This window comes from Haemaphysalis longicornis, unplaced genomic scaffold (genome assembly GCF_048455015.1).
Source record: "Haemaphysalis longicornis isolate Haplotype H1 unplaced genomic scaffold, Haemaphysalis longicornis Haplotype H1 scaffold_4, whole genome shotgun sequence".
Taxonomy (NCBI): Eukaryota; Metazoa; Arthropoda; class Arachnida; order Ixodida; family Ixodidae; genus Haemaphysalis; species Haemaphysalis longicornis.
Genome location: NW_027526361.1, coordinates 21,027,633 through 21,170,571, shown reverse-complemented (window position 1 = coordinate 21,170,571; position 142,939 = coordinate 21,027,633). Strand labels below are relative to the sequence as shown.

Below are 142,939 nucleotides of genomic sequence, written 5' to 3'. Positions count from 1 at the left end.
TCTGGAAGCTTGAGAGTCCCTGCGGCACTCCAGTACATCTGCGACGTCTGGCCTGCTCTCGCCTGGTGAAGGGCAAGACGAGTCCTTAAAGTTGGCGTGCAACGGAGCATTAGTCACGGACGTCCACTCGGGGACAACGAGAGCAAGCCATGCGTCCTGATAAAATTACATTCCGCCTTTAGAAAAAAAAAAAAAAAAAAAAAACAGGTAAAACGCCATTGCTACGACAGCAATATTTATCATGCGTATGTCTCCTGAGATGGGACAATTGAACAGAAGTTTGGGAAGGGGGTTTAACGCACCGAAACTGCATCTGAGCAACACAGTGCGCCGTAGTGCAGGGCTTCAGGTTAATTTCTTCAACCTGGGTATATTTAACGCGCTCCCAAATCTCGCCACAGTGGAGTTTTTGTTTTTCGCCTTCAATCCGTCGAGGCTGGTGTGGCTGGGACTGGATCCATATCCGTGGGCTCACCAACACAATGTCGTAGCCATTGGCCACTGCAGCGAGTCATAAAACATCAGTCTTTTCGACACTAAGGTTAAACTATAACTTCGTGCTAACCATGGGCTTCAGCTGCTTCTAAATTTGCCCGGGGGAGCAAAGATACGCTCTCTGTTTAGTAATTAAGAAAAATAGGGTTTTCTCTCTCTCTTTTCTTCGGATTTACATACCTGTGGTCTACGGTTTTGACACACGTTTGAAAACACACAGCCTAATTTTCTTCACCATAGGCTCCAAGAAAGAAAGAAAGAAAGAAGAGATCTCTGTGATGTTTGCCCAGCGGATGCTAAGATTACAATCAGTTAAAAAAATTCGCCGTGAGGAATCGTTGGTCACGTTTGATAAAACGATCTGTGAGGTATGACTAGTGTGAATTTACTTTCACGAGCTTCAACCCCCGTCGAGGCTTCCTTGGTCCAAGGGAATGAAAACCCACGGGAGATAAGGTCGAACAGCCTCTCAAACTGCCGAACTCTGAAGCAGCAACGGCGTGGGCTGCGTTGCTGGGCCATGTTTGGCGCAGCTCGAGCTGGAATCTTCTTTATGATATTCTTGCTTTTATCTCACCTCGTTTCTACACCGTTTCAGATCAGTTATCTTCCTTTGTTTTCTTGGAAACGAGTCCAGAGTGTATTTTTACTTAGAAAAACACTGATACTCCTGGTTCCCTGCTTATGTTTTACCACAATGGTTTAACTTCGCGCTGAACATTTTTAGCACGCACAAGCAGTGCCACACGTTTTTGTAAATTCGAAAGGTTTTGTCAGTATGTACTTCGTGTTCAACCTTTGTTATGGCAGAAATTTGTTTGGCAACGGGCACTCAAAAAATTTGGCTATCCCTCCATAAAGAAAGTTGAGAAAAACACTGAAGTTTTTTTCCAATCAAAAATGTGTCAAATGTGCCTCAAAACCTTCGCTAAAAGTGCGTCCAGCCTGTGCTGAAAGTGGCTCCAATCGATGGTCAAACCTTAAAAGACCCAAATCACCAAGGAAGGACGAACCCGGTGGCGATTTTTCGCGCACTAAGTAAACGAATGATAAATGAATGAAATCTTTATTGTAAACAACAGGTGCAGTTGTTAGGGCGCCCGCCCGGTGGAGGGGATCCCTAGTCCGGGATCCCCTGGCTGCGGCTGGCTGCTCGGGCCTTTTGCAAGAGGTCAAGCTGGAACGTAGGGTCCTTGCTGGTCAACCGCGCCGTCCACTGTTGTATGTAGGGGTTGGGGATTGGTTGTAGGTCCGGTGTTTGTTGACACTCGCACACCTGATGGTATAGGGTACCGGGCGCTGGGCAGTAGTTGCAGGCGGCTTGATAATCTGTTGGATAAATGGCATGAAGAAGGGTACGGCGGGGATGCGTGTTAGTTTGAAATCGCCTGAACGTTGTTGCTTCATCCCTTGTGAGTTAGTGGTGTGGAATGGGAAAATTTGTCGTTTGTGTCGGTAGTCCACTACAAAGTCCGCCTCTTGCGCCACATCTGTGTAGCGCAAGAGAGGTTGCGGGTTAGGTGGAAGAGGTGGTGACTGCCCCGTGAGAGAAACGGCCCGGTGTATGTAAGCGCGGGCAGCGGCGTGAGCCGCCTCATTCCTCTCAAGGGATTCATGTCCTGGCGCCCAAACTATACAAACTTCGGGAATGCTCGGTCTTGTTAAAAGAAAACTAAGCGCCGTTTTCGAAATTCGACCTTGTAAGTAATTTCCGCAAGCTGCCTGAGAGTCGGTGGGTATGGTGATTGGGTATTGGGCAGTGATGATGGCATGGGCTATCGTGGCTTATTCGGCCGTATCAATCGCCGTGGCATTGACTGCGCAGGATGTGATTTCTTGTCCCCGTCAATTAACTACACAAAATGCGTGGGCGGGATGGTGCGGATAAGGGGATGCGTCCACATAACAGGTATTAATTCGTTTGCATATCTGGTGGACATGGCTCGTGCTCGGGCAATTCATCTGGTCTTGTTGTACTCCGGATGCATATTTATTGGTATTGGGGCCACTCGTATCTGCTCTAGAATCTCCTAGGGTATTCTGGTTTTCTGATTTTTAACCGGTGGAGTCGTATAACCTAATCGGTGAAGAGTTGCACGCCCCGTCGTTGTTTTCTTTAGGCGCTCTGTCTGAGAAGTGTGGTGAGCTTCTAGTAATTCCTCTTAACGGTTATGTACGCCTAATTGTAATAATCTGCGGACGTTCTAAATGTATACCAATACGTGATTTATGAGATAAAGGTACACTGTTCTACTCCTTCTTCAAGACAGACGCGTCTACTGTCCAGTCTAGGAACGTTCCTTTTTCGCGTTTTTCAAGTAGCCGTTTTGACGCAATAGAACCCCGGTTTCACGCGTCGTGTGTTCAGAGATCTTATCAGAGACTTTCGGTTGACCAACCGGTCTATGGGGAAATCCATTAGTTTTTTTACAAGACGCCATCGGTCCGACTTGAAAAACTTTCGCTCTAAAAAAAAGGATGAAAAGTTTAGGGTCGTGGACAGCGCCAAAAAATTCTCGCAAGAGACCTGCTGCATGGATTCACCAAGCCATGCTTTGCCTATGATGATGTCTCCAGCATGTGTAAGTGGCGCACATCCCCGAGTTGATCGGGACAAGCAAGGATTACGTTGTGATCCAATACAAGAGGAGCAGCCTTAAAACCGCTTTCTTGGGAAAGTTGTTAGCGATCATGCAAACGCCGAGAAGGGCAGCAGGCGTAGCATTAGCATATTCTTGGAGAGTATTCGCCAAGTACTCTCAAATAATAAACAGTACGCTACCTCTGTCACTAAAAATGAAGGCGCATGTGGCGTTACGACTTATGTGACGGAAACTCGGAGACTTACGAAACACCGCGAAAGAAACCTTACGTCAGCCTACGCAGCGATGGAATGAATAATGAAGGGAGTAAGGTTTAAAATAGAAGGAAGAGTCTTGGCTTAGGGAGCACACTCTGGTGGAAGCCATCCTAGCTTTTATTAAGAATGAATGGACGGTGACCGGGCATGTAATGCGAAGCATATTTGGTGAAATAGCGTGAAAGCTTGGATGACTGCAATCGTTAAAAGTGGAATTGTCCGTAACCACTATTTCAACGAACCCAATCGCGTATATAAGTCGAAAGGACCACCCAAACTCAACAAATAGCGAGCGAAACCAAAACGTTGAATACAATTGCTTCTTTGTGGTGGCTACTAGAGATTAAAACCACCTGCCAGAAACACAAGTGTGCTATGTGAATAAACACGCGTTTTATTTTAGACTTTAACCCCCCCTGTAGTCACACCCTTGGCAAAGCAGAGTAGCAGCAAATCCGGCAAATCCGGGTAACAGAATGATCACCCAGGTAAGACTAAGTGGGGGGACGAGATAGGAAAATTCGGGGCCAATTATGGGTTCGAACCGCGCAGGGAAGGGCAGTCCGCGGGAGCAGCATTCGTTCCGCAGTGGACTATGCAACACACGCTTTAAAACGCATGCGCAGCACTGTCGTAAAGGAAGTGGAATGTCCTTCGCTAGGAAAAGTAGGTCTTCTCTGTGTTTCCGTCTTGACTTGCACGTGTCTCAGTGCGATAGCGAATGCTTTCAGCGGAACAAGAGCAGGCAGACGGACGTCCGGAGGATGCCCTCCGATCAACCAGAGCTTTATTTTTCAGTTTTTTTCTCCTAATGGCGGCGACTCCTCGAGTTTTTACACTGGAACTTACACTGCAACTCCTGCACACTGCAACTCCTGTAGGTTCAACAGTATCGCTTAGGGTCCACGTTGTTACGGTTTTATATAGCACGTTTTCGCGGTCTAGCTATTACAGGAACGCGCCGTGCTTAGAAGGGTTTTCCGTTTGGGAAAAATATTGAAGTCATTCCACCGAGGAAAATGTTAGTCATAGTGTTCTAGCGGGGGTAACGCCACATAATTATTCTTGAGAACTTTTTTCTTTGAGCTTGTCATTTCTTATTTTCTTTGACATTTTTCTTTTACTTATTTTGTACTTTGGTGTTCATTTTGGTTTTATTTGTATTTCATTTTGTTTCATTCCCACGCTTAGGTCATGAACTCTATCTCCACCCAAGCTCACTAAGATATCTCTCTCTCTCTCTCTCTCTCTCTCTCTCTCTCTCTCTACTGAAATATATTATCTGGCTGTTAAATTTACTCCCTGCTTTCGGGTTATTAGAGTACCAGACAACCAGGCAGACCTAAACCGAACTTTCAGCGTTTACCTAGTTCAAGCACGAGTAGCATCCTTAATATCGCCTCGAAATGAAATAACAGAGCATGAGTTACAAAGTGAAATCAGGCGGAGGGAGCCGCGCAAGCGCCGTATACGTGCGGCGTTATAGAAAAACCAAGTCTAGCCAACCAAGCCCCGTTTGCTGAAGGCCAGCCGGTAAAGGTCCTTCCTCAGTTCGTAACTGCGTGTAACGGAGAGCAAACCTCCTCGTTCAAGTTTCAACAGAGCCCACGTTTCCTGAGCGCGCCCAAACATCGCGTGCCGAAGGTCACGACGACGTCTGGGGCGGTGTCACGCCGCCCGACAAGGAAGCCGGAATCGCGCTCTCACCTCGGCGGCAGGATGGCGTTGCGTATATATTTCGCCGGCGCCACAGCCCGTGTTTAGCGCTGATTTTCAGAAACGCCCTCCTCGATCCATCATGTCGGCGATGCTGCGAAGAACTGCGCTGCTAGCGCTACTGGTGACCATCGGGCTGAGCGGTAAGTCGCGTCCTGCGCTACGGCTCCATGCTTTGTGAGGAGAAAGTGCAGTAGCTGTTTAATCGTGAAAGTTTTAAAACGAAAAAAAGTGCTGTCTTATTTGCCTAAATTTGTTTTCCACTAGCGTTTTCCTGATAACGAGTGATAAAGTCAGAATGACCGAGGCTACAAAGCCACGAAATTCCTAAAAAATCCGAAATTGAGACCGAAATTGAGACCGTTGAGGCAGTAGTTAATTGAAGTGCGCTAGAAAAGTACATATAAAAGCACTACACACAAGGGTCCCAAAGTCAGTGACTGTTCAGATACCCCGCACAGGGCAGAGAGAGAAAACAAACGTTTATCAGAGAAAACGGTGGTGGCTGAGCCGTGACTGCACTCTTAGGCAAAAGGGAGCAAAATAGGGACCGAATACGGTCGTTAGCCTTCGGGGGTAACCAACCATTCATCTTCAAGTGGAATAACTGTGGCAGAGTGCGTGCCATGTGCACAAATGCAGACTAAATGTTTGTCCCCGCCGATCTGTAAAGGGTAACAAGAAGCCGAAATGCAACATTTGGTCTCACTGCTGCATCGTTAATTCCCTGTAATGGCGCCGTCGTTGCCTTTTCGCGAATATGCCTGAGGACAGTTTTAGATTTCCAAAACACAAGTCATTGCAGTCCGTGAATGTTTTACATATTGCCAAGGGAGAAAACATGGATGTTAATTATAAGAAAAGCGGTTAATCGAGCGGCGGGTAATGTCAAGGAGCGGTGAAGCGCGATGGACAAACGCTTCTCGGTGGGTTATGCTAATACCCTGCGTTGCATAGGATTCGCGAAGTAACAACGGCCAATGAAAGATTTCAAGCTCGTCGCCAATAAGACAAATATTATTTAAAATAACAAACGTTGATCTCTAAGCGTAATGAATATGTTTAACAGACAAGGAAACACATTAGTTGCTGATGGCAACAACTACAAATTAAAAATGCTCGCAACAGCTAAGCGCCTTGAATTAGCTTTTACACTCGGTACATAATTGCATTGTGCACCAAAGCTATGGCAATGCTGCAACTGCTGCAAAACCTGGCTGCATTTCCCAGTCCCGACCGTCTAGCAGAGCTAACTTGGAAGAATTCAGGCTGAGCAACACCGAATTTGGTTTCGTCTGTGCAGGGTGGTCTGTTTCCCTATTCTGACACTCACGCAGATGACCGCTTTCACATACGATACCTAGAGCACTTAACATTTGTAGCGAACACTAAGAATATACTTAGTTTGCACTCATTTGTGCGAAAACAAATGAGTGTTCTGATCACTCAGCCACCCTTCTCAACTATGCGACAAGTTGATTGTTATTTAAGAGAAAAAAACTATAGTTATGAGGCTCTACTAAGAATCGAACTGAGCAATACCCCTAGCGTAATCAAATCGCCAAGCGCTAATCGCGGTCACGATCGCTTGCACGGATAGAAATTCGGACACCAGTTGCAATGAATCGTCGAGTTGTGCACAATAGTGCATGCTTTACACTTCAATACACATTTTCTACCAAAACTCGTGTCTGACCGCGTGGTTTAGTGAAACAAAGAAAAAAAAGGTCGCGTGGCTTAGTGGGGACGTATCGGATTCCTTGGGTACTGTGCGAAAGTCGGTTCAATCCCTGCTATTGCCTTTTTTTTTTTTTTTTACTTTCTGCGACTCCCTTCCAGCAGTTCGCCCTTGGGGAGTATCGGAACGGACCAACCGGGTGGCGGACTAACCGTTCACCCGCTCACAAATATTTAGTCCCCAAAGGGTGTAATGATTGTGGCAAAGTCCCTTAGTCCCCCAGAAGACGAACTTTTAGTCCTTTATGCCTAAGAGTGTGGGCGGGGTTGGTCGGCATCAGTCCAGCTTCCCTTCGGATTTGGCTGCAACCCTGGAACGTGTGAGCAGAAAGATCTGGTCAGCATGATGGGAGCTGGTCAGCAGGCCCTCACACTGCTCGAGGGAAGGGAGTGAGCGATGGGGTTTGTTGACATGCCCACGCACGCCAGGTAGTATTACGAGGGGGGCAAAAATTACGGGGTTATTGGGTAGGATAGATGGAGTGGAGGATGGGTGTGTTGCAATATGTGTTTGTTTGTAAACGAGGCCAGATAAATGCTTCGTCCTTGGTTTGTCGAGGGTGAGGTTGAGGCAGGGTAAGGCGAAGGATGCGGTAGTGGTGTAGGGTGTAGCGGTAGCGTGGTGGAATAGCGGGGCGTGGATGAGGCTGGGCCGTGAGTTCTGACATTGAGAGAAACGTCCGCCTCATTTCCCTCGACGGACGAGTGTGCAGAGGTCCAAATGATGTAGAGGGCGGGAGGTGGTTGATTAGGACGGCGGGAACGATTTCTCGCATTATGTAAAACTGAAGCGTCCATGCGGGGACCGCTTCTTTACCTAGTACAAAACTGACATATAAAACATTAACGAAAACGTTATCAAGCTCTGCCTGGGAATCCTCCCAGGCCTGGATATAGCGACTAGCGCGAACAGAGCAACTTATCTCGTTACTATTATCAGCGCTTGCTACCGCTAAGGGGATGCGTTCATTCAGCGGCAATCCTGCGAGGCAATCTCCAACTTCTTGATGTAAAGGTAGGCGAAAAGAAAAATCAGTGTATTAATTTCCCTAGTTTCTTCAGCCGACGTGCACCCCCAGCTCTAAGCATCACCGCAACGGATTTCGTCATCATCATCACAGACTGTCAGCAATCACGTTGTCATTATCAAAAAGACTGCATATTGCCTGAAGCTGTCAACCTATATATTTCGACGCATACAAAAGCTGATTGGTTGATTGTGGGGTATAACATGCCTAAGGTACACGGGGCTATGGAGGGCGATGTAGTGGAGAGTTCCGGATTGATTGTGACAGCCTGAGGATCTCTAACCTGCACAGAAATCTCGACACACGGGCGTTTCCGCTTTTGCCCTTCATAAAAAATTAAAGCAGTTTCAGTCAATGTGAAAGCTGTAGGAAGTGCAGAGCAGTGATTCGCCATAATGGGTGGGGGCGCCGTTATCCGCTCATGCTACCACCCATCACGCTCTTCGCCGCCCTGTCTCAATCCTGTCTTGATGAATAAGCAATTCAAATTTCCCGCCTTCGCAGTGCTCGCGCGCCCCCTGCCTGAAACTGCGCCAACGGGAGTTCTGTTCTTTTTGTGCTTGCCTTAATTTCGTGTGCTGTAGCAGTTATGCGTCATTTGGAATGCGTATTTTTTTTCCTTGCGCGGCTGGAGCCCTTCTGCGCCATTTCGTACGCGCCATTTTTTTCTTGCGCTGCCGCTTTTTTCGCTTGCTATCGTAAAAACCAACCCAACAAGCGTTCCTAACTAAATGAACGCGGGGGCTGCTGGTTATATACACAAATTTTGCCTGAAATGTGCCTGCAGTTTTCTTTGCGCTAAATAACGGGGAGATGTATGACAAGCGCCAGCGGTTCACGAGGTTTGAACCGTTATGACTATTTAAACCGCGTGGTTTTCCAAGCCTCAGCGTGACTCCCTGACGCCGGTACAGAAGGCTTTACTTGGGTCCGTTATCTCGCTGCGCCGCCTGATTCCGGCAGTCGCTTGACATCGACCGTTAGCGAGCTACGACGAAAAGGCGAGCCCATAAGTGCTCATGCACTTAAAAGAGGCATACACAAGCTACCCACCATATGCATCGTACGGACACCAGGTCATCCTAATCTACTCGGGAATAAGGTGGCATACGCCGAACTAAATATCCGGAAATTCCCATAAAGCAGAGAAAAAAAACCGCTGGAATCCCTCACCGACCTTCTAGACCCAAGTCGTTACGCAGATATCCTCAACCACTAGCAACAATATCGCCTCAACTAGTCCGCCCTTGTCGCTTTCTCAACGCCAGCGACGCACGTCAATGGGGACACCTACCAGCCCAGAAGCCTTACGACAAAATTCCACACCAAATATCTCCGCCCCACAACCTCCAAATGTACTTTTACGAATGGTCATCCTGTAAAACCCCCAACACACATATTACCTAATATGGGCTTGCCCCGATCCATCCACCCTAATGAAATCCCTGCCCTTTACCTGGAGCAGTGGGAGTGCTAGCTTACCAGCTGCCTGCCAGATAGGCATGTAAACCTCGTGTCTCGCGGGGGAGAAGCTGCCAAGGCTCGGCTTTGCGGATTAGAAAGCCACCGACGGCACCATCTTTCACTTCAATAAACCTTTATCAACAACAAACACAACAATTCATATAGCGAGAAAATATGAGAGGACATCAAATGCCATGACAGAATGATGTTTTCGCAGACAAGCCAACGAGTATCCATACCCGCCAATTATACCCATAGCATCCACGTATTTGCGTATGCGCACATAAATCAGCAGCAGCAGCAGAATGCTGCGGCCAACTGCATGAAGAAGGTATCTCCCATTGACCTGCAACCGTCCCTGTTCTGCACTGCTCGAGTTCATTCTTTGAACCCGAACTTGCTTATTTCATCCCCCATCGACTTACTGGCCTCCCTTGTCTATTCCTATAACACCTTACCAAAACCCACTAGCAGGTGCTTTCGCTATAACCAGGCATCCTAGTGGGCGTGGCCGCTCTTTTCTGCGCTCGTCATGACCGTGATTGATTGATTGATTGTAGGGTTTAACGCGCCGACGCAACGCAGGCGATGAGGCGCGCCGTAGTGGAGGGCTCCGGATTAATTTTGACCACCTGGGGATCTTTAACGTGCGCCGAAATCTCGAACACACGGGCGTTTTTGCTTTTCGCCTCCATCAGAAAAGCGGCCGCCGCGGCCGGGAATCGAACCCGCGACCTCGTGCTCAGCAGCGCAACGCCTTAGCCACTGAGCCACCGCGGCGGGTATGACCGTGATGGCAAAGACGATAGCGAGTGACGATGTACACACACAATGCCCAACACTAATCGTCCCGTTCCACGACACACCGCTGTGTCCTTCACGAGAGCCGGAGTCATGATCCCTGTCTCCCCCCCTTCTCTCTCTCTCTCTCTCTCTCTCTCTCTCTCTCTCTCTCTCTCTCTCTCTCTCTCTCTCTCTCTCTCTCTCTCTCTCTCTCTCTCTCTCTCTCTCTCTCTCTCCAAGAGGGACAGAAACGCAGCATTTACTTGCACGTAGACCGGGATAAGTAGAATGATGACCAGGGAGACCGACGAGGGGATTAAGTGTTTCGCTTTTCACTAGCGCCAGGAACAATAAATATTACCTGTTTTAAAAGGGCCACTTTTTAGCCTACACTACGTACTTTGAGTGTAAGCTCGGGATGGCGTGTTCTATGCACATGGCACTAGACTGGCTACGCTACTATAGCCAGCGTAGGTGTAACAAGGGTATTGTATTTTATGAGGAGGAGCATCAGGAACAGGTCTCAATGACAGTGGTGATAACGACGAAACGCCTAGACACAGCTAGTATGCACGGGAAAATTTTTCTTCGAGCAAGGAGTGCACCATATTGTGCGATAAAACCTGCAGAAATTCAGATAACTGTCTACTCGTAGCATTCTTATGACGCTTGTTGGGATATGAGTTCTTTACAGCCAACTACGGTTAGAGTAGCGAAAGACGTTGGATTATTTTAATCTTTGTTTCTTCTCGCCAATGATGTAAATATACATCATTATGGCCACGAAGTGTCTATGCTCCGCTAATTATTCATTTTTTCCGGAGAAAGGGGTACTGCAGAGCTGTCCCATTTACGCTATTTATACATATTTCAAACTTTCTTTGGGGGTCTTTTTGCTTATTCTTGGGTTTTTTGGCAGGTGCATATCCTTGGTTTTGTCAGATCCTTTGTGCTAAAGTTTATTTTTTTGTTTTTCGTAATTTCTGTCTTTTTTTTTTCAGAGTTATATTAAACAAATTAGTTCCGTTAACGCTATTATAACGAGTTACTTCCACCAAATCTGTATTTTCTGTGGAACTGCAGGGCGTTACAAGGTCCTAGCTGTGCGAGTACTCCGGAAAGAATGCTACGCATTAAAGGGGCACTGACACAAAAATTTTGCATCTTGTTTTATTTTGTTGCGATAAGTAGCTAGTGACCTACTTATAACCTGTAGAAACCTCATTTTCTTCAGCGTGCGACGGTTGTTTAATTAGAGGCATTTTCAATGCGGCCAGTCGCAGTTTCGGTTTCAGCGAGTGCCGCGAAACGATGGATTTTGTGGATTTTGTGTGAACAAAGCTGACCACGTGACCGTCGGAGGAATATCACAGTTACAGAGCAGAGCCGCCGTAGCACTGTCGAATCCGCATCGACGGCAGTTTCTGCGAATGCCCCCCCGTACTGATCTCGTGAGGCGCCTAATTAAAAAGCGACCATGGATGTGACGCAGGCGCTGCGAGTGCAAATGCTACCGCGACTAACGAACGACGCGCGACGCTCGAGACGGTGGGTGGCAAGACGCGCGCTGGGAGCAGCCGGCCGGTCTGCCTACAGGTCCGCCTACAGATGTGTTCGGCTTAGCACTGCGGCGGATATTCGAGTGCCGCTCTCGTAAGCGGTGCAGATGACAATTTTTAATGCAACCCGCCATGGCATCATTAACTCCTTTCTCATGTAAGCCACCATGGTCGGGACTTGGGGACAATTTCGTGCAGCGGTAACAAGCTATCACTGCTATCACTCGAGCTACCTGTGCCGGCGTGGGCCACTTCGCGGCCGTGGCCGCCGCCTGCACAGCGACCGTGCGGCTTGCTCAGTGGGCTTTTCGTGCCTCCGGCGCGTTTCCGCATCCAATGGTAATAAACAGTAATAGAAACAGAGTGCCTGGAATCGCTGTAGAACTATGGTCGCGGCCAGCTGCCCGATGAGCTGACGAAATCACGGCGCCTCCGCCGCCAACGATCGGGTCGTTCGTTCTCGAGAGCAGAAGCTCCGCCCTCCGGCCCTCCGATTGGAGCGGCGAGCCGGCAGTGCGGAAGCGGCAAACACAAACTCGTGACGTGTTTGGATGTTGTTTATTTACACTTGCGCGTGGTCCTCTGCTGGCCGCTCGGTTGCGTTTCGCACACTTCAAAATTGATTTTAAATATGTTCTAGGCTGTATTCACCGCTGATATTTTGCAGATGATGTATATGTGTTCCCACCAATCTATCTCCGAAGTTATCTCGCCTTCAAAAATTTGTGTCAGTGCCCCTTTAATAAAATCTGTGCTGGGAAAACAGCGTTAGGCATGCGTACGTACTATTAGGCTAACGGCGAGCGAAAGAGTGACATGAAGGAGCAGAAACAAGATACACTAATACCTCTTTAACGCGAACTCGGATATCCCAAAATATTGGTAAAGTCGAAACTTTTTTTCGCCCGTGCCTCCCGTAGGCACCATGTTTTTGCCCGCTGTTGGCGGTAAATTACAAATCCGGTTTCACCGTTACCGAGTGACGGAGTCAGCAATATTTCTAAAACGCTTTAGAAACTTGGAAACTCAGCGAAGGGCACTCAGGAAAAGATGGTCACGTTAGAGCCTGCAAACTTCAGTTATCAGGTGGTCGAGCAGTGACTAGACCTGTGCAACTATTGTGCCCTTTGGAACTGTACGAATGATTATTTGGTGGGCGCGGAGGATGCTGCGGATTTGTAATTTACCGCCAACATGGTGATGATGATAGAGGCGCCGAGAAAGAAGTGCCACGTTTGCACGAACAAGTACGGCGAGGGGCACGCGCATGAGTACGGAAACACTAAGCTTGGACCACCGTGCACGGCTTAGCGTCGCTCTGGAACGGCGCCAATAAACCCTGAAGAAAGTCTTTTCTTGTCGTATCACCCCCCTTTAACTCGAAACTCCGCTTATCTCGAAGTTCTCGGCGGGTTTTAGGACTTTGAGTTAACGAGAGATTACTGTACACCTCACATAAAAGATGGATACAACGAAGGGGCACCCAAACCTAAAGGGCATTCCAAAGGGCCTCGTGCTTCTCGGCTGGGACCCGGGAAAGAAACAAACGGGAAGGCAGTGAGGGCAAAGAACGTTTAGGAAAGAATGCTTGGAAGACAAGCTAACTGCCCTCAGGCTGTCGATAGCAGGGACGGAGTGACAAACAAGACGTAATGTATTTCCTGACGCTTGGGTACACGCGATGGCGGTCACCCGAACCAGCTGCTATTTCTTCTTCCCCTTTTGCAGGCACCAGTGCCCAGAGGAAACCATCGCTCTGCTACCTGCCTAAAGATTCTGGCGTATGCTACGCGTTCTTTCCCTCCTTCTACTACGACAGTGCGACCAGGACCTGTCGGCGGTTCATCTACGGAGGATGCATGGGCAACGAGAACCGCTTCACATCTTTCGAGGAATGCACCAGTGTTTGTGGCTGAAGTAATCAGAGGAGCCTGCCAGTTACTCCGGATGCCGAACGTTTCCGAAAGCCCTGGACCGTCCCTTGAAAGCTGCAAAGTGAACTAACAGTACCCTTCTTCGCGATTATGGCCAAATAAAGTTGTCATTTGTTCTCTACACAGTGGGTGGTGTTGTAAAGGAGGGTGACTACATAGTTCTGACTGGTGCGTCGGATCATTTCAAGCTTTCCCAAGATAGTAAGTGACACAAAACCTTTGAATAAACAATAAGGGGGAGAGGAGAAGGAGTGGGAGGAGATGGAGACCGTTGGATCATTCCAGAGCTAATGGAATATTTCCAACTTAACGAAAGGCTGCGCAAATGGTTTGTGGCCAAAATATACAGCGCCCACAATATGGGGGCAGACATTTTATTTCGGGCTGGGAAAATTCTGACGGATTTCCAGGAAATGCCACGAATTGTTCATTGCCTTGTTGCATCGGGCTATGATTTAGATCGACATAAACAACAAACCAAAGCTCAAAGCAAAAGTTTACTTCCGGTGTACAGTCACGGCCGCTCGATGAAAAGGAGGTATTTTCCATCGAGCGGCCGTGGTACAGTCCAGGGTACCATAGCCAAGTATGTCATATCGCAAAAGAATTTCGTGAGATTTGGATTCAGAGATTTACATTGGATGAGATTTAGCGTGCGTATGTATGTATGTATGTATGTATGTATGTATGTATGTATGTATGTATGTATGTATGTATGTATGTATGTATGTATGTATGTATGTATGTATGTATGTATGTATGTATGTATGTATGTATGTATGTATGTATGTATGTAGACAGAAATAAGGGTTGGCAGTCAAGAAAACCTCGGAAAGCAAGGGTAAGAATGTGGTAGGTCATAGAAACAGATAAAGAATTTGGAAAGACAGAAAGAAAGTGGAGAAAACATGCCAGCCGGGTGGGATCCGAACCCACGACCTCCAGAATACGCATCTGGTGCTATGACCACTACGCTACCGGCGGGGCTTTTTTCCCCTCCACTCATAGAGTTTTTGAAGAAACTTTATGCCTCCACTTTCTTGGGTATTTATGTTAAGGTATTTTTGTTTCCTGCGCTTGGGGGTGGTAGCCAGCGCCACTCGGACTACTCGGGGAGGAGGGGACCCTTTTTTAACCCCCGGTCCGTGACTCGAGTGTCTACGACATGTCGAGAGTGGTCGATCAGCGTTCAACCCTGAATCCAGCGTTGAGTGGCACTGGCTACCCGCCCACCCCCCAAGAGCAGGAAACTAAAATACCTTATTAACATAAATACCCAAGAAAGTGGAGGGGAAAATAGCCCCGCGGGTAGCGTAGTGGTCATCGCACCAGACGCGTATTCTGGAGGTCGTGGGTTCAGATCCTACCCGGCGGGCATTTTTTCTCCACTTTCTTTCTGTCTTTCCAAATTATTTATCTGTTTCTATGACCTACCACATTCTCATCTTTGCTTTCTGAGGTTTTCTTGACTGCCAACCCTTATTTCTGTCTTAATTCAACGCGCCCCTCATTTCCTATTCTGATTGGGTAGATGCATAGCGATGGCCTCTGTTCTGGCAGTCTTGGTGCCATAGGGAGCTTAAGAGGGCTCAACGCTGGTCGACCACTCTCGACATGTCGTAGACACTCGAGTCACGGCCCGGGGGTTAAAAAGAAGGCCCCCTTCACCATAGAGTTTAGTGAGAAACTCTATGCCCTTCACCCAGAGTAGTCCGAGTGGCCCTGGCTACCACTCCCAAGCGCAGGAAACAAAAATACCTTATTAACATAAATACCCCAGAAAGTGGAGGGGAAAATAGCCCGCCGGTAGCGTAGTGGTCATCCCACCAGACCCGTATTCTGGAGGTCGTGGGTTCAGATTCCACCCGGCGGGCATTTTTTCTCCACTTTCTTTCTGTCTTTCCGAATTCTTTATCTGTTTTTATGACCTACCACATTCTCACCTTTGCTTTCCGCGGTTTTCTTGACTGCCAACCCTTATTTCTGTCTTAATTCAACAAGCCCCTCCTTTCCTATTCTTATTCGCTACATGTATGTATGTATGTATGTATGTATGTATGTATGTATGTATGTATGTATGTATGTATGTATGTATGTATGTATGTATGTATGTATGTATGTATGTATGTATGTATGTATGTATGTACGTACGTATGTATGTATGTATGTGTGTGTATGTATGTACGTGTGTATGTATGTATGTATGTATATATGTATGTATGTATTGATTGATTGTAGGGTTTAACGCGCCAACGCAACGCAGGCGATCAAGCGCTCCGTATCTTTAACGTGCGCCGAAATCTCGTACACACGGGCGTTTTTGCTTTTCGCCTCCATCAGAAAAGCGGCCGGGGCGGCCGGGAATCGAACCCGCGTCCTCGTTCTCAGCAGCGCAACGCCTTACCCACTGAACCCCCGCTGCGTGTATGTATGTATGTATGTATGTATGTATGTATGTATGTATGTATGTATGTATGTATGTATGTGTATGCGTGTATGTGTGTATGTATGTATGTATGTATGTATGTATGTATGTAAGTATGTATGTATGTATGTATGTATGTATTTATGTATGTATGTATGTATGTATGTATGTATGTATGTATGTCCATGCGTCCGCGCATGTGTGCTTGTGTGTTTTACGACTGTCCTGATCTTTTCGCCTTAAGGGAGACCTCCGGTTTGCGGGTTTAAAAGGGCAATTAATTCTGGCTCAACATTGTCAAAGTTTAAGCGAAACCCCGCACTTCCCCGGGGGCTGCCCCGTGGTGCGTACCTTAAAGCATTGTTATTTCAAAATTAGTTAGTGCACCAGCACATACACTGACACGCACACCCACGCGTGCATTGACGCACACATACACGAGCACCGGCACGTGCAGAAGAACGTTTCTGACGCTTTCGGACCACGTTGTAGCGTGCCCATGCCTTATGAGATCATGCCGGGAAAATAGCTTCTAGCTTACTCTCTGACCTCGATACGTGGGAGTCACTGGCGCCTTCAGACAACCGTGCGCGTCGTGCACGTGTCCAGACGCCACTGGACGTAGCTTGCGGCAGCGTATACACGGCGCATGCCAAGCCGCGCTCAAGGGAAAACGGAAGCTAAATTGGCATTCGCTCGCTGACTGGATGGCCTGGCGTATATATTCGACGGGCGCAGGTTGTCATTAGGGCTGACGTCTAGGTACGCTCACGGCCACCCCTCGTACCGACGATGCTGCGACGCACAGTGATGACGGCGCTGCTTGTGGTCATCGCTTTAAGCGGTAAGTCCGGGCAATTCACTTGCAACGCTAGGATAAGCTATTGTACGCTAAAACATTATTTAACTCTGTGGTCGTTTTAGGCGTTACATTTAGGCTTTATATCTATGCTTTTAGAAAAAGTAACTTAAAGTTTTCTGTCAGGAACTTTCTCATTCTTTTGGTGCCCTGTAGCAAAACAACGCAATAAAAAAATCGTGTGTGTGAAAGTTGAGGGCAAGCAGCGAAGCTTTTTAGCACACAACATAGAGGTGGCGCAAAATTTAGGCGAAAGGCTTGAGCGAATTCTTGGTCGTGAGCGTTGATGACTGACAAGCATAAGGAAGACGCATACAGTTGCAGTCGTTTTCTGCTGAACATTTCTGATTAAGTTGTATTTGTTTCAAGTCGTCTTCACGCACGCAAAGCAAAAATGCACCGATAGTCTATGTCCGTGTCGCGTACGGACCATTTCTGCGCAGAGATAATGCAGCATCATTGAAAGAAACGCTTTCTCAGCGCTTTCGGGGCGTGTGCTGCGCTAGAGAGCAATTCTCGAGTTCCTTTCTTGAGAAAGACAAACCAACCGGTGCGTTCTATAACTGTGAGGTTCCCACTGAAATCAAAGGCTGTTTTAAACATGACGGGACACTCTTCGGGTCGTTCGTTTCCCAACGCCTCACTCTATGGAACACCTCGCATTTCAAAGGCACGTTGAGCCTCAGGAGTTTTCTTTGATGGACAACAAAAATACATGAAGCGCTATATAGACATGCCAGCTAAGCTGTCAAACATTAAGTCGGCCAGCTTGTGCTGAGTAAGACGAAGCGTTTCCGAGTGAATAAGTGCGGATTGTGCTTTTGAAATGGTAAGCTTTCTGTTCCTAATAAAAAACACCCACGTCCACCAGGCATTTCTGCTTGTTGAAAGGAGATGGCCATAAATTCGAGTTCGCTAACAAAAAATCCCTGACAGACAGGTGACAGGTACACAGACGCCTATTGAACGGTTGAGCAGGGCAAGAAAAAAAGCTACGAACTATTTATGCCCGCAAGATAAAGAGTGCAGCTGTCCGGGGCAATGGGGGAAAGGCCAAATGTTCTCAGGGAAGAACACCCTGGCGTTGCTGGTGTTCGCAACACGTAGCTAAATATGTCTGTGTCAAAGTCGTTGTTTTTCAGCTCTTCGAGATTCATGCATGACTGACCGAATGTAGCGCGTAAAAATTACCTTCAATCTTTGGCAGGTGGCGAAGCCGAGGACAGACCAGCCGTCTGCTATCTGCCGCCCCATTCGGGCCTGTGCATTGCCCGCTACCCTTCTTTCTTCTTCGACAATTCTACCGGAACGTGCCGGGAGTTCACCTACGGAGGATGCCGGGGCAACGAAAACCGCTTCAGCACTCTTGAAGAGTGCGTCAGGGTCTGTGGCTGAGATGAACCAACGCGTCCAGCCATTTGTTCCTGACCTATAAAATGCGTAAGGTCAGAAATAGTTGTTGAGCAATTATGGCAGTCAGTAAAGTCTTGTTTTGCGTGCCAAGAAGGTCTGGTTGGTGCTTTGAAGGAGACTTCGCTCCAATTTCCCTTACCTTCTCTCCACGAGTGGCTCCCTGAACAAACGACACGGGAAATTTGAAAGCAAGAAAAAGAAAGGTGGGTTTTATTGATATTTTGTTTTATTCCCTCGCTACCAAACTCACAAACCCGAAAAGCGACGTTTCATAACAATTACGAAAAAACAAAAAAGCGTCGCTCCTACGATGCGCGATAAACACAGAAGAGGACCAACAACACTGCGGTTCAACAGATTTAGACTTCTACAGGGTAGTAAATATAAAAATAATAAAAATATAAAAATCTATCTCTATCACTATATCCTGGTTATTAAACTTACAGTTTAACCCCGTCGTAACGAACACTGATGTAGCGAATTATCGGCTATAGCGAACTAAATACAGACTTTGGTTGGTCATGCTTTATTTCAATGACAATTATTCTTTTATGACGAAACTGAAACCATGAGAACCGTGCGATATCGGATATAACGAAGAAATATTTGACCAGGAGGCTTAGAAGCTATGATTGAAAAAAAACCCCGTAGTCCTAAATTGCAGAAGTGTTAAGGCCCTTTTGTTCGTGGACACTGTGGAAAACTTCATCCTGCTCAGTGCTGTGAGTATCCACAGGCGAAGATCACATGCTTCCTCAAATAAATAAGGACGCAATCCTGTTTGGTCAAGTGAGCTCTGTTCTGTTGTAATTTCACGTACTCATGTTCCGGTTATTTTGGCTCGAAATGCAGCAAGGAGAAACGTAAGGGTTACCTTGTGTATAGTGGGCTCGAAGACTAAAAAAAATGCATTTTTGTATCAAGTATTTTTGCGGGAGTCAGATGGTCGATTTGTTATAGCAGATTTTTACCTCTACTCTTATAACGAATATCGGTTGTAACGAACTAATTTGCTGTCCCGATACTATTTCAGTATAACGAGGTTCTACTGTACTATGATGCACAATCATCTGCCCTCTCATTTACACAACAAGTTTGATCATCATCATCATCATCACCGACAGCCTTTCGGGTGTACTGCAGGACGAAGGCCTCTCCCATCGACCTTCATCCACTCCTGTTCGGCGTACTCGAGTTCGTTCGTGTCATTATTTACGACTCGGCTAGCTGGTTTATTTCTCAGACCATTTCGTTGTTTTGAATAGGTTGCTGGATGTGAACGGAAGTTTGTACTCGTTTAGACGGCAGCACGCGAATATTTTATGAATTTTTACAAAACCGTTTTTTTTAGTTTCCGCATGTGTTTGCTGCATCGGTGTAATCGTCCCTCTGCACTTCTTTTGTCTCTTTGCGAGCCAAAACAATCGCCTAATTGGGCGTGTGAAACACAGGGAGTTGGCTGCTAATTTGGCATTGCACGACCGAGCAGTCGGTGCGGGTTTGCGTAATTAACCCGTTTTTGATCTAATGGTGATAATTCTTCTCCTGGCATTGCAGACTCAGTTTAGTTTAGGTTAACAAAGGAAATAACTAAATCAAAACAAAAAGCGTCAACCGTTGCATTGCCTGATCCTTTACGAAAAATCTACAAAAATTGGAAGGGTCGCAAAGCTTAGCGCTAATGGGATGTCCAAATCTGAGTGGATGGGGCTGGTGTTGCATAGACTCTGCTAAGCAGTAAGTGGAAGGGTGCATACACTGTGTAGTCATAGTCTATTATTATTCCGTTATTCTGCACTTGTGTGCGTGGCTTGAAGTAGAGTGAAAACGAATCAATTTTCGCGTTCTACAGAAATTGTGGCCTAATTCTGCTATCCACAGTTTGCGCGCACCGTATCTTGCTATGAGTGCACACAACTGATGCTACAGCAATAAAAGAACTCCGAGTCGAAGCAAGAAGCCAACGCCAACGCTATTTTTTTAAAAGGCTATTCGTAATTATTTTTCTCTCATTTACTTGTGCTCCGTCTTTTGAAACGTTCACCCATGTTGTTTTGTTGCTTTTGTTTTTTGTTTTTTTTTTTGGGGGGGGGGGGTGAATATTTCTTTTTAGCATTGACAAACGAAAGGAACTCAAGGCCATACAGGAGGGTTACCGATTGTTAAAAAAGCTGTTAAGCAAAACAAAGACTAGCACATTGAAGGGCCAGCTCAACCTACCAGAAAAGGCCAACCACCAAAACAGTTTCCCACTCCCCTTCCCAACTTTTGAGCAGTGGATGGCTCGTCTGGTCGATCCGGACCTTGGACACCAGCAAGAACTGGTCAAGAGGGCCTGGACGGCAAGTCACAGCCTGGGTATCCCGGAATAAGGATGCCCTCCACCGGGCGAGTGCCCTGCCATCAGCACTTATGCTCAATAAATGTTTATTCTCCTCCTCCTCACAGCGTTTCTTTCAGCTAAATGCTGGCTGGGAGGACCGCGATTGAGAACGAACATATGGGACGTAAGATGATATCCCAGTTATCTCGGCACTAATAAATGGTACATTCATTCATTCATTCATTCATTCATTCATTCATTCATTCATTCATTCATTCATTCATTCATTCATTCAGCCGCCTCGGCAACACAACCACTACTCACCCGGTTTTCTAGGCATATTTCATGTCTTGGTGTGTTCCCAATCACTGGACGACATCATCATTATCAGGCAACCACAATTAGCATCATCGTTTAATAAAAAGAAGACGCTGCCCATGAGCGCGCTGGTTTTGTTGGCGTGGTCGAACGTTCACAGTACCAAGAGAAAAGCAGAAGAAACGCGTCGTTCATTTGAAGGAATTCACCTACGAGGCCTGCGGGAGTACATTCCAAGGCGAGTCTGTACTGGCGTTAACAGGTACGTCCGCAAAATGGGCCGGCCGCGTCGGCCTCTCCCCTCCCCCGCCCCCTCGTTTTTTTTTTTTTTTTTTGTGCACTCCGTGGCATCTCTAACATCTATTCCGCCAGATGCGTACGAAGACTGTGTGCCCTCTTGTGAGGAGTGGCGTCAACAAGAAAACCTTTATTCATGAGGTATTCTTTCAGGCACTTTCAGGCCATTCCAGTAACAGAAGCAAGCACCGCTACAGTGAAGCTTACCCTAGATACTTATGGACAGGTCCTCGCTTGGGGCTCCCTTGGTTTTGACTTATGAACTCCGAGAAGATTCTGAGATTCGGTTTTTTTATCTCAGTCCTCAGACCATTAAAATCCATCTTTGTTGGAGTGGTTAGCCAAGTCCCCGCTGCCGTTTTCTTTGGCAGATTCCAAGGTGGTAACGAGTTATTGTCCTGCGTTTTCTGTTGAACGCTCCTTCATGGCTCTATTTCACGGCTATATTTCCCCACACGCCTAACGCGTAATGCGCAATGCCGGCCAATGTACCATCAGGAAAATTCTGCTGGTACGTGATGTTTTGCTGCCAGTGCAGCTTATCCATTCGACACTTACTGTCGGTCGTCACTGGATGGTCTGGGCCAGCCATGCCGACCTCCGGCTGAGGGCGGGGCTGATCAGCGGAAGCAGCAGTCAACGGAACGGGGTTTGCAGGCTGGTATATATGGTTGGTAATGTGAGGGCTGAAACAGCCTGCCATAAAGCCTCCGCCATAACATTTCAACGCCACTCGTATTCATGATCATGACAAAATCCCTCTTCTTTCTCCTCACTCGTATTTCTTATCCCAAGGTCGCATAGCTTGAAGCAGGATTAAGGCGCATGAGGTGTACTGTGGGAGAGTGGAAGGGAGGCGGTACTCCTTAGGCCGGCGAAGTGGGTTTCATTCAATCCAAGTGCATAGGGGCGGGTTCAGAATAAGTGAAACCGCATCTTCATGCGGCATACGCCATTGCGAGCATCCGGGTACTTGCGAGCCTCCGGGTACTCAATTAAAATAGAGGGCACTTGCTTCCCGCTTCAGTAGTGGAAAAGCATGCGCTTATGAATCCGTTATTTCGCGCTTTGTCATAGGTACGAGGAGGTCAGTTTTTATTCTGTCTTCGTAGGTGACTTTGGCATGGAACGAGGTTCGAACCGACGAGGAGGACACGTCGTAGCCAAGAGGGCACAGACGCCTCCTCCACAAAACGATTTGGCGGTGCTTCGCTCCGGAAATGCAAAAAAACTGCAGGCCTCCTCTCAGAAGGCTCGGTCCCCCACCTCAGCCCGAGGCCCAAGTCAGGCTCAGTCCGTCGCGCCTCTGATTGAAGCTCAAGCGTCGTCGTCGGAGCTGGTGGTGGCGAGGCAGCCATTGCGGGGGATCGCGGCCCCGCGCGCGGATCGTCGCCTGCTGCCCAGGCAGGAGGAGGCCTACCTGGTGCGGTCAGCGCGAGTGGCCCCCCGCCGAGATCTGCGCGCAGAGGTCGCGGAGAGCAGCGCCTCGACCTCCGGTGACGCCGAGGCCGCCCTTGCTCCACCAAACTCGGTAAGCCAGCCTACGATTGTAGAGGCACACCAAACTGACGCGGTTAGACGAGTGAAAGAGAATTCGAGGTGAACGCCTGCTTCTAGAACTTTGTAAGACACATTATCATAACAACCGATGGACGTATTCGTAGGCACGGAAAGTTTCATCTACCTTTTATTAATCCGCGCTTGACTGACGTGAGGATGACACCTCCGTCTTGAGAAGCCTCCTTCCGTTCCGTGATGCATCACTTACGAGGGGGAGAGCTATCGTGACGCAGCTTGTTGAGGGCCGCGTCATTACTGAATGCTCGAGGCGAGGGGTGGCACACGAAACTGGCCCTCATCCCGGGCTGGTGGCGATCAGGTCAGGATGACAATGCCGCTGGCGATGCGTCTGCAGTGCGCAGCACACTTGTCCATAACAGCTAGTGATACTTCAACCGGGTATGTGTGAAAAGCGCCGGAGCAAACTCTTCTTCGGGATAATATTCGGGACCGAAGAAGACGGCTCAAAGATCAGAGTGAGGAAGCGGTTCTAAGGTAGTTGAGACCGAGTCAGCAAAATGCCGGAAGGACGAAAAGCGGTGTTCTACACGAGGGTGCTGCGCAACGTAAGTATATACGTACTATCGGGATAAATTGAAATACGAACAACGGAGCGCGTGGCTTTCAGTACATGCCGCGCATCCGGGCGACGGGCCGCGTATGCGCAGTGCGAACTTGTTACGAAAGTTCGTGACCAACTTTGACATAAAAAGACCATCGTATTTCGATCGTCCATTGGGCGCTCAGCACGAAATAAAAAATGAAGCAAAAATTGCCGCGTGCACCGTTTTCACTCACCGAAGCAACAAAGTTAAAACGCTTGCGTGAACCGGCGCCGAACTCGGTGGAAGACAAACCAAGAGTCACACACGCCGAACCACGGTGTTTCCATATCAACGTTGGACACAAACTCTCGTAACGTGTTCGCACTGCGCATACGCGGCCCGTCGCCCGGATGCGCGGCATGTACTGAAAGCCGCGCGCTCCGTTGTTCGTATTTCAATTTATCGCGATAGTGCTTACGTACGTCCATACAGATGGGTGGACATAATTCTGCTTAAAGTATGACATTGATCATTAATATATGGTAAAAAAAGGAAAGAGTTGAACTTGTGGGCAAGTCCCAAAGCTGCATGACTGCACACGCAGGCATGTCGCGAAGCAGATGTGGTGCTAACATGTTTCATAGTGTTTGACGTTACGTCACAGTAGCATCACAGTACTCGCACACAGTCAGTGTGACGTCACTCAAACAGTATATCAACCTCCCCACCCTCGCTACACGCCGCATTATTGCTTGTTTGTGCCTTGCACACACCTTTTACTACCCGTCACAATCACGACATGCTTTATTAACGCCGCCTCCATGACCTTCTGCCCGTCTTAACCACAGTCACCCAATCTCAAGAATCAATGAATAGTTTTTTCTTTCCTCACGCAATAGCAATTTGTAATTCACCACCCAATGACGTAGCTTCGTGCCGTTACCGGAAAATATTTCGCAAAAAACGTGAAACAACGAACCTTTCAGCCTTCACGTGATACTCCTGCCGAATCGATTGTGCAAATTCCGTTGTTACGTTTTTTTTTCTTTTTTTCTGCCCAGTTCATCATGTTTGCAATAGTTTCGCAATTCCTAACTGGTGTAGATTTCTATTGTGTTCTTGTTGTTGTTGTTTTCAGTGTGTAAACTCTTATACCTTGGCGCAAGCCCCCCTCCCCCTTATGTAATGCCTTCGGGCCTTTAAGGGCAATTAAATGAAAGGGAAAAATGTAACCTGAAGTATGTAACCCCACACGGCTTTCCCGTTCCCGTCTCCCAAATGGCGCGGGCCAAACGGAAAGCGCGGCTTACCGCGAGTTGTCTTCCGCCTTCGTTCCGCCCTGGTGACACAGCGTTCGCCACCTGTGCGCAGAAAGCTGACGACGGCCCTCCCGTTGCTTGGGCTGCGCCCATCGGCTTGCGGAAACCGACTTTGCACCCCGACGCTCCCGCGACCACCACGAGTGACAGCTCCGAGGAAACGAGCGAGCCCCGTGGCCCCGCCACCCCGAGGCCGGACGCCCACAGCATCAGTCCGCGTACGAACTGCTCTTTCATGCGCTCTATAGTGCGCAGTGAAGCCGCAACGTTTACTGCACGACTGTATACACTAGGCCTTCTTTTCTTTTTAAGTGCAGAGCACTTTAGGGGCTCGCCTTGTCGTCGTAGCTCGCTGTAACGCTCGATGTCAAGCGACTGTCGGTATCAGGCGGCGCAGCGAGGTAACGGACCCAAGTACAGCCCGGCGTACCGTCGTAGGGCGTCCCGCAGAGGCTTCGAAAACCAAGCGGCTTAAATAGTCATAACCGTTCGAAAATCGTGAACCGCTTGCGCTTCTCATACATCTCCCCGTTGTTTAGCGCAAAGAAAACAACAGGTACAGTCGTGAGCTGAAGTAAACGGACCACGGGAGCGGTGGCCAAAACTAATCGCTGCGCCGTCTGGTTGCGCGGCGCCTGCTGTCGAGACCGCGCACAGCGCAAGCGCGGCCTATCAGTACAGCACGCATGCCACTATCCCCGGCTCCTTCGAGACTGCTTGTCGCTTCGATAAATCAGCGCCAGGGGAATCACGCCGCGTAGTTAGGCGAACGCTGCCCAGCACCGCCCTATCTATGGTAATCATCTGATATGCCGCAACGGTTCTACGCTGTCACTTTCAGCGTGCTGTGGCTGCGTCGGGCTCATAGGCTGTTTATCTTTCTTTTTTCTTACTTGTTGCATCCCGGATAAAATATACGGGCTTAGGAAGTTCGAACAGAGTGTTTTCTTCTTATGTATACCAGCGGGAAAAGCATTGCAGTAAATACATCCGAACAAAGCGGCCAACCAGAGTGGGGCCTTTCTTGTAACTCACGGTGGTGTGCGGCATATTTTGCTTGTTTTGCTATATTTGCCCCGGCTGCATTGAAAACTTGTCTCCTAATGAAAGAGGCTTCCCATTACATTACAATGAATTCCAAGCAATTCAGCTTCCACACCTAATCACACCCGTCACCAAACCCCGCAATCGTGCACATCACACCTTGCTATAACGCTGCGATTTTCGCGAAAGATACCCACCGGGACACGCATAGCAGCTTATTCGTGACCAAATTGTCGGTGTATGTGCGTGCGCCCATGCTTGGGAGAGTTCGTATATTTCCCACAAATTTAACACAAGAGTGTTAACACGAATTTAACACGAATGATTGGTCAGATAAAACGCAGCCTATGTTGTTTTTGAAGGGCTCAAATACTACTTCAAAATTCTAAAACCACATGAAATAAATGCCGCCTTAGTAATTCTTCAATAACACGAACGCTTCAAACGAAGATGACGTCCCACGTTGATTTTTTTTTAATTTTAGTAAACATGTTGGACTAAGACGTAGGATATACAATAACGACTTCATATTTTTTCTATTTGTTATGAAGGTAATAAGCAAATCACCTCGAAAAACTAAACGCGAACAGTTGTAGTTGGCGTAGGGTAAACATACTTTAGTGTGAATTAGATTGATGAAATTTGGAATTAATACATTATTATCTTAGCAGACAGAAATGAGGAGTCTCTAAGCCAATTTTCGCGGTTGTTTTGCTGAACCTGCTGAGGCTGTTCGAACTGATTTGGAAGTTGTATCTTCCCGTTATCGTATTAAAACTGCGACTACTAATTATCTACGAGGCCGACTAAGATCTCGGTGATTGAGGAGTCCTGGAAGCAGACAACTTTCGTATAACTTGACGTGGAATGGTTTTTTTAAGTATGCCATTTATGACCTAGAACTGTTCACTGGAATGATGTATTGACAGCTGCCGATATTTCTGAACGTTTATAAGTCCAGTGTGAACTGACTGCGTGGAACTCCGCACAGTGGTCTTTAAGTTCAAATAAAGTGCATTTGTTTCTTAGATATATTCGCCCGCATAGGCAGGTCATGGGGCCCCTTTAAAGTTGACTTGGTAGCAATGCGTGTTTTGGGTGACAGACGACGGCGACACGCGATATTCCAGGTGAGGTACCACTAACAGATTTTGTTTTCTTAAAGCTAGACGTCAATTATTTTGCTTTAAAGAGGTGCTTTAGAGATTGTCTGTCCTGCCTTTGTGATCAATGTTTCGCAGACATGCATCTTATGCAAAGGAAGTATTTGGGCCTGTTGGTTCATACTTCAAACAAAAAACAGCGCTCAAGACGGGACAGAAAGAAGGAGGCTACACACACAGCGCTGTGTGTGTAGCCTCCTTCTTTCTGTCCCGTCTTGAGCGCTGTTTTTTGTTTGAAGTATGATGCATCTTATCATGCCCCAGCACAATGCCGATAGTCAAGCGCATGCAGGGTGCGAATTCGTCTGCCTTTTTGGGCATTATCGCACGACAAGTGACGCAATAGGTAATAGGTAATTTGTTTTTTTAATTTTCATGGCTGGGATTTCTCAAGTGACATAACGTTCGCTGCAACCCAGTGATATGGTTTCTGTCGTGTGATTGGACAGAAACATGCATTTAAGGGGACTGCTTTGCTCTTGCTGCGTCTTCTGCGAAGATGCCACCACGAGTGCCGCACGAAGACAGGCTTCACATTATAAAGCTTGCTACAGAAGGTGTTCCGCAACGGGAAATCTGCCGACGCACCAGGAGGTCGAGAACTTCAGTGAGCCGGATTATCCAGGCTTTCCGTGATGAAGACGGACGAGTGGAGGATGCGCATCGTAGTGGACGGCCAAGGGCTACGGGAGAAGAGGAAGATATGTTAATTGTTGCTTCTTCCGTTGAAGAGCCATTTATGAGTGCGCCGGAACTGAGGGCTGAACTAGACCTTAACGTTTCGTGCACCACAGTTAGAAGGAGACTCCGGGAGGCTGGCCTAAAAAGCTGTGTGGCAGCACAAAAGCCGTTCCTCACGGAGTCTCAGCGGCAGCAGAGACTGGAGTTCGCCAGAAGCGTGGAAAATTGGACAGTCGAAGAATGGAAAGAAGTTATTTTCACCGACGAATCCACATTTTCTACGCGAACGGAGCAGAAGCGGCCCGTCTGGCGCCCTCCTAAGTCGAGGTAAGAACACAGCTGCAATTCACTCCAATATTAATCGTTTATAAAATATCATGCTGGGTTAAAAACTGTTACAACTCGCCAGATAAAGCTACAATTGTCCTTGTTAACTGCCCATCGTATTGAGTGACTTATCTTTACTATAGCCGTTTCTTTCAATAATTAGCAGCAGTTCTTTATGGGGACTTCTTGTGAGCAGCACTATGATTGGTTGTTTGGGTTGGAACATATTGTTGTAAGTCACACAATTGCACGCTTTTTGTTGCTCTAGAAGTCGCATTTAAAGGGTAATGACTCTGGTGCTATAATTAACTGGCACCACCGAATTAGTATTTTTTGCACCTATTGACGCATTGCGTTTATTTCTATGCAGATACAAGCCGGGATACACCCAAAAGGTGCTCTCCAGTGGTCGCTGTGCAGTGAGCGTCTGGGGAGCCATCAGCAAAGACGGACTTGGTCCCCTGGTCCGCATTAGCGGGCGTTTCAATGCGTCCTACTACTGCGGCATCGTCGACGACGTGCTTCTGCCGTACGTATACGACGGACCATTCAAGGACGGGTGCTTCCTGCTGCAGCACGACCGCAGCCCCATCCACAAGGCGCGCTGTGTCATCCAGCTTTTGGATGACAGACAAGTGCCCCAGCTGGAGTGGCCGCCCAACGCCGCTGACTTGAACCCCATAGAAAATGTTTGGGGTGTGATGAAATCCCAACTAGCCCGTGCAAACGTTGTCCACACTACGGCGGACGCTTTGTGGGATGCCGTAAAGGAGGAGTGGGAGCGCCTTCGAAGACGCGCAGATGTGGTGGCCCCCCTTTACGGATCAATGCCAGATCGTATTCGCGAAGTAATTGCCATTGACGGCAACCACTCCGGCCACTAGTGTTGTGTCAACCTATTGATGAACATTTAATTAAAATGCAAGCTACGCCTATTACTTTTTGTTTTCATGCGGAAGTTATCTGCAGTGCTTTTATTTTTTTATACTGTAAGGAAATCATTACCTTTACATTTTTCATTTTTGCATAGACAAATGCAATGTTGCACGAACCTGCTGTTATGTTCGAGTGCTTCACTTAAATCCTGAAAACCGCCAGAATCTCATTTATTAGTGCCGTTTACCTTGTTTGGTCTTTTTTATTTCCTCGATTCAATGCCGGCTGGGCTGATGGGCGGTGCGGAGCGGTGCGCAGCGCGCGTATGGGGAAGCGTTTCGCTTTTCATCGTGTGTAGGAAAGTTGGGATGTCCCACTCTGGCATGCACGCTACATGAAAGAAACAGGCGGAGGGGTGCTGGCCGATAGGTAAAATTGTTTCCACTGTCTTTGAGGGTGTTATATGGGTCATGTTTGATAGAAGCCCCCAGAAGAGAGACGAGAACTGTGAGGTCAGTCGAGAGGTCAGGATGTTTGAATGGGGAGACCGTGAGGGTGGGTCTTTGGGGCTGATGTTAAAACTACGCAGCCGTGTTTCGGTTTCTCGGGGGTGTAAGGCTGTCGCCACGACGGCAGATATATGTTGACGAGTGAGTACGTGATGGATCGTTTATAATTCGTGCACGACGCGACTTCTTGGAATACCGGAATGGGCTATCAAAAAAGGAAATCGGCGCTAAACATCATTTTCGGCGTGCATTGCTTCGCTCTGCTTTACACTGAGAACACGAGGTTTGATATTTCAACGCTGCGAGTTTCTGAGTGGAGTTCTGTTGTTTTGCTGTTTGTTCGTTAGCTTGTTTTCTATAAACACCTTGGGGTTTCCGCATGAGAGTGAGAGAGTTGCGTCACGTGGCTATTCGTGTGCACAGCAAAGATTGATTGTCGTGGCCGATCAGCGGTGTGGTATGGTTTAATCGATAGGTCCTCCTCCCTCTCTGTTTTGACGTGCCTTTGGGAGGCGGGACTTTTGTAATGAAGCTAAAGTGTTCAGTGTTTTGAAGAAGATAGTGGAGCCCACAGGACGGGATATTTGTACTATCTCTGATTTTTTTATGCCAGTAGTACTAGGCCGTTAGCGTGCCAAGACCCCTTTTGGACTTGAAACAGTGATGCGGTACACCACGACGGAACATTTTGATGCGTGTCGTGTTGTCCGACAATGAACCCTTGCAACCAAAGTCGTTCATTACATATTTCTATGCCAGCCTTTTGTGTGTGTTTTTTCTCGCATAAATAAAACGTTGTGTAAAAAAGCCAGCTTTGACTTTTTTTTGTTCGAACATGCCATGCGGCAAATACACTTTTCGAGTTGGCGACAAGGTTAGAAAAAACAAAGTTTGACAGTGCCGCGGGGGCATCCATGGACCCTCCGAGGTGCCCTCACGCATCTCTTTTTTTCTGCGAACCCTCATCTGAGTACGGCTGTTCTGTGCTCTGTTTTGCAAATAAATGTGTAAATAAATTGGGCTTTTTTGAATTATAACGTCGTCTGTTTACCGCATGTCACCGACCATGAGGTAGTCATCTCCATTTGTATCACATGCATCGATTTCAAATCCTGTTACTAAAAGTGCGTACGAACATATTGTTTTCATGTGAAAATAAATCGAAATCAAGAATGTGGTTTGGCTGCGTTTCGGTAGTCACTGTGTATCCAAAACCCCGTTCAATGGTATCGCATATCGCAATAGAGTTTTCGAACACTAAATGTATGGATGGGTGCCTTAAAATTAAAATTACGATACTTGATTTTCCCGAGCGATTGTGAAATGGCACATATGCTGCGTAAGGCAACGAAGTTTCATAAATGAATGCAGCACATACGTAAACACTACAGTATTTGTTGAAACCTTAGTGTGTAAAGATTGGCAGGAATAACTTTTCAAGTTCGCTTATATTCTCAGAGCGCTAAAATCTCGCAACTATGCTGAAAGACGGGAAAAGATGGTGTTTTGTCTTCCTTTCTTCAAATACACTGTGATTTTTTTTACTTCATTTGTTGATGGGGATGAGTCGGTGAAAGAATCTACTAGCACGAGATAATCAGTGGTGCGCCAACTTTATCAGCGGAGCAGCGTTGTCCGAACTGCTGCCGCCGATTGCGAGAGCATGCCGTTTCCAGAGAAGGCGGGTTGATCTGCAGACAGCAAAAAATCGGCGATGTTCCCCTGGCGCCAATTTATCGGAGCGCGATGCCATCGCGAAAAAGCGACCGATGCCGGCATGCGTGCTGTACTGAGAGGCCGCGCTTGCGCTGTGCGCGGTCTCGACAGCAGGCGCCGCGCAACCAGACGGCGCAGCGATTAGTTTTGGCCACCGCTCCCGTGGTCCGTTTACTTCAGCTCACGACTGTACATTTGAGGCAAAATATATTTAATTAACCAGCAGCACCCGCGTTCTTTGGTTCCAAACGCTCGTTCGGTTGGTTTTTACGATAGTAAGTAAAAAAGTGGCAGTGCAACGCCGACACGTGTGAGAGGATAAGCTGTCACAAAAAGAACAGAACCCCCGCACGGGGCACCTTGAGTAATCTTGGTGACGGTACTGGCGATACCGCGGACCCCGAGCCCCCCAACATAAGCTGTAACCTACCGTGGTGATGTGTTTTTAAGGTGAAGGGTAGAAACCTCTAACGGTGGCCGTCGGAGCCTTGGTCAAGCTCCGGCCGATGGGCTCCCTGCCTGTCTACCAGGCAGGGAGCTCCGGGTCCTCTTTGACTACCAGGGTAACGTCAAAGGAGAAAGTACCCCCGTCTCCCTGCTTTTATACATGCTGTATAGTATTTTCTCAACCCCCCCCCCCCCTCCCCCAAATGATCGGCCTCCAAAAAGAGGCCGCACCGAAGTACTTGCTAAAGAGAAGGCAGAACATTTCTATAAACATCTTGTAGTTCATTCCACAGGGGACACCCCTGTTGGCAAGAAGTCAGTCATAATGACTGACAGCTTTCACGTTGACTGGAACGGCTTTAATTTGTTTTCTTTTTTTATTTAAAATATGGGCTGTATTAGCTCGATTGTTTCCGGGGTATACTTGTACATTTCTTTTATTTCAGGTAAATCGCAATATTTTAATCTAGCCTAACTTAATTCGATGTGATGTAATATATGTTTTAGATAACCTAAAACTGCTTATTTATTGCATTTCTTTTTCAGGATTCTTGTAAGTAAACTAAAATCAAATTATTTTCGTTTTCAAACAACTTGTGTACAATGAGAAACGCCACAGAGAGATTTCGAACCACTTGAACTACCAAAAGTGCGAGTTTTGGCGTAATTAATCATCGTAAAGAGGGATGCAGCTTCAGACCTCTTGGTCACAATATTAACATATCTTAGCAGGAGCTTCATCCGATAGTTGCTCAAAATATGCGAGCCATGTACGCACGTAAAGACGCCCGCAATCAGTGATGTTTGGGCTAGTCTGGTAGGAAAAGCATGAATGGCACAACTAGAAAGGGTTCACTTCCACGAGGTCCAACTTACTTCGAAGCATCACTTGGACAAGCGAATGACGAGTAGAAGAGGGTACACTCGAGAGAAGGACCGAAGCGAAGGACGTCGCACCCCTCTTTATTTTGCTGCTTTCAGCAGTCGAACGAGAGTTGGACGAATTTGAACTTATCTATGCGGACAGAAACGCTCCTAATGGAACCGTTCATGCAGGCAATGCGTGACACAGACTTTTTTGGTCTACCTGAGCTCGCAAAATTTCGATGCGTCTGTCTGTCTGTTCTCCATTCCTATCTGCGCGTCATTCGACTTAGCCGCCCGGCCAAAAGTTGATAGAACGCTTGAACAGGAAAGATATGTAGGCATAACTTTCCCAAACTACTACAACTGGTGGAATGCTTCTCGCATGTCAACATTGTTCAGCAAAAAGAAAGCATTAGTCATACCAGGCTCCTTCAATGCCTTTCTGGTCATGAAACTTCGCCATCACGCGATGGGAGAGCTTCGTACGCCGCCGCGCCGCGGCGCTGGTGTTGATCGGAGGGCAGCCGGGGGCGTGGTCAGAGCGCGTTTGGCAGGGAACGGACCACGGAGTAAGATAAAACAGACGCTCGCCGCCTTATCAGCACTGCGCCTCCGCTTTGCGTGTCGTGGGCCGCTCAAATGGACTTATCATTTTGTGAGTGGCGAAAAAGTTTGGCGCCAACGGGCATGCTGCTACTGCTTTCCTGCCTGCCGGTCTGGCTACAGAGCAGCGGCGGCCGCCCGATGCCCTCCGATCTGCGGTGGCGCCCCTCGCGGTATAGCCTTTGTCCCCGTACGAAGCTTGGCCGGGAGTTTCATGACCAGAGAAGCATTGAAGAACTCTGGTCATACATAAGACAAACTGGAAGTACATGACTGACACTAGTAGCAAGTCAAGGGGGGAGGCCTTCGCCCTGCAGTGTGTCTGAGTAGGATGATGATGATGGTGGTGGTGATGATGATTTCCAACGTTCTTTTGCGGACTTTTTGTGTAGGTTTCAGTTTTGGGGAGATATGTAAGATGTATGTTTTTGATTTTGGCAGATCATATTTGTGAAAATTCTCATTTTTTTATTTTTCTTATTTTTTGGTTTATCCGAATTCTGTCTTGCCAATAATCTCCATTTACACTATTAGAACGAATAAAGGTGTTACTTACGCCAAATCTGCGTTTTTGTGAAAATGCAAGTCGTTATACGGTCCTAGCTGTGGGGGTACTCCGCAAAGAATGCTACGCATTAATAGAAACTGCGCTGGTACACAGCGTAAGGCGCGTATGTACGATATTGTCCCAGCGCAGATATTTGTTTACTCTAATCGCAAGTTGTGCTTCTTCATTCGCCAAATTCGTACGTTTGGTCGCGATGATTTGTCGTTGTGGGGTGTTGCGGTGAAGCCCACCTGCGGCATTTTCTTGGGGTGCGGGAGAACGAGAAAATAGAATGTTACGTGGCAAGGCAAGCATAGGACCATTGTATTTTGAGGACATCTGCAGCAAAGCAAGCCGACACGTAGCCATTTTTTGTACAACTGACTCGTCTCTTTTCGCTGTTTTTATAACCAATGTGCAAACGTCTGGATTTGTTTTCGTAAAAACAAATCTATCGGGCACATTTGGCTAAAAGTACACAGCCTTATATTCTCGAATGGGCTGAATGTTTCCTTTGCGCTAATTTCGTGACATGCATTAACCATGTCACCAGTAACTACTACGGCGCCTTGCCTGTGTATGTCTTGTGTTCGTGCATACTGTTTTGACAAGAGTGTTTTTTTTGGAACTAAAGGGTCCCCGCGAGGTGAAATAAGCTAAGTTTTGAAAAAAAAAACGACGTAAGGAGAACGACACATACATAAAAAACAAACTCCGGAAATCTGCGTCAAGAAAACTCGGGGATTCGCCGAATTATGCTTCATACATTAAAAAGAATAGGTGAATCAAACAGTGAAACATGAATTTTTTAACAACAGCGGCTGAAATTATTGATCGGCTGTTAGTGCGCTACTAATGACCCGTCAGTTCGTACCCGAGTTTGTAAAGCCGATTATTAAAGCGAAGCTTTCTTTGCCTCCCTGATGGCGTTCTATGTCGCGCCAAAACTGACTGCACGAAAGCCAACTTTACGCAGTGGGTGTCTCAAAACGGTGATGATGATAAGCGAAGGCACATCAAGCGCCTCAAAAAAATACAAAAATTTACACCATCTTCCCGTAGAGGAACCCTCAGTAGTATGCGAAGCAGCCATGGGGTCGAGTGAGGTTCCCATTAGTTTTCAGTTCGTCGTTTCGGTTGACGTTCAGCTTCGCGTGCCTTCGTTGTATCAGTAGCTTCTTGGCGTAGTTTGAATTAGTGAAGGACATAAGGCGCGTTCGTCGCACGTGCTCCCGTCTCGGTTTGTAGCGCAGTGGGAAGAGCGCCACGTACCTCCCGTTGCGGCCAGGGAGTCGTGGGATCGAAAGCGGGCGCCGCCTAACTATTTCTTTTTATAGTGGACTGCGCTGACGTCAGGCCAAACGCTGACGGGGCTGAAGAGACGCGCATGCGCAGTAGAGTGCGGACGGCGGACAACGACAATGAGAGAGGGAGGGACACAGCCCCGAGCATGAGATGCTTCGCATCTAAAACGCTTCCAGAGCTCGGAACAAAGCCTGGGTCCCTCGCGTTATGAAGGCAACGTCTATCCGATTGCGCCATGCCGACAGGGTCGAAGCAGTTCGGATTTTGGTCTTTGACTCAGGTTGCACGGGGGAAAGTTTTGCGTTTTTATCATCTCTCTCTTAGGAAAGGGGCTTTGACTTTTGTATAAAAAAAGTGGACGTTCAGGGGGAGGTAGCGTGGACCACCGGCAATGTCCTTGTTGATGTCTGCCTTCCCCTTTGACGGCCTCGTTTTCTTCACAGGTTGTGCAGGGACAGTGCCATCATCACGATGACCACAGTGGTCGTAGTTCTCTTGGTTATGAACGGTGGCATCCTGGCCACGCTTTTCCTCCCACGTGGTAAGCACCCTCGTGGTCACCGTTCCTTTTACTCCAGCGATCAGGCGTCGCTGTTTTTTTTTTTTTTCGTTTTTTCCCTGGCTGTTTTCACGAGCGTGTACGCAAACCACTGTTCGTTCAAACGCGTGGCATTACTTTACGTTCTTGGGTTTCTGGGGTAACGTCCACAAATAAAAATTTCTTTCTAAAGAATTCTACGTGTTTATTTTCTACTTTAACAAAGGTTTTAATCACTATACTTTTTTTAAAGTCCTACGTAGGGCAGCCCTGGACAGCATTATATTGAGAGCTTATTCGACTGGGCTTCGATATGTTCAGGCAGTGCGAATATGCCATCCATGCGTGCTTATCAAATCAATTATCATCACATGCAAATATTTTATAGATTCTCTAGCAGACAATTTTTATGACTTCCACCTAAGCACGGCTTTAGAAGCGAGGCAAAGCGTAGCGAGAAATTCCTTACTAGTTTTGCGCAGTTAATTCTGAATGTACCTGTATACAACACTCGACATACTGAACATTGGACAGTTCGATGTTGCAGAACCAATTAGGGTAATCAAATGCTGTCCCATACTGTCCCTAAACTTCTAAATCAATTTATTGAACGTCGCGTTGACTTTCATTCTTTAAGGATTCCTGGGCTTTTAAGTATGCACCTGTAATAATTTTGGCTCTTTTCTCTTTTTCTTTCTTCTTTTTTTTCTCCCGAAGAGTACCAGTTCTGGCTATGTTTGCAAGCAATGTTCCGCTAGAAATTGTGTAAACTTGTTCCTTTTCTCATTTCTGTTCATTTAATGACATTTGTTGTAACTATTTTTCTATGAATATTTTGCTGCATTTTACAGGAAAACACTGTCTTTTCGAAAATGCGCTGTATTAATTACACGCAAGCCCTCTAGGATGTATACCGTCAGCCGCCATCTACTGCCCATACACACGTACGGGGCGAGAGCTCGTCAAGCTGTCCACAGCAGCTTTTTCTCTCGCCTCGTCAAGTCTTATAACGAACATTAAATAAAATGGTATTCTATTCTATTCTATTCTATTCTATTCTATTCTATTCTATTCTATTCTATATTTACTGACAGAATAACAAACTGCCTTGCACGTAAAACGATAGCGGAGTTGTTTACAACCTATTACTGCGGTTAATGGGTCGCATACGTTAACGATGACACAACCTCCTGATCGGACCTCCTTTTTCTTGTTCTCTCCCTTTCGTTCCGTAGCAGATAAAGGGTTATCCAACAACGGAGCTTGGAATCCCACCGGTAAGCAAAAAAATGTTTTCACCTCGTAGATTTTTATTGTTCTCGCTCTGTTTTCAGGCTTACGCAGCAGTAGTAAAAATCTTCCCACGTATGCAGCAGAACTGTCTACCCGTTCCGCTCGCTCAGTGGCTTAGCCGCTGTGCTGCTGTGAACGAGGTCGTGAGAACAGCTGATGGTTGCGAAGGTATTATTTCTGAACAAGAACCGCCGGTGTACACGGCATGATCGCTCCCGTTAAATATCCCCGAGTAGTAAACATAACTCTGTAGCCCTGTCATGGTCCCGGCATAGTCTGGCGGTGTAAATCCTAAGTTGAACATTAAGGTGCTGCGTATACCTCGCTGCGGCAGAATTGGACGGGAATGTTCTAGATGTGTCCAGTTGAAGGATTGGGTGGGGGTGGGGGTGGGGATGCTAAAGTATAAATATAGGTGAAAAAGCAAAAATCTACAAAGTAAGATACAAAGCAGCTATAACTGAAATATCAGATGAATAACAGTTACAAAGAAACAGAAAGAAATAGTAAATGAAGAACTGTAAGACCAGACAGACTCTAGTAAACTGACCGCGTTCCTTCGTGCTTTTTGCTACCTACCCGTTTGTCTGGTCGAGGTAGACCGTCGCTACAGAGAACCTGGCCTAATTAAAGTGGCATTTTATTTGTTCAGGGTTACTGCGCTTGTAAGTACAAGGCGTTTACCACCGGAGTATAGCCACCCAGAAATCCAACAAAACGGGCGTTTATAGCCGCAACTGAGGGACATGTTGGATGGGGCTCTGCACTGACGCTAAGTCGTCCACCCCTGAAGCGACATTCTTCTGCACTCAACTGTTTTTACTCAGTGGTGGCATCGATGGGTGCCGAAGGGGGCCATGCAGACAAAATGCAGCTTTGGTTAACGCAAACGCAAACTTCACGCAAACTTTTAACGCAAACTTCACTCAAATAAGCTCTATAATTAGAAAAAAAAAGAGAATGGCCATGCGACCCCCTAGCTCATTTCCCGCACTAGAATCTACGACGTGAGGAGCTCTGTTATTGGCTGCGGCCGCCAAAATCCAAAGCGAATTAAGCAGGGGTTATTTGCTTTGGATTCTGCCGGTCGCAGCCAATACCATAGCTCCTCATAACACGTCGTATACGTTCTAATGCGGGAAATGAGCTAGTTGGTCGCATGGCCATTCTCTTTTTTTCTAATTATATAGCTTATTAGTGATATTTGCGTTAAAAGTGGTATCAGAGTAATTCTACCGAGCTTGCAGAATAAGCTTGCAGAACGAGCTATTTGCACATGAGTTTAATGCATATTCTTTTTATAGCAGTAAGAAGGGTGGGCCAAACAATGGAAGTTACGAGCGCACACATAAGCATAGAAGCACCAGTACGTGCTCTACGCACTGCGCCGGTTATAGCTGCACAGCCGTCCGGCGCGTTGAGTTTCTTACACTGGCCAACTGGCATAAGTGACTCCTGGGATTCTGTTTGTCGAGCATATGCAATGTTTTACGGAAGCGTTGAGCTTCTTGCACTGGCCAACTGGCATAAGCAACATTGTCCTCTGTGATTCTGTTTGTCGAGCATACCCAATGTTTTACGGAACGAGTACTATCAACCATAACAAACATCGTCAAGGCACAAATACAGTCAAAAACAAAGCGAGGGTGAACAGTGGTCTCGAGCGGTGTGGTGGCACCATCTAGGAGGACTGAGAGCAAACAAGGCGTTCCGCGATTCTCTGCAGGTCTAGTTCGCTTTCTTACGTTCGCATCGGGGCTTGCTCTGAATACGTCATCGCAGACGTCGAGAAACACACGATTCAGCGGGGAGCATCAAAATTATTGCTTAAATTGCTTAATTTTTAAGTGAATAAAGCATCGTTGGGTGCCAGAAAAGCGCTGGGGGCACTATAAAACACCAAATCTTTCGCAAACCTGAACTTGTATTTTATCTGCATGGCCCCTTGAAGCCGAAAATAAATGCACTCGCGACATCGCAATGTTTTTAACTATAAGCATACATTAGCATTACCACTACCAACCAGAAGATCCAATTTGTGGTTATACGCACACGAAACTCTTCTCAGTTTCTAAACTCCAAAAAACAGCCACCGATACCGGTAATTGAATCCGTGACATCGTGCGCAACGGTAGCACGCCGGAGCAAGAGCAATGCCGTGGCGCGTGTGACTATAATCCTAGTCGCATCGGCCTAACTGTCCGTGCAGAGTGCTTGATTGCCCAAAATGACTGCGCATCACCCACGGTCACGGAACTCGGCACGACCACGTCAAACATGAAGGCACATTAGGGGTTCGTGTATGAGCCATCAGTTGCTACGTACAAGACGCACCTCCAGTTTAGTATCGATGTCGAAGGCATATCTTATTGCATCTTGCCTAATGATAACAAACAGCTTACGCAAAACTACTGAAATGTGTCGGTAGGTTGACGGATCTTCCCTGTAGGTTTTTCTTAGCAATAGACGCTCAAACAGCAGAAGTAGTGATTTTTTTGTATCTGCGTTTTTTAAGTCTTCGTGTTTTATTGTCTAGACTCGGGAATGACATCTGTTGCAAAGTCGCTTTATTGCGCGTTGACATGAAGAACGCCCATATAACTGAGCCATATATGTTGGTCCCTTACGAATAGCTATTCGTCACTACAGTGAAAGCTACATTAAATGTTCTCATTTACCAAAAAAGTTCACTCGGCCAAATGTTGTGAGAGTCCTGCGTCTCCACCGCACAATCTGCGGATACTGCCTCCATCTAAACACGCGTTCATTTATGTAGGATGACATACAAACCATGTGGACAATCTCTTTGTAAAGGCGGAAAGGTGACGAATGCTTTTTGCCGTACCTTGAAGTCTGATTGGTGTCTGCATGCAGCCCAATTTGAAAATAAAAAAAAACAGGAAAAGAAACCGAAAATTTGCGCAGCTTGCCGTATAGTGGTGCAAGGCTGGAGAAACAACGGAGCTGGGGGTTGACCTAGCTTCTTCCGGTTTTGCCAAGTTTCGCTAGGTTTCGCTAGGCTCGGCTAAGTTTTGTCAGGTTTTGCCATGTTCTTGCTAGGCTAGGCTAAGTACTAAGGGTTGAGGCCCCATTTGTTAGACAAGGCCGTTCCTGTCGGTCCCCCACATTGACGGCGGATTACCGAGGGGAAGAAGCTATGTCGACCACCAGCTCCGCTGTTTCTCCATTCCTGCACCACCAGTGCAAGCTGCGCCATTTTTGTGTGTGTTTTAGTAGCCCCCGAAAGACTATCACCTTTAAAATGGCATAGGAAGGGCATATGCCCCTTGTGCTCACACTCGAGCAGGCGCGAAAGCCCGCTTCACTGCTGGCTTTTCCCTATCTTGTACCCTTCACAGGCGGCGCAGTTTTTTTCGTTCTTTTGTTGTTGGTGGTGTTGGTGTTGGTGTTGGTGCTGGTGCTGGTGTTGGTGTTGGTGTTGATGTTGGTGTTGGTGTTGGTGTTGGTGTTGTTAACGCCACTGGACAAAGTTCAAGCTTAAAAATCTCCGCTGTTAAAAAAAGGATTCTAACAGGTCGTTTGAACATTAAACAAGAGTGGGGTGTGCGCTGCACACGTCTGCACATCGCCCACATTTGCTTAAAACAGTTGCCGAAATTCCAAGTGTCTAGTGATACGTAGCATTCTTTTGCCGCCGGTCTATAGTATGAGTTCTTTGCAGCCAAATAGGGTTATTAATAGCAAAAGACATTGGGTTATTTTATTGTTTTCAAGTTTTCTTTCTTTCTTTCCGTCAATCACGCGTGTATATACCGTTATAGCGATTAAGTACATTTACTTCGCCAATTATGTATTTGTCCGCAGATGGAAACCGTAGGGCAGGATTGGTCCGTTTTCGCTATTTTTCTATTCGTATTTCGAACATTCTTTTGCGCGCTTGTTTTTGTTTAAACTTCCGTTTTTTTAAAGGAGGTGTATAAATGCATATTTTTTATTTCGTCAGATAATTTTTGTAAAATTATTTTTTCGATGTTTTTAATTTGTTGGTTTTTGAAAATTCTGTTTCACCAGTTATCTTCATTTACGCTATTATAACGATTAAATGTGTTACTTTCACCAGTCATGCATTTTTGTAGAAATGCCGTGTGTTACACGGTTTGCTCATTTCGGCTATTTTTATTCTTATATTGAACGTCCCTTTGCAGGTTTTTTTTTTCTTTTAGTCTTCGGATTTTGGAGCTGTATAAGTTTTTTGTATTTCGTCAGATCTTTTTTGTAAAGGAAAAGGAGGAGTAAGCATTTAATCGAGCGGTCAATATTGTTGGGTTGACCGCCAGGTGGGGGACCCGACCCTCCCACTGCTCAAATGAGGTACAGTAGACTCTCGATAAACGTAAATCGCTGAAAACGGAATTGCCGCTTAAACGCAACAGTGGCCTTGGCTGGTTTTGTATTCAGATGGTTGGTTGGTTTTGTATTCAGATAACGTAAAAAAAACTCTCGGTAATCATAACTAAAATTTCGCCGTCACCGTGTAAACTGAACCAGAAAGGGAACTTCTCGTGAAAACCATTGGCATGAGAATAAGCTTTTTTACGCTTCCGGCTGTTTCGTTGTTTTTTTTTTTCCTCCATGTTTTATTTTGTTTTTGTTTTTTGCCTCGTTGACCTCGTATGCCTCGTCTCGTTAGTGGTCAGCCCTGTTAGCGCAACGAATGCAACATCGCAGTTCTTGTTCCAGTCGTTCGGTCTCGATTCAAGACGCCGAGATTACAGGGCTCAGCTCCTGCCGCCTCGTTTGCGCCATCGTGTTGCTATTCGCGCTTCACTAACGCATTGCCGTCTTGTAAATTCTGTGGCTCGTAAGCACTCGCGAAGCTGAGGCCTTTAGCTTCCATGAAGATGCAGTTGCGAAAACTCAAACAAAAATGATTGATGCATTTTGTAGTGCACAGCAGCTCATTGTTGTCAAATCAACTTTGTGAATGCTGTGCCTAAACCTCTTGTGGTTTTATTGCATTCTGAAAAACTATCAGCTAGATTCACCTTCTCTTGCTTAGAGTTCCATGAAGTGGTATCAAGGGTGTGCACGCACATAAATTTGCACTTCCACACATCTATCTCAGTAAACGGAACTCCTGTTAAACGGAACTAACTTTTTCGGTCCCTTGAAGTTCCGTTTTTCTAGAGTCTACTGCATTTGAATTTGGTGCAAGGGATGGTGTGTGGCGGCACTCTCACGCCATGTGGTAGAGAGTCCGTGGCTTTATGCAGAATTTACAAGCGTATGTGTGTAATGTGGGATGTATTGAGTGTAGTAATGTACCATGTGGAAATGTGTTAATCTGGAGCTACCTGTAGATGACCGTGTCTTCAATCAATCAATCAATCAATCAATCAATCAATCAATCAATCAATCAATCAATCAATCAATCAATCAATCAATCAATCAATCAATCAATCAATCAATCAATCAATCAGTCAGTCAGTTTATTGTTGAGATGTGGAGGCGGAAAGGTTCCTCGTCCCAAACGGTAGTGGGCCAGGATGTCAGTGCACCTTCTGGGTATTATTTCTAGCGTTGGGCTCATCGAAGGACTGGCTGATATGCCAGAAGGAGGCGCCCGGTGTGTGTGAGCTCGGGCTGCATTCCCTTCCAAAGACGAATGAGCCGATGAAATGCGTGCAATCTGGAAGTTTCGACATGCAGTCTGGGAATCTGTTATGACGGTGACATGTTCTTTGCCAGTGGCAGATAAGGGCAATGGCTGCTCCTTCGGCGGTGTCGATGTCCTTGGTAGTTATAGAAGCAGAAGCTAGCTCCAGTCCCTGGTTATTGACTATGCTGACGGCGTTGGTTGATCGACTGGTGTATAGTGATGCGTCGGCATACCTAACGTCAGGCCATTTTCCGTATGCAGTTCGAATAGCTCTAACTCTTGCCTCGCGTCGTGCTTTGTTGTGAATCGGATACATGTTTCTTGGAATTGGGGCGACAGGGATGTTGTGTCTAACATGTAGAGGAATACGTTTTTTAGCGTTATTGTCTGTTGGGACTTCGTAACTCAGTTTTCGTCGGGTGTGTCTCCCCGCCTTAGTGAGTTTTAGGCGTTCCAATTGGTAGTCTTGTGGGTTTCAGCCAATTCCTCTCAAGTGTTGTGCAGGCGTAATTGCAGTAATCTGTCTCTACAAGCAGTGAGGGGTAAGCGGAGAGAAAACTTGTAGGCTTTTTTTTTAAGTGCGAATGCACTTCTTAAGCGAGCCTGAAGCGTCCGCCGCCGTCCGCATAGCAACAGCTGCGGGTGCGCGCGCTCCTCGTCTTCCTTGGCAACGGGGGGAGATGGGCGCGCGCTGCCTGGCCGCTGACATGGCACATACCCACGTGGGGGATTGGCCAGGAATCGGGCGTGAGAAGGGCTAATGCACCCGCTTAAAGGAGTACTGACACGAAATTTCAAAGCTGAGATCCGCTCTAGCAATCAAGTACAACGACAACACAAATAGGTGTCTGTGAATAAATGCATCTTTCTTTCTTTGTAGTTGTGTGTGTGTGTGTGTGTGATCTCTCTTTCGCGAACATTACCGAACCGCGCAAATTCAACTCGTGCATTCGCACTTTCACATTCTTCCCCTCGGGGAAATGCGGGGAATTTTTTCTTTTCTTTCTCTTCATTTCTTTTTTCTCTTTTTTTTATTGTGCCCCATGTGTTCATATAACTTGCCTACGCATGATATCAGCGAAATGGGACGTACGTTTGGAATTTTATGCGTTTTCCAGGATTGGGAATTTGTAGGCATGTTTCCAGAAAGCGGGTACTTGACCCTTTTCCCATTGCTTGTTGATGTTTTGGAGTAGCCATTCTATGGCTTCAGAGTCCAGGTCCCGAGTGTCTTGTTGATTTTGTCGTGGCCTGGCGTTGTGTTTCTTGTCAGGTTGCGGAGAGTCGCTGTTATGTCCGCCTCCGCAAAGGGGCCGTCAAGGTCTGGTTTGGCCGGGTACCGGCATAGGCAGGGAGCCGACGAGGGGTGGTGGGGATGGGATCTATGTAACGGTCGGCCAGACCGCTGAGGAGTTGTAGGCCGTCCCCTTGGTATTGGTAAATAAGACGGTGTAAATGATACGTGGCGGCTGCCTTCGTTTCTGTATTGCCGATTAGTTTTTTTTTAGAACGTGCCAAGTTCGGAGATAGCTCAGCGTGCCTTGTAGTTGGTCGCAAAACTGATTCCAATTCTGTCTACTGAGATTATGTGCATATTCTGTGGCCTCGGCAGTAATTTGGGCTATGCTGAGATTGAGGGCATGGTCGCTTTTTCTTTTTTTCATCGCTTGCCCATGCTTCTTCCAGCTTCCCATAGGTGCAGGAGGTGCGGATCAGTGGCAGAGTTATCGGTGGTAAGCTGAATTTGTTTTGGTGAGTTCGGAAACAGATTGGATAATTTCTGCTGATTATTGCTCGATGAAATCGAAGTTGCTCGGTTGGGCGTCCTCATGGAATGCTTTCCAGTCGCCGATCTTCGCTTTTCCGAGGCGTTGCGCGGTTCTTTAATGGGCAACAACCGGCTGTGTTATCTAGTATTTTTTTTCTATTTTTTCTTATTTTTTGGAGTTTCAAAATTCTTTAAAACCAGTTATCTCCATTTAGGCTATTATCACGCTTAAATATGTTACTTCTGCCAGTTCTGCATTCTTGTGCGAATGCAGGGTGTTACGCGGTCCTGGCTGCGGGGCACTTGGTAAAGAATGCTACGCATTACACAGGGTTATTAGTGCACGTAAACAGAACACAAGAAAGTGAACAAGGACGGGAGCTTTTCACAGGTAAAGCACAGGCAAAACAAGAACATTAGGCTGCTATTCGGTTTTGAAAGACAAAGCAAGCCGTGTCGAGTCACCATCTGAGCCTTCCAGGTTTGTGTTGGCGCGGCGATGATTGCGGCGCGATGGTTTGTGCTTTGCCAGCTGTGAGGGCGGGGTTCACAGGCTCGTGTTCTGCACGGCTTTCAGCTCTTCTAACCACAGCGCCAACAGGTGGCGGTACAGGAGTCGCTATCATCAATCCGTGTACCCTGCACACTGCTCTGTGAATAGTGATGCGTGTACATTTACCTTATAAGGTGACCCACTCATTTAGGCTGGACGCGGTATTAGGCTGCGTTTTACTAATATAACCCTTTTGTGCACGGTCTACTATTTGGTCCGGCATAGAGGCATCATGCACGGATGGAGGTGGAGGTGGCAATCCATACATGTGTTAGACCGTACGGAAAAAAAAGCATTGTACAATGAACAACGTAACTACGCCGGGATTTACAACGATGCATCAGAACGTACTGGCTATCGTATCAAGAAGGTGGGATCACAAGATTCATGCCTCGCTCACGTCTCTACGCAGATTTCGGCGGAGTGGTCGTCAGCTCTGAGCCCATCGTCTGCATGTATCAATGCATGGAAAACATGCCGGATGACATTCCGCGGTCTCCAGACGATTTCTGCGATCTTATCTACTACCAGCTGGAAGAAAAGCACACGTTTCTGGATTGGCCCAATTCCTCCTGCATCAGACACCTGACGCGGATTTCTTCGGACTCGTCGAGGCCAAAATATGGAATGTCGATATTCAACTCGTAAGCTGAGAATCTTTTCTTGCGTCTCATTTCAAACTGCCCGTGTAGCGCGCACGGGGCTCGAATGCTCTAGGGACGGCGCCTTAGGGCATGGAGAAACTAACTGCTTTGTGAATCGTATGCACACTGATTTTACTCGCAGAACGAACGATATGAACTGTACGGTGGCCACCATTTAGTATCATGGCTGCGGGTTTTTTAACTTCCGGCTGTGGTCCCTATGTACGAACGACACCGAGTCAATAGCTTCGCCTGTTCCTTAATCCGCCATGCCCTGCCTAGACATAGCTCGGTTCCAGATGCCGTTTTCGCCGTGTATTTCACAGGCACGATTTTGTTGATCAGGCGCCCAAAGCCCTGTAAGCAGCTTCTTAGTTTTTCAGTCCGCCCACAAACTACCTTATTTTAAATGCGAAATACCTCATTACGCTAAAAACCGGATTCCGGCGTCATTGTCACCTAAAAGTGACCCTAATAATGGCCGACAGCGCAAGAGTAATAGAATTTAAGAAAATAGGGCTAGGTGGTCTTGGAATCGAACCCCGGGCCTCCGGAGTGCGTGTGTAACATGCATACGGAGCACCACAGCCAATCCATGGTCGTAGCTCGCAAGAGGTGGACCTAAAGTTATTGCGTCTTGGCCTTAGATTTTGAAACCTCTGTGCACGTTTACCCTAATAGTGTATATATATATATATATATATATATATATATATATATATATATATATATATATATATATATATATATATATATATATATATATATATATACAGAAAGATAGGTCAGCAGTCTACAACGCCAAAGGAGGCATAGGGGTGTGGTTAGGCTCTTTTCTTTTTTCAATACGGTTAATGAAGTAAACATTTTTTTTAAATATACAGAAGAAAGAAAGAAAGAAAAACACGCGCCCAGAGTGGGGACCGAACCCACGCCTTTCGATTACATGTCGAATGCCTTACCAATTCGGCTATCTGGGCGACTGTGTTCTCCTTCGCTTTCTGGGCTATTTATATTTACTAGAAGTGTATCTGACGCTTGAGGGTGTTAGCCAGCACCACTCTGACTACACGGGGAGAAGGGGTCCTTCTTTTAAACCCCCGGGGCGTGACTCGAAGTTCTGGCAGCCTTGAAGTTCTGGCAGCATAAGATGGCTTCCCGCCAGTTACCCGCTCATGACAGGCTGTAGACGTTCGAGTCACGCCCCGGGGGTTGAAAAGAAGGACCCCTTCTCCCCGTGTAGTCAGAGTGGCGCTGGCTAACACCCTCAAGCGTCAGATACACTTCTAGTAAATATAAATAGCCCAGAAATCGAAGGAGAACACAGTCGCCCAGATAGCCGAATTGGTAAGGCATTCGACATGTAATCGAAAGGCGTGGGTTCGGTCCCCACTCTGGGCGCCTGTTTTTCTTTCTTTCTTTCTTCTGTATATTTAAAAAAAATGTTTACTTCATTAACCGTATTGAAAAAAGAAAAGAGCCTAACCACACCCCTATGCCTCCTTTGGCGTTGTAGACTGCTGACCTATCTTTCTGTATTTCCTCAACGAGCCCCTCATTGCCTTACTATATATATATATATATATATATATATATATATATATATATATATATATATATATATATATATATATATATATATGTATATATATATATATATAGCTAACTATGGTGATCGGTTACGCCTTTGAAATATGTACCAGAAAGAAGAAACAAAAAACGGCGCAATGCAGAAAAGATCATCACGATGCTAATCGCAGAACGCAAAACTTTCATCTGTTGTCTACACCGTAGTGTGCACAAGACGCCACTTCATATATGTACAAAGTGACAATACTTTCATCGATGCTACGTCTACTGAGATGTACTCTCAACGACACCCCAGGATTGTATAAAGTGACAATACTTTTTTATCGCATTGCTTACCATTCACCGTCCCTTCCCAAAGAAAGCTGAGAGAAGCGTGAAAGCTAAAAGTGCATCCGATCGATCGCCAAACCTTCAAAGGCTCAAATCGCAAACGAAGAATGCACCCATGCGATGGCTTTTCGCGCAACAAGTAAACGCATTTGCGAACGATTTAAATGTATATATGTATACGTGGTTTGTGAGATAAAGGAATACGATTGTACTCCTGATTCATGATCGATGTGTGTATTGTCCTATCTAGAACAGTTCCTTCTTCCTGATTTTCAAGCAAACGTCCTGACGCAATGGAAGCCCACTTTTACGCATGCGTCGTGTGTCCAGAGATCTTATCAGAGCTCTTCGATCGACCAACCGTTCTATGAAGAAATTCGTTAGATTTTTGGCAAGACGCCCTCGGGCTCTCTAAGAAAGCTTTCACTTTAAAGTAAAATTTAATGGTTGGTTCGAACGCTGTAGCTTTGAAGGAGCGGTCGTCGAGTTCCAACAGACGTTGACCTTGGGGTCTGAGTAGGCGCCTGTCGTGATCCGTTTGTGTCCGGTGAGTTACAATTTTATGAAACGGAGGAAGGTGGCTGTACCGGTATAGCTCTTCCATTTTACCGTAAAAACCCGCGTATAATACGGACCCGCGTATAATACGAGGTGTAATTCTGGGACAGCAAATTCAGAAAAAAAAGTTTTCATCCGCATATAGTGCGAGGTAAAGAGCACAGAAAACATTTATTTGCACTGCAGTTACTGTTCAGTCATTGTCAGTTTTCGGTGGCACTGTCTCCGGACGTCCGTTCAGTCATCGTCAGGTTCGCTGCCGCTGTCTCCTGAAGTCGCCTTGTCGGAAATGTCTTCCCACAGAAAGTGGTCCTTAGTGCCATCAAGGGCATTAGAAATGCCACATTTCTTAAAAGAGCGACTGACGAGCTCCTCTTGGATGCTGGCCCACGCATACGCGATCCAGCCAAAAAGCACCGCTGGAGAAGCCCGCGTCAGCCATCCGGTAGCTGTCACGTACGGGTCTCCTGATCTCATCCACTCTTGGTAGCAGGACCTGATGCAGTCTTTGAAAGGCTTGTTGATGCAAACGTCTAGCGGTTGCAGCTGGGATGTCATTCCTCCTGGAATGACAATGAGTTCGGTGCGGGGTTCGCGCAACAACTTCTTCATGGAATCGGCTAGGTGGCAGCGAAAGGCGTCCAACACGAGCACTGTGCTCCAGGCCGCCGACAACACACAGACTTTATCCAGTCAAGCCCCAGTTGCTTTCTCCACCCACGAATGCTGCTTTCGGTAACGCCGAACTGCCGTCCTGAGGCGCAATTCCAGATGGTCTCGGCACATAAAATAACTTTTCTTTTAATTGCAGCCGAATACTGTTTTGGTGCACCCGACATCGTGATAGACTTGCGGTGAACGTGCCGAGATCCTTCGCGTGGTCAAAACAATCAAAATGGCGCCGGCTGAGAGAAGCAGCAGCCAGCGAACGTCACCGCAAGATGGCGCACCCTCCACTGAAACCATTAGGGCAAATTTTCGGCTGAAAACTTTGGGATCCACATGTAATACGAGGCACAAATTTTACATAGTAAAATTTGGAAAAAAAACCTCGTATTATACGCGGGTTTTTACGGTAGTATGGTGGGGTAGCCCAGTGATTACCCTCAGCGCCTGCAGGTACAGACTTTCCAGTTTGCTCATCTGCACTTGAGTAAGGCGGTAGTGAATGAGCCCAAACGCTGTCGCGGCTGGTTGATTCTGCGCCGTTGGCGACATAGATACAAAAACACTATATGCTAGGCTTTGAACACACTATAAACGAGGTAATAGTTCCCTGTTTTCTTGTGGCCTTTTAAACCAAATGAAATTGAGCACGAGAAAGTGAAATTACAACACAACAAAGTGTATTCGACAAAATAGGCCTGTGTTCTTATTTATTTGTAGTAGGATGGGATCTTCGTCAGGTGTCTTTTCACAGCACTGAGAAAGATGACGTTTCCCACACTGTACACGCACGAAAGGACCTTCTCTACTTCTGCAATTTTGGTCACCGGGATTTTTTCCAAGAAGCCTATCAGCCTTTCTCGCATATTTCTTCGTTATAGCCTATATTGGCCGCTGCTCTAGCGGTTTCGCTTGCTTCATAAAGAGAATAAGTGTCACTGAAATAAAGCGTGGCCAACCAAAGTTCGTATTTAGTTCGCTATAGGTGATTATTCGCTATATCAGTGTTCGTTATGACGAGGTTCAACTGTATAGAAATTTAGGTAAACTACACGGGGAACACACATAACTGATTGGGTGAAGTCTCTGTCGGGAAAAGATGCTTAGGGAGATGCCGTGCATTGAAGTGCCTTGATTGCGTATTTACACTTCCGTTCGGTGTTTTCAAGCGGGGAGTCACTGGAGCAAATCACGTCCTCCAAAGGCGTGGACTCGTTCAATAGGCTCTGGAAGCTCAACGTACAGAACCATGGCGTCACATTTGTGAGCGGCACCTACGGCGTGTTGCTGTCGACTTCACACTACCACCTCAGGATTCTCGATGTAAGTGTTTCTTTTTTTCTCCCCGTCCCGTTACCGTATACCCAACGCTGCAGCCGTGGGATTCGTTTAACGCAGCGGCTGAAGGCGCTTCAACAGTCTTCAAACAAAGTGAAGCCCAAGGAGGACCATCGCAGATATCTGCTTCTCGGAATTCAAGGCTGGGTTTCGAATTTCACGGCGGAAAGAGATCCACTGGTGGCTGTGTTTAAGAAGATTGGGTCGTGAGTACACGTTACTGGTCAATTACAGGCTGGTTTTGTATTTCGGACGTAGTGCGCGTTGTGCTTCTCAGCACACGCTCTCGGGTTCGATTTCCATGCGGAGAAGCAGTTTTAATGCGTGGCATTCTTTGCCGAGTACCCCCACAGCCGGGACCGTGTAACGCCCTGCATTTCCACAAAATGTAGATTTCGCGGAATTTCCCCCTGTAGTCGTTATAACAGCGTAAATGAAGATGGTTGGTAGGACAGAATATTTGAAAACCAAAAAATGAGAAAAATAGAAAAAAAAATATTTCACGAAAATTATCTAAAAAAATCGAAAGTATGCTCCTTATAAATCTCCTCCCAAAACCGAAGAATAAAAAAGTCCGCGAAAGAACATTGGAAATATGTATATAAAAAGCGTAAATGGACCAACTCTGCAGTACTTTTTGCTTCTTCGGAAAAAATACATAATCAGCGAAGTAAAGGCACTTCGTCGCTATAATAATGATATATATTTACATCATTGGCTAAAAGAAAGAAAAGGAAACTTAAAAAGAACAAAATAATTCAAGGTCTCTTGCTAGTTGTAGCCATATTTGGCTCTAAAAAACTCGCACTCTAGACATGCGGCATATGGATGCTACGCATTAGTAGACAATTCTCTGAATTTCTGCAGATTTTTTTTTTTTTTTCAGATAAAAGTGCCCGTGGGTACCGTGGATACGGTGGGTACCGACCCCACTGATATTAAAAAGAAGACGCTATAGTGTTACGCATCGGTGTGGCCCGATGACACTGCTTTGAAAATCGATTGAGTAATGGCTGCCACATCCCCATATGCTCGCTTTAAATGGTCGTGTACACCTGTGCTAAAAAATACATGCATTGTTAGGCTGCGGAAAGCTCCTGTGTGCGTGAGTGCGTGCGTGTGTGCTGCGCACGCGTGTGGTTCGTTAGTCTCCGCATGGGCGCGTTGAGCGAAGAGACATATGCAATTATAACGAATCTGCGACCGGTCGTCGTCCTTCGATATTTCCACGAACCCTAAGCGTAAAGTGCACTTAAATTTCCATAAGTGCGCAAGAAAGAGGAGAATACGGCCCCGCCGAAAGCTTCATTGGCAACACATCGGACCAATAACCCACGGGTTGTGGGTACAGACACCACCGAGCGACCATGCTTTCCTTACTTTGCTTCTTTCTTTACACCCGAAAATTTCTATTGTTATTAAAAAAAGTCTTACTACTTCACCTGTGCTCACTTTGGCGTTCAAAGCTGCTAGCTTTGCCTTGTAGCTGCACGTGCTTATATTCGCAATACACACACACACACATACGCACCCTGACTTCGCTGCTATAACTCCGCGTTTCGCAGGTCGCACCCGATTGATCTGCTAATAGTATACACCCATCTTTGGGGGAATCCCACATCACAGTGCGTTGTGTCCGGCCCGACAGTTCAGCGTAACACCTTGCCGATAGCGCTACCAGCTATGGTGAGTAACGCGGCGTGGGGCAGAAATATGGGCACTAATAATGTTGTGTGTGTGGGTGTAGGTGACAAGAATGTAGGAAAAGTACGCCCAAAACATTGCTACGATGCCTAGGCGACTGTCGCAGAGTTGAATGTCACTAGACCCACTCGGGAGGAAAAAAATAACAGAAGGCCATGATACGCACCGGGCTGTTCGGTAGGCCGTGGCGCAATACCTTTCTAGAAACGCTGGGGGCGTAAGCAGTTGCGTTTCAGTGGTCCAAGGGGTGACAGAGAGAGAGATGAAACATTTATTATTAGGAAAAAAGGAGGTGGCGCGATTGTCTTAGGGGTGGCGCCCTCCTTCCAGGGCCCCAGACTCTTCTGCTCCTCTCCGGGCTCGAAGAATTAAGTCCTTCTGAATCCCGAAGTCGGAGCTGGCCAGAGCTGCCTCCCATAGCGCGACCGTATTTGTGGGTTTGTTTCCTGAGGGCCAGATGATAGGGCAGGCAGTTGGTCAGCCCTCGCTGTGTAGCTGTCTCCATGGTGACTGAAATAGTTGCGCCACACTGGCCAAACAGCATTTTGGGCCATCTACCGGGGCCGCTTTCTTTGGCGTGCATTTCAGTGTAGAGAGCGGGGCTCTTTAGATGTCACGTGCTTCGTGCATCGACAGTAAGCACCTTGTAGCCCGTCCCTGAGAACCTTGAAAACTCGGCAGAGCTCTCACCCACTGGTATGGTCCCAGGCCTAGAGTACTGCCTGGTCCCATAAAAACCCCATCATCCAATTCCAAGTGCACTAGGTGGGTTAGAAAGGTTGCCCGAGACGCAATCAGTACTCTCCTACCAGAAAAAAAATCTGGCCACCCTGGTGTATCATTCGGCCGACATCGCCTAATATTTAATAGAAACCTTTGTTCAGCACAGGGATATGATAGACTGATGATGACGATGATGACGACCTACTCGACTACTTGTGAAGCCTAATTACACGGCTGACGCGGCTACGCACTGACAGAGCTTTGTTGTACTGCGTGCAGCCCCATTAGAGAGCGAGAAGTCATTCCTGGCATGTATACTCGTTTTCTGGTTGAGCGAAAAGCGCCAAGGCAAGACACAGGACTGCGGTCATGGCGAACGCTCTTAAACAAAATTATCGGTCAAGTTGAACAAGCATGGATGTGTTTGTTCTGTTTAAACCATAGCCAAACTCGAAAGCCGAAGCGTGCAGACTGATTGATACTCTGTGGCGTCTCGGCAAATCCGTACAAAGCTAGTTAACAGCTGCAGGCCAAGAAACGGCGCATTGCTAGGGCAGCGACAGACAAGACAATGGTGTTATACTGATCGAGTTGCTGAACTGTCCCTTCTCTGCGTGCCAACATTGTCACAACCTTTTTTAAGGACGGGGCACTGCTCTCGCTCTCAAGGAAGGTCATACACCGTTATAGTGGTAAAGCAAAAGAAGTGTTTTGTTTCGTATGATGCAAACCTTACAGAGGACTCACAAATTACCGTGTATTTTAAAAGTCGGAGAAATTTTCATTGCAATATTTCAATGCGTGAATAGTGGGGGATCCCACCAGGGGGAATGAATGTTGTTTCCCTCTCCGAAGCCCCACAGGAAATTGCGCGATCAGGGACACAGTGCTTACTCCCTCTTCCATTCCCCATTCCTTACCACGCTGGGAAGTGTCCACCTCTCTCCCAAAAGGCCACTCCGTATCTACCCCTGTGCATAAGAAACTTTGAAACAATATAATAACAGATAAAAACGGTTCAGCGTAAACCGCGCGGGCGTGTTTATCTAAGCTCGGGCAACTTTTTGCTGCGTTAAAGGAAGCAATTCAGGTACTAGCCAGAAATGTATTTATCCTGAGATTTGCATGCTAAAGTGTGATCATGCGATGATAAACTTGATTGCTATTTTTCTCGCGGAATATCTTTTCCTCGCTAAACTATTTCCTATTCTTCTCTCGGCATATTTTTTCTCACTGTAACCAAGCTGTTTAAAGGGACCTTGCAACACCTTTTATACTTTTTTTTTTAATATTAAATGCTTCCAGAACTTAGTCACCCAGCACACCCAGTAGTTAGACTAGAGGGTCGCAAAGTACCTCAGCCAAAAATCACTGCTCTATGCCCATCAGAAAACGTGAAAACTCGCTCACAAGATCTTTCTCTCTTTTCCGGTCTTGACGTTTTTCGACGGCCCGAATTACGTCACTGAGGCCATGTAGCGGCTTTTGCCCGGTTTTCCTTCAGTTGCAGCAATGAACGCTTTTCGATAGAAACTTTAAAAATAAAGCCACAAAATCAAAGCAGAAATGGAAGCCGTATCTGGTGCGACGAGCAAATCGCGCAGTGCCGCCCCGTGCTGGCGATAACTGTAGCTTTCGCAGTGGTTCCAGATGCGAAGGAAAAAGTGAAAGCGTTTATCGAAATTGTTGCAGGGTCCCTTTAAGCAATAAAACCCGGTGAGAATTACTCACACCATTTCCTTTTTTGACCAGTGATTAAAATTCAGCTGCAATGGTTGTTTTAAAACTAGCAATCAATTTTGCGTCACTCTTTTTAGCCACTTGATTAAAGCCATTCTCGTATCCAATCCAATCCGCACTCTAAGGCCGTCCCGTAGTTCAGCTTCACCATAATGCACTAGAGTGAGCAATCCGTGCCGCCAACAAAGCGAATCCGGCGAATGACAGCTGCGAGCTTACAATTTGACCCAAAAACAACATAATCGCTGTGAAAGATGGTTACTTAACGAGGTAAAGACGGGACAATAAGGAAAGACCACACAGGACTAGCGCTGCACATCAACTGAAATTTTTACTACCCACATAGGAAGATATGCAGGAACGGTGCATGCGTGAACATGGCCAGAGCCTTTCTCCGTGGCCAAAGCAACAAGAAAAATTCGCGACAAAGTCAGGTGGTGCATTTTGTTATGCCCGTGGCAAGAGCGCATTCAGATAATCTATTTCTTTTTTTAACAAACTAATAGATGCCGTGCTTACACTTATCGCCGGCTCTCGTGATGCACCACGCTTCAAACAATTCACGGCCAGCTTGGTCCTTAAGACAGCGCAATATCAATGTGTTCTCGAAACGTGGAACACAGTGTGGAACGTAGTATGGAAAAAAAGTAATAGATTATCTGAATGCGCACTTGCCACATGCGCAACAAAATGCACCCCTTGACTTTGTCGCGAATTTTTCTTGTTGCTTTGGCCATTTTCACGCATGCGCCATTCCGGTATATCTTCCTATGTGTGTACATAGTAAATATTTCAATAAATGTCCAGCGTTGGTCCTGTGTGGCTTTTCCTCATCGACCCGTCTTCACCGCGCAAACCAACCGTGTTTCACAGTTCGAACCAACTAGCCCACATTTATGCGTTGACATAATCGCTGTGGCATTGCGCAACACAGAACGTCACGCTTACATTGCGTGAACGCCACGCTTACATGGCGCAGGTCAAATCGTACGACCGAAGTCGTCATTCGCTGATATTTCGTTGCTTACGGCATAGACTGGCCAATCTAGGGTATTGCGGGGAAGCTGAACCACCGGCATGTGTTAGAGTGCTGGTACGTATACCTGTTTAAATTTCCTAAATTTCCGTAATGGTTTATATGTTCCAGGGTTTTACAAGCAACTTCTCAAGCATTCTACGCTCGATGCATATCAAGAAAAAATGCGTGTAAAAGGATGCATACGAAGCGGAAACGGTGTTTATTTGTAACGCGACTTAGTTGCTAGGTTTCAAGCATGGGCGTGCTTCGATGGGCGACACTTTTTAATGCAGGACACGACCGTGGACTTACTTAATGGCGTCGAGATTCCCAGATACGTCACAGTGCTGCTTTCGCTGAGCGCCATCGTGTCACAGTTCAAAATGGCAAGCGGCTGGGACACCAAGACCATGCCTTACGGCGGCCACTGCACCGGTCGCGAGTACTTGCCATACGCACATGTGAGTATGAAGCTCTGCAATGGAAGTTCCACCTGCAGCGGCCGCTTTTCTGATGGAGGCGAAAAGCGAAAATTGGCCGCGGATCTGCTTCTCTCGTTGCGAATGTCGTCAAAAGACGATAGTCTTTATCGACTTTTGCCAAGTAAATGCCTCCCTTCGGTTTCCCGCTCACCTCTCATGTTGTTCCTCTTGCGTCGCGCTCCCCCCTAGGTAAAGACGCCAAAGGTTTGTTTAAAGGGAAGGTGAAGCGGTTTTAGAATTAAAAGAAAAGTTGACCAGCAGCAAGTACACATTGAATAGTTCCCGTGTACTAAATATTTTCGCAATACATCCAATAGAAGCGGCGCAATGCGCACACAAAAGTGGCCCGATGCCCCGCCCCCCACTCGCCGTGCGATGCCGGAAGACCAAAGAGCGCGGGCGAAAGCCGGCTGAAAAACGTCATACCTGAACTTCTGGCCGGATCAGCCGCCTCTGCCATGCTCTTTTCGCCGTGTTTCCTTGTGAATGATACTAGTCGTGGTTGGGGTTGATAGCACTTATATGCACAATTTACGTGTTCAAAAAGTATGCACGGACGCCAAACGAGGCATACGTTACCATGCCGTATTCCTAAGCAGGATAATGCACGCCGGGATGTTTGATAACATACGGAAGCGACAACCGAGATGGCTGTGCTTGATGACAGAGAATATACTACACTACGTTAGATACTTTGTAAAACGCTCCAATGCGTTTTTCCTTTTTTTTTTTTCTTCTTTTTTTTTTTTTTTTTGATGCGACGGACGTGAATGTTCACATTAGATTCTAGATTTAGGAAGGATGGGGAATACTGCTGCACTTTGACCGGGGGTGTTTCGTTCCGTTCCAGAAACAAAGTCACATTTGTTCAGGAAATACTTGTTTCGTTAAACGCGTCGATTTTCTTTCCCTATGGGCTTACAAGTGTTCAAAAACCTAATTTCTGGCGAAACTAAAACAAGGGGCCAATCCTGATAAAAGTTCTCTCCAGGTTAAGAAGTAAAACGTATTCCTACAAAGTAACAGAACCAAGGCCACCACATTACTTACTTTGCTAGTATACATGCCACGATAAGGTAATATTTGTCTGGAGTGAAAAAACACCGCTCGGAACCACCACCGTGCCATAATTGGTGTTGACTGCGGGGGCCTAATTCTTTGCCCAAGATTCCGTGTGCCTGCATACTGTAACCTGGCAAGCACTTGTTGCCGCTGAACCTCAAATGTGCGCCAATAATAGTCGTTGATATATATTACGACGAGACTAAAAAAATTAGGAGCGAAGAGTAAATATATACGGCCTTTGTCCGACTAGCGCGGTAAATGCTTAAATCTAGAATTGCTGAAGCAGGCCAACGATTCGTTATCACAAACGTTTGGTGATTGTTACCTAAAGTAACGTAACTACAACGTAACTGCCTTGTCCGACTGGTCTGTTAATTATAACGAGGGGGCCGTAATATTGTAGCAGAATGCGCAATGCACACGCAAAAATCAAGCCCTACTAGAGCTGATAATGCTGCGGAGGCACCAGTATGCTACAGTGTTTTCAGAATAAATGCATGTCAAGCAGTAAGACGCCACTCATCGAAGTGCAGCTAGCGATTGCGGAGGCGCCTTAGCGCCGCTGCCCAAATGACGCGCGCGTGTGGGTTTCTGTATGGGGATGAGTAACGGGGCTGCAGGGTGGGCGACAACGAACAAAGGAAATGCGGAAGCAGAGTCCGCTTGTTGGTTTATGCGTGTACCGGCAACATATGTCTCGCATATACGTTTACAGCGCATGAACGCTATTTTTTCGCGCAGTGCACACGTACGTGCTTTCCGCGGGTAGATTGCATATAAAACGCCGCTTAATCTTCGGCATAAATGGCTTCGTATATAGGAGCAAACAGTTCAGGCAGTACCTAATATCAACATAAGAAATAGAAACCCCTTATGCTGGTTGCCTAATTCATAAATATTTTTACGGAACCCTCTAGCCGACGCCACAGTCACTGCTTTGGGATTCTCAATCGTGTAAAGCAAATTTAAGCTCCAAGATAATTGAACCAACAGCACGGGAAGTTATAAAATAAACTTGCAGTCATGTGCGAACATTAAACTGCAAGCTGAATTTCCGAAAAGGCAAGCGCCGCTGCCGTGCGACCGTTCCCAATGCTTCCGACAAGCCGCGCGGCCGAAGGGTGTTCTCCTTTGACGTCTGACGGGCGCAACCAATCAGGGGGCGTCAAAAGACGAAAAGCGCGCGTCTTTCAAACGGGACCGCGCGTTTTGCAAGATAAATGCCGGTTGGACTCATGCAAGCTAAAATTCAATGTGATATTCGGAGTCAGCGCGCAAGAAACTATATAAACGTACCTCTAACTCAGTTTTTTTGGAAAGCACTTCAGCTTTTCTTTAAATCATTTTAAATTTCCCGCGTTCCACTGCTCCAAACCAGGTGTCTCGATGCCAACGCTGCCGTACGGCGAAGACGCGGGTGAATCGAGGCGCCCTACTTCAACGTTTATAGAACCGCGTTTCCCTACTCCACGTGCGTTGCAAGCAGAACGTGGAACCTATCTAGTGGAACCGTTCGTAACTGTTGCCGGTTGATTCCTTAAAATGCCACAAGAAGCTATAGTAGCGCGGGCGACAGCAGGCGACGGCGAAGTGAATTTTTTTCTGGAGTTGATGAAGTATTTAATTTCGCCAAAGTCAAGCATGTATGATTTTTTATAAAGGAACACTGCAAACATCACTTCTGTGTTAATTTGTTGTCTTATATTTGCGTAATGTCTTGTTCTTCTTCAACAATATTGACAGGTATGAACATTACGCCGGACTTAGACGGGTAGATTTAGCTGTGACTATATAACACTATTGCGCAGGCATTGTTTTACTTTGGCCGGGTGGCTGAATCGAGTCACAGACAGACACACAGACAGACAGACAGACATACAGACAGACCAAAATTTCTGAGTTTAAGTAGCCCAAGAAAGACTATCGTCTTTAAAACGCCCGTGTGTACGAGATTTCGGCGCACGATAAAGATACCCAGGTGGTCAAAATTAATCCGGAGCCCTCCACCACGGCGCGCCTCATCGCCTGCGTTGCGTCGGCGCATTAAACCCTGCAATCAATCAATGGAAGTTCCACCGCTGTTTTCAACTTCCCCATCTTTCTTCCGCTACCCAATAATATGACAGCTCAACGTCCTACACACCCTAGATTGTACGACTGAAACAGCGAACGCCGCTGCGAAGGTCAGATATACTTAATATCCGGCAATAGCCATCAACTTCCTGACCACAGGTACCGGATTGCTCCGGATACTGCGGATTTATTCGCCGTTATTTAGAAAAATGAGTAAGAGATCGGCGCCAGAAATATTTTCGCGTTTTACTGGAGCAAACTCATTAGAGAGAAAAATTGGCGGATCCTAAGCACATGTGGGAATGAACGAAAAGCGAAACTTTCAGTGACGTTTACATTGTCATCAATTTCAGAATTTCAGAATTCGGAACTGTCCAGTGGAGTTCAAGTAGCACCGTTTGACGCACGGGTGTCATGGCAAAACTGGGTTGAGACGAAAGTGCGGGTGACATTTTTGTTCGCTCGTCTCTTCTAGGTAGTATAGTTCTCACGGCACTCGCAGTCTTTCATTGCCTCCCCACGTTGTGGTTTGGTTCGCGTATCCTAACCTTCATATCAGCATGCACTCGCAGTCTGAGCCACGTTTCGCTGTTAGATGAACGTTCCTGTTCGGCCTGACACTTCTTACGTTGATCAGTTTTAGTGGCTCATGTTCACGTGCTCTTCGGGCGCATCGGTGACGGAGGCGTGAAGAAATGGAGGAGTGCGCCTTAGGAGTGCAGAGACCAGCGCTCCATCTGGTGTTTTGCGAGGAACCTAGGATGCTCGTTCTCGCCACTGGGGAAGTCACCGGCGCCAACATTTGCCGGCGCGCACTCGGCCAGGGGAACAGCAGTCAGGAGCCCTCCGAAAAGTGTTGCAGGCCAGGAACCCTAGGCCTGCAACACTTTTCTCAATTTTTTTTTCTAAATATTAAATTCTTAAATTCTTAAATTCTTAAATTCTTAAATTCTTAAATTCTTAAATTCTTAAATTCTTAAATTCTCAAATTCTTAAATACTTAAATTCTTAAATTCTTAAATTCTTAAATTTTGAAATTCTTGATCATAAACTCGTCTTAGACATCTTTTCGGTTCGCTTAATCACTAATACGAATAACACGCGTTTTCCGAGCCAAAACAATCTTTTGATGCCTAACGTTCGAACCAATTATGGCAAACACACAATACAATTTTCTGCTATATCATTGTGGAATTCCTTGCCTGCCAATATAAAAACAAAATCATTCTACAAGTTTAAAGGGAAGGTGAAGCGGTTTTAGAATTAAAAGAAAAGTTGACTAGCAGCAAGTACACATTGAATAGTTCCCGTGTACGAAATATTTTCGCAATACATGCAATAGAAGCGGCACAATGAGTAAACAAAAATGGCCCGATGCCCCGCCCCCATCTCGCCGCGCGATGCCGGAAGACCGAAGAGCGCGGGCGAAAACCGGCTGAAAAACGTCATACCTGGACTTCCGGCCGTATCGGCCGCCTCGGCCATGCTCTTTTCGCCGTGTTTCCTTGTGAATGATACTTGTCGTTGTTGGGGTTGATAGCACTCATTTGTACAATTTTCGTGATCAAAAAGTATGCACGAACGCCAAACGAGGCATACGTTTATCATGCCGTATTCCTAAGCAGAATAACGCCACGCCGGGATGCTTGATAACATACGGAAGCGACAGCCGAGGTGGCTGTGCTTGATGACAGAGAATATACTACACTACGTTAAATACTTTGTAAACCGCTCTAATGCGGGTTTTTTTTTTTTTTTTGTGATGCGACGGACGTGAATGTTCACATTAGATTCTAGATTTAGGAAGGATGGGGAATACTGCTGTACTTTGGCCGGGGTTGTTTCGTTCCATTCCAGAAACCAAGTCACATTTGTTCAGGAAATACTTGTTTCGTTAAATGCGTCGGTTTTCTTTCCCTATGGGCTCAGGACAGTGTTCAAAAAAACAATTTTTTGGCGAAACTAAAACAAGGGGTCAATCCTGATAGAAGTTCTCTCCCGGCTAAGAGGTAAACAGTATTCCTACAAAGTAAAAGAACCAAGACAACCAGATTACTTATTTTGCAAGTATACATGTCACGATAAGGTGATGTTTGTCTGGAATTAAAAAAAACACCACTCCGAACCACCACCGTGCCATGATTTGTGTTGACTGGGGGGGGGGGGGGGGGGCTAATTTTTTGCCCAAGATTCTGTGTGGCTGCATATTATAACCTGGCAAGCACTTGTTGTCACTGAACCTCAAGTGTACTCCAGTCATAGTCGGTGATATATATAATGATGATACTAAAAAAATTAGGAGCGAAGAGTAAATATACGGCCTCTGTCCGACTAGCGCGGTAAATGCTTAAATCTAGAAATGCTGAAACCAGCCAACGATTCATTATCACAAACGTTTGGTGATTGTTACCTAAAGTAACGTAACTACAACGTAACTGCCTTGTCCGATTGGTCTGTTAATTATAACGAGGTGGCCGTAATATTGTAGCAGAATGCGCAACGCACAAGCGAAAATCAAGCCCTACTACAGTCAATAATGCTGAGCAGGCACTAGTATGCTGCAGTGTTTTCAGAATAAATGCATGTGAAGCAGTAAGACGCCACTCATCGAAGTGCAGCTAGCAATCGCGGAGGCGCCGTAGCGCCGCTGCTGAAATGGCGCGCGCGTGTGAGTCTGTGTACGGGGATGAGTAACGGGGCTGGGGTGGGCGACAACAAACAAAGGAAATGCGGAAGCAGAGTATGCTTGTTGGTTTATGCGTGTACCGGCAAGATGTGTCTCGCATATACGTTTACAGCGCATGAACGCTATTTTTTCGCGCAGTGCACGTACGTGCTTTTCGCTGGTAGATTGTTTATAAAACGCCCATTAATCTTCGGCATAAATGGTTTTGTGTATAATAAGAAACAGTTAAGGCAGTACCTAATATTAACATAAGGTATAAAATCCCCATATGCTGGTTGCCTAATTCAAAAATATTTTGATGGAACCCACTAGCCGACGTCACCGTCACTGCTTTGGGGTTCTCTGTCGTGTAAAGCAAATTTAAGCTCCAAGATAATTGAACCAACAGCACGGGAAATATATAAAACAAACTTCCAGTCATGTGCGAAAATTAAACTGCAAGCTAAATTGCCGCAAAGGCAACCATGCGATCGTTCGCAATGCTTCCGACAACCCGCGCGGCCGAAGGGTGTCCTCCTTTGACGTCATGACGGGCGCAACCAATCAGGGGTGTCAAAAGACGAAAAGCGCGCGTCTTTCAAACGGGGCCGCGCTTTTGGCAAGATAAATGCCACTTGGACTCATGTACGATAAATTTCAATGTGATATTCGGAATCAGCGTGCAAGAAACTATATAACTGTTAATCTAACTCAAATTTTTTGGAAAGCGCTTCAGCTTCCCTTTAAAGTTTATTTCGAAACTACCTGCTTGAAGTCTAATCTTTCCTTTCAGTGTAATATGGTTGCTTAGTTTTTTTGTGCTGCTATCTTGTTTACATTTCTGCTGTCTTTAATCTGTCGTATATTATTACGGTTGAATCTATGTTTTTGTGTAGTTTGTGATTATATATATAGTTATGTTTAGTGCTATAGTTACGTACATGTTTTTGTTTTGCTATGCCGCTCGTATTCTCTATTAATAAGTGTATTTCAATGGAGGTCCCGCGTACGGCTTCGGCCTTGGGACCTTCCTAACGGTAAACATGTGTAAATTGCTGCAATAAATTTGAAATTGAACTTGAACTTGAACAAACACATTCAGTACATATAATAGGGGATCATAAAATACGTCAGCCCAAATTACTGCTCTATGTCCATCAGATAACTTCGAAACTGGCTCAAGACATTTTTTCTCTCTTTCCCAATCTTGGCGTTCTCCGAGCGCTAGAATTACGTCATTAGAGTGATGTAGCGGCCATTGGTCGGCGTTATTTCAGTTGCAGCAATGAACGCACTCGACGGCCGCTTTTTAAAAAATCGCCCCAAAAGCAAAGCAGAAACGGAAGGCGCATCTCCTGCGACGAGCAAATCACGCAGTGTCGCTCCGTGCTGGTGATAACTACTGCTTCCACAATGCTTCCAGGCACGAAGGAGAGAGCGAAAGCGTTTATTGGAAGTGTTGCAGACTCCCTCTAAAAGTCTCCCACAGCTGCGCTTCACACCCCTCGTATGCTATGACCGCTTGACCGATATTAAAACTAAACGCAACAGATGTAAGCAAGACAAAGAACAACAATAACCGAGCTGCCAGCGGTTTTCGGTTGTTAAGTGAGGTTGATAAATGACATTCAAAGACTTTTCTGACGCAGGTCTTCATGCTTTTATAATAATTCCGAAGTGCGGTATTAGGCGACGCTTTATGCGACCAGCATAATGAAGCTAATCAACGCTTCGTGAACTCACAAAAGCATTGTCAGCAGAGGCTCCTAGCGGCATAATTATTTTCATGCCGGTGTGCCATAAAGTTACAATTTTCCTATGCGATTACGAACAAAAGAGTGCACCAGAACACCCACGATTTGCAGAAAACCATTGTTAAAGAAAATACCCCCCCCCCTTTTTTTTTTCTTCAAGCCACACAGAAATAACGTACACGAATCTTACACGAAGGCGAAGTGGTGCAAATTGCAAGTCGTTTTTATAACATTTTCGTAGTTAGTCTCAAATATGTGAGAAGTGGTGTACAATGCTAATTGACTTCCGTCACCAGGTCTGCCGGATGAGGGGTCTCGTTCAGCCCATTATTGTGCCGGACGCCCGGGTCGCCGTATGCAACATCGACAAGCACAACGCCAGGACCCAGGCCACCTTTGAAACTGGAAATACCATTCATTTCAAGGTGAGCACAGATTTTTTAAATTTTTTTTCCTGGCTGTCCCTGCTCCTTTACGCTGGAGGAGCTATACGTATTATAAAGCCGGCCGTGTTCGGTTACGGTTGAGTTGGCCCTCTTCCTCTGTTTCAATCCTTCCATGGTTCTGACGGTCGTAACTAAGACCACGCTGAATAGGGGAGCTCGCGGAGTGTGTCGACAGCGGCACAGGGTCAGCGATGGGACGAGTGAAAAAGCAGTGGCGCTGCTAAAGCTTTGGCCCGAGGGAAGAGAAGGCACCGCACAGATCACGGTGGGGCCTTTTGTCGTGATTGTTTTCAGTGTTTCTTGCGCTGTAAAAAGGCGGATTGTTTTTGTACGTAGACGACATGCCTCCGGTTCTGCAGCTCCCCACCCCAGACCTCGCAATACTTTTCAATACCGCCTCGCTATTTGCCGCAAGCACAAAAAATTGTCTGGATCTTCATCAATCCTACTGGTAGAGGTCATGAATCTGAAATTCCAGAGAAATACCAGACCCTTACCCATGGGATTAATCAAGATTCGAGTGACTTCCATCAAGAAGGCTGCAGAGGAGGATGTTTAGGTGTCGACGGCTTCGCAACATCAGCCTGAAATAGAATTCATTTGTGTGTTTAGAGTTGACTGCTTCTTTAAGCATAAGAGCAGTCAGTGTGCTTGGCTTGTAGCAGCGCTGCAGTACTTTTTCTTACCTGTAATCGTAGATTCCGCCAACCTGGCGGGCGATCGAAAAGGTTCTACGAACGTCTGATTGAATCACTGCCTGTGCAGGTGAGCTATGCGTATCGGTTTCTGCGGAGGAGACACTTCGGTTGGGCCATTCACTACCTCCTGGGTGACACCTCGAATGGCTCCTGCCCCCATTACGGCGTCGACGGAGAGGACATTGTCGCCTCTACCGTCTTAGCGGATAAGAAGTCCTGGAAGAAATGGCGCTGGCTTTTCCCGATGAGCTTGCGCGAGGTCTTCCGCTGGGACTAGGCGGCTGTCATGCCGTTAATTATTTCATGACCGCGTATTCGCAAATGCGGTCGAAAATGTTCGCAGTTATTCTGGTTTCTAATATATACTTATGCGATTTAAAGGCGCATTGCCGCTGAAGCTCGAACTGCCTTTTTGATGCCATGCTAGACCTGAAATACAAATCATTAATCGGAAGATGATTATTTGTAAAGCAATAGATATCGCTAGCTAATTCGCATTGCATGGCTTATAATGCTGATTTTATTGCTACTGCCAACTTATTGTTGCGTGCGTGTTGTGCTGCTGAGCCCAAGGACGTGGGTTCGATTCCCGGTGCCGCGGCCGCTTTTCTGATGAAGGCGAAAAGCGAAAGCGCCCGTGAGTCAAGATTTCGGCACACGTTAAAGATCCCCAGGTGGTCAAAATTAATCCGGAGCGGTCCACTACGGCGCGCCTCATCGCCTGTGTTAAATCAATCAATCAATCAATCAATCAATCAATCAATCAATCAATCAATCAATCAATCAATCAATCAATCAATCAATCGATCGATCAATCAATCTTTCATGTGCGCGTGCGTGTGTGTGTGTGAAGAGGCACAAGGGAGGACTGGCGGTGGAATAGGCGTAACTTTTTCCTGATTGTGAGGGCACCAAGAAGAAAATTTTACACAATTCTTATATCGCTGGTGGCGGGCGTTTTATTGCATACTTCAGTTTGTAAACAAAACAAAAACCCGTCATTCGCTTGTACGCGTGTGGGTCCAGCAGTGAGTTCCGCTGCCGGTGTCTTTCATTCCAGACTTGTTGTCTCGGATTCTGTGTCCCTCCGAACTCCGTTTCTTCCGTGCCCTGCTTCTTGAGGGACCTACGTGCAGGAGAACGTAAACGTCATATTTTATGCTTTCAGGCGCCGTTTATTTCGTTGTAGTCGTGCCTGCAGTAGGCAATTCTTGAATATGCCACAAATGTTGTTAAAAATTCAGGTTGCAAAAATTCGTAAATTTGTAAAACGTTTGTAAAAATTATTTCCTTACTGAACTACCAGCATTGGTTTTGTGACATTCGTGCTTTCGTGTATTTAGACATTAAAGGGACACTGAAGGCAACCAGGAAGTTGGTTTCAAGAGAAAGCCTAACCTACATGTAGCCATTTTAGCGCTGGTTCGGTGCCGAAATATGCCTTAATTGCTGAGAAATCGCTAATCAAACGCTGATAAAACGTGACGCAACCAACGACTGCAGTCGCGATTTGTGTCACGATTAACCGGAAGCATATAGCGGTATAGGAGCAACCGAATACAACGCTACCACAAACCGAGCGGCTCGGTCAGTTTCGGTCAAATCAGTCGTGCTTTCCCAAACTCCCTCGTCCTTTGCAGCTCCGGACCACTCAGCTAAACGTTCCTTCATGGGACCTGGGATCAGTAGGGACGCTTTATTAGAGGAAAACACATTGTCCTTTACAGGCCCAGCGAATGTTGACGTCGAACAAACCACTCGTGCGTAGCTCGCACGCTACCTAAAAAAGCGGTACCGCCGCCCCAAGATAGACGAGTAGCGCCGCGGCAGCCAGGAAAGACATTGCGCACGCCAGATGATTTAAGCACTTCCGCTGCAAGTTACGCAGTATAGCCAGTGGCGGCGGCGGCACCTGTCTTCCCGTTTTTCCTATTCTCTACTTAAAAGAAGCTACGCGTAAGAGGTATATGTGTGTTCTCGGTGAACTGATCGATCTAGAGCAACTTGTCTTTTGTCTTCAGTGTTCCGCTAAGGGAGGGCAGAGCGAGGGAGCCCACTTGTGGTTGCCCACCTTTTTTAACACGAAAGTGTTTTATGCCGGGGAACACAAAGCTCACCGAGGTCATATCCGTCACGGAAACGACGTCCCATTGGCGCGGCGGCGCTAGGATTCGAGCCCACGATCAGTCTGGCCGCAACGGGAGATGTGCAACGCTCTGCCGACTGAGCCATGAGGTCATGCCGGGATAGCTGTAGAAACGCGCCTTATGTCCTTCCCTTTAATTTCTCCATTCAGATGATGCTGCCATCTAGGAGAGGTGAAGCGAAATAGCACTTTATGACGCTAATGAGCGCCGATAGTTGGCGCCTCCATAGGGAAGCGTATAGCAGCGGAAGCTTCTGTGTTTATCCACCCGCCGCCTCCGTGGAACGCCGCTCAGCTTGTGGAATGCCGCTGCGTTGTTTCACAAGCTGAGCTCGTCGCAACGCAAGCGTCTGGCGTACACGCCACGGAGCAGGACCAATGTAGTCCCAGCTTTTCCTAAGCGGCCCGCCAGTAGGACGTCGCTCGCCAGCAGGACGTCGATCACCAAGCACACCCACAAAAGTGCTGCCGACCTGCAAATCATGCTTCTTTCGCTGTAGCGGACCGTTACTTCACCAGGCGATTCGCTGACAATCCGTTCGGTTTCGTTCGCACGGTTTGCGAGCGCTTGGGGTTTCAGTCTGATTTACGCAATGCTCCGGCGCGTGTAACCCAGTGTCCAATGTTAATGCGTCTAACGGTGCCATACCGACGAAATATAAATAGCGATGTGCAAGTTCATGTCGATGCACAATAAACATTCAAATGAACATTCCTGTGAAGGCACATTTCACTTTCGTGTTTTACCAATTCTTATGAAAGAAGGATCAGCCACATTTTTTATGTGTTGGATGGAGTATAAAAGTATTTTCGAATAAAAAGGGTTTGTGAAATATTTTTTTCGCACCAAGGTTCTTTTTGTCACGTCGACACCACTTTAGTTTCTTCATTAGGATAAATCCGGCGAAATTTTGTTAATTACTGCCTCTGGGATTACGCCACACTATCACATCCTTAAGAATAGTGAAAACCATGGTTTCCTCAATCGCGGAAATTAAGCTGATGGCCCCGCAAAGCAACATCGGTACGGTGCCCAGTAGCTCACCACCTTTTCTTCTTTTCTTTAACAGCAACCTTGAGGGAAGTTTTCAATGGAGCGGGACTGAATGCTGTCTGTATGGTGGCCCTAATTCTGTTTTAGTGAAGAGATCCACACCCACACACGCCCACACGCGCGCACACAGACAGACAGACAGACAGACAGACAGACAGACAGACAGACAGACAGACAGACAGACAGACAGACAGACAGACAGAGAGAGAGAGAGAGAGAGAGAGAGAGAGAGAGAGAGAGAGAGAGAGAGAGAGAGAGAGAGAGAGAGAGACGCAGACTTACTTCGAAGACGCAGAATCGCATGCACGCGTCGTGGGTCTTGAACACGTTGCCGTTATCACCGCAGCCTCCGTAGAGGAACTGTTTGCAGAGCAAGAACTCCGTGTCGTAGAACCACCTCGGCTTGTAGTCTCTGCAGCGGCCGTGCTGAGGCTTCAGAAAGCACTTGTTCTTCACTCGCTGGTCGGTCGGGTAAGGCCGGTCCTGCTCATCGTCCGACATCCGCCTCGCCTCGAGCTTTCCTGGGAGGCGGCGCAGAATCTCGTTTTCACGCATGCGCGCGGGTAGGAAAATGCACGTGCGTTAAGCGAGTTAAACGTACACATCCTCTGACTGATCGGTTAATTCGTTGACTGGCTTCTTAATAAATTACTTCACAACGCGTTGTATATCCACTTCAGGGGTTTGTCAGAGTAGCAAAGCTGGTTCAAAGCAGCGAATGTTCATTTGAGAAGGAGGGCAGCGACCAAGTAATGAAAATAAAGAAAAACTTAAAAGACGTTTCGGCTCCCGCACGAGAGCCTTGTTCATAATTCAGAGGGTAGGTCATTGTGAACAAGGCTCTCGGGCGGGAGCCGAAACGTCTTTTAAGCTTTTTTTTTTTCATTACTTGGTCCGTGCCCTCTTTCTCTCTCGAATGTACCCTCCCGACCAGACGGGCATCCGTCAAACCATTGACTTCAGCGAACGTTCACGAAACGAATCACATTCCGATATTTAAACTCCCCATGCTAACTCCCAAGCTCGCGCGCTCATATAGTAAAAAATAGTGCGTAATAAAAAACTTGATAAGTTCAGGAACCAATGTAAATATAATTTGTAAATGCCCAAAAAGAACACAGAAAAAACTGGCGAGGCTTGCACAGTCGCGAAAGGTTTAAACTATAGCGAAGCTGCAGGATTTCTTTATACGTGAGCACTTAAGGACACATCACCACGCATTTGTACAAGTTTAAAATTGTTTAATTACATGTTCCGTCGTTGCTATGCACTGTGCTTTGTCGTCGTTTTGCACTGTGCATATTCATCGTAATGTGCATCTATATTACGTGTGCAGTAGCCAAGTATTGCGTGTGCAGTAGCGCTTGACGACAGCTGGGGCGCAGCGGCGGCACGTACGTACACGGCGCATGCGCGGCGTTCCTAGAGTTGCATGGAGGTTCCTTGGAGCAGGTGTTGCACCAGCTGTGGCGTTGTTGGTTGCTAGGGAACGCGAGACGCTCCTCGAGGTTTTCGAGTTTTTTTTTTTTTTAAACCCCTGCGCGCACCGGGGACGCTCGGAGGCCGCCGCGAGGCACACGCGTTCACGAGCGCTAACATTTTCTTTGTATTTTTAACGCGTTGCATGCCACACATTACGGTCAGCTACAACAGCTCCACTGTTAAAAGTTTAGTGTCATAATGTTCGAGTCTTCAGCCCCCCTCTCCCCCCCCCCCCCCCCCCGATTTTCCTGTGACAAAATACGAACACTGTGGTACCGGACGAACGATCCGAAAGGCTGGTGTGGACAACTTCCGAGTAGTGCGTGCACACCGCAAGAGGGGTCATGTAACAGAGGAATGAAGGCAAACCTATTCGCAGGCAAACATTTAGCACTTAAGCGTGACACTGAGGTCTGACGGGAACCGTGGTAACAAGAACCACAGTTTCGCGCATCGTATTTTTATCTAATTTGTGTACTAATGCGGCAGCATATAACCTTACGGCGCGTCTCCGTGTCACCAACCTTACGTCTCATGGATTGCATTGAAGTATCCCACTTTTAGTTTTCTATTTTGGCGTTAATCGCGCAGGGGGACCTGAATTAGGTAGGCTTTTATTATTTCTTAGTCCATTTTTTCAAGGGAGCTTCGCTGTCATACACGGATGCATTAGTTGGAAGACATTTCTCTAAGGGCATTACGAGCAGATTTATACCAAAATATAAAGGGTCATGGGCCTTTTATTAAACAGTTTCAAAAGACCTCCTGCACTCCTGCGTAGTGCTATACAACAGGAATTGCATGTATTAACTTGACCAATCATGCAACTGAAAAAAAGTTAGATCAGTTTCACACAACGTGATTCGCTGAAAAGTGATTCGCCAAAGGGGCCGTGGTGGCCTCTCTTGACTAGGTGGTGGTGGTAACACGCATTTATCTTATGTACAAGGGATACGAAGACGCCATGTTACGCTTTAGAGAATTTTGGTGTCTAGGGGAGAGGGATTAGGTAATGGGAGTTGGGGAAAAAGTATGATACATCAAGTGGTATATCTAATTGAGTATGGAATTAAAGGAAATGGTGAAGGCCAGAGTTCTCGACGAAGTTTCGTAGAGCGGCGATCAGGCGCCGTTCTTCGCTCTGATTGGAACGGCTTGGATAAAGTCAATCATTAAGGCTCGGTGGGATTGCCAATCCTACAGTTTTGAAGGCTTGTCGACAGTCGGCAAAGCGAGGACAGTCCCAGAGGATGCGTGCAATGTCATTATTGGCTGAGCACCGCGAACACTCGGGGTCATCTAGGCTGCCGCATCCTGTGACGGGAAAGTGTGGGGTTCTTGCCGATCCAGTTCTAATCCTGTGAACGATCGTGTGCCATTTCCGGGGCCAATGCTAAGGTATGACTGGACGCTTCACTCCTAGAGCCGCTCGTATTTGCAACTTCCTATCCATCTTGCGGCGGATGTAGAATTCCGAGCTCGAAGTAGGTGAAGGTTCCTCCGCTGTGTTTTCACAGTTCTCATCCGTCTGCTCATCCTGAGACTTGACAAGTTTCAGTACCAGCCTGGCCTTGATACCGAAAGTAGTCAAGAGGGGGCGCCGCAGACTCTGAAATAGCCTATAGATGGTATTCATTGAAAAGTTTAGCTGTCAATTTCTTCGCTTGGCAACGCTGGAAACGGCCAGGGACATGGCCGAAGCGCCACGAACATGACGCGGCTTGTGCCACTGCGGTCGCACGTCGAAGAAAAAAATAACACCGGCGTGCGTCGTCTGCTCCGTTTCAACCCGATTCTCAATTTTGGTGTCAACAGATATGTTATTAATCGCACTCACATTGCAGCCGAGACGTTACTTTGCGTTCGGCGGGCTAGAGCTTGGAATATCCAACCCATATCATGCGCTTAGCACCGACAAGTACCGCCTGTATCGTCGCCATCCCGCGGAGCTCGACGTAACCAGTAACGGCGCACTCACATGGTTGCGTGCATGCGTACCTCGCTATTGAATACAGGCTATGAAGAGACACTGGAAGTTTTTCTTAATTTCCGGTAATTAATGCGTTAATTCGAGTTTTCTTTTTTCCTTATTTTATATTGTGTGCTTATTTGCGGTGTAGCAACGGCCGCCTCCGTGGCAACGGCGCAGCGAAAAGATCACCCCCTACACTTTGAATGTGAGTAACATGTGCCTGCGTAGCGCAGTGGGATTGAAATCGGCTTCGTAGCGCGAGAGACCCTGTTCCTATCCCGACCAGATGATGCGGTGATCTTTTCGAAGCCTCTGTTTGGGAGCGTGACGCCGCGTTACTGTGTCGGTGGCTAGATACCGTGACACTGGACGAGCTGCGACGACAAGCCGGGGCCCGAAAGTGCTGCACACTTAATATTTGCTGCACTGACTGTCGCAATGTACGCCGTTCAACAAGCTGACGCAGCTAGAATTTCACACATCCCGAAAAAGCTCGAGCTCACGACTCCGCCAAGCCTGCAGTTGATGTGCAAGTGCACAAATAAGGGCAGACATTCGGTTTAACTTTAGCTACCTTAGGCTTAACATTGAGACACCAACCAGGACGATGTACACGCTCCTAAACACTTCGAGGCCATTCGGTCGGTCCGTATGAGCAAGATCGGGACCATAACTCCCGATTTAGTAGGCGTACGCCTTCGCTCTTGGGAAAGTTCAAATGTAATGACGGCCGATTACACTGCTGCTATCGCAGATGACGATGAACGTCGTTTACCGGCAACTGCTAGCCTTAGTTTTTTGCTGAAATGCTTTATACTCGTCACATCGGACAACCGAGTCTCCTGGACAGTATGTGCCGTTGGAATTTTCTGGTTGTAAACAACCCCACAATCCTAGTTTTCGCTGGAAATCTCGCTCCCAGTGCTCATATTTAAGCGGGAACGAGATTCCGTACAATCCCGCCACTTCATGTGCGCACCCAGCACCACCTACTAGTCCCGTTTTCGAACATTCCTTCTATGGTTTTGACCAACTGCTAAAAGAACCCCGTTGTTCGGTGTGAGTATACACCCTGCGGGTAGAATCGAGGGTTTTGGCGCGAGTGACATGGGTTCAAGTCCCAGGAGTGCCAAGGTTTTTGCAAGACCCGTGATTATTTATTTCTGCAAGTTGTCCTCTTGCCTCCATTCTACTTATTCTTTTCATATGTAAGAGTGGTTTGGCATCATTTAGGTCGGTTTAGAGGCGGGGTGCGGCATATCAACACGTTCATTAAACGCTCTGCATCGCGCGTGCCTGGCTTGTACCGTACCTTTTTTCGGAGCGGAATATCGCGGCTTGGGAACGTTCTGTCTACGAGTGTCTGATCTCCTAACCGGACGTGGGCCAACGACCTCGCAAGTGGTTTTTCGCTTGAAGTCTCACGTAAACCTGACTTTTTTTTTACGATTTTCACTTTCGCTTCTCTGATCATCATATAATGCTGCTTGATTTTATTACATCGGCGAAGACGGCGTCCCCAATTATGGTGGTCGACGGCAACGACAGAGCAGTGGCGCTAGAGCTCCTTCATAACGCCAACGACGTGCACAGAGGATTTTCAGCGAGGGTGCTGCTTCGCAGTGAAGCGCCCCCATAAGTGCCGGTCTATTCTCCGAAGGCATCAGATCAGTAAGCTGGAGATTGATTCGTTCAACGACTGTGCGTCAAGAAATGCACCAAAAACAACCGCTTTGAGTGGTCTGGTGAGCAATATTAGTGTGCTAGAGGAAGTTGTACCATAAACCGCTTTTCCCGCGCTCCCACTTCCTACAACGCCCATGTCCGTTCCTCTTCCGCCCTTTCTTTATTCTCGCGTTTCCCTACAGCGCAATGTCGCCAACTTCGCTACGTGTCCGAGCGCGTATCAGTCCGAGCCTATACGTGGGCGGACACCGGACGGATACTGCGGAGAACTACAGCCATTTGCCCTCCTCCTCTTCTCCCTAGCTTCTTCGCACTGCCCGGTATCAGGAAGGACAACACAGTCAGCCTAATGTTATCACCATCGACAGCACTGCGTTCTCCAATCCGCTATAGGTTGCGCCCTTAGCACTGCTTCGTACAAACTGCCCCAAAAACTATCTGCTTATTGTCGTTAAAACTAACCCCCCGACCCTCCCCATCGGCGCTTTTAGCATGCGGTTCATTGACAAGGACACTCACCTGAGAGTGCTACGCACATTACTAAGACGTACATGAATGGGCGCTTCACGCCGTCCATCTGGAAAAACTTGTAAGCCGTATAGCCGCCTCACGCGGTTGGCTCGTTCAAGCAGCGAGTCACACCACGACCCTCAACGTCTACACGCTCTAGCTGCCGTTTCCTTGAATGAAACCGAGCAACAGAATTTCTAACTCGTCGCATGCGAGCTGGGACTTGTGCGAGGAAAAAGGCAGTTCGAGAGAAAAGTAAATGCGAAGCGAGGGGAGTCGACGAAATAAAATCAAAATAATGTCGCCCCGCTAACAAGCCTTCCGGGAAGACGTGCGAATAGCGCCAGATTTTTTAGTAAACCTGTAGGCGCAGCTCTATACTGCGTGCACAACAGAATGAAAGGCTTACTAACAAGGCCTGAGCGACACATCAATGAGGACAGTGGAGCGAGGAAAATGCCTTGAATGAGATAAAACAAGTGGGGAATGAAAACACCCTGCACAGCCGTTCTTGCAACAGCTTTCGCTAAGACTTTACAAAATGCAGCGACGCATACACAGGCTTCGTGTGAAATCTGACTAGGAGCTTTTATTGAAAGGAGAAACTTTTTTAGGTGCCCCTGAGTTGAATGCGAGCTAAGATTCGTGAGCCCGAGTGAGGGCGGTAAGGTGGAAAAAATGAGCGAGACAGTTTTTTTTTATGCACTTTAAGCGTGAAATACGACCGTGAAATACGTACAGGGCGCCAAGCGTGCAAGGCTCACAACGGACGTGGTTCCAGCTTGTTTCGTAGATCTGCAGGATAGCCGTTGTGCAGGCGAGCCTTTCCCATCAAGCTAAATAAAAATCAAAGAAGCAAGTAAATAAACGCGAGAACATTTTAATGGCGTAAACTGCTTGATTCTCGTGAGGACTTTCCGCGCGCAGCATGTATATCGAAAGATAAGTCCCAGGAAATAGTGAGCGCACTTGCATTCATTTAGAACTGTTCATGTGGTCAGTGTGCGTACCTCTAATGATATGTGAGAAATAAACCAACACAGCATCCGTTAATGCGCTCTCAGGTAAAGAAACTTGCCTTTTACTTTCAGCTTTTACAAGGTCCGTGCAATTATATTTAAGCCAGGGAATTGCTGCTCTATCGCTACACGGAAAACGCTTGTGAATTGGGGAGCTGAGTTTATGCTGTTCGTGGCAAACCATGAGCGTAGCCATTCTAGAACAATAAGCTCGTTTCCGCGTCCTTTAACAGTAAATTAGCTTTGACTCACAGCAGCATCATTTATTTGCTGTCCCTTAAAGACCACAATAAAACAGGTCATTATTAGGCTTAAAGTAATTCGTAACATTTTATCGCAAAAAAAGTAACATAGTTACGCTTTCCTTTACTAGAATTTCTACGCAGTTGTGTTGCGCTTGTGAACCTTTTGTATTCTGTCACTTAATTAACAACTGTGATTAGTCTTTATTCCCGAGGTCGAAAAATTTAAGTATGCATCCCTTAGGTTCTCGCTACCTACCCTCTTTCGCTCGCTAGTATGCGTTGTCGCCCAAGCCGTTCCTCCTGGGTTTGCATAATACGTAAGAAGTGACCTTCGCAGAACCAGTACTAGAACGACGCGGCCCCCCCGATGGACGCCATCTCCCACCATCTGTACTTGATATCACACCGCACCACCTGTTTATTAACTATGCAATCAGCGTTCATCTCCACTAGTGACGTCGTCGCCATCATCGTCATCATCATTATCATCGTCACCACCATCAACAACAGCGATGACAACCCATTCGTGTCCGCTGAAAGAGGACGGCCTCCTGTTGAGGCTTCCAACCGCTGGAATACTATGAAATACCTCACCAATGACCATAAAAAGGTCCATAAAAATGACCATAAGAAAAAGATAACTCTTGCTTAATTTTTCAGACTAATATATTTTGTTCTTCTCCTGTGTAGTACTTAAACATGTTTATCTAGAGCCAATATTATATAATGTCTTACTCATGTATACATACAGTGATTCTGTCACACTGACCCGCACCTTGATTGCCTAAATTGTGGAGGACCCCTTGTATAATGATGATGATGATAAATTCTTTTATTAGGAAGGAGAGGACCGAAGGTCGCTGGAGGGGGAAGAGGGGGAATAGGGAGGGAGGTAGACGCCCACTAAATCACGCTCGCCAGGCCACTGGCAACGCCAAACTCGGCTAAGGTCACCAGGTGTTGAGGATGTTCTAGAATGTCCCTATATGTAATGAAGTCCTGAAATCACATCGCGAGCTTGTAGGCTAAACATTATACAGCCAAATCTCGATATAACGAATCACGCGGGACTGCCCAAGCGATTATAAGCCACTGCTCAAACCTAGGAGTGAGAATGACGTACCTTGGCAGTATACGCGTGTGCAGGCAAGCAAACTCCCAAATCGAAATGTTGCATTCACTTCAAAGCAGCTTTATTTGAAATCCCTTATTTTCTTCTGACTAGTGGAGTGCGCACGACGGGTTCCACTCTGCGCAGTATCTCATCGGGTACATCATTGCACCGAGCGATGAAAGTGTGAACTTTGTCGAAAATTGATGTTTTACTGCTCATCTCATCTTCTGTGCTCTGTAACCTTCGTCGCGACGATAACTGCTTCCGCTTCTTGGCTGTACCTCTAGCTGTATTCATCGTTGGATCTCGCACAAACATCGTAGCAAGATCACTCACAACGAATAAATACGTGCCCGCACGCGTGAATAGCGTGAACAGCGACCTACTCAGCGACGGGTCATTGAATGACACCAAAGAAACGAGAGCGAAAAGGGGCAAATGTGGGTAGGCTGGCTAGGCTACTGCACAATAAACTACAGCTTTGTGGTGGCCCTAGCTATTGGCACTCAACATGGTGATGATGATAGCTACTCCACTTGGGGGAACGCACACAGAAACAGCGGTTTCTGTTTCACACCAGAGTTGTGGCGCTGTTACTTTACCCGAATTCGTAATACTGACGTTCCTCAACTATACAGGAGAAAATAAATTATGTGCCTATTCTGAAATATGCCCTATACTGAAATTCGTAGTTCTGAAATATTTTTGCATTTAAGGATCCATAAATGCAAGGATCCATGCAAGGATCCATAAAATAGATCCTTACTACGTAGTTGGAACCTGCACAGTTGCTCTTGCTTGTCGTTTCTTTTTCTTTGCTTTTATATCTTATAACTGAACATGTGTATTTGGTAATTTGGTATTAGTTTTCCCTGATCTGCTTTTTTTTGTTTTGTTGTTGTTGTTAGTTGTGCTGACTGATGCATGCCAGTCACTATTTTTTTTCCTTTCTTTTTTGTTGTCTTCCCTACATGTATTTGCCCCCCCCCCCCCCCCTTATGTAATGCCTTCGGGCCCTTAAGGAACTAATAAATGAAATGAAATGAAAAGTATAGGCAGGACGGCGGGGATTCTGAAAATATTCGTAAATTTGAGAAATTCGTTAATGTGGGATTCGTCGTAACGAGATTTGACTGTATAGGCATAACAAGGGCGATTGACCAATGGTGTTAGATACAGTGATGGAGAGGAAGGAAAAGACGCAAAGTAAGGGGACAGACGATGATGAAAAGGTAGAAACCCTTGGCGTTGTAACGAATGAGGTTCACGCATTGCAACCTCATAAGAGAGAGGTGCCCCAGTATACTAGTTTATTCTTCTTTTCTTTTTTGTGCAGAATAAAGCAGCTGGCCGCGACATCCTTATTCAGCGTTCGGGGCTTCAAGTTTTCAGCGTCATGAATAATTCATAGCGCTTGACCAAACATATAGCATGGTAACACGTGACCTACTTTTCAAACAACTTCTATATTCTCATCCGCACGCTTACGACAAACATCGGGCGCCATGGGAATATACAGGGTGTTTCAGCGAACACTGCCAAAAATTCTTAAAAATAGGCTCTTCGAGAAAAAAAGAAACCCTCTTCAGAAGGAGATTGCTAGCTGCGGCGGACGCCAGATAGTATCAAGGGTGTGCACATTAGTTAGGTGGGTAATTAAACTCTACTAATTAACTTCTTAATTAGCAGAGTTTGGTGGTTATTGTCAATGGTGATTTTGTAGCCCCGGGGAAGACGATTTCATATCAGGTTTTAAAACAACGAAAAAGTCGGTGTTTAAAGCCCTGTAGCGCGAGGAAACCTGCGTTTGTTTTGCGCTCAAAAACGAAACTCGCCGCTCGATGAGCGCTGGAAGTGCTGAGCGAACGCAACGTCCGCTGGTGACGTGTTTCAATAGATTTGGCGGCCAATTCGAAATGTAAGTGCAATTTTCCCTAGCTAGGGAGCCTCGATGCGAGGCATAGGCAGCAGTGCATCATGCGCAACTTTTGCTTACTCACTGGGCGGAAGCCAAAGTCTAGTAATCGCCAACTACGTAGCTGCGGATTTTGAAATGCTGTTATAGGAGCCAACCTGGGGCTCCGCCAGTGCACTTACCTCCGGAAGCAGCCTTTAATTACCATTCACAATGCACTAGCTTTGTTCAAAGAATAAAGGCACACTTTTGTGCCAGTGCAGAGCTTGTTTTGCGTCGCCGGTATTGCGGAATGCAACACTCGAGTTATTTTTACGTGGTATCGGCTTGACGGCTAAAATCGTAGCTGACAACTTTTTGGAATTGCAGCGCGACATTGTTTTGTACCAGCTTCCGTTCCATTTGTTGTAAGAAGTGCTGACATAGGATTAGTAAATCCTGACCTCATACTTTTTTTAGCTGTTTTGAGTCATGTAACAAATATCAATGAACAAAAATGGTTTATTTCAATGTTTCATTTGGTTGTAGGCCTATTTGGGCGCTCCACAACAGTAATATTTTGGACGACTGCACAGAATATTTTACATGATGTGCTCAAATTGTTTTCCGTCCATTGCAATGCACAGACGAAGGCGCTCTTTCATGGAGTTCATAGTGGATAAAATCATCTGTCTGGGAATGTTGTCGATGGAGCTCCTCACACGTTGCTTCATATCCTCGAGGTTGGCCGGCTCAGTCTTGAAAACCTCATTTTTAACATATCCCCAGAGGAAGAAGTCCAAAGGTGACAAATCGGGTGACCTAGGCGGCCATGGTGTGGTTCCACCACGCCCAATCCACTGGTTGGGAAAGGACTCATCGACGAATTTACGAGCCAGTGAGGAAAAATGCGGCGGGGCTCCGTCGTGCTGGAACCACATTTTTTTCAGCGCAGCCAGTGGCAACTCTGAGGCAAACTCGGAGACGACGCCCTTTAAGACGCACTCTGTGTACTTCTTTCCGGTAAGGTTTCCGTCAATGAAGTAAGGACCAACAATACAGCCGTTATAAATACCACACCATACGTTTACTGACCACCTTACCTGGTGCTTATGCTCACGGAGCCAGTGGGGGTTCTGATCAGACCAATAATGTGCGTTGTGCAAATTGACATTCGAATTCCTACAAAATTGGGCCTCGTCAGTCCAAAGCACTCTGTTGAGGAATTCCCGATCTTCGTCGCATTGAATAAGGCACCAGTTGCAAAAATCAAGCCGTTTTTGAAAGTCGCTTGGTCTGAGCTCTTGGTGAAGACACACATGGTATGGGTGGTAGCTGTGTCTTGAAAGTGACCTCCAAACTGAAGCTGGGCTCGCTCCATATGCGCTGGCAATTTCCCTGACGCTTGCTTCCGGCCTGACAGCGACGTATGCCAGCACATCGATGTCAAAATCTTCGGTTGCACTGGCTGGCCGCTTCCTTCTCTGAGCATGGACTGATCCAGTGGTTCTAAACCGATTAAATATCGATACAAATGTGGCGCGAGCTGGCACACGACGGCCAGGATGTTGGGCAGCATACAGCATCGATGCCAGTTGCGCGTCCTTTTGCGCGCTCACATAAGCCAGTAAAATGTCCACTTTCTCGGCAACGGAGTACTGGAGTTGAGCTGGCGCAGCCATTTTCACAATAATAACGCGGTGGCTTTGAAACCTTGATCCTCAAATGGAAGAGGTGACACCAGTGGTACGGTCTTGGCTATGTCGCACGCACACTGCGTAAAGAAGCATTTTAAAGCGAAAAGCCGCAAGCACTACGCAAGGCCGCAAGCTATAGCCGCGAAATCCCTCCTGGCTCAGCAAACAAGCCTTTCCTTTATCTGAGGCGCTTTCTAACACGCAGCGATTATAAACGAGCAGCAGATAAAGCTAACGAAAAAATGAACGGATGGTGACGTTTCGCACTTTGCACGTCTGGTAGCCACTTAAGATGTGGTCAAGACAATAAAAAAAATAAAAGCAAAACTGTCGGCAACGTCCACTAGGGCTGCCGAAACGGGCGACCGTGTAGTGGGCGATGGCCTTTGTTTCTTGCGCCTACCAACGAAAGAAACGATAACGCTGAAAAAATACAGGAGGCGATGGCGTTGATATCAGCTGGTTCCCTAGCGCGGGGAATCACCAGCCCCTTCTTGAATTGGGCGACACAGTCACAGCAACACGTCATCAGCGGATGTTGCGTTTGCACTACACTTCCGGCGCACCATGTGCGCTGAGTTTCGGTTTCATGGGGGAAAAATGCTCGATTTTTTGCGGGCTGCAGGGCTTTACAGAGTGCCTTTTTCTTTGCTTTGAAAACTGATCGGTTATCGTCGTTTCCGTGGCTACAAACTCGCCATTGGCAATAACGGCCAAACTTCACTAATTAAAAAGTTAATTAGACAATTTTAGTTAATTAACTATGTAATTCGCATGTTTCTTATAACTGCTGACGTCCGCTGAACCTGATAGCTTGTTCCTTAAGAGAATTCCTATTTTTCTTGAAAAGCCTACCTTCAGGAATTTTTGAAAGTGTTCACTGAAACACCCTGTATTTTTAGTGCACTTCAGCCTGGGCGAAAATTCGGCGCGCTTGACTATACCAGCGCGTAAAAAGCGTTTGCTTATACAGGCGCCTATAGACGAAGCGTGCAAGCAGGAGAAAGGGATGATAAAATTTTGGAGCCAGCTTTTGTGCATTTAGTAACTCCGGGAGGGGCGTGATTGTCGATGGTTTTACCCGAAACATAGTTTAGGGTCTTTATTATCGCGTTGGGTTGTTTTATTTTCCCGAAGTGCGTCCACATGCAGGCTCTCAGTTAGGTTCCCGCAATGAGCGTATGAGGATGTGCACAAAGCAGAAACAAAGCCTTAAGTTTCAAGGGACACCAAACCTATTTTTGTGAAGTATATGATCTCTATCACAATTGAAAGGGCATCACTTAAAACACCTTCGACCGAAACGGTTTTCCTGGTATGGCCCTAGAACATTAGAAAGCGGAATTTCTTCCCTTCCTTTTAACATTTCCGCTCTCCAGTCATATTAACAGTGCTTCATATCAACTCGTTTAATTAACATTTTGACTAGCAACGGAAGCGCCGGGCTGCGTGTTTCCGAACGCTTCGCTGCACAAAGCACCCACGTGACATGTGTGATGTCACTGCGCACTCTTTTCTTTTGAGCGCCTGCTAAAGAGAGGCAACCGTTCGGGCTCTGTGGCTTCGATATGAAGTACTGCATACTTGCGCTGACGGCTTGGGTTCTAGCCCCAGCAGGTCTATCTCTTCGTTTTTTTTTTTTTTGTTTTTTTTTTCATCGTTTATACTGACTTGGAATGTTTTAGATCGCTTTAGGTATGGGGCGCAGCCTATGACGACGTTTAATTACTGTTCTGCATCGCGCGAAGAGACATGTCACGTGGGTGCTCTGGGCACCGAAGAGTTTGGAAATACACCGCCTGGCTTGTACCCATCTTGAAACAGAATATCGCTTGCGCTACTCCTATTACGTTTTCTGATCGTCCTCTGCCTCCTCTCTTGCCCTCCCTCTGTGTACCCCACTCTCCCTCCTCTTCTTCCGCTCGCCAATCCCTTACCAACTAATTCCCAGTGGTGACGATGATATTACGATGATGGCGACGACCACGACGACGATGATGATGACAAACTATTTTGCTCAAAACTGGGGAAAGGGGGCAGGGGAAGTGGGAGTAATCACCACTGGGAATTAGTTGGTAAGGGATTGGCGAGCGGAAGAAGAGGAGGGAGAGTGGGGTACACAGAGGGAGGGCAAGAGAGGAGGCAGAGGACGATCAGAAAACGTAATAGGAGTAGCGCAAGCGATATTCTGTTTCAAGATGGGTACAAGCCAGGCGGTGTATTTCCAAACTCTTCGGTGCCCAGAGCACCCACGTGACATGTCTCTTCGCGCGATGCAGAACAGTAATTAAACGTCGTCATAGGCTGCGCCCCATACCTAAAGCGATCTAAAACATTCAAATAGGAGTAGCGCAAGCGATATTCTGTTTCAAGATGGGCACAAGCCAGGCGGTGTATTTCCAAACTCTTCGGTGCCCAGAGCACCCACGTGACATGTCTCTTCGCGCGATGCAGAACAGTAATTAAACGTCGTCATAGGCTGCGCCCCATACCTAAAGCGATCTAAAACATTCCAAATCAGTATAAACGATGAAAAAAAAAACAAAAAAAAAAACGAAGAGATAGACCTGCTGGGGCTAGAACCCAAGCCGTCAGCGCAAGTATGCAGTACTTCATATCGAAGCCACAGAGCCCGAACGGTTGCCTCTCTTTAGCAGGCGCTCAAAAGAAAAGAGTGCGCAGTGACATCACACATGTCACGTGGGTGCTCTGTGCAGCGAAGCGTTCGGAAACACGCAGCCCGGCGCTTCCGTTGCTAGTCAGGCCATACCAGGAAAACCGTTTCGGTCGAAGGTGTTTTAAGTGATGCCCTTTCAATTGTGATAGAGATCATATACTTCACAAAAATAGGTTTGGTGTCCCTTGAAACTTAAGGGGACGTGCTCCTCCAAACAACTTTTTTTTTGATAATGAAGTTAGGAGGCTGAAATTTTCACAGCTTATAGAGATTGAGCTCCTCTGGTCATATATGTAATCAGATTTTGAATAGCTACTCCGGATAAAATGTTACGCAGCATGACTTTCAGAAAAATGGCTTTTTTGTACACACTTTTTTTTATAGTAAAAATTTTTTCTGAAACTTTTAAAATAGCCTAGGTGGTTCCTTATGAACTGCAGAGTGCACAAATCTACCTGAAAAAGCCTCATCATCATTTTCCTCACCACGAAAAAAAAATGACTGGTAGTGCGCCTTTTTTCGTTCTGTATATTTTTGTTTTATGACCGTCAGAAATATCTAAGGACACAAATTCACCCCTTTCCCCAGTTTTGAGCAAAATAGTTTGTCATCATCATCGTCGTCGTGGTCGTCGCCATCATCGTAATATCATCATCACCACTGGGAATTAGTTGGTAAGGGATTGGCGAGCGGAAGAGGAGGAGGGAGAGTGGGGTACACAGAGGGAGGGCAAGAGAGGAGGCAGAGGACGATCAGAAAACGTAATAGGAGTAGCGCAAGCGATATTCTGTTTCAAGATGGGTACAAGCCAGGCGGTGTATTTCCAAACTCTTCGGTGCCCAGAGCACCCACGTGACATGTCTCTTCGCGCGATGTAGAACAGTAATTAAACGTCGTCATAGGCTGCGCCCCATACCTAAAGCGATCTAAAACATTCCAAATCAGTATAAACGATGAAAAAAAAACAAAAAAAAAACGAAGAGATAGGTCTAAAACATTCCAAATCAGTATAAACGATGAAAAAAAAAACAAAAAAAAAACGAAGAGATAGGTCTATCTCTTCGTTTTTTTTTATCGTTTATACTGATTTGGAATGTTTTAGATCGCTTTAGGTATGGGGCGCAGCCTATGACGACGTTTAATTACTGTTCTGCATCGCGCGAAGAGACATGTCACGTGGGTGCTCTGGGCACCGAAGAGTTTGGAAATACACCGCCTGGCTTGTACCCATCTTGAAACAGAATATCGCTTGCGCTACTCCTATTACGTTTTCTGATCGTCCTCTGCCTCCTCTCTTGCCCTCCCTCTGTGTACCCCACTCTCCCTCCTCCTCTTCCGCTCGCCAATCCCTTACCAACTAATTCCCAGTGGGCCCCATACCTAAAGCGATCTAAAACATTCCAAATCAGTATAAACGATGAAAAAAAAAAAAAACGAAGAGATAGACCTGCTGGGGCTAGAACCCAAGCCGTCAGCGCAAGTATGCAGTACTTCATATCGAAGCCACAGAGCCCGAACGGTTGCCTCTCTTTAGCAGGCGCTCAAAAGAAAAGAGTGCGCAGTGACATCACACATTTCACGTGGGTGCTCTGTGCAGCGAAGCGTTCGGAAACACGCGGCCCGGGCTCAGTGCCGCGGGCCCGGGCTGGGCTCGGGGCTCAGTGCCGCGGGCCCGGGCCGGGCTCGGGCATGAATTCATAGGCCCGGCCGTTAATAGTTCCGACGTGAAGTGTAGAAAATAGCATAAAATTGAATATTCTGAGTATACTTTCACGCGCTTTTTGATGTTAGTTGTACACATTGTTTTAAAAACGTGTTTTGCTAGGTCTGATAGTCACTATACTGTAACTTTATTGACATTTCATCTACTGCATGAACATTTTATATTTTGGTGTGTAAGATATCCAAGATACGGTTACAAGGAATGCAATAGCGGGGAACGAATTAATTAAGCCACCCTGGAGCTGTGCACCTATGTCAATGTACGTGTATTTTTAGATGTCGAACCAATCTAAATGCGGCTGCCGTGCCTGGAAATCAAACTCGCGTGCTAGAGAAGCGTCACCGCTTAACAACCACTCCAGGTAAAATATTTCAACGCACGCACATATTCGCGGATTCAAATGGAGAGCAAAAAATTGCGCCCACCTCCCCGCGAGGGGAACCCTGTGTAGATGCAACGCATCGTGGGGTTCACTTGGTGTTTCCGTTGGATTGATTCTGAAATCGCGTGAAACGTGTCGGGAACGCGTATGATTATTATTATGTTTTATTGGCCAATCTTGGTCCATCTCTCTAAGTGGTATGCTTGGGGCTTCGCTGTCGCAACGACCTTTACTCCATCATTGTTGCTGTAAGTGGGAGCTTCTTTTCTTTTATTGCAAGTTTTAATCATTGCCCCATCATGCATTGTATCAGTAGCAACTTGACATAGTTTGAATGAGTCAAAGATATAAGGCGCGTTCGTTGCATTTGATTCTGTCTCGGTTTTGTGGCGCAGTGGGAAGAGCACCATGTACCCTCGCGTTCCGCCCACAGGGTCGTGGGATGGAAACCGGGCGCCGCTAACTATTATTTTTTTTTATAGTGTAGGGGGAGGGGTGTGGACGGACAACGCCGTATGGAGGGACAAGGCGAGTGAATGAGATGCAGTCGCATCTAAATTTTCATTAAAACCAACTTGTGACCGAAACAACCACATGAAGTTGCCAAGAGTCTGGTCATCAAAGGTGATGGTGTCTCTCGTGTAAGAATACGAGCTATTATTACGCCCATGTGGCGTGAACTGCAGACGGCGTGAGCTAAGCTACGTGTTCTTTTAAACCCTTATTTTTTGCGTTACAATTCAGGGCGTGCTTGTACAGACTATATGCTCCGTCTGATTTCCCGCTACGAAGACACTCGAACAAATATAAACAAATTTTCTTCGACGTCTAAGACCAGGCCTGGTCACACACATGCGGGCCCTCCCTAGGCTTCAAAAAAAAAAAAAAGACCGTGCCCGGGCTGGGCGTGGGCTTGAGACGACGGGCCCGGGCCGGGCCCGGGCTAGGCTCACTAATGAATGCCCGGGCCCGGGTCGGGCCCGGGCTTGGTGTTACGGGCCCGGGTCGGGCTCGGACTTCACAAAGCGGGCTCGGGCCGGGCTCGGGCCTTAAAATCAGGCCCGTGCAGTTCTCTAGTGCGCGGCGCGTTTTCGCGGGCAGAAAACGCCGCTCCATCCGATCGCCTTTCTTGAGTCACCGCTACGAATCACCGAATCACCATTACGAACTAGAGGTGATCGGAACTCTGGCGATGGACACGTCGGCCTTGGCTCTATTGAGCGGTAGCAGAGCAGCCTGTTGAGTGCGAAATCAAGACCGACTGTTCTCCCCGCGTCAATTGTAAAGCACGGCGTCTAATCAGCCGGTTTTGCTTTCGTCTAGACAGAACTGTACAAATTTCACGCCGGCTCCGCCTGGACGGAACGCTAAGCTCTCAGCTGTATTCCGTCTGGACGGAAGGATAACCCGCAGCGCCCCATTCCGTCTGGACGGAACGCTAGCCACAGCCTTTGAGAGAATGGCTTCCGAGGTTGCAATACAGATATCGTTCATGAAAAGTGGCAAAGTGGCAGCCTTTCGCGTCCTTTTGAACACGGGGCTTCTGGGATGCCTTGCCTTGAAATTGGAGTGCCTTTTGCAGCCTTTTTCTTTCCATAAAACATCACTTTCAGCTCCTTTGTGAAGAGTATATAGCCCGGTTTGCGGACCAAACAGGAGGAGATAGCTTTCAATGCAAAGTAGGTTAGCTGGTTGCCTGTATTGCACTGGACAAATTCCCTCTGCAGTGTTATGACCATGGCAACAAGTGAAGCACTCTTTTTTTAGTTAAACTTGAAAACTGAGTTTTGACTTCGTTTATGCTTTAATTGTAACCTTGCCTGGAGCAGCAACTTCGCACTCGTACGCGCAGGTGTTCATTGCCAAAAGTTTACATACACCAAGGATACAAACGAGCTACTTTGAAGCTTGGTATAATATTCTGCGTAACCCCAACTTCAATGCATGCACATTTTTTAGTACTCTTGGAATTCAGGGCATCCAATATTCCTCGCAGCACAACCAATATACACTAAACTATAGATGTATGCATTGGTCGTTATAGTTTCCCCCAAAAATTCAATTTGTTAAATGCTACGACAGTAAGGTACATTTTTAACGCATTGGTATAAATAATTTCCCTAAAACTTTTCAATTTAATAAATGCTACGAAAGTAAGGTACATTTTTAAAGCCGTCAACACGTTTTTATTCCTGACTCAGACCTGTTTGCATGATTACTCGAAGTGCACAGGAAACGTTGCGGATGAAAGCGATATGGCTCGCCCGCATCGCGGCGCTCGTATACCGCAACATGTCATACTTTGGTTATCCCTGAAATGGCCCTTCAGGTTTTTTTTTTTTTTTAAGATTATATCTAACACCACGGGAATTAATTACAGCTACTGGCGTTCAATCGTACCCGGTTGCGCAGTCAGGTGATGCTCCAACGCGCAGCAGCTACGCCGTGCGCGCCGCAGCTTTTGACGCGTCGGCCGTTTTAGCGTGTAAGAATCGCAAATCAGACGAAAAGTTAACTCCGCGAACCGCTATCAGAAGCGCGCACGCCGCTTTCACCCTCCGCAGTAAAGTCACGCGCACCACGAAGCGTTCGAAGACCTCCGCCTTTCGAGCCACGCAACTTCTCGTAATCTGGCTTGTAATCTCAGGCATTCCCATCTCGATAATGTCCGCGTTGAATACAACAGCAGATGAAATGACTGAACAGAAACTTGGTCGAGCGAAGCAGCGAAAATGAACTCTGAAAGGCGGCCGCCATCTGGCATTGCCGCGGAAACGCCCAGTCGGGAGGGCCGTTTCAGCGCGCGCCGACCGGAGGGCCATTCGCGCATCAGAATCTTTCTGGCTTGTTCTTGTGTCTTTTTCGTGCGTCTTTGAACGAACAAAGATACAAATTCCCCGCATTTCCCCGAGGGGAAGAATGTGAAAGTGCGAATGCAGGAGTTGAATTTGCGCGGTTCGGTAATGTTCGCGAAAGAGAGATCACACACACACACACACACAACTACAAAGAAAGAAAGATGCATTTATTCACAGACACCTATTTGTGTTGTCGTTGTACTTGATTGCTAGAGCGGATCTCAGCTTTGAAATTTCGTGTCAGTACTCCTTTAAGCGGGTGCATTAGCCCTTCTCACGCCCGATTCCTGGCCAATCCCCCACGTGGGTATGTGCCACGTCAGCGGCCAGGCAGCGCGCGCCCATCTCCCCCCGTTGCCAAGGAAGACGAGGAGATTCCTGGCCAATCCCCCACGTGGGTACGTGCCATGTCAGCGGCCAGGCAGCGCGCGCCCTTCTCCCCCCGTTGCCAAGGAAGACGAGGAGCGCGCGCACCCGCAGCTGTTGCTATGTGGACGGACGGCGGTCACCGGAATTCAGGGCCGCTTATAAAGTACATTCACACTTAAAAGAAATGGCCGAGACCAGAAAGAGGATCGCTTGGCCGATCCAATGGTACCAAAATGGCCGCTCCCTGTGACACCGTTGCGGAGATACAGCGCTCCGAAAATTGCCGTTTTTGCCCTTTTTGCGCTGACATTTTGTCACTGCGGCTAGCAAAAGTATTTTTATGCCACTTTCGGCGAGAAAGCTTTGCAAACGCACAGGATAGAAACCAGAAACCGAATATGTTGCTTTAAAAAAAAAACATGTTTTGTCTTTTTTTTTCTGAAGTTGAAAGCCACGTACATACCCCATTCAAATCAATCCAAATATTCGATAACAGCCGATTATTCGACCCCTTCCGAATATTTGAAATGTTTCGAATACATTGTTTTCGAAGCGAATAAGAATATGACATATTTAATATTCGAGTAATATTTAAATTTTTCGAATATTCGCTCACCCGTAATTTTTAATGCATTTTTTAGGGCACATTGACTAATCGTTGCCAAATAAACTTTGTGAGTTGTGTGTAAATCTCTTGTAGTTTTCTTGCATTCTGAAAAACTATCAGCTACATTCACCTCCCAGCCCGTAGAGCTCCATGAAATCCCTTAGAGTGTGTACGCACATAAATTTGCACTTTTGCACATCTCTCAGTGAACGGAACTCCTGTTAAATGGAACTGATTTTTTCGGTCCCTTGAAGTTCCGTTTATCGAGAGTCTACTGTAGGCGACTGCAGTGATATCTGTCCGACAGTCGCAACCTCCGTGCGATCGAAGGAGCTGGCCGAGCGGAAATCCACCTGCGGTGACGTCACGGTCACCCTCGGGATTTCTCCGCTGAAAGACCGCGAAGGTAGCGAAGGTAACCGACAACAAGCGTCGGGGCCTTGCGGTTCCAGCTGCCCAGAATGGAAATGGAAATGCCCTTTCAAGGCCCCCTTCCCGGTGAGTTAGGCGTGCTCAGTGGGCGGATTCTTGTCAGCAATGTAGCCTCCACAGTGCCGCACGTAGCTTCTGAAATGAACTATGGTTCTGCACTGTCTACTATTTCTCTCGCATCCGTTTTGGCTTAGCACGACACACCCAAGCCCGTATTATTCGTTAGGTGAGATCAAACAAGGGCGCAGGTCAAGAAGCGACACATTCGATTATTCTTGTAAGCGTCACATCAGCTGTAGAAAAAAAAAACGGGGGTGCATGGCTAGATGTTCGGGTTGAGCGCGCCGCACTGATCGTATGCATGCCGCGTCTCCGTGGATGTCTTTTTCTCCTGCTTGTCCAGGTATTCGGTCCAGTAGTCGCAGGTCTCCTCCCTGAACTCTTTCTTTGGCTCGAAGTTGCCCTTGACGTCCTTGCGATTGCTCAAAAACACGTAGTTCTTGCTCGCCTTCGTGAACGGCGTCCACTGGCCCGATGGCAGGTCCCTGCGACATTTGCAATCGCCATAATTACACTATCGGGCTGCACGAGAAGCACAGCCTGCTTGCAACCGGAAACTTCTAGAGGCCATGACGTCATTCGAGGGTTCGAACATTTCTGCATACAGTGGCTCAGGACTCAAGGGTGAGGACAACAAATGCGGGATGAAATTTCGATTTAGTGACTGAGTGACAAACCCGCGCCCGTGTGCCACAAATTCTGCGGTAATAGTCACTCTTACCGGCGCAGGGTAATTGAACCGAAGTGATTAGTTCAACTTAGTCAAGTTACCGGTATCCGCGTGGTGGCGATAAGACGTTGTGCCGCGTGCGACTCGCGACATGAGCTGGTTTGAATTACCAGCAGAAGTTTTCTTATATGGAGAAAGAAAAACATCATCCCTGTGTGTGGCATTTTGGCTCTCGTTAAATAGCCCTCGTCGTCAGCGCACTTACTCGTGCGATCATATCCAACTTGTAGGTTCTTTGAAGTCGGAATCCCGCACCTGCCGCCTTGCTTCGCGGCATCACCACTGGTTAATAGCTAAGAAGAGGCGCCCCTCCAGCTTGCTCACTCAGCAACTCTCCTCCGCTTTAAAGACATACGGGATTGTGAAACGCTGGAGGGGCGGATGTGTATCCTCCTTGAAACTAATAATAACAGCGGTATTAAGGTGCAGTGCAAACGCTAGAGGAAAGTTCAAGACTGTATAGACCTTTTCTTCGTCCTGGGAGCCGCCACTTTATCAGTGGGCTGTGCTAGCGGCCCTATAATTGGCGCAGTCGACAGGAAGATGTAACTGCGCATGCGCAGGACAGCCCGGGACATGTACTGATCTTAGGACAGATTAATGGACTAAAAAGTTTTTATACTGGTGGAAGCATAACTAGGTGTGTTTTTAAGGCTTGGGATTACTGGTTGCGCATTTAAACATTGCTAGACATGAGTAATCGGTTGCACGGGGGGCCTCTCAATAGGGCACAGAGCCACAGCTACTCGATGAAAGGTAACACTGAGCAGCCTTGGCTGAGCCACGTGAACAGGCTTCGAAAGGAAGGACTAAAAAAAGACAACAAATGAGTGAGTTTCCTGCAACAGTAGGTATACGTCCTCACTTGCGGCGCCGCGCGCGCAAAAACGCGGGTCGCAAAACGCCCTTTTGCGGCAAGATTCCTCTGCCGCGAAAGAATAGCGCTGGGACCCATTTTACGCGGCAAGGCGCTTTGCGCCAAACTCGCCGAGCCAATCAGCGCCCGGGTCACGTGAGAGAGGCCACGTGAGCGAGGTCAGTGCTCTCCTCGGAGAGCTGGGCCGGCGCGGACAGCCGGCGAGCGCGCAGAAACGTTCTTCCGTGCTACACCGTCGGAGAGGGCGAGGACCGGTTTGAGCCGCCGCCGCCGCCGCCGCCGCCGCCGCCTTTCCGCGCGCGCGCTCCCAGTAGTGTGGCCTTCAAAAAGCGGCGGCGTTTTTGCGCGCGCGGCGCCGCAAGTGAGGACGTACCTAGTCACGTCATCTGTTTCAGAGCGCGTTCACATTTCATTATTTTTTTTTCTGTTCCATTTCTCAGACAAACTTCCTTACAATTATAACTTATTTAGAGATACAAAAAAATAAGGAAACCATGGACTGACTATAGCTTTCTTAAAAGAATCAAAGAAAAAATAAACCCTTTGCTTCGTTCATGAAGACGAGAAATCATGACGTTTTTAATCAGTTTAAAAAAGTGAGGAACAAATTAAATTCTGATATTAGAAATGCGCGTAATGTATACTTCAAAAAAATTGCGGCTCTTTATAACGACCCCAGAAAAATCTGGAACAATATTAATAACCTTATGGAGAAAGGCGAGGGACAAGTTATTTCCGAGAGTATTATTGAAGGAGACAGTGCAGGGGAAGTTTGCTTGCGGATAAGTTTAACATGTATTCTTTACGATTGGGTGCTGCTACTGTCACGGACACAGTTAATCCTAGTAAAACGCATTGTATTCCATTCAGTACTAAGGGCTCACTATTTTTGTTCCGGTTACTGAGTCAGGAACTCCGAGCTTAATTCAAAAACTGAACAGCCGGACATGCGGGGTTGACGAATTGATACAGCCGATAAAAGAAGTCGCACAATATACAAGTCAGCCACTCTCACATATATGCAACCTGATACTAAATTCTGGTGATTTTCCTGATATTTTAAAAATTTCCAGTTTCCTTAATTTTTAAAAGTGGAGATCCAAATGACATGAACAATTATCCACCAAATTCAGTTCTGCCCATTTTTTTTTCAAACGTAATAGAATAGGTAATCAATACTCGAATCTTAATCTTCTATAAAACTAATCATATCATGGCCGAACAACAGTATCGATTCCAAAAACAAAAATCAACTGAAATGGATATACTAAACATAAAAGATAAAACTATTGATAACTTCGAACAAAAATTGTTTACTATTGGAGGGTTTCTCGATTTCAAAAAGGCTTTCGATTCCGTCAAACACGATATTTTGTTCTAAAACTTCAAAAGGAAGTACGGAATCAGGAGGACCTGTCTCAGTCTAAAAAAAAGTTGCATAATCGCCTTCTCAAAATTTTGCTCAGGAACCCACCGCGATCCCCAGTACAACTGATCTGGACCCCCGCGCATTCTGGGCTCAAGGGAAACGAGGCGGCACATGACCTAGCCCGAGGATTTACTATCCGGGCAGGGCCGAACCCGTATCCTTACCACGAAGCCCGGTCCGCGCGGGACCGTCTGATCGGTTTTTATGATATTACCACCTACTACCTCCTCTCCCGCCGGATCTATCCTCGGGCAGACAAATCGCTCACATCAGAGCAAAGCCACGTCTGGCGCCAACTCCAGACGGCAGTCTTTCCCAATCCGGCCACCATGACCCATATCCACCCCAGCCTCTATCCAACCTCGGCGTGCCCCTTATGTGGCGCCCATGCCAACCTGGCTCGCATCATGCGGGCATGCCCCCAGGACCCTTTCCTAGGGTTGTCACCTTTCCCCAAAAAGGAAACCGGCCCTCCGGGGGGCGGGGGGGGGGGGGGTATATAGAAGGTTGAATTTGTGTTGGAAAACAGACGCCACGGGTTTTTCGCCATGCAATGCCGATTGTTGTAGCGTTTTTCTAGTGAGAAATCATCATAAATTTGCGCAGAAAGTGTTTAAGAGTGTCTAAAAAGGAAATCTAAACGTTATTTTCTGGAAACACGTGACGTCTTGTCTTTGTTCACGCGTCTTTGCGCAGCTTGTCGGCACATATATATTGTCGTAGTCGCTGAATTGACGCTTATAAATCGACAACAACAACGAACATTTATTAAAAGGGATGGCTCAAGGCCACATGGGGAAGAGGAGGGAGGGGAAATGAAGACCTCAATAGTGTCCCAACATGGAGGAGTCCAGAACGAACCGCCAAAGTGCGGATAAAGTCTGTTTGATGCGGCCCTTCGGACGGATCCACTCCTCGTAAGCGAGTACCCAGGCAGGCCGATGTGTCTGACGTGGCCCTACGAGACCTACGCAGTCCCATACAAGGTGATGGATGGTTGGCTTCAGTGACTGCCCACATGCGTAGCAGACGTACGAAGGTTCGGATGGTGATGCCACCGCAGATGAAAGGTCTTCGGAAGCTGCTGCCGTGGAATTGCCGCTCCTCATTGTTCTATTCGAGGCGTGCCTCCACCTGGCCACGTGACAAAACGAACATAATCGGGGCACGATGGCCAAAAAACTGGTCAATGACGGCCGGTTTTAGATATGGACCGGCGACCGGCCCGCTGTTTGAAAAACCGGTCGGGCCGGTCCAAAACCGGGCAGGTGGCAACCCTACCCTTTCCCCGAGATCCCCTCTGAGGAGAGGTGGGAGGCCTCGCTTCGCAGCCCCGACACGGACCTACAGGGTCCGCCTGGTCACGAGGGCGGAAGAGGTTAGCTAGCTCCCTGCGGGAGCTATATAGAGGAACTCTAGAAGAGGTCGCCAGAAGGCGCCAGCCTACGGCCACCACGGGACCACCAACCTAAGGCAAGGAGAAGACATCCAGGAGGTGGCGGGCCTTCAGCCCGTTACTTGTCACCACCACTTCGATTCTCCTCGAGACACTTCCTCCAAATAAAGTTTATCTCTCTCTCTCTCAATACAACGAAATTGGTCATGCCAGGTACAGCTTTGGACAAATTAAGTATACAGTGTTCCACAAGGATCTATTCTCGGCCCGCTATTATTTGTATTATATTTATATATGACGTTGTTAACTTGCAGTTTATGTTAACTTGCAGATGCAGAGGACACAAACGTATTTTTTTTCTGGCGGAAATCTGGATCTGCTAGAAAGACAAACAAATTAATGGTTTTAAAATTTGCGGACTAGGCTAAGCAGAAACAAACTGGATTTAAAGACAACAAAAACAAAATATATCCTTTTCCGAGCTTGCAACAAACGTGTAGGGCAACAAGTTTTTCTCAATTTCCGAGTTGAATTCATTGAACAAGTTAGCTCACACAAATTCCTTGGCGTCGTGTTCAATGAAAATTTGTGTTTGTCTCTTCATAGTGGCAATTTACGGACAGATATATCCCGGTCCGTTGGTATTCTTTATAAAATGAAATATTTACAACCTGCTTGGTTAAATAAGCAACTGTACATTCTCGCCTTCTATCGTGGGACTCAACAGTAGAAAAAAAAAAAACAGAATACCTATGCCGGCTCCAAAAAGAAAGGCTTACGCATAATTGAAAACGCACCTTATATCAGTCAATGTTCTGTAACATTTATAAAACACCAGGTATTGATAATTATGAACTCTATAAACAAAAACTATTTATTTATTTATTTATTTATTTATTTATTTATTTATTTACAGTACTTTCAGGGCCAAGTGGCACTACAGAAAGGAGTGGGGGGGGGGGTACAGAACAATGACATCCAACAATGGTAGTGCATTGGTGAGAGTACATAGTATTATTACACACTAACATATGAGGTTTTGTAGGGCAGTCTTGAATTGGGAATTGTCTGAGAGGGCAGCAGTGGAGGCGGGAAGATGGTTCCAGTCAACGCTGGCTCTTGGGATGAAAGAATCATTATAAAGGTCAGTGCGACAAGAAGGAACACCAACTTTGTTTACAAGGTCTATGCGGGATGAAATATATGTAGGCGGAAGCATAAGCTGTTCTTTCAGGTGAATGATATGGAAAAATATCTTTTGGAAAAGGCAAAGACGATGATATTTGCGACGTGCCGACAAGTCAGGCAGGGCAAGAACAGATTTTATTGAGGTGACACTGGCATTACGGCTATAGTTTGATAAAATGAAACGAGTCGCACGATTCTGAATGGCTTCAATGGATTGGGTGAGCGTGATTTTGCCGGGATCCCAGATTGCGCAGGCGTACTCTAATTTTGGACGAACGAGTGTCTTATAAAGTGTTAATTTAACATCTGACGGCACGAAGTAGAAGTTCCGGCGCAAATACCCGAGCATGCGGTTGGCACTGGTTGGCAATTATTTATCGCCAAATGAGGACTGACCGTAATGCCTTTTACAAAAAAATACGCGTCAAGAAAACATGAATACGTCTTTAGACAGATAATATACACAAAACCAAAAACTCGCACAAACTATGGCCACCAGAAATTGAGCTACAAGATACCCGACCTTTTAAACAATCACCCTGCAATTCCAACCATGGCACAAGACGCTAAATCTGAACAAGCATTCAAAAAGAAATTAGACACGTACTTCCTAGAACTACAGAAAATTTTTTGTTGTTTTGTTTGTTTCCTTCTGAAAACAGAGCAAATTTTTTTTCTCATTGAAATCTTGTATTGTTATTATTATTTTTTACGAAAAATGAGAGCTGTTTTTTTTTTCTTTCTTACTCTGAAATCTTGAATTCTGCTTATTGTTTTCTGAAAACTGAGAGCTGGTGTTTTTTTTTTTTCATTCTGTGGAATATTGTATTGTAATTCTTGCTTCCCTCTAAATACTGAAAGCTGATTTCTGTTTGTATAACTGCACACATTCTTCTGTTATTCTTTATAGTCTCCTGGGACATGCCATTTTCCGCAGAGTCATGCCAAAACGGGTAGGGGGAAGGGGACGTCGCCTTTTGAGTTTTTTTTTTTTTTTTGCCTTTTTGACCGTTTCCCTCGACAACTGTACTAGTTATTTCTGTGCACGTTGTCGCAATAAATAAACTTTCAAGCTTTCAAATGTGAGAAAACTTACATAGTGAGGGAGCACTGTTGAGTTTGTGTCGCAATAAGCGAAGTTACCGGAAAGCAGACGCGCAATTTTTCACAAGTATTCCAACTTGCGTTACGGAGTACTGTTAAGCCGAGATATTTGTGTTCATGCACTCGTTTCAGGAGTTGGTCACGAATGGGAAAAATGAAGGAGGCGCACACCAACGCATATGACTTGAAGGTAGCGAAGCTGTACGCAACCTTCACGACCATCACGGCGGTTTAAGTCCACAATTGCAGCCGATTTGCTCCTTGGCTGCCGCAACGACCTTTACTTTATCATTGTTTACATAAGTGTGGGCTTCATTAATTTTTTTTTGGAAGTGATAATCATTGGACATAACCTTGGAGGGGCGTATGCTATGACGTGTCTTTCTCGTTGCGAACAAGTGTTGCCACGATTACGGCGAACGCTGCCGTGTTTTTAGATGCGACGCATCTTTTGCTCTGAGGCATGTCCTTCCTGCGTCGGCGTCGGCGGCGTCCGCACGCCACCTGCGCATGCGCGACTCTCCTCCGCTCTTCTCTCCGACAGCTGTGCGCAACACTCTCACTCCGTCTCATTATCATGAACAACAGCTGCGTGCGCGCGCTTAGCTCGCTTCGCTCCGCTCCCGTCGCGCAAGTGCGCGCATGCGCGACTCTCCTCCGCTGTTTCCTCTCCTTCAGGCGCTGTGGATATAAAGCGGGTAGCACGCTGCGGCGGTTCAGTCAGCGCTCGCTCTCGTTCGACTCCGCGTGACTTCGATTGATGACTTCGTGCTTGGCTTGATTCTTCCGATGAAGACGTGAAGGTAGCGACAGTCCCTTTAGCGAGTGGACTGACGCAATCCAATACCAGCGTCAGTCCAAACGTTCCCCCCTGATGCGTCGCATCACATCAGGGTTCCCTCGCGGGAAGATGGGCGTAATTTTTTTTTTGGGGGGGGGGGGCAATTTCGGCCAATTTCCCTAAGTGGATATGCTTCGCTTGACAAGCGTGCGCAGGGGACGCTGGTCGGTAGCCACGAGCCACGTACTCGTAACCACGGACAGGAAAGATCACGTCTTGCTACACAGCTTCGCTGTTAATAAGAAAATTGGAGAGGGTGTTTCTTTTTCTAGTGATACAAAGAGATAGTGTTTCATTAATGTTGAGCTACATGCCGGACACTTCTTCAAGGAATACAGTTTTCAGATGTCGAGTTAAACACATGTGGATCCCCAGTGCCGTTAATTTTATTCAGATGCATGCGGTCGTCTGCAAAGAGGCGTGCTGGAACGGGATAATTTACAACATTTAACTGTGTGGTTGCAAAAAAATTCAAAGTAAAAGACCTAACACACTTCTCTGTGGTACCCCAGGGGTACAGTAAGAGCATCAGCAGTACTTCCGTTATTATCGGCATGCTATTGGTACTATGAAACGGCACCATGTGCACCGTGCCCAGAAAATGCTTAGTGCGCATACTGTCTTGTCGCGCGTTCGGTTGAAGCCCGCAATTTCACGTCGTCGTTCGTTGATGCCAGCATTAGAGGTACACAGTCGTGCAAACCACTAATGATACCTACAAGAAATGCTATGCACTGAATGAAAACTCCCTAATATAGAGGGCTTCAACGGCGTTGTACTCTCAGTGTGCAAGAAAGTGTCACGGATCATGATTTGGAGCTTGTGTTGCCAAGTTTGGCAGCGTGTTCGGCATTCTAGGCGCGTGCTTGTATTTACCTTCTTCGAACCTTTATATATTACGACCATTCACACGCTATACCGTGATTTGAGTCGCTTTAGACTATCTAAGCTCGGATAAATACGGTTTAGCATAATATTACATCGCGCATCTCATTTTTGGATTGCGAGAACAGCCAAGAAAACACAGCCAACAGAACTTTGCGACCAAAATAATGTCGGAAATTGACGCAGAAGTTTTTAAATTTGATGGGCGGAGGTGGCGATAAGCAACAACCGCGATTGTGTTTGGTATATGATCAGTAAAATCCCTACCCGCTTAGAGGAATGAGAACTGTTCACGCTCTGCCATTTCACGGTCTCAAGAACATGAGGAAAAGGAGCAACCCTTCACTCCTTTCGGCTGCCATTTTTTTTTTTGTTCCGCCATCCGGTCCACAGCTCGCTCCCGACAACCGAGCATGCAATGCCTAGATTCATAAAATAGTACAAGCGAGCGCAGTGCCCATAGCACAACGCCAGCTTGAACGTGCTGCCCCGCAGACTTGGTCTTAGCAAGGAAGCGTACGTTGCGACGGCGCGGGCGGAACTGGTTCAGCTAGATAGGAATGAGGCTCGTGAATTCACACCTCGTTAATCCGAACATCTAAATAATTCGAGCTGATTCTTATAGTGTCGCCGTGCTGCGTAGACGAATGTGGGTAAATGAACAAGTTACTTCGCACGCGCATCGGCTCTTCCATATAGAACTTCAACTGTGCGCTGACACGCTTTGGTATTTCATACTGTTTTGCAAGCTTTCTTGGCTTAGCGATAGGTGGCACGAGCGCCTTGAGTGCTTTAGAGTTCCTGTATATGCTCCCTACGGGAGCATACCCGTAGGGAGCATACACAGGAACTCTAAAGTGCTTTAAAGGAGCCATGAAGACAAAATACAAGTTGAGTTTGTTAGAAAGACCGCTTAGTCCCGATAACAATGACACCAATATCATCGCAATCTTCGAAAAAGTAACGGAGATATTAAAGAAAACGTGTGAAGCAGTCGCGCCCCCCTAGCCAATTTCCCGCAACTTTCCTATGACGTCACGGAACCTTGTCTGTGCGATTGGCGGCCGCCTAACTGACCTGTCGCGACGACACATGACTTGACGTCTTTAATAGGGCCTCTAGTTCCATTTGTCCGCATCACTTGAATGCTAACGTGCAGTTAACGCACTGAAAATTATGTTTTATTGTTGGCCCGTATGACGTCATTCTTGCTCATAACACGTCACTGTGGCGCAAAATTTGAAAGTTTTTAAATACTTCTTGCTTTTTTTTCGTTAAAAAACATCTTTTGTGGCTGTAATGGAGCTGAGTGTGATATTGAATCCTAGTTCTTTCAAATTACACGAAGTTGTATTTTCTCTTCATGGCTCCTTTAAGGGCAGCGCAATGCGCGGCGCGCGGATAGTTAGTGAACTAGAAGCGAGGGCCGGCCAAGGAAAGTAGAAGCGAAAGGCCCCTCTTTTACTGTAGCGACCGTCTTCAGAAAGGCTTACCCAGAGGAGCTCGAGTTCTAGCCCACAAGGCCCCAACAGGAGCCGCCCAGAATGAGGATGCGCTGCACAAGCGGCGCTCTTACGTTGAAGCGACGGAATGTAATGAGCCAGAAAGACGCGACGTTTCCGCCTCTCCCACCCACCGTATACCCCTGCCCATACTGCGCGCATGCGATCACTCCACAGGCAAGCAGGAAATTCGGCACTTCCTGTGTGACTGCGGGGGCATTTCCGGGCCCGATGCGTCCGACAAGTACCATCGTTTGAAGACCGGACGACGCCCGCGAATCCCAGTCATACCAAGGAGACGTTACTCTTCTTGTGTGAGTTTGCAAAATAATCGGGCCTAGCCTGAAGAATTTGGGGCCTTAGAAACCCTGCACCCCCGCCCAAACAACCCCCTCTTTTCTTTGGCCACTGGCCACCCCTTTGCGCAATAAGAACATACATATATTTATTGTAGCGCGGTATCGCCGGTATCAACGATCAGTTCTTTCTCATCTCGCGTTTCTCTTGATTGTGCCTTCTGCCGCTAAGCCTGGGACTTCCGATGGAGTCCTGAATGCGTTCTCTCTACAAAGGCCACAGCGCAAAACGGCCAGAAAAGTGATCACCGATTACTTACGTCTATATATATCGAGTTGATAGTGCTTCTCAGCAACTCGATTTCAGTTCTGCCTGTTTTTTTAATGTCCTTCCTTAATACGAATTCGGCTTAATCCTACCTTGTCAAATGCCCTAGCGTAATTTCAATTACGAGCTTTAATTTCAGACAAGCGTCTTCGCAATCGCGCAGGACATGCGCTAAAACGCTGTGGGCTATCATTGAGGTTTTCAACGCTGGACGTATCATCAGCGGCATCGTCAATAGCAACCGTTAGAATTTGCCTCCAAGCCCTCTGCGTGCTAGCAAGTGACCCGATAGTGGCCTGACAAAGCAGTCCCGCGGACGCATCGTCGTCCCTTACCCGGACTTGACGAAGTCCCCCCAGACTTCCATGAGCGCGGCGGAGAAGTCGAACTCGGTGCTGTCCAGGTTGATCCCGAACAGGGTGAGCAGGTCGTCGAACTGGGTGGCGTCGTCCGACTGGACCAGGGTGGTGGCGGGGCTATAGTTAAAGACGAAGTAGTGCACGCGGTTGCGGCGCTGCGAGAACCGTTCGGCGAAGCGCTTCATGGGGCACACGAACAGCATGTCGCCCAGCACCGCCGAGGCCACGTGCTGGAACGTAACATTCTGCTGGCCCTGGCTGCCGCTCTCCTGGTCCGACAGGTAGCAGCTGCACGGGGGCGAAGCACGCGTACGTGTCCTGGGGCTTCCGCATTGCCAAGCTTCAAATAAGTGACTTGAACGTGCGATGTGTTCGTGCTGAACGCCATACAGTAAAGCCCATTTTAAGAATCTCTGATGATGATGGTGGTAGTGATGATTTTGATGATGGTGATTACGACGACGACGACGAGCTAAATTCTCATTTGCAGGTCTATTTGTAAGCCACGTCCTTTCGGCCGAAGAGCAGACGGCTATGCGGGCACACCCTCGTGAGCGTTAAAAAATAAAAAAATTACCCATATATGTAGCCATAGACAAATGGAATACGAATACGAATACGAAAATATGAAACAAAAAATACTGTTCGTTTGGGTCCAATAATGGTACGCTATTAGCACATTAGGAAAGTCACATTTCCTAACTTTGTTTTTGTAATTAATCAGTGCGTTATTTCAACTTACATGGAAAGAAATCGCGCTATGTGAGTGTTCCGGTTCATATTTTCGTTATAAGATGCGTTGAATGAAGCTCACCTTAGTTGTCGTTGTGCATTGCGTGTTTACCATCAAGCTTCGCGTGTTTTACGGTTTCGTTTCAAAAAGGGACATTTGACCTTTTTAAAGGCCAAATGACCTTGACCTTGAATGAATGATTTTGAATGTTGACCTTGAATGTTTTTCCAGTTCCTTTCTGGCAGACAACATCCATGCATACTACATCGAAATACGAAAGAGAAATGAACACTGCTATTAAGCCAAGCGAGGGAAAAGGCCTGTGTCGGCCTCGATTCCTTTACGTTGTACATTTCTATAGGGACCGGGCAGCCGTTGTATGGCACCACCGTCGTTCCAGCGAACAGCGCCGCCCGTGGCGAACCGCTCGTCAGTGGAATGCCGGTGGCGGTCAGCGCAGCGTAGTTGTGCATGGCTTTCTTTCGTTTTTTTTTTGCGGTGCGGCGTGCAAAGCGAACGTAACCCCACGTGCATTTTTCAGATCGGTAAATCTTGAGTGTGGATGTGATGTTTATGAGGCATGCCATGTGTGCTATTTACGCCCATACTCAGTATTTACAAATAGCAGACGACGCTCAATGCGCCAAGCTGGAAGTCAAGCTGGAAGGGAAAGTTCGTTGCTTCATGCAATTTTTTCATGCCTGCATGCAGTTTCGCGAATCGAGGAGTATATTGCCGCTAAATGCTCCCACAAAGCCGGTGTGTGCAACCGATCTAGGAATGCTGCGGCGCTGGCCTTTGGCAGTTGATGACGAAACGGCGCCGACGTCGTGCACAAGCGAAAGACAAAGTTGGAGGGTGTCTTCGAAGATTTACCTCAAAACAGAAATTGTGACGGACGACGCTTCCGTAACTTCATTACCGACGGCTGAAACGTGTTTAATTTCACAGAAATGCTCTTACTACAGTCATCGGGAATCATTGATAGAATAAATACGCATGATAGTAGAATATTATTGCTTGTCATGGAGAAGCATTGCGTTACAAGAATTGCAATGGTTGCTGGCTAGTTGGTAAGTGGTTTTTCAAAAACCAATTCCTGCGTGGCTGAAGGACGCAAGACAGGAGGGTGCCCGAAACCTGTACTCAGCTTCACAACTGAATGCTGCGGTCGGTTTACAAGCTGTTACCTACGCTTGAAAAATCATGCACACCTCCGTCTAACGACGATGATGGTTTATCGCAATGCTCTATCGTATGGGTTTCCTTGGTTGCCTTCTCGATTTAAACTTTGACTAGTTAAGCGTCGAATTTGACCAGCACGCAGTTTGGTCTTTTGATCGCAGCGTCTTTGACTTTAACCATTTCCCATTCGATTTCGCACGAAGAAAGTTTTGTGTTCAACCACCATAATCATTAGACCGAGGGCTAGATGATTTTGCTGTTTAATTTTGAACTTCCCTGCCCCCTCTCCAAATCTAAACTTTTTCCAGCGTGTCGGAAATGTGTCTGTGGTGAAGGACTCGGGCTCATGCACCTATATTTGAGGCAACTAATCGCACGTTTTTGGTGTCTTTACCAGGCATTACACGATTTTATAGGTACTCTGTAAAGAATACTTAAGCATTAAAAAACACCGGCTGACGTTAACACTGCCACATTTTTTAACTATCGGTGCCAGCCTTTATTCTACGCAGGGGGTAAAACGGGAAGGGGAGGAGGGATGGTTTGTAGCTCGGGCTGTTGAGTTGGTGAATAACTTTGGCTCTTGATAAAATGACCACCACAAACGTGGGATTTCCACTTCGGCTTTCAGGCTCGCATGCTGTCACAGTGTCGCTCACCAAAACCGATGGTACAAAGATCACGGTTACAGAAAGTGTAAACTACCGCAACATTTCTACGGCTACACGGTAATCCATCTCGTATGCAGGTGCCTTTCTATTTAAAGCACACGTATCGAGGTATCCCAGCGCTAAGGCTGGCGTGCAAACCGTAGTCATTGAAACCAGTGAAGATAATTTAAAGTGGTAGAAAAAAATTCTAATATTGCTAATAGTTTTATTCCTACTCAGATCGCGCGCAGCCAGGCGCAGAGCGCTGCAAAAAGCGCTCGTGTCAATGTAGCCCTTCCCCCACCTTACAAGCATCCAATAAGTTTGCGTAGCCGTGAGCGCATTTAAGACCAAAATAATACTAATAATAGTAGTTTTATTCGCACTCAGAACGGGTGGAGCCAAGCGCAGATCGCTGCAAAAAGCCCTCATGCCATTGCAGCCGATACCCAACTTTAGACACGTCCGACAAGTTTACGTAGTCATTACTGCATCTAAGAACCAAACACATCTGTTTAGACTTCGTTTCATCTCACATGTCTGCTCACAACGCCACCAAAACATACAAAGCACCGAAGCAAACACGACAAAAACAACGGGAGGCTGTGTAGTCCAATGCACCGATGCATTCCACTGACGAGGGGAGCGCCGAGTGGTGGCGCCACCCGTCCAGCTGCCCGGTCCCTATGCAGCATTCTTAGAATAAGTAGGCCATTGTTCTAACGCACGCAGCAAATGTGTACAGTTCATATCACTTTGAAGCCCACACCATGCAGAAATGGAATGCAATTACCCGCATAAAAAAAACGAAAATAGAATAGAAAAGCAAGACAAAAAAAACTGATTACGGAGAAGCATATACAACAAAATAGCAATTGCTAGGAGATTCGAGCGTGCCTGAAGGAGTTCATCTTGACGCATTAATGCAAGGGACAGCCCATTGGGGCAGTTTTCAGACTAATCGCTTTTTTTTTTTTGTACTGGTTGCTCTGAAGTTATTCAGTTTTACGCGAAGTACTTTCACAAAGCTCTTATTCCGGGGTGGAGGCAGCTGTGTGTGGTTTCAAGTTTAGCAGATCCTCCAGCCAGGTTCGACAGGCACAGAAGCTGTCAGCCGTATCTCTAGTGGCAGAAACTTCTGGCGACGAAGTACATAAAAGTTCTGCAAACTATGTTTGCAGTGTTCATATTTAACTGGACCCCTTTCTCTACGCGGAATATTTTCTGCAATGACGTTTTTAGGCTCCTGAACGGTCTGCCTTTAGAGCCAAATTGCTGCGGAGGAAGGGGTATGTAGAAGTGACACCACGAACGCTGTTCTCCCGGCTTATTCTTTGCGTCCCACGTCTTTGATGTGCCCGGTCAAGGTGAAGCCATGGCGAGTATCTCGCTTTGCTTTTTGCCGTTTGCGAGTGCCTGCATGCGTGTCTGTAGCGCGGCCACAGCACGGCGCCATTAAGGCTTCCTCAGGTTAGCGCAGGGAGCATGGCAGGAACTAGGTGTGCGTCAAGTGCGACATCTCGCGATCTAAACGGCGTCGGCACGTGACGCTGTTCCATTATCACCAAAGGGATAGGATCGCCCTCCTCTTCGATATCGAGTTAACCTGAGCGGAGAGTTGGGTGAGGAAGTGCCACTAGATAAAGTATAAGAGCACCGCCACTGAGGTACGCAAGTCAGCAACGGCGGCCATTTTGACGTTTATCAGTGTTGTGAGATTGCCGCTTCTGCGGCCTCGCCGATATCTGAACAACACGGCCGAGCATGCAGCAAAAAGGCATCTTCGGGCACCCTTCTGCTGATGAAATGCTGCTGCGCGCGTTATATTTGATTCGCGTTCGGAACGCGTCAGTTGCGCCCAGCTGCAGAGCAAGGAGGGAAAGCTAAGTGCACCACAGTTTGTCGTCTGAAAACGCACAAGCAACAAAATGGCGGCGCCCATGAACCTTCGGAGTGTAAACGAATGTCACGTGATGCGAACTGACCAGTGATCATGGCTACGGCACGAAACAATAGGAGAGAAGAGTTCCCATACTCTGTACCCTTATCTAGTGACACTAGGATGAGGAACACTGCGGAGGGGTGAGGAGGTGAAACCAAGGAAGCGGTGCTACAGTGAACTAGAATCCAAGTATTGTAGCTCACTATAGCCGTGCCATGGCATGGGCTTGTATCGGATGAGTACGGTGCCGGCTAACTGACGTAATCGACGCGCACCACAATGGTTACAATAAACGCAGTTAAAAACGTGTCTCAAAAGGAATCACTCGGTGCTTGTCCGCTAGGGAGACTTTATAACCATTCCGGGTTTCACCTCCCGATTTGTAGTCCGCACGTTTGGTAAAAACGAGAAAAGAAACGGCATGGCGGCCGTTTGATTGAACGTACTTGATGATTCTTGTAATATTGTCGACGTTGTACGGCTTGAGGAAGTTGACCAGGTTTGTCCGGATCATATTTTGGTCGGTGGACCTCCATTCTTCGCTCGTCATGTTGCGAAAGGAGTGCCCCACCATGACCCTACCTTCGTTAATCACGTTGCCTACAAGTACCTGAAAAAAAGAAAAAGATGCATTGCGAACCGTATAGGTGCGGTGGATAGAACATGAGTAGAATCGATCTTTGTGTCCAGTGCATTCTAGTCGAATGAGGAAATTGAACTTTTTTTTAAAGCGAAATCTTTTTTAGTGGGACCAATGCCGTACTGTCAAAACTGATGCGTTTTGGTCGACCGAGAAGCTCCGATAAGATCTCTGGACACACGGCGCGCGCGTGAAACCGCGGGCTTCCAGCGTGTCAACACGGTTACTTGAAAATCGCGAAAAGGGAACGGTTACAGATAAGAAAATACGCCCATCGATCATGAAGAATGACTACAATAGTATACGTTTACCTCATAAAACACGTATCGGTATACATTTAGATCGTTCGTAGATGCGTTTACTTAGTGCGCGAAAAATCGTCGCATGTGTTCGTTCTTCATTTACGATAGGTCTTTGAAGGTTCGTCGACCGGCGATTCGACGCACTTTTTGCTTTCGCGATTCTCTCAACTTTCTTTAGGAAAGCATGGTAAATTTAATGCCTCAAAGCCACGGCAATGTGGCTGCCTACGAAGCCCTGTTTATTTCTTCACTTTGATTTCCTACAGCAGTATTGCGAGTTCTTTTTATTACACATTCCGCAGGCATGGCTTAAGGGTTCCTCTATTGGATTATTTGGAATTAATTTATTCAATGGGAACGCAGGTAATGCAATCATGCATTCGAACCCCACTCGTATTACATGGAAGTACAGTAATCCCTCGTTAACAAAAAGTCGTAAAGTCCGCTGAAAATTTCGAGATAAGAGGAGTTTCGAGTTAAGCGAATTGCCAAAAATTTGTGGCCAGGTCACTGATATCAGAGCTCGTGCTGGTAACAAAAGTCGCTCCACTGCACAAAGGAGCTTTCGTAATAAAGGCAAAGTAATTTGCGGCAAAAAACAAATTTTTATTATCGCGGTAGAAAGAACTGCGTGATGCTCGCCTGTTTCGCGTCTGCATTGCGTCCGAGAAAGACCAAGGCGTCCTTGAGATGCTCAATGCATTGCAATAATCTTACGCTGCCGCCGCTGCATTCTACTTTGTTGCGAAGCAGTGGCAGCATGTTTCTTGTTTCTGCTCTTGTAGGCACTTCTCGAGGCTTCTCGTCGACCGTGTGATCAGCTGCGTCGGCCACAGCATCTCAACGATGTAGGCGTCGGACAGCATTCCGGCAACGTGGACGTCGGCCTCGCACAGCGCGTACACCGCGTAAATTTGCCGTTCACGACCGCGTTTGGCGCGGGGTGGGAGCTGAGCATTCGAACGGAGATCTTAGCTGTCTGTGCTAAACTTCGCCTTGCATCCTGTCTGTCAACACTTCGAGATATCCGCGGTCCCCCGAAAAAATGTCTCGAGATAAAGGAGGGAATCTGGCCGCGTTTCTGCTTCTTTCGTTGCAAATGTCGACGAAAGACGATAGTCGACTGGCGCCCCTGGCAAGTAAATGCCTCCCTTCTCTATCCCGCTCCCCTCTCATGCTGTTCCTGTGCAGTCTCGTTCCTCCCAAGATAGCACGCTAGAGGTATGCTAAAGTCAATTTAAATTTACCTCGTTCAACTGCTCAAAGTCGGGAGCCTCGATGCCAGCGCTGCTCTACGGCGGCGGCGCGCGTGAATTGAGAGAGAGAGAGAGAGAGCTCTTTATTAGATGAAAACAGAGAGGTTTGCCGGCATGTTACCGCCTGCATACTACTCTGCGGGGATGGGGAGAAGGGAGTAAAGGCCCTAAAAGAAGTAGGGCAGAAGAAAGATGGGAAAAGAAGAGATTAAAAGAAAAGTGAACACGAAGCTTTGCGTGGTGACTTAAAAGTCCACACGATCTGACACGTAAAGTTCTAAATTGTCTCTGCGAGGCCGATTCCGTGTAAATAGTCAAATAAAGCAACCAACACTTTTCTCTGGGACGATGGAGAGGGCCAGGGTCCAAGGAGACCTTTCAAAGATATAGATGCGTTGTTGAGGCACTCAATCTTTTCTGCGAGGTGAGTTCTTTCTTGGATGTATGCCGGGCACTCTAGAAGGACGTGCTCTACTGTTTCGGGCAATCCACAATTATCGCAATAGGGGTTTGCAGTTAGACCGAGGCGATGGCGGTAAGAGTTCGTGAGCGCTGCGTTGAGACGCAACCGGTGGTAAAGGGTTTCAAGCTTACGTGGAATCCGCTCTGGTAGCCTCATTCTGAGTCCAGGGTCTATATGGTGCAGGAAAGGGTGCCGAGTTTCAGGACAAGACCAGAGGCGGTTTCGCTCCGCTAAGGCAAGCTCCTTCGCTAGCGCCGCGGCCTCGTGTTTTGTGAAAAAAATCTTTCTTACATTTCGCAGCTGTAGGCCTCTGCGAGCTGTCTCATCCGCTTTCTCGTTGCCGAGAATGCCGCAATGTGCAGGAATCCATTGTAGGGTCACTCGGTGACCGGCGACGTAGGCGAGATGGTGCAGGTACGTGACGTCACGGGATACATGCTCGTGAAGGCTGAAGCAGCTGGCACGCCGTAAGGTTTGCAACGCCGCCTTCGAGTCCGTGAATATAGCCCATTCGGCTGGTGGCTGCCGAAGAATGTAGCGCAGGGCTTGTTTAAGTGCATGGAGCTCAGCAGACGTGGATGAGGTTGTTCGTTCCAGGCGGTAGGACAAGGCTTTGCCGGTCGACGAAATGAAGACGCCAGAAGAACTACCGTGAGGCGTAGTTGAGCCGTCAGTAAAAATGTGGGCCATATGTGAATATCGGGCATTGATGTGGGCAAGCGCGAGTTGTAGGAGGCAAAATTGTGGCAGAGTTTTCTTGGAGTTAAGACCAGGTATGCTAATGTTTATGCAAAGGGGTGAGAGAGTCCAGGGAGAGAAATCAGACGGCATGGTTTGTCGTGCTTGAGGGGGTACAGAAATGTTTATAGAGTTTATCGCTTCTGCGAAGCTGGAATTTTCGTTGCGCTGTACATTACGGGCCAAGACATTGCCTTGTGAGTGCAACTGATGCCTCAGGTATATTCGAACTGTTTCCTGCAGCCGGAGAACATCCAAGGGCAAGCAACCAGCCTCCGCAACTGTACCAGTGCACGAAGTGCCCTTAGGCAGACCAAGACAGGCGCGCAGACAATTATTTCTTGCTCCGTCAAGCTGCTTTTTGCTTGAAGTCGACAGCCGCTGTAAAACTGGTAGGCTGTAACGTAGCAAGCCATCGACATAAGCCTTGCAGAGCAGCACCATCGATCGACAGTCACTGCCCCAGCGACTGCCGGAAAGGTACCCAATAACTTGCGACACTGCAGAAACTCGAGTACGTAGTCTGTGGACCTCAGGGGCCCACGAGAGGTTCCTGTCCAGAGTTATGCCGAGGTATCTTTGGGTGCGCACATAATGCAGTCGATGACCCCCAAGGATTAACGGGAATTGAGTCATCCGCTTGCGGGTGAATGCCATGGCTACGCTTTTTTCAGGCGATAGACGGAGACCCTTGGGCGCAAGGCAGTCAGATATATTTTTTAGAGCTTTCTGGAGCCTCTTTTGTGTATGGCGACGAGACCTTGCTGCACTCCAAATGCAAATGTCATCGGCGTAAATTGTTAATTTCACGCCAGGAGGCAGGGCACGCTTTAAGTTGATTAGCACAATGTTGAACAGCAGAGGGCTCAAAACTGCTCCTTGCGGTACTCCTTTCTCGATAATGTGACACGAAGTAGGGTCTTCCGGTGTACTCATAAAAAGTTGTCGTCGTTCCAGGTAGCTTGATACCCATGCATACAGTCTCCCACCAAAACCAAAACCAGCAAGGGACTCAAGAATGGCTGTATGAAAAACCGAATCAAATTCCGCCTTTATGTCTAAAAAGACCACAGTTGGTATGTGCCCGCGGTGTAATTCTTGTTGTAGTGACGCCACAAGAGCAAGGATGCTATCGATGGCAGACCGGTTTTGACGGAAGCCATTCATCTCAGGCGGATAAAGCTTCCTGCTTTCGATGTACCAGTTCATTCTTTTAAAGATCATTTTTTCCATAAGTTTTCCTATACAGCTTAGTAGGGCTATGGGACGAAAAGATTCGTATCGAGTTGGTTGTTTTCCAGGTTTTAAGATGGCTGTAATTTTGGCTGTTTTCCATTCTGCAGGTACAGTACCACGCAGCCAGGTTGCGTTGTAATACTCCAGAAGGCGTAAGCGCGAGTGATGAGAGAGGTGGGAAACTGCTTCATATGTTATGCCGTCGTAACCTGGAGAGGACCGTTTCTTCACGTTTGAGATGGCCGCGTTCAACTCGCCTATCGAAAATGGAGGCGTAGAAATCGTAGACAGGAGCCTACAATAACCTTCAGCCGCTTCTTTCTGGGAAATTCCCTCGTGTAGTGACAACGCCCTGAAGGGATGTAGCTGCTGGCTGTCTTTCCGCATGCCCTTTAGGACCCGCCATATCCGGGAGAGAGGCTGGTGCACATCTAATTTAGTGCAGAAATCGCGCCACCGTTGTCGACTTAACTTTTCCAAGTAGCGTCTCACAAGTCTTTGAGCTTTGCGAGCCTGCCTCAGATCCTCTAATTATTTTGTACGGCGAGCCTTCCGCTCAGCGCGCCTACGGATAGCACGCAGCCGTTCGTATTCTTCGTCTTTTTTGACATCTAAGCGCCTCCTCACGACGATCGAGGTCTCTTTCAGACAACTAGCCATAGTTGGTATTAGGTCCTTGTCGGAAGTTGCGGCGGTGATCTCCTCGTCGACGCGGTTTTTGAAAACTTCCCAGTCTGTGCGCGTGAATTTTATTTCACGTCTAGATACAGCTACGTCTTGGTAAGATATTAAAATTAGGAAGTGATCGCTGCCTCTTGTCTCCAGGTCAGTACACCAAGTAAACTTTGGGATGAAGCTGTTGGAGGCAAACGAAAGGTCAATGCAGCTGCTGAGTGTGGGATTTTTTAGATAAGTAATACTGCCGTCATTTAGTGGTTCAATACCCCTTTTAATAAGTAGTTCCGCAAGCCTTGCTCCACGAGAATTTGTTCGTGCACTTCCCCATATTTCATTGTGGGCGTTGAAGTCTCCACAGATTATATGTGGTGGGGATGTACTAGCGATAACGTTTTCAAGCCTGCGAACATCAAAGGCTGCACCTGGTTCCAGGTAGGCGGCAATAAACGTAAACCGTTGAGTACCAATAACAGTATTGGCACACACATATTCCTCACTCTCATGAGGTGGCACGGGAACTGCTGCAGCCTGTATATCTTTGCGAAAACCTATCAGCAGGCGGCTGACGCCAGTAAAGCGGTGCGAATGCAGAAAATAGTAATTTTTGAGTCGAAATTGATGGCCAACGCGGGACTCCGAGATTAGAATAAACGGGAATTGATATGTTTGTACGAGTTGACGAAAATCGGCAAGTTTTCAGCGCAAGCCGCGGGCATTCCATTGAAATATTGTGCAGTTCTTGAGGTTGGCATTGAAAGACACTGTCGGAGAGGTGGTCGCCAATTTGGAGGTCATTGCTGTACCTCAAAACCACGCTGCGGCGTTTCGAAAGAGGACGAGATAAGGGGCTCCAGAGCCAAGACCGCATCGACTTCAGGAAAACTTTTAGAGGAGGGGTTAGCTCGAAGCAGGGCCCTGATAGCCGCAAATAGCATAGAAATGACAAAACTCACAACATCATCTTGGGTAGACTGGTGTGCCGTCTTGCCATGTTCTTTATGGGGACGTCGCTGCGGTGACGGGGTTGACATTTTAGAAGCGTCTGGCGTGTTCTGAGAGGCTTTGGGTTGTGTCCTTTCTTGGGCTGCTTTTGCATAGGACTTGTTCGGAGGTAGTGAACTTTGAGGCGGTGGGTCATTCGATGAGGTCGTCACCGACGTAAACACAACCTCAGGGTTTGGCGGAGGTTCACGTCGGTTGAGAGCTTTTCCCTGGATTTGCTCGACACTGCGAGCAAGAGTGGCAGCCTTTTTCTTGGGGCAAGCTCCATACGACGCGGGGTGAGGGCCTCCGCAGTTCGCGCAGTGAGGTTGGGTCCTGGAGGTACAGTCCTTATGCGGGTGAGCCCCAGCGCAAATTTTACATCGCACTGGTCCTCTGCAGTTCTTGGCGATGTGACCATGCCGCTGGCATTTGAAACATTGAGTTGCTGATCCCATGTATTCCGTCACCGGAAAACTGCAGAAGCCGAGAAACACTCGTTCTGGCAGTGCTGAGCCAGATTTAAACTCTAGGATCACAGATCGTCGGCGTGATTCACTTACAATGCTGTCGTCATTAGGCCGGTAGGAAACTTGCCTGCGGGCAGATATTACACCTTGGCTGCGTAGGTAGTTTCCAAGATCCTCGTCTGTGTACTCGAGGGGCACACCTTGGATTCTCCCGTAAGTTGCCATGTAGGAGTGAGGTACACGAGTTTCGATGGTTATACCAGCGAGGCTGGAGATCTGTAGAAGACGGTTCACAGCAGCAAGAGACGATACGGTGACCATAAGGCTGCCGTCTTTGTTCAAACGATGAGTCAGGACTTTTTCCTGGGCGGCTGTCACGACCTCCGCTGCCAAAATGTTAGGGTTGACTCTCCAGAATGAGCATCCTGCGGCTGTCGGTTGAAACACAACGGGAATTCCAGCGTTTCGTTTTTTCTTGTACGTGACAGGAGTGAACGCTACCTGATCCATTTCAACCACGTCGTCAGGAGAATTGGCAGAGACCTCTGGAGCTGGGTCAACTGCACGCTTTTTCGAGGCTGGCGGACATTGCGGGTCCGCAGGGATGTTGCATGACATAGCAGATGAAGACTGGTGTGGCACGCTTCCGTCGACGTTTTCCATCATGGCGGCATGGAGCAGAGATGATGGCGGTACCCCGTTGTGCCACAGAGTACGCTCACTGCTCCGGGCGAGCCGCTTGACGCGGTGGGCCCGCCTCCTGGGAATCGCTGTAACGTTGGGAGGAGACAGCGCAGTAGAAGACGGCACTGAAAGCGTTACACATAAAGAAAAAGCGAAGAATTCGCAGAGCGGTTATGGCAAACAACCTGCCCAACCGATCTTCGTCGTCTTCTTCCGCGTGAATTGAGGCACCCTACTACGTTTATAGAACCACGTTGCCCTACACCACGAGCGTTCCAAGCGGAACGTGGATCCCACCTAGTGGAACCTTTCGTTGCTAATGGCATTTGATTTCTTAAATGACGCCAGGAGGTAGCGCTGTCAACAGCAGGTGACGGTTTTCTGCAGTTGATGTAATATCTCATTTTGTATCGCAAAAACCAAGCATCGATGGATTTTTTAATAAAGGAACACTTCAAGCCTCCCCTATGTATTGATTTTCTGCCTTATATTTGCGTAACGCCTTGTTCTTGTTCAACAATGTTGACAACTAGGAACACTGACACCGGAAGTTTGACGTTTAGATTTGGCTGTGAGTATATAAAGCTTTTGTTTCACTGTGGCCGGGTGGCTGAATCGAGTCACAGACACAGACTGACCAGAATTTCTGCGTAGCCCAAGAAAGGCCCAAGTAGCCCAAGAAAGGCTATCCTCTTTAATTCATGGCGCATATAGGAGGTAAATGCACGGCGAGAAAAAGTTTCGACGTAACCGATATTTCGAGATATCCGTGTTCGAGTTAACGAGAGGCTACTGTATATTGTTGTTGTATCTATTTATTTTAGTCACTTCAAAACTGCCTAGGATGGCATGGCAAAAGGCAAAACTGCCTGACGGGGCCCTGCATGCCACCCCCGTATTTCATCGCAAACACATTGATGCCTGCTGCGAGGCGAAGCTCTTTTTCCGTAGACTTCCAACGGCTTCCATTCTGTGTCGTCCGAACACACTTCCGCTCCCGAATCTTCTTCCCTGCCCTAATGCTCGGCCAGAGCCTTGTCCCTCTCCTCCACTTCCGCCAATCTGCCGGCCCTCAGCAAAGCTGTGGGGCCAAGCAGTTATTAAAGCAAAGCTTTTTATCTCTACCCCCCCAAGGGTTCTTTCGCGACCGTTGGTGTCACCAGAAAACTCCAGCGAACAAATAAAAGAATTTACTGGCACCGCCTGGAATGGAACCTGCAACTAATAGACTAACAAAGCCAGAGCCCGTTGTCTTACCGATTTAGCTACGAGCCCACGCGAAGACGGGGAAGGCAGGTGGTGTACTCGCAAAGAACATCTACGGGTTTGCCCCCTGCGTTCTCGCTGAATGCCACGTGAAAGCGTCACGCGACCACTCACGCCCATCTAGCGGCCCTGTGCGCACCTTGCTCATATGCTAAGAATTACAAAAAATTAAAGCAAGCTCACACCAGTGCATAGCATCTCACTTCTAGTACGCCAATGTGCTAAAGCCTGTGGCCTCCTGTGTTCACGTAAAAAATCACAGCTCCTTGTCGTCCGGCCTCACGCCAAATCAAGGAATACATTCAAATACTCCTTGATGGCCAGGTCATCACTCCAAGCACCAGCGTCAACATCCTGGGCCTACATCTCGAGGCTAACACCAAGAGTGACGTCTCCTTGCAGCGCCTCAAAAACAACATTAATCAAACCATACACATGATCAGGCGAGTTGCCACCAAGAAGCGAGGCCTAAAAGAATCCGGTACGTTTCGATTAATTGAAGCTTTTGTCCTCTCGAGAGTCACTTACGTCAACCCCCTGTCTTCTTCTCAACAAGGAAGACATAGAGATGCTTTATATAATGATTAGAAAGGCGGTCGAGCAGGCCATTGGTCTTATCATGGGTGCGTCCACACAGAGGCTGCTTATCACGGGGCTCCACAACACGGTGGAAGAGCTGATAGAAGGCCATCTTTCTAACCAGAAGGTCTGACTCAGAACTGCGGTGGGTAACCGCATGCTTCACCAGATTGGCTGGGCAGCCCAGAATGTCACTCCGCTTGACGTACTCCCAGACTCTTGGCGACAAGAACTAAAGATGCTCCCTTTGCTTAGAAATATGAACCCCTCACATGACGAGAGTCACCGAAAAGCACGGGCTCAAGCGCTAAACACCACCCTCGGTGGGGATCATGCAGTTGCCTACTGGAATTACCAGTCGGGTTGGGTGTCTTCACCTGCACTGCGCGTGCTAAAAAACCACTCCTCAGCGGTTCCATTCAGCTCATCTGGACAGCCCCTCACGCTTCAATGGAGGGCACCAAATACGCCCACCCAACAAGCCTGCGCCTTTACCTCCCGTGCTATGGAACTGCACGAGGACAGTCACCCGCTTGTCACGTTCAGGGAGATAACACAGCATTATCGCCTTCTGAGACAGACCGCACCTTCGTCTCACCCTGACGTTTCCAGAGAACAACAAACTACCCTACGGCTCATACAATCCGGGCTCCTTCCAACAGCCTACGTGTCTTCACTTAATGCATCCGAATCGCTACAACGCTGAATGTAAATTTTGCTCAGAAGTAGGAACACTCCACCCCGTAATCGGGGTGTGCGACTTTAGCCCTGAGCATGCTCCTCTCTTTCCGCCAATTACCCAACAAGAGCAATGGGAGATGCTGCTGTCCAGGCCCTCTCAACCTACCCAGCTTCAGCGGGTGGACAGAACACAGGCCGCGTGGTCTGCATATGGGCCCCACAGAAGAAGAAATCACTCCCCAGGGTTGCACTCTGGGCCGTTCAGAAATCTGAACAGAAGTATTTCTTCATCCTTCTGCTCCTTGTCTGCCGCAAATCTCGTCGCCTCTGTCCGCGGCGCAGAGACGGAGAAGTCAGATCGTCTAACACCGGGTAGGAGCTTTAATTTTATAAAAAAAGTTTCCACTCTTGTGCTACACCAATACAACTCAACCAAACACCGTTCATGCATCATGCAAGAATATCTCTTTGAAGTAATAAATGGTGTGGCTAAGTGCAATTCACTTTTCTCTGGTTTTACCATTTGTATAGCGATGTGAATGAATTCAAGTGACGTCGCATGGGAAATCGTTATGGGTGCCGTTTACAGCTTTGCTTTCCTACCACATTCACGGGCTGGATTGGCGCGATTTTTTTATACCGGTTTTTGTCACGGAGGGTGTCGTCTGCACGAGCACAGGTGGCGTCAAAAGTAATTGGTACACGGTCCCGTAAATTTGCAGGAATTACGTCTTTCGGAAACGGCCTGGCCGAATTAGAGTGCGTTTAAAGGAGTCCTCCCTAGTAGAAAAATCTTCCTGGAAATCGATAATAGCTGTTATAAAGGCAGTAAGACATATTTTGGGATAAACGCTTGTTCCAATTACTTATGACGGCACCTGTACATGACAGTCGCCTTTTGCTTCTAAGACGTCCGTCGATCCTTTCGGGGCTTTCTGAGCTGCCCTAATGAGTATCAAATGCTTGTTATGTCTAACAGCACGTAGGCACGCGCGCGCTGGCGATGTAGCCTTGAAAGCGATGCTGTGTCAAAGTATAGGTGAGCCGCAGCACTGGACTGCGAACTTGGAACGGCGGCGCATGTGAAACTATACTTTGAGCTTATACACGCACGCACGCACGCGAGCGCTTGACTTGGGCATGCGAATGCATTGGTGGATGAAACGGCGGGGACGTCGCGCCCAGGTCCGCCTCACCTGCGCGGACTGGTCATGCGACTGTTCGAGCAGAATGCCGAACTTCTCGGGCAGGAAGGCGTCGTTCGCGCCGGGAAAGTGGCCGTCGGTGACCGCCCCGCGGAGCTTGGACGTGGGCGTCCGGCGGATGCAGTTGACCACGGTGGTGCTGTCCGTGATCGTCTTCGCGCTCGCGTCTATGCACTGCGCCCTCACAGCGATCTCCAGTATCGGGTCTTCGGCGCCAGGTTCCGGGAACGGCATCATGGGCGAACCGCTGCGTACCAGACAGCCTCGCTTTGGAGCCGCCATTCTTTCTCCTCGCAGTAGCAAGCGAGGCGCGCGCATACCTCATAACTTGTGCGTGCAAGACAAGGGGAGACCAGTGGCTTCCTTACGAAAACTTGACAGCGAAGTAGAGAATTTGGCCTGCCACTTGCTTTAACCCCCGCATATACCAATGCGGTTCTGGATTCGCCTCATATATATATATATATATATATATATATATATATATTTTCAGCGTCATTGGACGCCGAGCTTATAAACACGTCCAGAGAAATACGAAATGTCTTGATAAACGTGGGCATCCGACCGAAACGTCGACCAATAAAAGACAGCCTTTCTCGCAATCTATATATATATATATATATATATATATATATATATATATATATATATATATATATATATATATCTATATACACCACCGCTGGGAAAAACGTCTCCCGCGGCGGTCGAAGGATGGCGCTAGTTGACCGGCCTCAAAGCAGTTCTAAATATAAACCCCCGAGGTAAAGTCGAGAGGGGAGCCTTCGCGGAATAACACAATGGTTAGTTCACCGCACGCGTTATGCGGAGATGTGGGTTCGACTCCCGCTTCCGGAAAAAAAACGGCGGATTCTTTCTCGACTTCTATTTTCGCTTATTTATCCCTGCGACAAAGAAACATGACAAACACATGTCATTCGGCACTATTAAAAAAAACATTTCGAAAAAAGACGAATAGCATTGGCAATAACGACTGCATATATATATTGCGGGGACCAGTGTTCTTACGGCGGCCTAGCTCGATACTCGAGATTCGGCCGCAAGGCTAGCTCCGCCGAACACCGCCACGGATCTCCAAGTTGGCGTAGCGGCAGCGAACAGCAAGGAACACAGGACACAGAATTCGCCCCAAGGTTCCAGGAACAGCTCAACGCGCGAAACGAGCAAAAACTGGTTCTTCAGCACCGACTGAAAGAATGGAAGGAGGAAAGGGCGCGCATTGACCAGGCGAAGTCGAGGCAGTCCCCATCGCCCAAGAGAGCCCTAGTAGCCGCTCCCCCAGACGCGCAACAAAAACAGAAGTCAGCAGGCAAGTCTACAACTGCAATTACTACTGCTCAGAAAACGACTCTACAAGAGCAGCAGCCACAGCAAGCACTTCCCCTAGCTTACGAAGCTCCTCCGTGGGTCACACAATTCCTTCAAGAAACAAGGGCACAGTCCATGCGATTGCAAGCGCAAGCACAAACACAAGCTATTCAAACGAATCAAGCTATGCAGAAGTGGACCGACATCCACCAGTCACAGCAGGAGGAGATAAAACAACTCCGAGAAATCCTTCAAAAACAGCAGGCCCAAGTGACAGCCGTACTATTACAGCATGGCCAGCCAGCCCACCATAAGCCAGAATAAACCGGCTGCGCGGACACCAGACGTCCTGCAGTGGAATTGCCGGTCACTCAAGTCCTGCGCTGCCGAGCTTGGAGCACTTTTCAGACACGTAGGGCAACCGGTGGCCCTTCTACTACAGGAGACAAGAGGTACTAATCCATGCATCCAGGGATACGAAGGGCATTTTCAACCTACCATTGTGCACACACAGACAAACAAGAAGAAGCAAGGTCAGCAGCCAGACGAGGTAGTCGAAGCACAGGCGGCAATCTTCATTCGTAGAGATGTTCCGCACGTCAAACTCGACACTGGGAAGTACTGCAACAGAATACAAGAGGTGGTTGCCGTGCGATGTGAGCTCGGCGGTCGCCAGACCATCCTGGTGTCTGCCTACCTACGTCCCGAGAGCAGCTGCTACAGAAAGGGCAATTCGGAGACTGCAAATTTCGCTTGGTTACGCGAACTCCGACATCGGTACCCCAAAGACCGATTGCTGGCCGGGGGGGACTTCAACGCTCGACACAAGAGCTGGGGATACGACAAAGAATCACAGAGGGGGCGCCGACTTTACGAAGAGGCCGAAGCGGCAGGACTTACCTTGGCCAACGACACAGACTACCCTACTCGTCATGCACTTCACTCCAGGCAGCGCGACACTATACCAGATCTGACTTGGACAACGTCCAGGCTTGTAAAGGACTGGAGGTGCGGTCCCGACGGAATGGGTAGCGACCATTATCCGATCTGGATTGAACTCGAAGTAAGAGCCACAGGGCGGAAAAAACGGATGACCGCAGCTGTCGACTGGGACAGGTTTCGATCCGGCTTTGACGCTTACGACGAAAACGTCCCGTTTCTTCAGAAGCTTTCCAGAGCTGCCCGGGAAGCCACTAGAGAGATTGAAGTGGATGAACACCTTCCTACACCCGACAAGCACCTTCTCAACCTGTGGGACACCCGTAGCCAGCTGCATCGAGTTTACCTTGACAGGGGGAAACGGCATGTCGACCTTGTCAAGGTGCGCAATAAGACCGCACAAGCGCGCCGTTACGCCAAAATGCTCTCTCGGGAGCGATGGCACAACCACTGCGCCTCGTTCAATGAACGGACTGGCGGGCGGACGCTCTGGCAAACTTACAAGGCCATGTCAGGCAACCGCAAGACTGGAAACACCGTCAAAAACGTCAGGCTGGCGACCGGCGACTCGGCGTCCGACTTCGAAAAAAAGGCAGCAGAGACGCTCTTCCCGCAGCCATCAGTGCCACCAGACCCCAGAATTTATCAACGCACAGCACCTACTTCCGACAAAGATGTTGAGTCGCCTTTCACAATGCAAGAATTAGTGATGGCTCTCGAATCCGTCAACGCCAAGAGCGCACCAGGAAAGGATGGCATCACCTGGCAGATGCTGCGCAACCTTAACGAACACGGGAAAATGCAGCTACTTGAAGAAATTAACAAGGTTTGGCTGTCAGGCGAAATTCCCGCTGAATGGAAGCACTCCGTGGTGAGCCCCATTCCCAAACCAGGGAAGCCAGCCGTCAGCATCAGTAACTTGAGGCCCATCTCGCTTACCTCAACACTCAGCAAGCTCTTGGAGCGGATGGTTCTCACCCGGCTTAACTACCACCTTGAAGAGGCACAGAAAGAACCCTACTTCGACCCGGGCCAGACAGGATTCCGTCCAGGCCTCTGCACACAAGACAGCATTTTCTTGCTCCGCCGTTGTCTTCAAAAGCGGAGAGGAAGAAAAAGGGTTCCTGGCATACTGGTAGCCGTCGACCTGCGGAAGGCGTTCGATACCGTAGCGCACGAGGCAGTAATCTCCGCACTCGAAGACACGAAGCCAGGAGCCCGCATCCTCAACATCGTCAGGTCATTCCTGGAGGGACGCACCTTTGAGATTCGGAGTGACATTAGGAACCCTAGGATTTACAGCAGCAGCATTGGCGTTCCCCAGGGGGCCATACTGTCGCCCACGCTATTTAACCTGGTGATGCGAGGGCTAGCTACACGCCTGCGGCGAATTCATGGTGTGCGCCTCACCATGTACGCCGACGATGTGACGCTGTGGACGGAGCCTGGTGACCCTCTCAGAACAACAGAAGACGCAGCCAACGCTATACAAGACGCCCTCAATACTTTAGCCGACTACTTGAAGACTACGGGAATGGAAGTGTCTCCGGAAAAAACAAAATATATTCTCCTGGGCGGCTCCACGGTTGAAAACGAAAAGGTCAAGCTCTGCCTCGCCGGCCAGACACTCGAGAGAGCTCCAGACCGGCACATCAAGATTCTTGGCATCCCGATACATGAAAGCGGAGGTGCGGCAACGTGGCTACGGCAGCTAGAGCCTAAGTGGAAACAGCTTCTGCATCTTGTAAGACGCATAGCCCACAAATCCGGAGGAGCCAGCACACGCACAGCTCGTACCCTCACAATGGCAATACTAACGTCCAAAGCTTGCTACGGAGCTGTGTGTTTTGACCTGACAAAATCGCAAAACGACAAGCTGGAAATACTACACCGGGAGTGTCTTCGGGTGATAACGGGCCTGCCCCGCCATGCCCGGGTCGAGGAGCTGCACCGCTACTCTCGCATCCCGCCGCTCAGAGACATCATCGCAGAACGCAAGGCAGGACACGATCGCCGCCGTCTCTACACGCCAGCGGGCCAGTCGCTCCTAGAGCTGGACGGGGAACAGCTGGGTGAACAGATAGAAGTGCTCCGCGCGATCGCTCCCTGGGACGACGTCCAGGTTCGTGTCACGAAGCCAGTCACGCGCCGACGCACGAAAGGGGATCACACAGCCCAACGAACCGCCCTTGCTGAGAGGGCTGACTTCCAGGACAACGCCATCTTCACGGACGCCGCCTGGGACCCAGACACGTACCTTCCGGGGAGCGGTCGCTGCCGTCCGAGGACAGCAGCGGGATGCGCAGGCGTTTCAATACTGCCAAGAGCAACCTGTGAGGTCACTTGAACTGCAGGCCATCCTTTATGCACTAGAGAAGTTGACTGAATGTGCAAGGACCAGCCCACTTTCTGTGCGAGGACAAACCTTCACAATTTTTACCGACTCTTTGGACGCCCTCAAAAATCTGACGAAGACACCTAGAGCCGGCACTTTGGCGCACAACGTGAAAGTCGCTTGCGCAACCCTTCACGAGCTCTACGGCGTGATGGTGCGGGTGGACTGGGTCCCGGGGCATGCGGGCAGCATCGGAAACGGCGCCGCCCATGACGCGGCGAGCGAACTGTTACGTTTCCGCTCGTCCCCCCTTGACACAGTCCCTCAGGCTTCGCTGCTCTTTGACCCGAACGAGGAACGCGAGCGGATGAAGGTGCAAGCCAAACGAGAACTGAGGGCGAAGGTGCCGCACAACCCCCACCCACTTCCCAAAGGGCTTCCGCGCGGTGCGGAAGTGCTAATATACAAGGCTAGGACAGGTGCTGCACTTGCGGAAGATGTTCTGGCCAAGTGGCGAGCACACACTGCATCCAAAAGAGCTCGTGGCGGTGACCCACAAGTGGACATCACCGATCAGAACGAGGAGGGCGACCAGGCAGCCACTGCGACGTGCTGCACGTGCAGTACCGGTGCCTCTCCAACGTTAAGGCACCTACTGTGGGACTGCCCCGGCCTTTCGCCGCTGAGGAACAGGCACAAGGGCGCCGGCGTTACATCATTGGAAGAATGGACAACCCCGCCCCCTCACTTGGACGCCGCGAGCACGATCCTTTCTTTGTGGGAGTTCGTGCGAGCGGCAGACCTGACCGGACGACTCTGACGGCCGCCCCACTCCCTTTCCCTTCTCCCCTCTTCCCCAACTAGGCTACCAAGCCCCCCCCCCCCCCCCCCCCGTCCCCCCGTATCGTTAATAAAGTTTCATTCATTCATTGCACTGCAATAAGGGGACGTCTGGAGCGTCGCTCTACACCGCCATGACCACCTTAGCCAGGACGGGAGAAACAGGCGCAAGGGCGGACAAAGGCAGGCCAGAAAGGAGCAGGTCGTACTTACGGCTGCTCCCGATGGTGGTGGTTCGTTATTTATATATATATATATATATATATATATATATATATATATATATATATATATATATATATACAGTAATACTTCGTTAACTCGAACTCGCATATCTCGAAAAATCGGCTAAGTCGAAATTTTCCGCGCCACCGAACATGTTCCTATACGTCCCATGTATATTTTTCCCTTTATCTCGAAGTATTTTTGGGTCGGATTGCGGATAACTCTAAATCTTGACTGGGAGTGGAACGAAAATTCCGCCGCCGGACCATTTCACAAGATTCGCGCGATGCTGCCACGCCTGAAGTCCGTCGATTTTTTTTTTCTTATTTATCCGCGGCTGCCATACGTCGATGCTTTCCGCGAACGCGAAGTGCGCGAAGTCTCAGCCCAGCGACATATAAACTTTGTCAAGCAACCCTGTGGCACGTCATGTGACACATGCGCTGAGCAGGGAGGCCCTCTGCCCACGCTGGCGTAGTTTGTCTCGTCAAGCTTGGCGTAGTTTGCGTCAAGCGCTTGGCGTAGTTTGCGATGCGTCAAGCAGCTGGAGGACGCCTTCCTAGGCCCGAGTACGACCACAAAGCAGACGAGCATTAGGCAGTTTTTCTCTGCTAAATAAAATGGCAGTGCGGCAAAACCCAGCCGGTTAAAGTCTCTTGTATGGTATTTTTTCCTCTTTTAAAGGAGCCATGAAGAGAAAATGCAAGTTGGTTTTATTCGAAAGATTTCGTGTTTTATAGTGCCCCCAGCGCTTGTCCGGATACAAACGGTGCTTTATTCACTGACAAATTAAACAATTTAGGTTAAAATTTTGATTTTCCCGCTCAATCGTGCGTTTTCGTGGTCCCAAATGACATCACAGGAACCGACCGCTCTGCAGCCTAGAGTACCTTCATTCACGCATCCGCCGTACAGGGTAGAGACACGTATACGCTGGCGCCGCCATTTTCGGTTGCTCGCTCGCCGCCAAAACAAGTCATTGTGTCAAAACTGCGCTAAAATTATCGCCGCAACGCGGTTTACTGAAGAAGTTTGAATCATATTGTCTGTTTCACGTTGCTAGGTCTCGTGGGAAACGAAAAGAATAACGTGTTGAGCCCGTTGGCCCAATTACGGCGGCACGGGACCGTTCATAGGTTGTCTCCACCCTGTACAGCGGTGTTGGTTTGTTCCCGCGTTTCTGTACGTTCCGTAACCTAGATGGCGCCACCATACCGTGGCAAGCGTTTGGTTTGTTTTTGCCCGCATTTAAACCTGGCTTGTTTTTGTTCTGGGAGAAAATATTCGTTCCCTGAAACAGTGCTCGCTCGACAAATGGGGTCACGTAAGACACCGTTGCTTGCGTCAATCGGCCAGTGTCATCTGAGACAACCCCAAGCCCCGTAGTGCTGTGCAGCGAAACCAAGCATGCTGTGCGCAGTACGAACAGCAGAACGCATCAGTACTTCTATGTTTACATGTGCTTTCGTAACTTCCACTGTTTGTCCCATCATTCTTATTGCTTTGTAAAGAATGTGCCCTAAATTTAAGCGCAAATCGCTCGTTCATCTAGTTTGTAAGCTCTATCTAATTTGCGTCTGCTTCTGCCAGCCTCCGCCAATCGCAGAGCTTAGCTCATGTGACATCACAGGTTCTGTTGCGGGAAATGAGCTGGTGGGTCGCATGACCATTCCCGTTTTTCCTAATTATGTAGCTTATTTGAGCGAAGTTTACGTTAAAAGTGGTGTCAGTATGATTCTAACGAGACAATCTTTTGAATTAACCAAACTTGTGTTTTCTCTTCATGGCTCCTTTAAACCTGCACGAGAAGAAAGATTAGAAACTGCCGCTGAAGAGCCGGTAAGTAGTAGTGATTTTTCTGAAGAGCGCTCATTTTTCCCGGCGATTAGCGTAACTTTGCTTATCTCGAAAATCCGTTTATCTCGAAATTTTCCCGGGTTTTAACGACTTCGAGTTAACGAGGTATTACTGTATATATATATATATATATATATATATATATATATATATTGTGGGAATCGCGACTTTCACGCGAACCCCTTTCTGGCTAGCTTCCCATCGCGGCCGGCGTGCACAACGCACCCCGCTCACGCGACGGGAACCATACGGGAGAGCGCCAGCGACCGGACGGTTTGTTGTCGCCCTGGTGAAGGCGTTGACCCTTTCCCCCTCTGCCTTACCCGAGAACCAGTTCTTCCTCGATACTAGCGCCACCAAAAGGCGAGGTCTGGTGGGTTGTCGCATGACGAGAGGACGCGCTCTTGTCTTGGGGATCCGGTAGCGCGTGGACGTTGCGGCGCGCTGGTCCTGACCTGGGGAACGCGCCACAAAGGACGCGTCCGGACGAGCTGGGAGACTGCACACGCGCTCGCACGCGCAGCGCTCCGATGCTCCGGTATGCCATCGGTGAGTCGAACCATATCGATCTCTAGCGTTGTTTAATGCCTCGCTCCCAGTGTTACCGTTATGGCCTACGATTAGTCTGTATGCAGTGTATTTGATTTGCACTTTGCAATAAATGCTGCCATTGATGTTTTGCCCTCGCCGCCTCCTGCCTTTGTCTGTCTCCGCAAACAACAGACCCGTCCGCAGCCGGCGCTCGCAAGGCATGTTTGCTGAGCGCAGATGGCTGCGGGGTGGGAAATCACTAGTGTGTGAAATGTAAACTCCCACAATATATATACAGGGTGTCCCAGCTATCATGCACCAAGATTTAAAAAAATAGCAATGGCGTTACTCGAAGGAAACCTAGTGCGTAATAATTGCAGTACTGTGGAGAAGCGGACTGTAATTTTTTCGTTAATGAGACTTAACTAATTAATTGTAATTAATTATCTAACTCGAGAAGTACTGTCCTAATCACTAAAGTGTCAATGAGGCACTTGTAGGTACCCACGAGGGGCATCTAACTGCGGTATTTTTAGCGACGAACTAATTGCGTACTCATTTATTCTGACTGATAAAGAAAACCCGCGAAATATGATAAATAGCACGTGACGGTGCTTCCGCGCGCATTGTAAAGTAGCGTCCCCAAACAAGCTGATTGAAAGCAACTGCTTCGCTTGCCACCCGCCCGAAGAGACAGCGCATCACCTTGATAGTGGCATGCATGGAAGAAGCAGCAACAGCAAGATTCGCGGGGCGCGTGTGCAGATAAGCCACAAACTCGGTCGCGATTTCTTTTTTATTTGTTTTGTTTATTTCATTCTGGCTAACTCAGTGGCAGCCTGTTTGAGGGCATTGCTTTACGATGCGCGCTAATGCGCGCGGAGGCGCCGTCACGTGGTATTTTTCATATTTCGCGGGTTTTCTTTATCAGTCAGAATAAATGAATACGCAATTAGTTCGTCGCTGAAAATACCGCAGTTAGATGCCCCTCGTGGATACCTACAAGTGCCTCATTGACACTTTAGTGATTAGGACAGTACTTCTCGAGTTAGATAATTAATTACAATTAATTAGTTAAGTCTCATTAACGAAAAAATGCTGCCCGCTTCTCCAGAGTACTGCAAACATTATGCACAAGGTTTTCTTCGAGTTTCGTGCTTCAAAGACACAAGACTTCCAAAGCAAAGCTGTATAGCTCTATCCCCCAACGGTTTCATCTCCGTTGGCAAAACGCCAAGGCGCCAAGAATACACTTATACACTGCATGCTTCGCAGATGGCCCGGGATTTTTTTCTTTTTTAGGGCGCTACTACATTCCAGTAACTCAGTATACGAAGAGCTGGGTATTCGCTTACTGATGTTCTTTAGCTCTTATGAGTTCTGGTTGGATGAACAGCACTAAATTTCTCGCCAAAAGGAGGGAAGGAAAACGTAATAGGATACTAGATAAGGTACGTCTGAACAGTAAAATTAAGTGAACAGCTTGATGATTATGATTGTCATAGGACATCGCAAACACGACGCCATGGCACGGCAGCACCAACCGAACGCAGACGGCATGTTTGATCGTCACGGCTGCCTTGGACGCGCTGATTCTGAAAAGGCGGGATCAGTGCAACAACCAATTTCAATTCCTAGATCTGAGATCGCACCCTTGGTCTCAGAGAGGTTTCATATGTCGTTCTAGTTTACTCCCTACAAGCGTGTAAAGCGAGTGAGGTTACGTCTGCCTTAAGAATTTGCTTCCAGATCATCATCCCGCCCAAGGCAGCCGGGCTAGACGATTCAACACACCGTCTGCGCGTTCGGCTGTTTTCTTAATGCGCTACTCTGCAGCGTAAGTTGCAATTTCTTGAAAGACATGCGAAAACCGCCACTTGTACAGGAACCTTCATCAGTGAAGAAGAAAAACATTCATTCGCCACTTGAGTCTGCTCACGTGGTTTGAAGGCGACAGCCTGGCGATTATCAAACGCTTCTTTATTGTTACCGTGTTTGCGTCTCTTACTTCGCTTACACTTCTTCGCCTTTCAAGGGGGGATGGATAGTGAACGTAGGTGTCCAGCTACGCCTTTTTGAGCTATCACGTGAAATTTTGAAGGCTATGTATAATATATGTCTACTAACCATGTTTAAAACTTCGTTAAAAACATGTAGTAGTTTTGAAAATAAAAATTATGAGTTTTTTAGATTTTTTTTCCCGTTAAAGAACATTTACAGAAATGTTTTAGAGCCACAGGGATGAAACATTTTCTGTACATGGTAAATGCCTCTGGCTTTCTTCTGGACCAAAATGATAATGGTGACCATAACTATTGATTTTTAAAAATATATACACAGCACAAGCACAAATTTTATTGATTTACGAGATAAAAAAGTATGAACAAAAATTTGCGTGAGAACATGCTTATTCTGGTTCAAAATGTGTATCCAGTATTGATAAAGAACTCACACAAAAACCGTTTCGGAAACTGAAATATTTGAAGAGAAAATGTTGCTTTTCTCAGCGGAAATGGTGTTTTGAGAAATTGCACTTCAAAGTTGTTTCAGTTTTTCAAATGTTCGTTTCTTGCGAGGATTCTGAGAAAAGCTGGGCAATGCTACTAGCACAGCGGACTTCAGGCTTAAAAAGATCATTCTAATAGGTTGAAAAGGGAACCAATTACATGCGCGCAGACAGAATAATAGGCGACGGACCACGCGTAAACAAATTTTTTGCAATGCATGCGCAATGCTATTTCAAGTAACGCAGTGCCATTGCGGCTTACAGTTAACTAGAGAAATATTCAATTAGCTATCCGCTATATCTGTAAGTAATAAAAATAAACGTTATCACACGTTTTAAAAAAAGAACAATGTAAATACCACCGTGCATAAGACGAAACTTGCAGTGACTAGGCGCGGTTGGCGCCATTTTTAAGTAACCTCTGAGCGTATCTGAGGACGCCACTTGGTGGGGACGTTCTCGAGGAATGTTAGAATATTTAGGGACCATAATGAAAAAATCCATTTTTTAGACGGTTTTGCTATCCATCCCCCCTTAACGCGAATGACTCCTACACATGGCCTTGACACGTGGCCTTGATTCGTGCGCAGCACGTGCCGCCACGTGCACCTCTCATGGCGCAGCATCGCACGAAATATTCTTCTATTCTGCCAGGGGGCCGGGTTATCGCTGTGGATAGCCGCTGTCCGTAAGAAAGAGCCATTAATGAACTGTCGAAAAAACTTATTGCAAAATTGACCCATTTTACCACAACGCTCCAGAATGACCAATCGCAGTGGCCTAGTGTGCAAACTCGGCGAATGACGTAGCCGAGCATTCAATTTGAGTGAAAAGGGGCATCTGCGCATGTACTACATTGCGCAATGCAAAAAGTCATTCACGCCTGGCGTGTTGTCCTTGCACACATGTGCTTTTTTATCATATATGTTCGACTTTGTCATTCACCGAATTTCTACGCCTGGTTACTTCGTCTGGTCATTCCGGAGCGCTGCGGTGAAGACGACCTGCGGGGACATCTTAGAGCGTACAGTTCATTCCACAAGCCTACAATATAAGCTCGTGACTGTCCTTGAAGGTGTCAGCAACATGCCCAGGTGGGCATTAATGACGCGATGGGTCAACTGCGGAACAGGTGCTGAGCATTGGCACCGTTTTGCTTTTACGCTTGCCTACATAAATTCCTAGCTGACTCGTTAATGCACATGAGCGTATATGCATCCCACAATGCAAACAAGTAAGAAAAGTAGAGATATACAAACAGGAGAATTAGATAAACACTGACGGAATCAATGAGAAAAAGTATGCTCATGCGAAATAAAGGCGCACTTCGTGGAACGGCCCTCGTTCGAGGTGGGGATTCGCAGAAAGTCGGGAAGTTCTAGGTTTCAGGTCGCTTTGTAGTTTCGTTGTAAGGGGGTTCGCAACCTGCAGCTTTAGAGCTGGAACGAAGCAGCCGAAGGTATACCTGTGCAGGATGGCTCGCCGGGTGAATCCTCGCGTCATGGGCGAGATGAGGTGGTAGCCGGCAGCCACCGCACCGCCTCCCACTCCCATCAGCACGATGTTGTGCGGGTTGCCGCCAAAGCTGAGGATGTTGTCTCGCACCCAGCGAAGCATCAGGGCCTGCTTGCACCACGCCAGCGAAAGCAGAGATGGCAAAATTACATTTAAAAAGTAATTAAATTACGTTACTCATTACTTTCTTTGAAGTTTCTAAAATGTAATTATATTACATTGGAAATTACAGGTGGCCGAAAGTAATGACATTACATTGCTATTGCTTCTCGATTGATTGATTGTAGGGTTTAACGCGCCGACGCAACGTAGGCGATGAGGCGCGCCGTAGTGGAGGGCTCCGGATTAATTTTGACCACCTGGGGATCTTTAACGTGCGCCGAAATCTCGTACACACGGGCGTTTTTGCTTTTCGCCTCCATCAGAAAAGCGGCCGCCGCGGCCGGGAATCGAACCCGCGACCTCGTGCTCAGCAGCGCAACGCCTTAGCCACTGAGCCACCGCGGCGGGTCTGCTATTGCTTCTCAAAAGTAATAAAAGTACTTTGAATTACTTTGAAACGCATGAAAAGGGAACGAAGAGGCACGAGAAAGCAGGCAGAGCTCTCATCGAAGCGTCGTTTCCTTCGCGTTCGCAGAGTCACAATGCCCAGATACTCTGTGGGCATTGGAACTCTACTTGGTCTACTTTTCTTGGTCAGCGTTTTTATGCTGTAAGAGAAGCGGACAGCTAGCTTTATCGTGGTTAAAAGTAATTGGGAAAGTAATGAGCAATTTTCGTGAAATTACTGGCCTGAAGTAATTTATTACATTAATAAACTACCAACACTGAAAAGTAATTCGTTACATTACTCATTACAGCAGAAAATAATTTACGTACTGTAATTTAATTACTGCAATTTCCTTACTGCCAAGTCTGAGCGAAAGGGACGACATCCGCCCTAAGCTTGTTATCCTTGAAAACGTTTAAGACACTGGCTGCCAGGGATTTATATACACCCCCTATATACACACCCTTTTATATACACCCCCTATATATACACCCCCTATATACAACCCCTATATACGCCCCCTATATACACACCCTTTTTTTTGGGGGGGGGGGGGGTCGAAACCCCCAGAAGGGTTTCGACACCCCCCCCCCCCAAAAAAAAAAGCCCCCCAACACCCCCCTAGGGGGATTTTGACACCCCCCTAAAATCGAAATTCTGAATAAATCCCTGCTGGCTGCTTAGCGCCCCTCACAGTGTAAACAAGTAATCAAAACTCGCATTAAACCCTTCTGTTATGCTCCCGTTCATGACATCGCGTGCCCGATTCATCTGCGGCGCCCGAGCTACAGACGAGTGCTACCTTTCATGAAATTCATTATACGTATATGTACAAGTGGCGTATTATAGTCGACTTCGACCGGCTTACTTCACCGTCGTCTGACGTATGAAAGAGCAAAGCAGAGTGGGGAAAGTAGGTATGCACTAGGAGGTAAAGGAGAACTAGATCTAGGCAACCAACCACTGCGCGGTGACGGAGGGAAAGCGCCACTGGTGACGCATTGATCATAACTGAGTAAAGTGGACGTCTGGGCCTGTTGGTTCATGATGTCCAGGAAAATCAGCTGAAAAAACACGCTACACAAAAGCAGAGGCCAGTGGCTGTACTTGCACCTAGTCTTTTGTGTAGCGTGGTTTTTTTCCTGATTTTTCTGAACATTGATCATAGCAGAGAAAGTAAGCGCGAGTGGCATGATTGACTCAACTAAGCGTTACTCTTCACCCACCCAACTCCAGTGATCTGCGGCCGCAACAACCTCAGCATGTACACCGACCAATGTTACGTGGTTCTCCGAGCGAGCTACCCTGCCCCATCCATTATCGTCACGCCTGCAAAAACACCCTGCCAAGTCGGTTGTTATGTCGGCTTTTTGTTTTCATATTCACAAATTCACGACTGCTTGCTCAGCTTTCATCGAGAAGTTTAAAACACTTTCGTCCAACTGGCCAAATGTGCCACTCCTATGGCCGTCACCTGACAAATCCGGCGGGGGAAGAGCTCTTCCGTCTTCCCTTTCCCTCACCCAGTTTTTGGGGGCAACAGAGTTTGGGAGCAGCAAGAGCACCGCCAGGCCAAACGTGTGACTGAACGATCCCGTCGCCACGCTAGCTGTGAACAAAATGACGTCATAGACTTTGGAACAAAAAACCATGCACTCCTCGCCTAACGACGACGATGGTTGAACGCGAAGCTTTCTCGTGATGGATTCTTTGGTTGGTCAGTCCCACACTGATAGTGGACGACGTGGACAAGAGATGATGCGACAGATACAGCGTCGAGACTGATTTCGCGTCTAGTTTGCGCCACGTTTTCTTCTTTTTAACGCAAAAGTGTTTTATTCCGGGATACACAAATATTTGAGTGACGTCATATCCGTCACGGAAGTGACGGATATGACGTCACTTTGTACACGAGGCAAGTACACGACGTCAAAGTACACGAAGCAAGCGGCCTGTAAAGGATGCACCCCTGCACACAGGGTCTTCTTGAGGGGAAGCAACCTTTAGAACCAAAGAGCACGTTATAATTAGTTCGTTTTTGGGTTTTATATTTTAACACGAAAGTGTTTTATCACCAAGATTTCACTGACGCCATATCCGTCATGAAAATGACGCCAGTAAACTTGTGCCGAAGTGACCCGCCAACAGGATGTCGCTACACCCACAAAACAGTCGCCGACCCGCAAATCATGCTCAGCTGCGGATTTCACTGCACATTTCGCTTTCGTGTTTTACCGATTCCTATGAGAGAGAAATCAACCATAACTTTGTTTTGCAAACATGTACCAACTAGCTCAGCAGCAAGTCTTGTTAGAGAAAGTTGGCTTTCGTGCATGTCGTACTGGCGTACAACGGCACCAGTGAGGGCACTAAAGCTTCGCTTTAAAATAAAAATAAAATTATTTCCCGAAAACTAGCCCAATCGACGGGACAGACTGCTTTAATTTTATTTTAACAGAGCCGACGATGCTTTTGCATTGCCAATTTTACATAGTGGGCGACCCGCCGCGGTGGCTCAGTGGCTAAGGCGTTGCGCTGCTGAGCACGAGGTCGCACGTTCGATTCCCGGCCGCGGCGGCCGCCTTTCTGATGGAGGCGAAAAGCAACAACGCCCGTGTGTACGAGATTTCGGAGCACGTTAAAGATCCCCAGGTGGTCAAAATTAATCCGGAGCCCTCCACTACGGCGCGCCTCATCGCCTGCGTTGCGTCGGCGCGTTAAACCCTACAATCAATCAATACTAAGTGGGCGTAAACGAAGCGTGCCGTGTGAGTGCAATAGAAACAGCCACGTCGGGAACGGGCCCGCTTTCTCGAACCTCTATAGTACATGGGTCGCTTTCTGGAAACGTCACCTGGTCCAGGAGTCCCATGTTCCCGGGCGAGCGCTGGTAGCCGCTGCGCATGAACCCCGGCGCCCCTATGCGGTAGTTGGGCACCACGACCACGATGCTAGTCTTCTGCACAAAACGACGTGGGTCGGCGTAGAAGTGCGAGTTGCCCCCGTTGGCGAAGTGCACGTCGATGAGGACCACGAGGACGGCGCTGAGTCCCGAGGCGATGCCCAGCTTTTCGTAAGTGCTCGCCCGGGGCGTGTAGATGTCCAGGTGGAGGCAGTCCTCGGAAGAGTTGTACGCGTCCACGATGGTGGCGTTGCCGTAGTACAGATTAGGCTGCACGCAAGGGTAGCGCGGGTTGCGCGCGTCCAGGTAGCGGCCCTTGGCCTCCAGCGCCTCGGGCCGCCGGAACCGATTCCGGCCAACCGGAGGCTTGGCGTACGGAATGCCGTAGTACGCGTTCACCTGCGCCCGCCGGTGCAACGACCGCCGCGTCAAGCAGCGGGAAGGGTGGAGCTCCGAAAAATGTGCCCGGCGGTTTCCGTATCCGCGCGTTAAAATACACCGAACGAGGTCCTGGCGAATAATACGTTTACATGCAGCCACGCATAGCTACCTTTAGTGCGCAATTACAGGGTATTTCAGTGTTTTTTTTTTTCATCCATAAATTCCGCCTCTTCCCGACTTTTGTTCGTACGACCCATAGAAACTGGGTTTCTTTTTGTATTTTAACATAACTTGGTACAGAGCCTTGAAGTCCTCCATAAATGCCCCTTAATTAACGGGCGAGGAACCACGACCGCACGGTGACTTACATACAAAGACCGTAGAGATGCGAACGACCATGATGCAGGCGATGCTGACTGGCTTCCTTTCTGAAGCGGGGTTGTGGTAAACGTCACCCCGTCTTGACAGTGCTATCTCTATTAGTACCACGCATTAAACATATTTGTGTTCAAATCTACCCACAGTCGTCCTTTACGGTTTCGCTTTTTTATTTTCTGACCCCCCTCTTGAGTCGCTTTCACTGCTTTCCTTTCGACTTTCTGCTTGTCCATCAATAGAATTTTCTCCCTCGTCAGTCTGTAGAGAACGAAGAAGCCAGAGCGGATATGCTTGGATATGCAAGTGCATGCACCTCTAGGTCCTTGAACGTGCGTCCGTAGATTATGCCGATGTCGAGCGTCACTTCGGGCTCCGTGTGCACGTCGACGAAGATGACGAAGGAGAAGTAGGACGTGATCAGGGCCAAGACGGTCGCCACCACGGCATGCCACCACCTGTGACAGCCGTGAGTCAGCGCTGTGAGGCAGCGCGCAGACGAGCAAGCGCGATTTTCCGAAACAACGCAACAGCAACCAAACAAAAAATGGCTGACGATTACTACACTCTTTAATGCAAACTTTCTGCGCAGGGTCTCCTCGGTCACGGCGCATAGCTGCTGCGTCTGAAAAAATTAACAGTGGCTTAGCTCGGCTATGCCAGTATACTTAGCGTGATCTAAAGATCAGCTGGTTATTCTTAGGTTTCCTGGTTGTCTAGGATTAGCTGACTATCATGCTTACTGCTGCTAAAACGATTTCTAATCCAATCCAATTTAATTCAATCCAATCCAATCCAATTTCGACGGGGGTGGTAAGGTGGCTAAAGGCCCTAGGGCCCTATTCTCGACTGCACAAATTGCCGGCAATTCGCCCATGTTTTTTTGCGTAAGCACGACGTAAGCAATCAGTGACGTGCTGCACCTATAGCTATGACGACATGCAGTGTAATTTGACGATTCACTCATAAAGATCGCAATCAAGGTATCAAATATTGCGCAAGAAAGATATAAAAACGCTTGGCATGTACTATAAAAATTAAGACGGTAGCTGAGGGTGACAAGAAAAACACATTTCTGCAGGTCAAAATTGGCGTCAACACCACAAGGCGATCGAGTAACGTTGATCCAAAAGTGAGCGAAAGGCGGATGTCGAGCTAAAGAACATTACATAATTTTTACCGTATCTATTTCTTTCAATCGCTTTTAGTAACATAGTTGGGCTCTCTGCTTCAATACAAGCTTTGTCGCGTTATCACCTTCCCACGCCGTCACGCTATCGTCTGCTGCTATGTTACAAGTTTATGGCGTGATCACAGAAAAAGACGGCGGCGACCATCGCTTGTGTGACACAGAAGAGCAGCAAAGCGCTACGCCTGATAACCGCGGAGCGCACCGATGTCGCCGATTCCCTCATTCGTCAATCTCGACTTCAATCTACGCTGTAATGAACAAACGAGTCATTTTAAATGCAGAGCATTTGTTAGCCTCGCCTGTTCCTGTGTCGGACGGTGTCAACAGTTCCGCGTCCGCAGCAGGTGCGCCTCTCCTTCCCTCCTCTCTCTGAACAGCAGCTGGCACGCGCATGCGTCGTAGTCAGCCCGTTCGATCGCTCCGTCGCGGTCTCGGCGTAACAGGTGCGTGATAGCAGCGCGGTGGGGCGTGGAAGGGCGCGCGCTGCTTGCGCGTGCGCGCTCTCCCCCCCCGTACTGCTCTCCCTCTACTGCGCGCGCTGCAAATATAGAGCGGCTAGCGGTCGCTCGTGTTTCAGTCACTGCGTTGCTCCTTCCTTCCTTGGTTGACGCTCGTGCCCACGTTTACTCGTGTCTGCTACTCCAGCATCACGGAAGAAGCGATGGAAGCAACACTGCCTTCAATCAGTACTGAGGCCCCAATGCTCTGCATTTACTCGTGTTCCCCTCGCGGAAAGGCGCGAGTTCGATCATGTGATTGGAGTTCGATCATGGAGTTCGATCATGTGACCCAGCAGCTTACTAGGAGGTGCATGGACAAATACCATGCATTGGGTTCTGGGGAGTCTTGTACTGCCCTCTTATGTTGCGGTTACGCCAAACAAATAATTTTTATCTTATTGCCAAACATAAAAGCAAGCTACAGCACGTTATTTGTATGCTCCCTGATCGCTGACTTGGAAACAGTTGAAACTATTAATTCTTTCAGTAGAGAACATGCTTTAAACCGCGCGTCATGCGAAACTGCGTCTGCTGCAAATTGCCGGACATTTCGCGGCGCCGAAAGCCAGGACAAGTTTTTGCCCTATTTTGCTTGTATTTTGCGACAAAAACAGCTGCCATTTTCAAGCTGTTACGTAACATTACGTCACTTTTACGCAGGCTGAAGTTGCCGATGTGTTACGTAACGTTCGCGCCAACTGTTTAAATTACGTCATGACTTCTCAGCCAATCACAGAGAGGGCGTGTATTACAGGTTGTTAAGTAGCAAAGAGAGGCCATACGTTGTCATGTCTAGTGCTTTTAGTCTGGTTTTTCATTGCCGGCCAAGAATTATGCGCTTTCAGTAAAGAGAAATAAAGCAAACTTTAGAACTGGTGCCCCGAACGTCATAAAACGTCAAAATGACGACAGCACACACAACCGCTTTGTCAACCGGAAGCACGTGACAAAAATGGAAAGCCAATCAGAAAAGACTTTCGGCAAATTCCCCAGTTCCCTGGGAATTTGTGCAGTCGAGAATATGGCCCTAGAGTGGGGAATTCTAGCCACCCCGGCGCGCCAGCTGTGTGCCGTGAGACGTCACTGCTCCTCGCACATGTGCGCGCAGCACGGCTCTCCAAGAGCAGCGCGAAACTGCTCAACCTCGGCCAGTGTAGCTCACGCTGCAATGATTCTAAGTCGTCTGTGGATCTTTACAGGTTTGCTTTCTTTCCACCGCTGTCAGGAAAACGGCAAGCTGGTAACTGAACCTGCAGACTCGTGCTCCGTAGCGCGATGCCTTCGACTTACTTGTACGTGAAGGTTTCCTTGGCCGCTTGTACCCTCTCTGCGCGTGATCGGGTGGACGAAATGAACTGGGCCTGCATCCTGGCTCTTCAGCAGCGTCGCAGGGGCGGCCCGTTCTCCCCCTCGTACGGGTAAAGGCGACACGCGAGCAGAGCTTTCGCGCCAGGGGGGCTTCGAATTCGCTGGTGACCAAAGGCCGAACGCGCGCCGGGGCGTGGCTCGTGCTGCGTAGATGACGTCGATTGCGATGAATACGGTTGGTTGCTGGGCAACATGTTTTACGACGACGACGACGATGACTTGTAACCTCTAATTTGTACGTCCGCATTTGTACCAATGAAACCGAAAAATGAAAGTTCGAGTCAGAGTAAAAAAAAAAAGAAACTGCGGTGAAGGGAGCAGCATACACGATGCAACCAAATAAATTACTCCGTTTATTTTTTTTCTTGCGGGCGTTTAAAAATCGAGGGCCGAAATTCACGAAACATTTTGCCACGTCGGTAATGGCATGTTCCAAAAACCTTTTTTTTTTTTAGGAATACCAACATCGAACGTAACCGTACACTGGGGGTGCTGGCGAGGAACAGATTGATGCTCAGTGTCGCCTGCTGGGAATACCACTTCAGCTTGTTTGCCTGCTTACCAAGGTCCTTACCTACTGCCTCATTCATTTGGACGGTACGTGAAATTGTAGAAATTACGGACATCCTTACTGGGCAATGGGCCACAATTTCTTTGGCTTTCGCCTTGAAGAATTGGCTTAAATGTATTGGCTGACTTGCGCCGTAGGGGGGGAGAGCGGGGGGGGGGGGGGCGTACGACGAAACGCTTTGCGGCCAAGCGAACTTATTCACGTGCTCTAGACTCGGACTGGGAAGACGTTTATTTATCTTTTTTGAGTGGTCGGGCGGCACTCCACCGGGGTCTTGTACCACGTGATACAGCTCCTGACGGGGTCACCAGGGATGGTACCCAGTTGGTCCGGGGCTCCAACGGCCTCTGCTGCTTTGCGCGCCCGCTGAATCACACCAATCTGGTATTCACAGCAGTCGTTTGTTGTCCAGCACTGCCTCCCATTGCTCCGCATTAGGGTTTCTGATTTTGGGGACAGCTGTTGTGCTTTGGCATTTTTATGTTGTGTGGTAGAGTGTGGAATTTTTTTATGGCACAATGGGCATGCGTCTGCATATCGAGTCGGACAAATTTTGCTCAGTATACGTTGTGGTGTGGGTCATACTCCGACGATCCTCCGCACGCGGCTGCCGTGTAGACGGCGCCGGCGTGAGAGGCAGGCAAGGGACAAAGGCAACCGACGCCAACCTCCGTAGGGGGTTTATTCCCAAAACCTCCCTTAGCTGGCTCCGTCTTCTCGGATCGCGCGTTGCTCGAGCGGCTGGAGTCGTTCGACTCCGCCGCTACCGGTGGACGATGGTCGGTCCAGGCTCGAAGGGGAAGGCGCCGGGTCGCTCCGCCGCCGCCGCCTCGTTGTGTCGTCCTCGCTCGGAGCGGCCGCCCGCCGCCGCTGAGCTGGCCGAGCGCCGCAGTCGAAGTCCTCCCGCTCTCCGCAGCCGCCTCCCCGCCGAAGCCACTCCGAGCTTCCCGCTCCCAAGCGCGCCGGTGGCGCCACCTCGCGACGCGCAAGCGAACCCCTCTATTCTTACCGTATGGTTGCGCAATCCCTCCGAGCGCTGCCGCGTTCCGAGTCGGGATCGCGGGCAGCCACAATTCCCACACTCCTCCTCCCTAATACTCGACGCCGCCCGCATTGAAACGGCGCCGCGAAGCACAACCTCAAGTTACAAAATACGCCAACAAACGTCATCCACATGCCAGTTCACCCCCAATGTTCGCCATATGATGCCGTAACCGCGAAGCTCGGCCTGATGAGCGTGCCACGCGTTGCAGTGGTCCGAGTCTCTCACGGTTGGGAAGCACAGCAGGTTGGCAGGTCCAGAAGAAGCCGGCAGCCGCAGCCGAAGAATGCGGAGGTCGCTTGCTGACGCGACCTCTGCTCCCAGTGCAAGGCGTTCTCCCCAATGGCGGGTCCCTCGGCCTCCTGGGTTCCGCGGCTGCTTCGGCGGCTGGTCCTCCCGAACGGTTGATTGGTTGCCCCGCAGGGCGCTCGTCCTCCGGCCGGACAGGGCGCTCGTCCGGCCGGAGTAGCAACTGGCGACAGCTCAACACGCTGCGCTCGGTGCTACCTTCACTGGCCGGCCGCGCCGGGTGGTTCAGCTGGTCCGTCCTCGCTGTCTATGGCGGTGGCGACTGGCAATTAGCGTGACTCCCGTTGCCGTCCGTGTGCCGAGGGCTCCGCTCTCACCCCTCAATGCGAGCGATTCCGATTATTGAGGAAGGGAGCAGCGGATTTCCGCCAACTCCTGTCACTGGCGAGACAGCCTACTCGGATGCAGCTCGTCTGACATAACACGGGTGGTGGCTTCGAAATACCCGTTCAAGTTTTCTTTGCCCGGGTGCGTTACTCGGCAAAGCTGCGTTAGCGTCAAGCAGGCAGGGCTCCTGCAACTCACTTGCAGCAATATCAGCTGCCTCGCCAACCGCCATACTAGCGGCTTACAGGCGCGCACTAGCTCCCACACGCATTCTCAAACACCCTAGGTCGCAACATTACCAGCTGCACTAGACCCAGCGCCCGTCGCAATCTGAGCGGCTTACGGGCGGCCGCACACACTCACTCCCACAGTAACACTTGCCCACACACACGAACTATCCCCGATCGCAGCATACAGGCTGCCGTAACGCCAGCGCCCACCGCGTTACAAGCGGCTTACGGGCGCGGCTCTCCGGTGATAGTCGCCTGAAGTCCGTCTCTTACAAACACGGACGATCACCTCCCGAAAAATAACGAGCCCCCTGCCGAGCCACGCGAAGCTCTTACTGCCTGAATGCAATCTCGGGCGGTACTTTCTCCACCTTTCCGACAACTAGACGCAAGCACCCACTAGCGTGGAGACGGTTTCGTCTCCCTTCTCACCACCCCTAGCAAAGGAAAAGACTGACCTTCAACGTCTTCCTCGCTCTTTGTCAACGTCGCATCGGCCAAGTCGAAGCGCTGTAGTCACGGGTTTATGGTGCGCATTTGCGTACTCCCAACCGCTGCATCCTTGTAGGAAGAGTCCGCCGCACCATTCGGCGCTTGGGGGGTCAATTCATCGCTGCCGCCGGCGCGTGTGCGCGGGCACGGCGCGGCGGGGGAGCCGACCCGCCGCCATGTTGACAGTAGGCCTACGTGCCTCCAGCCTCCTCCCGTCGCTCCGCTCGTTGCGTTGCTTGCCATCTTGCCTGTATGCACCTCAACTGCGTTTGCAGTCGAGGCCCCACGTTGGGGCGCCAATTTGTGGTGTGGGTCATACTCCGACGATCCTCCGCACGCGGCTGCCGTGTAGACGGCGCCGGCGTGAGAGGCAGGCACGAGACAAAGGCAACCGACGCCAACCTCCGTAGGGGGTTTATTCCCAAAACCTCCCTTAGCTGGCTCCGTCTTCTCGGATCGCGCGTTGCTCGAGCGGCTGGAGTCGTTCGACTCCGCCGCTACCGGTGGACGATGGTCGGTCCAGGCTCGAAGGGGAAGGCGCCGGGTCGCTCCGCCGCCGCCGCCTCGTTGTGTCGTCCTCACTCGGAGCGGCCGCCCGCCGCCGCCGCGCGCCGCAGTCGAAGCACAGGTCGAAGTCCTCCCGCTCTCCGCAGCCGCCTCCCCGCCGAAGCCACTCCGATAGAGGTGTGCGCCGAGACGTCGGCGCGCCGCCGCCGACTGTTCTGGCCGCGCCGCCGCCGCCGACACTAACTGATCGGCGCGCCGCCGCCGCCGCCGCCGACGTATTGTTTCGGCGTGATCGGCGCGGCATTTACGTATATAGAATAAAAATGACTTTTAAAAATTAATCCAGCTTTGTTTGAGATTTCGTGTTTTGTTCAAATTTTTTTTTCATGCCTCGGGCATTTTTCAATGTCACGTAGGAGAATAATGAAGCAACAGAAAACAAAAGCAACCCTGCTCTCCGCTCATCTGCGCATGCGTGTCGTCTCTAGCCAGAGCAACGTGGGATTGCCTAACTACTCTTTCGCGCGCAAAATGGCGCAACGAGAAGCAGCGGCCTCTGCTACGGTAGCCACGGCCTCGAAACGCCGGAATGACGGCTTGACGGTCGCGTGTACTGAGGTTGCGGATGGAATCGGCGACATATCTGCAACTTGTTGCGAGGAAGAAATTCCTGGCCCCGATGTGTTTAAGATGCCGATTGGAAGTTTTCGGATTGTTCCTTTGCATTCGAAGGGGAAGTCTAGTTTTGTTTGGAAACATTTTGGACGCCTAGCATACATCACGGGAGGAAAGCAGAAGACAGTTGGAACGGACTACTACTGCAAGAGCTGCTTGACCAACTCCTCAAAGAAGGAAGACTCAAAGCCTTTCGAATCGTAAGTAGCGCTCCTTTGTTTCTCTAAGTAACTGAACCGTTGGCTGGCGCCTCGTAGGAATTGTGAAATTTGTGAGACTTAATACCGTGCAGTGCGCTCCTCAGCTGTTGTGCTCGCGAGACCGGCTGCCGTTTTCGCGACCGTACATCAGGACGCCCGTCTAGAGTTCAGAGTTCACATACGTTGAAATTGACGGTGAAATGCGCGCATATCACCTCGCAGGAATTAGCATAGTTTCGGGTTCGGGTGAGGGGGCCGGGGGTGGGGGGGGGGGTGGGGGGGCGGAATTTCATAACGCCTACCAAGGCGCCTGCCAAACCGTTTGTTGTGAGCAGCCTAATCGTTTAGTTGTGAGAGTTTAAATAATCGCCTGTTTCCTCCGCAGCTGCAACGTGAAACGCTACGCGAGCACCGTAAGCACGTCGAACATGCAGAGACACTTGATGGATGTCCATAAACTGCAAGACGACTGCAAGAAGGCGGCGACAGTCAAAGATTATTTCCGAATGGTTCCTGTGGTTCCTGTGTGTTGGGCACGGCCTACACAACTTGGTCATCAAGGACGGATTTGGAAGCGTCCCAAGACTCCACGATTTGCTGGTCAACTGCCGTGACATTGTGAAGACTGTGCACTACCGGGTCTCCGACCTGGAGGAGCTCGCGGACTCGGAACTGAATGCTGCAGTACAGTCGTTGGTCAGTTTTCACCAACAGTTTGCAACGAGTACCCGTCTATAGCGTAAAAATTTTTCGAGGCATTTCTTTTCTTCGTAAAACACATGTGTACAGGTTTTTTTTCAGGTTTAATGACATGTGCCGCTTGTGACACCACAGCTGAATGTTGTCCAAATCGCGTTGGATGTAGCGGAACGATTTTTTTAATGGCTGGCCTTTTTTTAATTTGCGGTTCCGGTTTCGGCGCCGCCGGCGCCGCCGCCGCCAACAAAAATTGGCCGTGCGCCGCCGCCGATGAATACCCGGCGCCGCGCCGCCGACGCCGCCGCCGCCGACAAAAAACGACCACCACGCCGCCGCCGGTCAAAACCGACACGGCGCACACTTCTACACTCCGAGCTTCCCGCTCCGATGATGATGATGATTAGTGGCTTTCCCTTTGAATCGGGGCGTCGGTTGTCAGCAATCGACTTGCCTGTTTTATTACGTTTACATGCCCTACTCCCAGCTTAACCTATAGATTTGCTTCCTCCCTCCCATTTCTCCCTCTTTTCTGTTTTAAACTCCTCGCCCCCACCCCCCTTTTTTCTCCCCTCGCTGTTCTAAATTCTCGTCCGCATGATTACTCAACCTGCGTACCCATCCCTTCCCTGCTTTTCCTCCACCACCACTCCAGTCGCCTCTTCGCCACCTCTATGGCCTTGAAGTTGAGGTTCCCCCTCGCCCCAAATCCCAAAGCCTCCGCCAGCGTCGTTTCCCCCTCACCCCACGGTGGCCGTATCTCTGTGCAGCTCCTGACAATATGTTCTATAGTTTCTCGATCACTGCCGCAGCATGCACACGTTTCATCCTGCTGCCTGTAGCTACCCGTGTATGCCCGGGTTCTCAGGCACCCTGCCCGTGCCTCGAAGAGCAACGCACTGCCTCTCATATTGCCATAGAATCCCTCCTTCTTAATTTCCCGTTTCTCTGTCCTATAAGTCTCCAGGGTTTTTTTCGCTTCCATTCTCTCTGCCCACTTCGTCGTCTCTGCTGCCTTTACCTGCTTTTTAACTGTTGTGTAAACCCCGCTTTCCCCTACCGACTTTCCGTACCGCTTGGTCAGCTGTCTGGTCCTCCGTCTCCACCGCGTGTCCACGCTCCTCAAATACAGGTACTTAAACACCCTCGCGGCCCATCTTTCGTCCTCCATGTCACGAAGTCGCTCCTCAAACTTTATCTTGCTCTGCGCCTCCCTCGCCTCGAAAGACGACCAGCCCATATCCCCTTGTACCGCTTCATTTGTAGTTTTACTGTGGGCCCCTAGGGCCAATCTGCCTACCGCCCTCTGATTTACTTCCAGGCCCGCTTGGGTCTCTGACTTCATGCACAGAACCGAATTAGCGAAAGTTAATCCTGGTACCATGACCCCTTTCCAGACTCCCCTTACCACCTCGTATTTGCTGTATCCCCAGAGGGCTCTATGCTTCATTATAGCCGCGTTCCGTCTTCCTTTCGTCTTAAGGTGAGCCTCATGCGCCTGCGTGTAATCTTCGCTGTTGTTCAGCCATACTCCTAAATATTTATACTCTTTCACCAATGGTATTTCTACTTGCTGCACTGATACTGTTTTGTGCTCCTCGCCGTCATTAAAGACCATGATCCCCGATTTTTCTCTGCTAAAGGATAGCCCTAGGTGCGTCGCTTCTTCACCGCATATATCCATCAAGCCCTGCATACTTATCCGGTTGTCCGCCATCAACAATATGTCGTCTGCATACATTAGTCCCGGAACCCGTTGTTCCACCACCTGCCCGTTTTTCATGTAGGATAAGTCGAACCCCATCGTGCTGACTTCTAGCTTCCTTTCTAACCCCGTCATGTAGATCATGAACAGCAGCGGAGAGAGAGGACATCCTTGTTTCAGACCCTTGTAGGTGTATACAGGCCTATTGTATGTTACCCCCTCCCACACTATTTGCACTTGGTTCTCCCGGTATAGCTCCCTGAGTAAGCTAATGAATTCTGCCCCAACTCCCTCGTCCTCCAGGATACTCCAAAGCCGCTCCCTGTCTACATTATCATAAGCCGCTTTAATGTCCAGAAAGGCTAACCACAAAGGTCGGTTTTGCATTTTCGCCACCTCTATGCATTGGCTTACCACGAATAAGTTGTCGTCTAGTCTTCTGTCTTTTCGAAACCCATTTTGAAGCTCCCCTAATATCCTATTTTCTTCCACCCACTGCTCTAGTTCGAACTTCACTGCCTGCATTGCTAACCTGTACAGCACTGACGTGACGGTTACTGGCCTATACGAGCTTGGGTTTGTCCTGACTCCTTTGCCCTTGTACACTAAGTTCATCCTGCTCATTTGCCACGCGGCTGGTATTGCCTTTTCTTCTATCCTTGTTCTGATGGCTTGCAGTAGCTTTCCCTTGCTCTTTGGTCCTAACTGGTTAATCAACTCCATCGGTATCCCATCCGTGCCTGCCGCGGTATTCTTGGGGACCTTTTCCTCTGCTCTTTTCCATTTCAGCTTGTCCCCATCTATCTCCAGACCATTCGGCCTACCAGCCGCGACATCTCTGTGTCGCTGCGGGGCCTCTTCATCCACCTTACCGAACTTCTCCGTGATGATTTTGTGCAGGTATGCTAATGCTTCCTCTCCCTTGAGCATCTGTCCCTGCTCGTTTTCTATAGTACCGCCTTCTGTGGGACTCGTACGTTTCCCTAATGCCTGCACATGGTTCCAAAACCTTCTCGGCGCGTCTCTACCCCTTCCTCGTATTTGCGTTACCCATCGCTCGCTGTCCCCCTTTATTTTCGCCTGCACTAATTGCTGCACTTCCTGTTTCATTTGCTTATACTGCTCCCATTTTAGGTCCACCTCCTCCTGATGTCTCCCCATCCTCTTGGCCTGCCTGTGCTCTCTAGACGCCTGTTTACGCCTCTCTATCGCCGCCTTTATTTCTTTGTTCCACCAGCTTTTGGGTGTTTTTTTTCCTCTCCATCGGTTGGACCCCTCTGCCTTGACTATTTTTTCCTGCATAGTCTTGATGAGCCTGTCATATTCCCACTCTTCTCCAGGATTTCTTTCTATGTCAGCCTCAATGCTTTTGGCTATATTCGCCATTTGTTTGCTGTTTAACTTTGTGCGCTGCTCCGGTCGACCCGTTTTTTCGCCCCCCAGTTTCCCAAAACTCAGGTTTATGCGCTTGTGGTCACTGCCCAGACTGTGGCCCCCTTCCTCATCTATGGTCATGCCATCCAACCATTCATAAAGTCCCTCTGAAATAAGGCAGTAGTCAATACTCGACTGTCTCCTACCACACTCCCACGTTATTTGACCCTCGCATTTTTGTTCCCTATTTACTATGATCAGCTTCTGGTACTCACACATATCTAGCATTAGATTTCCGTTGAAGTCGGTGTACCCGTCTAGATCTTCAATGTGGGCGTTCATGTCCCCTACCAATAGTACCTCCCCAGAACGCTTCAAATCTTCGATGTCCTTTTTCAGACACGCCACCAGTTTTTCGTTTTGTTCTTTGCTATCCTTACCCGTCCACAGGTAAGACACCCCTAAAGCCATCTCTCTACCCTCCACTATCCCTTTCATCCACACATGTTCTTTACAGCCTTCTTTCACTCTCTTCCAATTAGTCCCCTGCCGTACCAGCATACCTACTCCTCCGCCTTTTCTCAATCCAGCCGTCCTGTTACAACCTTCCCATACATACTCTCCGATTACCGGAGGTTCCTCCAAGTCCCTCAGGTGCGTCTCGGTCACAGCGTATACCTGGATATCTTCCTCTTCTAGCTGCTTAGTAATCTCCATCCACTTCTCTCTTTTCCTGCCACCCTGCATGTTTATGTACGCGATATTCAGTTTTCCCCCTCTCTTCTTTACACGCCGTCGTCGTCCCTTTCGTTTGTCTGCACCGGCCCCGCTATCTCCCTTTGCTCCTTGCATTTGTCTACGCCATCTTCGCAAAGGCCTGTGGGCCCCCTAAAAAAGCCACAGTTCGCGCCGCGTGTCGTCTTCCGATG

The 142,939-nt window shown here is 48.0% G+C and overlaps 5 protein-coding genes across 6 annotated transcripts; 3 read left to right on the top strand and 2 right to left on the bottom strand.

Annotated features, from left to right (window-relative positions):
• The first annotated feature begins 5,017 nt into the window (after positions 1-5,017).
• On the top strand, positions 5,018-13,697 carry LOC144178356 (kappaPI-actitoxin-Ael3a-like). Its single transcript, XM_077706138.1, has 2 exons — positions 5,018-5,214; positions 13,371-13,697. Exons 1-2 carry the CDS (start codon positions 5,154-5,156, stop codon positions 13,556-13,558), a joined length of 249 nt encoding a protein of 82 aa, XP_077562264.1. The 5' UTR covers positions 5,018-5,153; the 3' UTR covers positions 13,559-13,697.
• A 2,937-nt stretch (positions 13,698-16,634) lies between these two features.
• On the top strand, positions 16,635-18,384 carry LOC144180281 (mambaquaretin-2-like). The gene is made up of 2 exons (XM_077708657.1): positions 16,635-16,845; positions 18,068-18,384. The coding sequence occupies exons 1-2, from the start codon at positions 16,794-16,796 to the stop codon at positions 18,253-18,255; spliced, it is 240 nt and encodes a 79-aa protein (XP_077564783.1). The 5' UTR covers positions 16,635-16,793; the 3' UTR covers positions 18,256-18,384.
• Positions 18,385-22,334: 3,950 nt separating this feature from the next.
• LOC144179687 (uncharacterized) lies at positions 22,335-64,545 on the top strand. The gene is made up of 13 exons (XM_077708135.1): positions 22,335-22,742; positions 24,688-24,853; positions 27,637-27,850; positions 28,221-28,625; positions 35,164-35,261; positions 44,905-45,121; positions 46,192-46,219; positions 49,457-49,603; positions 49,679-49,824; positions 51,184-51,304; positions 55,097-55,264; positions 63,139-63,267; positions 64,054-64,545. The coding sequence occupies exons 1-13, from the start codon at positions 22,335-22,337 to the stop codon at positions 64,261-64,263; spliced, it is 2,457 nt and encodes an 818-aa protein (XP_077564261.1). The 3' UTR covers positions 64,264-64,545.
• A 314-nt stretch (positions 64,546-64,859) lies between these two features.
• LOC144178355 (amblin-like) lies at positions 64,860-73,394 on the bottom strand. The gene is made up of 3 exons (XM_077706137.1): positions 72,846-73,394; positions 67,469-67,707; positions 64,860-65,112 (listed from the first exon to the last, which is right to left on the bottom strand). The coding sequence occupies exons 1-3, from the start codon at positions 72,901-72,903 to the stop codon at positions 65,038-65,040; spliced, it is 372 nt and encodes a 123-aa protein (XP_077562263.1). The 5' UTR covers positions 72,904-73,394; the 3' UTR covers positions 64,860-65,037.
• A 13,536-nt stretch (positions 73,395-86,930) lies between these two features.
• On the bottom strand, positions 86,931-134,316 carry LOC144178354 (cholinesterase 1-like). 2 transcript variants are annotated; one of them, XM_077706135.1, is made up of 8 exons: positions 133,805-134,316; positions 131,139-131,280; positions 130,019-130,465; positions 126,565-126,722; positions 114,529-114,784; positions 103,805-103,968; positions 98,825-99,136; positions 86,931-88,398 (listed from the first exon to the last, which is right to left on the bottom strand). In XM_077706135.1, the coding sequence occupies exons 1-8, from the start codon at positions 133,879-133,881 to the stop codon at positions 88,176-88,178; spliced, it is 1,779 nt and encodes a 592-aa protein (XP_077562261.1). In that variant the 5' UTR covers positions 133,882-134,316; the 3' UTR covers positions 86,931-88,175. The 2 variants fall into 2 exon arrangements, with proteins under 2 accessions (XP_077562261.1, XP_077562262.1); XM_077706136.1 differs by having other exon boundaries at positions 86,932-88,398; positions 130,019-130,336; positions 133,805-134,315.
• Positions 134,317-142,939: the final 8,623 nt, after the last annotated feature.

Excerpts from the sequence above, each read along its gene's own strand:
- LOC144180281 (XM_077708657.1), top strand. The coding sequence starts at position 16,794 with ATGCTGCGACGCACAGTGATGACGGCGCTGCTTGTGGTCATCGCTTTA. Across the intron at positions 16,846-18,067 it reads TGTGGTCATCGCTTTAAGCG|GTGGCGAAGCCGAGGACAGA; the intron begins GTAAGTCCGGGC and ends AATCTTTGGCAG.
- LOC144178356 (XM_077706138.1), top strand. The coding sequence starts at position 5,154 with ATGTCGGCGATGCTGCGAAGAACTGCGCTGCTAGCGCTACTGGTGACC. Across the intron at positions 5,215-13,370 it reads GGTGACCATCGGGCTGAGCG|GCACCAGTGCCCAGAGGAAA; the intron begins GTAAGTCGCGTC and ends CCCCTTTTGCAG.
- LOC144178355 (XM_077706137.1), bottom strand. The coding sequence starts at position 72,903 with ATGGACGGCGTGAAGCGCCCATTCATGTACGTCTTAGTAATGTGCGTA. Across the intron at positions 67,708-72,845 it reads AATGTGCGTAGCACTCTCAG|GAAAGCTCGAGGCGAGGCGG; the intron begins GTGAGTGTCCTT and ends GCCGCCTCCCAG. Across the intron at positions 65,113-67,468 it reads TGCGATTCTGCGTCTTCGAA|GTCCCTCAAGAAGCAGGGCA; the intron begins GTAAGTCTGCGT and ends TCCTGCACGTAG.
- LOC144179687 (XM_077708135.1), top strand. The coding sequence starts at position 22,335 with ATGGAACGAGGTTCGAACCGACGAGGAGGACACGTCGTAGCCAAGAGG. Across the intron at positions 28,626-35,163 it reads TGGGATGCCGTAAAGGAGGA|GTTGTGCAGGGACAGTGCCA; the intron begins GTGGGAGCGCCT and ends TTTTCTTCACAG. Across the intron at positions 35,262-44,904 it reads CACGCTTTTCCTCCCACGTG|ATTTCGGCGGAGTGGTCGTC; the intron begins GTAAGCACCCTC and ends GTCTCTACGCAG.
- LOC144178354 (XM_077706135.1), bottom strand. The coding sequence starts at position 133,881 with ATGCAGGCCCAGTTCATTTCGTCCACCCGATCACGCGCAGAGAGGGTA. Across the intron at positions 114,785-126,564 it reads CGGCGAGCCATCCTGCACAG|CGGTTCGCCCATGATGCCGT; the intron begins GTATACCTTCGG and ends TCTGGTACGCAG. Across the intron at positions 88,399-98,824 it reads GGGGACTTCGTCAAGTCCGG|GGACCTGCCATCGGGCCAGT; the intron begins GTAAGGGACGAC and ends CAAATGTCGCAG.